At 33.2% G+C, this 141,776-nt stretch overlaps 17 protein-coding genes, 1 long non-coding RNA gene and 1 pseudogene across 21 annotated transcripts in view; 6 read left to right on the top strand and 13 right to left on the bottom strand.

Moving 5' to 3' along the window:
- Window positions 1–1,181, bottom strand: part of LOC114737846 (signaling mucin HKR1-like) — a 4,766-nt gene extending 3,585 nt beyond the window's left edge. The window contains exons 1-2 of the mRNA XM_028925831.1: window positions 783–1,181; window positions 12–221 (exon numbers count right to left, since the gene is read on the bottom strand). Of these exons, the coding sequence (XP_028781664.1) occupies window positions 12–221; window positions 783–940 (368 nt within the window). The 5' untranslated portion in view covers window positions 941–1,181. The remainder of the gene's footprint in view (window positions 1–11; window positions 222–782) is intronic.
- Window positions 1,182–6,506: 5,325 nt separating this feature from the next.
- Window positions 6,507–7,366, bottom strand: LOC114737845 (protein DMP2-like). Its single transcript, XM_028925830.1, has one exon. It carries the CDS (start codon window positions 7,287–7,289, stop codon window positions 6,684–6,686), a length of 606 nt encoding a protein of 201 aa, XP_028781663.1. The 5' UTR covers window positions 7,290–7,366; the 3' UTR covers window positions 6,507–6,683.
- Window positions 7,367–15,057: 7,691 nt separating this feature from the next.
- Window positions 15,058–20,547, bottom strand: LOC114737835 (uncharacterized). Its single transcript, XR_003739469.1, has 3 exons — window positions 20,537–20,547; window positions 18,864–18,869; window positions 15,058–15,383 (listed from the first exon to the last, which is right to left on the bottom strand). It is a non-coding gene; the product is annotated as an uncharacterized LOC114737835 (long non-coding RNA).
- On the bottom strand, window positions 15,069–16,422 carry LOC114737834 (uncharacterized). Its single transcript, XM_028925819.1, has one exon. It carries the CDS (start codon window positions 16,101–16,103, stop codon window positions 15,582–15,584), a length of 522 nt encoding a protein of 173 aa, XP_028781652.1. The 5' UTR covers window positions 16,104–16,422; the 3' UTR covers window positions 15,069–15,581.
- A 1,228-nt stretch (window positions 20,548–21,775) lies between the features above and the next one.
- On the top strand, window positions 21,776–24,169 carry LOC114737829 (receptor-like cytosolic serine/threonine-protein kinase RBK2; the record flags this gene model as incomplete). Its single annotated transcript, XM_028925813.1, has 7 exons — window positions 21,776–22,094; window positions 22,202–22,453; window positions 22,535–22,689; window positions 22,793–22,872; window positions 22,984–23,119; window positions 23,243–23,392; window positions 23,732–24,169. Coding segments are annotated over 7 exons (1,272 nt in total), but the record flags the coding sequence as incomplete, so codon positions are not given.
- A 1,489-nt stretch (window positions 24,170–25,658) lies between these two features.
- LOC114737828 (uncharacterized) lies at window positions 25,659–27,678 on the bottom strand. The gene is made up of 2 exons (XM_028925812.1): window positions 27,607–27,678; window positions 25,659–27,203 (listed from the first exon to the last, which is right to left on the bottom strand). Exon 2 carries the CDS (start codon window positions 27,156–27,158, stop codon window positions 25,659–25,661), a length of 1,500 nt encoding a protein of 499 aa, XP_028781645.1. The 5' UTR covers window positions 27,159–27,203; window positions 27,607–27,678.
- Window positions 27,679–31,857: 4,179 nt separating this feature from the next.
- On the top strand, window positions 31,858–35,574 carry LOC114737833 (probable prolyl 4-hydroxylase 4). The gene is made up of 7 exons (XM_028925818.1): window positions 31,858–32,090; window positions 32,217–32,274; window positions 32,378–32,482; window positions 33,189–33,246; window positions 33,850–34,025; window positions 34,833–34,908; window positions 35,037–35,574. Exons 1-7 carry the CDS (start codon window positions 31,951–31,953, stop codon window positions 35,327–35,329), a joined length of 906 nt encoding a protein of 301 aa, XP_028781651.1. The 5' UTR covers window positions 31,858–31,950; the 3' UTR covers window positions 35,330–35,574.
- Window positions 35,575–38,611: 3,037 nt separating this feature from the next.
- On the top strand, window positions 38,612–40,568 carry LOC114737842 (histidine-containing phosphotransfer protein 1). Its single transcript, XM_028925827.1, has 6 exons — window positions 38,612–38,945; window positions 39,084–39,214; window positions 39,334–39,402; window positions 39,740–39,811; window positions 40,146–40,218; window positions 40,313–40,568. The coding sequence occupies exons 1-6, from the start codon at window positions 38,886–38,888 to the stop codon at window positions 40,370–40,372; spliced, it is 465 nt and encodes a 154-aa protein (XP_028781660.1). The 5' UTR covers window positions 38,612–38,885; the 3' UTR covers window positions 40,373–40,568.
- A 3,761-nt stretch (window positions 40,569–44,329) lies between these two features.
- On the bottom strand, window positions 44,330–49,276 carry LOC114737827 (uncharacterized). Its single transcript, XM_028925811.1, has 11 exons — window positions 48,870–49,276; window positions 48,364–48,543; window positions 47,958–48,068; window positions 47,504–47,839; window positions 47,249–47,425; window positions 46,869–47,159; window positions 46,660–46,782; window positions 46,090–46,541; window positions 45,512–45,713; window positions 45,109–45,417; window positions 44,330–44,635 (listed from the first exon to the last, which is right to left on the bottom strand). Exons 1-11 carry the CDS (start codon window positions 49,056–49,058, stop codon window positions 44,330–44,332), a joined length of 2,676 nt encoding a protein of 891 aa, XP_028781644.1. The 5' UTR covers window positions 49,059–49,276.
- Window positions 49,277–65,120: 15,844 nt separating this feature from the next.
- On the bottom strand, window positions 65,121–72,277 carry LOC114737826 (LEC14B homolog). The gene is made up of 9 exons (XM_028925810.1): window positions 72,106–72,277; window positions 71,081–71,492; window positions 70,597–70,716; window positions 70,332–70,412; window positions 69,641–69,814; window positions 68,883–68,977; window positions 67,589–67,744; window positions 65,968–66,028; window positions 65,121–65,380 (listed from the first exon to the last, which is right to left on the bottom strand). The coding sequence occupies exons 2-9, from the start codon at window positions 71,459–71,461 to the stop codon at window positions 65,159–65,161; spliced, it is 1,290 nt and encodes a 429-aa protein (XP_028781643.1). The 5' UTR covers window positions 71,462–71,492; window positions 72,106–72,277; the 3' UTR covers window positions 65,121–65,158.
- A 2,721-nt stretch (window positions 72,278–74,998) lies between these two features.
- LOC114737832 (sugar transporter ERD6-like 16) lies at window positions 74,999–78,728 on the bottom strand. The gene is made up of 18 exons (XM_028925817.1): window positions 78,531–78,728; window positions 78,194–78,256; window positions 78,007–78,096; window positions 77,864–77,923; window positions 77,695–77,760; window positions 77,492–77,557; window positions 77,327–77,402; window positions 77,169–77,233; window positions 76,980–77,072; window positions 76,795–76,875; window positions 76,628–76,712; window positions 76,484–76,530; window positions 76,330–76,392; window positions 76,164–76,223; window positions 75,909–75,962; window positions 75,727–75,786; window positions 75,494–75,608; window positions 74,999–75,114 (listed from the first exon to the last, which is right to left on the bottom strand). Exons 1-18 carry the CDS (start codon window positions 78,726–78,728, stop codon window positions 74,999–75,001), a joined length of 1,458 nt encoding a protein of 485 aa, XP_028781650.1.
- A 7,552-nt stretch (window positions 78,729–86,280) lies between these two features.
- On the bottom strand, window positions 86,281–87,039 carry LOC114737825 (U-box domain-containing protein 29-like; annotated as a pseudogene).
- A 4,908-nt stretch (window positions 87,040–91,947) lies between these two features.
- On the top strand, window positions 91,948–96,139 carry LOC114737831 (probable 1-deoxy-D-xylulose-5-phosphate synthase, chloroplastic). Its single transcript, XM_028925816.1, has 10 exons — window positions 91,948–92,288; window positions 92,466–92,594; window positions 92,707–92,871; window positions 92,957–93,107; window positions 93,553–93,824; window positions 93,920–94,193; window positions 94,482–94,789; window positions 94,896–95,177; window positions 95,268–95,552; window positions 95,696–96,139. Exons 1-10 carry the CDS (start codon window positions 92,184–92,186, stop codon window positions 95,843–95,845), a joined length of 2,121 nt encoding a protein of 706 aa, XP_028781649.1. The 5' UTR covers window positions 91,948–92,183; the 3' UTR covers window positions 95,846–96,139.
- Window positions 96,140–99,572: 3,433 nt separating this feature from the next.
- On the bottom strand, window positions 99,573–104,973 carry LOC114737844 (uncharacterized). Of its 2 annotated transcripts, XM_028925829.1 has the most exons (9): window positions 104,663–104,973; window positions 104,226–104,345; window positions 103,917–104,198; window positions 101,232–103,378; window positions 100,865–101,134; window positions 100,696–100,776; window positions 100,291–100,402; window positions 100,148–100,214; window positions 99,573–99,828 (listed from the first exon to the last, which is right to left on the bottom strand). In XM_028925829.1, the coding sequence occupies exons 1-9, from the start codon at window positions 104,814–104,816 to the stop codon at window positions 99,735–99,737; spliced, it is 3,327 nt and encodes a 1,108-aa protein (XP_028781662.1). In that variant the 5' UTR covers window positions 104,817–104,973; the 3' UTR covers window positions 99,573–99,734. The 2 variants fall into 2 exon arrangements, with proteins under 2 accessions (XP_028781662.1, XP_028781661.1); XM_028925828.1 differs by having other exon boundaries at window positions 103,917–104,345.
- A 3,489-nt stretch (window positions 104,974–108,462) lies between these two features.
- On the bottom strand, window positions 108,463–112,697 carry LOC114737841 (uncharacterized). Its single transcript, XM_028925826.1, has 2 exons — window positions 112,664–112,697; window positions 108,463–111,760 (listed from the first exon to the last, which is right to left on the bottom strand). The coding sequence occupies exon 2, from the start codon at window positions 111,544–111,546 to the stop codon at window positions 108,685–108,687; it is 2,862 nt and encodes a 953-aa protein (XP_028781659.1). The 5' UTR covers window positions 111,547–111,760; window positions 112,664–112,697; the 3' UTR covers window positions 108,463–108,684.
- Window positions 112,698–113,442: 745 nt separating this feature from the next.
- Window positions 113,443–115,537, bottom strand: LOC114737848 (pentatricopeptide repeat-containing protein At2g36980, mitochondrial). The gene has a single exon (XM_028925832.1). It carries the CDS (start codon window positions 115,399–115,401, stop codon window positions 113,494–113,496), a length of 1,908 nt encoding a protein of 635 aa, XP_028781665.1. The 5' UTR covers window positions 115,402–115,537; the 3' UTR covers window positions 113,443–113,493.
- A 4,094-nt stretch (window positions 115,538–119,631) lies between these two features.
- On the top strand, window positions 119,632–120,216 carry LOC114737840 (classical arabinogalactan protein 25-like). The gene has a single exon (XM_028925824.1). The coding sequence runs from the start codon at window positions 119,688–119,690 to the stop codon at window positions 120,108–120,110; it is 423 nt and encodes a 140-aa protein (XP_028781657.1). The 5' UTR covers window positions 119,632–119,687; the 3' UTR covers window positions 120,111–120,216.
- Window positions 120,217–122,860: 2,644 nt separating this feature from the next.
- LOC114737839 (acyl carrier protein 1, chloroplastic-like) lies at window positions 122,861–125,482 on the bottom strand. The gene is made up of 4 exons (XM_028925823.1): window positions 125,316–125,482; window positions 124,285–124,398; window positions 123,763–123,885; window positions 122,861–123,243 (listed from the first exon to the last, which is right to left on the bottom strand). The coding sequence occupies exons 1-4, from the start codon at window positions 125,379–125,381 to the stop codon at window positions 123,115–123,117; spliced, it is 432 nt and encodes a 143-aa protein (XP_028781656.1). The 5' UTR covers window positions 125,382–125,482; the 3' UTR covers window positions 122,861–123,114.
- Window positions 125,483–131,798: 6,316 nt separating this feature from the next.
- On the top strand, window positions 131,799–140,117 carry LOC114737836 (uncharacterized). Of its 3 annotated transcripts, XM_028925822.1 has the most exons (13): window positions 131,799–132,196; window positions 132,379–132,481; window positions 132,586–132,633; window positions 132,970–133,056; window positions 134,601–134,647; window positions 135,464–135,521; window positions 135,820–135,936; window positions 136,876–136,969; window positions 137,570–137,664; window positions 138,312–138,404; window positions 138,577–138,785; window positions 139,370–139,577; window positions 139,867–140,117. In XM_028925822.1, exons 3-13 carry the CDS (start codon window positions 132,594–132,596, stop codon window positions 139,917–139,919), a joined length of 1,101 nt encoding a protein of 366 aa, XP_028781655.1. In that variant the 5' UTR covers window positions 131,799–132,196; window positions 132,379–132,481; window positions 132,586–132,593; the 3' UTR covers window positions 139,920–140,117. The 3 variants fall into 3 exon arrangements, with proteins under 3 accessions (XP_028781655.1, XP_028781654.1, XP_028781653.1); XM_028925821.1 differs by lacking the exon at window positions 132,586–132,633 and having other exon boundaries at window positions 136,882–136,969; XM_028925820.1 differs by lacking the exon at window positions 132,586–132,633.
- Window positions 140,118–141,776: the final 1,659 nt, after the last annotated feature.

The raw sequence follows: 141,776 nt of genomic DNA, 5'->3' as shown, positions 1-141,776 counted from the left end.
AATGATCTCACTTTCTCAGAACAGCTTGACCGGGGTACTTGGATGCATCATTGCCTGCATATGGTAAGGGAGGAGATCTGGTTTTTTCTGGGTTTTGAGATCTAGAAACTCTGGCTGTAATGCCAGTGGTGGAATCCCGCGAGGCAGCAAGTGTTGTAATTGCTGCCAGATTTTCAGGAGCAGGGGCATCCAAATCTCTATAAAATAGTTTCTTCCCAGCACTGAAACCAGAAGACTCAGTGGATATTAAAGACAATAAGTACTATCAGCAACGCAACATTTAGTAACAAATTATATCCACTCTAAGAGGATTTGGTCAAAGAAGGAACAAAGAATCGTTCTTTCGGAAAATAAAGCAACTGCTAAGGAAAAAGACCTGATCATATACTATAATACTTGTTAATATATGGACTTCAACTTGAGCTTTCACGACAATGCTTGCAACATACAACAAAGAGTGATCCCTACATAAACCCGTTGCCGGAATCACAATCTCTTGAAGTAAAATGAAATTAGGGAGCTTCTCAGAATCGACATCATGTCAGTACTAAAACGAGAAGTCACGAAACAAAATCCTCAAATTTCCTACTGTGTCCCTATTCAACGTGCAAACTCTATTTCACCGCCTAATGTTTTTCAATAATTCGGGAAGAAGAAAAAAAAGATTCTCGATTTCAACTGGGTTTTCCCACAAACTGACGGAGAATTAGTCGAATCCCAAGATGAAACGGTCTTGAATATTTCAGGAAGACAAGGAAAAAGTAATGGAATTAACGAAATACCTGTGTCTAGGAGGTGACGGCGAAGTGGCATATGGAGAAGCTGGAGTTGCGAGAGAAGAAGACGGCGGACGGAGGAAAGTGTTAGTATGACCAAAGGCTGGTTGTGATTTGGGTGGCACAGAGGGCCCTGATTCCTTCCCAAATCCCGAATACGACATGATACTTCTTCCTTCTCCTTTTCGTCTATCGCATTTGTTCCAAACAAAGAGAGGCTTCTCTGTGAGCCACTCGTCAGGGGGGAGAAACTCCTTCTAATACCCACTTCTTCGTGTTCAGCTCGTATTACTTCGTTCTCTGAATCACAACTAATAATTTACAGACAAAGAAGCCTTTCTCTTGCTTGTTGCCCGCCCATGGCATTCCAGAAGCATATAATCATTCCCCATGCTGCTAGCAAGAATAGCTTACGAGTTAGACCATAATTTCTTTTCTTTGTAAATACAACCTTGGTTTGAAAATTAATAGGTTGAGCTAGGGGTGTGCATGAAGCCCAAATGCCCGCAGAGCCCGCCCGAGTCCGAAGAAAAATTGCCCAGCCCAGCCCGAAAAAAAAGAGCCCGAAAAAGAATGGGCATCTTTGGGCTGGGCATTTCATGGGCAGGGCTGGGCATCGGGCAGGACATGCTGCCCTGCCCATTTGGCCCTGCCCAGATTATATATATTATAATTTATAAAATAATATTAATATATTACATTTCTTTACCTAAAAAAAAGTTATCTCCCTCCTCTTTGCAATTTAACTTATTATTATTATATGTCTATTAGTTTTCTATTTTAGGGGATCTAATTCTTCTAAAGAAGCAGTAGTATCTTGTTTTTAACTTGTTCTTCGTGAGCTTTATTGTGCATATCCTATTGTTTGTTGTTGTTGAAGTGTTGGCTATTTATAAGTCAATCTTCCCCTCTATGTCATTAACAACTTTCTTTGTTAGAGAATGGAGTTCATACATTACATATTTGTATAAATAAACAATTTTGAATATTTATGCAAGATAGAAAACAAGATTGGGGTAGGAGCATGGAAAGAAAATTGGGGTTTAATTATCTGAATTACATGTTTTCTATTTAATTTATATTTAGTTATTTTGTATTAATTTTTTATGAACAAGTCATATGATAGAAAGAAGTCTTTTAGTTGTATGAACTGCTAACTGCATTGTATCGCATAATAAGTATTTACATATTAAAAGTCGTTATATTAAATTATTATGAGATTATAAGATTTTTTATTTTTCTTTTTACAATTATTTTCACCCCATTTTTATATGGTCTATGTTATTCCTGTTAGCCTATTGCTTCAGTTTTAATATCTTTTTGTAATCCTTTAGGTAACATTTAATTTTTGCCACTTAAATGGATAATCAAGTTTCTATTACATCGCCATCCCTGGCTCCCAATGGAATATCTCAATGTGCTTCAACCCCTCTTCAATTTTTTCAGATGTTTTATTCTTTTCTCAACTTTCTGGAGATTAATGCAAACCGTTTGAATTTCAAGACTTTAATTACAATCTTGAGAGTTGTTTTGTTCTAAATAGATTATGAATATTATTTATTTGGATATTTTCTAAGACTTGTTTTGAATTATTTTTGGATAATTTTAATGTGTGAAAATATAAAATTATGAAATGTAATTTTCAGGTATGGATGAAAGTTTTTTTACATGTGATATCGGTAGATCATCACCATTTGGGCAGCAAAGCCCGCCCTGCCCAGCCCGCCCATGCCCAGCCCAAAATGGTTAGGGCTTCTATGGGCTGGGCCGGGCAGCGGGCTGCAAAATGCAGCCCGTTCATGTTTCGGGCTGGGCATCGGGCAGGGGTTCTGCCCTGCCCAGCCCTGCCCATGTGCACCCCTAGGTTGAGCTGCAAATTTAGACCTGCAGTTTTTGGCATTCAGCAGTTTTTTTCAGTGTAAATTTATTCCAAAAATTTAATATAGTAACACTGTTGTCCTATTAAAATTATTAATAATCAGTATTACTATTTTTACAGTTAACATTAATTTTCTAATTTTATGTAGTAACATTGTTACGATTTTAAACTTTCGAGATAATTTTATACTTAACAAAAATTTTAAATACTCAGCGTTCCTGAATAAAAAATTTTAGAATAAATTTGCATATTAATTCAAAATTAATTGACAAAAAATTTTTAGAATAATAAATTGCACAAGTAAAATATAAATTACATACAATAAAAGTTGAGTTACATGACACAGGGAACTACTTTGCAAATGAAAAGGATAAATTACTTGCACACAAAAAATTACTCCTCCGGTGCTAAATATAATACTTTTATATTAGTGTATATAAGAGTCTTATATTTTACGACTAGAGGAGTAAGTTACAAATAATTCTTAAGAATCATTTGCCAATTAATTTATCAACATGCTCATCTTTTTTTGTCTTTTTGTTTTTCGTAGCCTGGAACATGAATTCGAAGCTTGCAAATTTTCTCATGTGATTTCTCTATATATAGACCGAAACTTACACCAACTAGACTGTAACTAACTTGTACCACCTCTGATCTTTAATATAAAAATTTATTTGATTTTTATTTTAGTCTTAAATATAATATGCTAATTCACTTAGTTTCTCATATTTATCTATTTTTTTCAAAACAGTTCTTATAATAATAGTAGTTCTAGTTAATACACTTGATTAGTAAGGATATTTTAGAAAAGACAACACTTATTTATTACAAATAACTAACTTAACTAGTTTTTTCAATCTACTCAAATTAGTCAACTAGCTCTTATATTAAGAACTGGAGATAGTATTTCGGAAAGAGTTTGAGATGCATCTCACTGTTTGTAATTTTATGAATAATACTATACTAGATTAGGTAGTTAATATAAAAGTTAGTTAATTAATTTGAGTAAATTAAGAAAATTAATTAAATTAGTTATTTATAAAACAATAGGTTTTGTCTTTTCTAAAATACCCTTGCTAATCATGTGAATTAGTTAGAACCATTATTTCATAAAACCTTTAATATGTGTAACTACTCCAAAGACTACTTTAGAATAAAGTGAATGAATATTATAGACAAAATGAATTGGGGTCTTGTATTTATAACTAAATTAAATGTCAAACTAACTCCTATATGAAGAATAGAAGGTAATATAATTTTTATAAATTTTATATTAATTATTAAGTTTTCATATGGGTTTTGTCATTGATAATTATTGGTTTATATACAGTATGATAATCGAAATGTCACACTTCATAAATGTTACGGAGAAACACCAAATAATGAAATGAACCTATATATGAAAATTTAAAAATATTTATGTATAACATACTATCTTGTGTCTTTAATATAAAACTCAGTTTGATATTCAATTTGGTCATGAATAAATATAAGACTCTAATTCATTTTGTATGTCATATTTATTTATTTTTTAAGGCAGCCTGCGTAGTAGTTAGACATATTAAAGATGTAACCAAATGTCAAAATTAATAAACTTGATTAGTAAGAGTATTTTACTGAAAATAACACCTACTTATTACAAATAACTAACTTAATAAACTTTTTTAATCCACTCAAATTAGTCAACTAGTTCTTATATTAAGGACCGGAAGTAGTTTATAATTTTTAAAATTTCGGCTGCGAAGCTTTTTTTTTTTTTTTAACCAGAGAAGCGAAGCATATTGTTATATAGGGGATTTAGGCGTTAAAGTATGTGAATTGTAGGAAAAGGGTAATTTAGGGATTAGCATTAAGAGTAATATCCGTAAAATATAAATAGGACCCTAACTTCTAATAGATGTCTTGTGAGATCAAATTCAAGCACTACTCATCTTTAATATAATAACCGGTTAACTAATTTAATTAAAAAAATTAATTAAGTTAGTTATTTGTAATAAATATGTATTATTATTTTTAAAAATCAAGTGCATTAGTTAGAATTACCATTACTACAAGAATTATCTTAAAAAAACAAATAAATATGAGAGATAAAATGAATTGAGATCTTATATTTAGGACAAAAATAAAAGTCAAATTAGTTCTTATATTAAAGATTAGAGGTAGTTTTTTTAACACCCCATCTCTATCCACCAACTACAATTTCTCATCGTCAATTTTTGGTCCAATCTTGTTCTGAACTTTGGATTCCTCCCCCCTTCCTCTATGTTCTTGGTATTGACATCTTCTACCTTCTTTTCCTCATATAGGCAAAATAGAGTGCTCAAAGAATAATTTTATTGAATTTTCAGTTGAGGTCCATCATTAAAGACTTTAGAGAGAATTATAATGAGATTTTAAGAAAGAAAAATAATTATAAAACAAATTTTAAAAATTGTCATTTTCTACTTTAAAACTTAATATTACAAATTGTTTAGATTGTTATTAAGGTTTTTTAATAATTATTTTTTTAAGACCTTATTGTAATTCTCCTAAAATTTTAACGCAGTCCAAAGAACTCATGTTTGTTGTTTTTTTTTTTTCCCCAGCCAGATGCAAGTATAAGTGTCTTATCTGATTATAAAATAATCATATTCAAAGTATTCTCAGACACTAAATATGAACATAGAAAAACTTATTTGGGTAAGGGGGATTAGCGACTTGTTCCAACCTACGAGCGTGGGTTGGTCCGCTTTATCACTTTGATTTGTTTGCATGCATAATCTTTTGCTATTGAAACCTGTTTCAGCTCTTCTAGCTCTCCTTTTGCTCTAAGAATGGCGGGGCAAGGGTGCTAGCTAGTGGTGATAATGCCGATGGTTAAAAGGCCAACTCTTATACCATCAGAAAATCAGCTCCGATACCTATCGTGTGATAACTTTCATGATGTTCATTCTTACTATAATGAAATTTGCACAAATCAAATACTACCTCCGGTCCTAATTATAAGAACCAGTTGACTAATTTGAAGAGATTAAGGAAGTAAGTTGAGTTAGTTATGTGTCCTAAATAGGTGTTGTCTTTCCTAAAATATCCTTGCTAATCAAGTGTATTGATTAGAACTATCATTGTTAGAAGGATTATTTTGAAAAAAAAATGTATAAATATGAGAGACAAAGTGGATTGGGGTCTTATATTTAGAACCAAAATAAAAGTCAAATAGGGTCTTATATTAAGGACCGGAGGTAGTATAATGTTAATGGAATTTAAACTTTTCAACTTATGCTTTTTAACTAAAAAAGTTGTTTTTTAGGGAAAAAGTGATGGTTAGAATACAATTTTTCATTTTAGCTAGATTATATTTTGTGCATATTAAAATGTTAAATGATTAAAAATATAAAAATAAAAATCATACTATTAACTATGTACGGATCAGTGTTCACCTTGAGGATCCGAATCTGGTGCACAAATTAAACAGGATCCCTCAAAGCGAATCCTAGTTCTCACTGAACACGTATCACAAAAACAATATTATTATCTCCTGTCCTAATTGTAAGATCTCGTTTATAAGTAATTAGACATGTAGTGTGATGCTATAGAAAACTTTTAGATTTCATCATATTTTAGTTTAAATTAGCAATAAAATAGAAAAAGTATGTGTAATCTGTAACAGAAAAAACAAGAGAGATCATCAAAAAGTTACACAAACAACTAACGGGAGTTGGGTCTAATGGAAGGGGCTAGTCTCCCATAACATAGTGAACCAAGGTTCTAATCTCTGTTAAAAGAAGTGTCCACATTTAGTACCTAACAGTGCCTCGAATAGGAATACCTCCAATAGGACTATACGAATGCTTTAGCAACAAACAAAAAAGTCACACAAACATCATTCTTCCTTTTTATTGAATTTTTACGAACAAAATTAATTAGCCAACTTGTTAATATAGTCACCAAACTTAAAGCCACATCAATATCCATCAAATCAAGCGAAACAGAAGCATCATATAAATATATTTACACAGACACTCTTTATAGTTTATAGTTTCCCCATATTAGGGCTTCTGGGAGGTTCCGGCAACACTATTATCGTCGGAACTTGCAGGGTACCCAATACCATGGCGGTTATTAGGGAACATCACGAACACCCCACCGGAAATCACCCCGATCACCGGCGGCAGAACCTGCAAGAGAACCTTCTGCTGCGCTTCAAACGCCGGGTAGAAACAATGGACGGTGTTGTTATCCAAAAGTCCCAACACAGCGAACACTAACAGAGAGAACAAAGCATGCACGAAGTCTCCAAACCTGAGCTTATACTTCTTCATGTCCACATCCTCGGACGCCGGAGACGGCCATATCCCTTTCGGGGTTACAACACCGTAGTGGCGGCCGCCGTCGCTGCCGGTGTAGCTATCAGTGAAACTGGCGAAGACACAGTTGAAAGCACAGATAATAAGCAGAGCTCCCGTGAGGTACTTGTTGAGGAGGGTACCGCAGCGGCCATCGTTGGTGACGATAGGGATAAGGAATTGGAAGGCGAAGACGGTGCCGGTGGGGAGAAGTCTGATGAGATTGCCAAGTCCGTTGAATGCTTTACCTGACATGCTGGTATTATTATTGCCTGAGGCGTCGTTGTTCTTTGAGCTTCTTCCACCCATATTTTGAGCTTTGTACTGATGAATAATTAATTAGAAGTTCTTCACGGCTTTATGTGTAAAGGTATGTGGTTGATTTTATAGATGGAAGAAGAATTATATATACATATAGAGGAAGAGGTATAGAAATGGAGGAAATCAGATAGAGTTGATTACTTCTACGCAATACAAGTGATGGATGAGGCTTGCTTTTGCTTATGCCTTTGGCCATGACGAGATCAGCTTCATTTCTAATTTAAGCTTTCTCTTTCCCCACTTTCCTTTAATACACATATATACATACATGTGTGTATCTGGTAGACTAAAATTTATTTTTAGTTTTTTTTTTTAATTTTATACAAGATTTTAAATTCTTCTTTTAACTTTAAAAAGAATATTTTTATTCCTTTGATACTATGATTGTTATTAAAAAAATGATAATATTGATATTTTAAATGTTAATAAAATATTGTTAAATATTAACGTATTAAGTTTGATTTTTAAAATAACCATGATTGTTTAAAAAAATCATAATTTAAAACTAATAGTTTTGGGATAAATGACTAAAAAATATGCTTTTTTTTTTAAGTTAAGAGATCAAAATAAAATCTTATATAGAATTGAATGATCAAATATATAATTTATCTTATTTATCAAAGAGCAATAATTTCATCACTAAGAAATTAATGGTGAAGACTGTGAGAATCTATGTAGACCGTTTCCCTCGCTGACTGACACAAGATATCGACACATGAAAATAGTGTGATTTTATGAGATGGGTTTGAATGAACTTTAAAGTATATCTTATCTTTTTCGATTATCTTTTTTTTTTTTTGCCTGACTTTTTCAATTATCTAAATAATTGGTCAAGTGCAACTCCGCATGTTTTTAATTGCGTGTGTAATTGTGTTTGACATTATTTATATATTGGTTATATCTTTCAAAGTGAAAGGAAGGCACGTATAAATGGCACTATGTGTTTAATATAAGAGCTAGTTTGACATTCAATTTGATTTTATATATAATACTTTAATTTACTTTGTCTCACTAACTTAACTAATTTTTATAATCTATTCAAATTAGTTAACTAACTCTTATACCTCCGATCTTAATTATAAGATCTCATTTGTAGTCTACAAATAAAGTCTTATAATTAGAACTGAAGGTAGTATATTAAGGATCGAAGATAGTGATATGTTGGATTAATTATTAAGGTGGATATAAATGAAATTAGAATAATTGAGTGGAAACTACTCTTGCTGTAGGAGAGAACAAAAAGTTAGGGGCTCAGTCCAAATGAAGGAAGGTAAACAAAGTGAGAGAAATAATTAATGGATATGGATGATCATTGATGAACTATATTCTTTAAAAAAAAAATCATAATGTCATCTCCTTTTTTTTTTGGTCAAATTATTTGTAAATATATAATTGAAGTTTATTCTTAAATGCATATAGGTAGTTTAATACAAGCAATTCTCAACTGTGTTTATACTTGTATTTGTTTATATATCTTTGATATCATGTGTTTAACTACAATATGATATACTATCTTTTTCGATCCTAAATATAAGAGCTAATGTATAAATTTATACTACAAACTAACTAATCAGCATCCAATCATAATAGAATCAGCAAGGTGAGTGCAAGTATTACCAAAATAAGAATAGACCCATAGAATTAGTAAATGGCTAAATGATGTTCAGTTGATAGTGATTACATATAATTTTTTAAATAACAATTTAACACTCATCTTTTCTCTACCAAATACACAAGGGTTTCTGTTTTTAAAGACAAGTCCCCCCCCCCCCATTTTTAAACGTCATCTTGACTTCAAGAAATTAAATATAGACCCATATATATTGAAATAAAACATCATTTCAATCCGCGAAGGAAGAAAGCTCTTACGATTGGAAATGAGGAAGACTTTAATATTGTACTCCTCTTATCCTGAATTTAAAAGCTAGTTAGGGAGTTGGTTTTGATTTTAAATATAAGATTTTAACTCATTTTATCTCTTATATTTAATTATTTTGAAAAAAATAATTCATCTAACTTATAAATTAATATATAATTTAATATTTCATTGCGATATTTCGAAGAGATTATGTTACATTTATTAGAACTAAGTAATTTTTTAAATTTTTTTAATTTATTTGAATTAGTTAGATGACCCTTACATTAAAAATTAGAGATTTTTTTTTTTAATTTTCGGTGGCTAAGAATATCTTTTCCTGGCATTTTCATTACTCGTTTTGGTCAGAAGTTTAGTGTTTTTCTATACTTAATTAATCAGTGACGTATTTTGTTTGATTCGTCAAGTTAGGGTCCGTTTGAATCAGCGATTGAAAAGTAGCTTTTAGAAAAGTGAAATTGGGTAAAAGCTAAATTGGATAAGTTGAATTGTGTTTGGATTAGAATTCAGAAAAGCTAGTTTGTAAAAGTGAGATTGGTAAAAGATTGTTTGGATTATAGTTGAGTGAAAATAAGTTTAGTTGTAAAATGACCCAAATGGGTATGAGTTTTAATAAATAATGAAATATGATTAAAAAAATAATTTCACATAATACAATGAAATTAAAATAATTTAATATGAAGAAGTCATAAAAAATATTTTAAATATAAAGTGAAACATGAAAAAATAAAAGTATATTTTTATGACCATATTTAAAAATAAAAGTATATTTCTAATTTATTCATTACTTTCAACTAATTTTAACTGTTTCTGATAAAAAAAAAACTAATTTTAACTGATTTTTTATTATCTACAAATTAGTTATTTGAGGCTTATAATAAGAACTAAAGGAAGTAATAAATTTCTTAACTTTTTCTCTCTCCATATTTCAAAAGCTATAAGCCATAAGTTATGGGGGTGTTTAGATAGAAACCAAATCATGGTTTCAGAAGTGCTTTTACGGATTACGAAGTAAATATGTGGAGGAGGTTACCTCGTTTTACAAAAAAGTGATTCTGAAACCTAGGTTTGGTTTTGCCAAACACCCCCTATATGACTTATAAACTGTTAATTTTAGCTTATAGCTTATTGTAGCTTTTCATACAAAAGCCCAATTGCAGAAAAGCTGATCCAAACGTACCCATTGTGTCAATCGGGCTTATAGAGCTTATAAGCTACTTATAAGCTAAAAATAAGTGATGTCAAACAGGCACTTAATTAAAATAGCCTTGTTGGTGTTTCCCATAAAAAAAAAAAAAGAAGCCTTGTTGGTGTTATATTTTATTACGTTTTATCATCTCTTGAAGGAATTAATTTGAAGCATAAGCCATCACCACAATAATGGAATCAAAAAAGGATATCAAATTGGCCTGTTAAGAAAATAGGGAATCCACTATAATGTCGGTCAAGTTAAAATTTAAATTTAATAAAAAAACTCGGTCAAAAATATAGTGATGAATGGAAGAAAAAAAATCAGGGATACCCCAGAATTTGAGATTAAAAATGATTTTTCTAAAATGTTTTGCTCTATTCCCTTAATCCCCATGTCCCATTAATTACATCAACAATCTAGTCGATGATGATCCTGAAAATAATGACTAAATCTAGTTGGCTTAAGCTTACTTGTTTAAATTATTTTTATTAATTCACTTTAAAATTTGAATTTGAATTTATGATATACTCCTCCGGTCCTTAATATAGGACCCAATTCGTGAGTTAGTTTCGGTGCTAAATATAAGATCTATTTCTCATATTTATCAATTTTTTCTAAATTACCCTTATAAATACTTCTTCAACCATAATCAAGTAGAAGAAGGAGATGGGTATTAAAAAAGATTATTATGGTGTTTTAGAAAAAAATGTCACTTTTTTTATAATTAACTAATTTACTTAACTTTCTTAATCTAATCAAATTAGTTAAATGAGTTTTATATTAAAGATCGGAGGGCTATTAATTAACTATTGTCCGTTATCAGTATCATGTACATATTATGTTGCTGCGCTGTTTGCCATGTTTTCTTTTTTTTGATACAATGCGCTGTTTGCCATGTTTATGTTTGAATTTTTTTTTTTTTACTCTTATGTATATTTTTATTGAAGATAATCTCACCTGAGATAATATCAAGTACTAAATATGAAAATCTCTCTTAATAAAAATTTAAATATTAATTCATCACGTTATGAAGTAATAATCTTTTCTTTTAGACTCACTGGGTTAATTGTTTGTGTTTGGACTTGTTCTATTAAATTTGGGCTTGCCGTAACTGGTTTACTTTTGCAAAAGGGCTTCTTTATTTATGTATCATTTTATTTTATTTTATATAAATAGATATTATTTTCGGTTCTAATTATAAGATCTTATTTGTGATCTATAAACAAAATTTTATAATTAGGACCAGAGCTAGTCTAACTGAAACAAATAAATATATATAATATAATTTAAAATAAATTTTATTAAAATATTGAAATGAGTAGGACTATAAGAAACATAGGATTTGACTAAGCCTATCTATTTAATAATAAAAAAAACATGCTAAGTTTATAATTAGGCTATAAATAGGATAGGCTTATTATTTAGTCAAAACTTAATATGATTTGGCTCATTTTCAAGTCACAAATTGGAATTAAAGTTAGACCTCAAATGTAAAATATAATTTATTACCAGAGTCTTATAAGAGCTTGTTTGACTTTTGATTTGGTCTTAAATATAAAGTTCTAATCCACTTTATCTTTCATATTTATTTTTTTTTTTAAGATAGTCTTTGTAGTAGTTACACATCTTAAATATTTCATCAAATGACACTTGATTAGTAAGGGTATTTTTGAAAAAAAAAACACATATTTATTATAAACAACTAAGTTAACTAATTTTCTTAATCTACTCAAATTAGTCAACTAGCTCTTATATTAAAGATTGGAGGTGGTATAAAAGCTAGTTTGACTTTCAATTTGTTTGTAAATATAAGACTCCAATTTACGTTATCTCTCATATTTATCCAATTTGCAATTTTTTCAACGTAATTTTTGTAGAAGTTATACATGTTAAATGTTTTATTAAATGATAGTTTTAGCTAATAAACATTATTAGCAATAGTATTTCAGAAGAGCTAATACATATTTATTATAAATAACTAACTTAACTAATTTTCTTAATATATTCATATTAGTTAACTAATTCTTATATTAAAAACCTGAAGTAGTATTTTATTCACAAAATCAGAATTCAAGGCCATATTTAACCATTCATGTGACTACACTTCTTGTAGTAGTTTTGCAATCTTTTGGTGGGACTGTCAATTGTATTGATCACGTGAAGCTAATATCCATTGTCCATACGCACATTTGGTTGGCTTATGATGGCTCGTTACATTTACAGGAATTAATAGTCTTTTGTATGATTAGTAGGGGTGTGCACGAAGCCCAGAAGCCCGCTAAGCCCGCCCAAGCCCGAAGAAAAATTGCCCAGCCCAGCCCGAAAAAAAAGAGCCCGAAAAAGAATGGGCATCTTTGGGCTGGGCATTTCATGGGCAGGGCTGGGCATTGGGCAGGACATGCTGCCCTGCCCATTTGACCCTGCCCAAGTTATATATATATATATATTATAATTTATGAAATAATATTAATATATTACTTTTTTTATCCAAAAAAAAGTTATCTCCCTCCTCTTTGCAATTTAATTTATTATTGTCACATGTCTATTAGTTTTCCATTTTAGGGGATTTAATTCTTTTAAAGAAGCAATAGTATTTTGCTTTTAACTTGTTCTTAGTGAGCTTTATTGGGTATATCCTATTGTGTGTTGCTGTTGTAATGTTGGCTATTTATAAGTTAGTCTTCCCCTCTATGCCATTAACAACTTTCTTTGTTAAAAAATGGAGTTCATACATTATATATTTGTATAAATTAACAATTTGAAATATTTATATAAAATAGAAAACAAGATTGGAGTAAGAGCCGGAAAAGAAAATTGGGTTTTAATTATCTGAATTACATGTTTTATGTTTTATTTAATTTATATTTAGTTATTTTGTATTAATTTTTTATGAACAAGTCATATGATGGAAAGAAGTCTTTTAGTTGTATGGACTGCTAACTACATTGTATCGCATAATAAGTATTTGCATATTAAAAGTGGTTATATTAAATTATTATAAGATTTTTTATTTTTCTTTTTTACAATTATTTTCACCCTATTTTTATATGGTCTATATTATTACTGTTAGCCCATGGCTTCAAATTTAATATCATTTTGCAATCTTTTAGGTAACATTTAATTTTTGCCACTTGAATGGATAATCAAGCTTCTATTATATCGCCATCCCCGACCTTCAATGGAATATCTCAATGTGCTTCAACCCCTCTTCAATTTTTTCAGATGTTTTATTCTTTTCTCAACTTTCTAGAGATTGATGCGAACTGTTTGAATTTCAAAGATTTAATTACAATCTTGAGAGTTGTTTTGTTCTAAATGGATTATGAATACTATTTATTTGGAATATTGCTAAGACTTGTTTTGAATTATTTCTAGATAATTTCAATGTGTGAAAATATAAAATTATGAAATGTAATTTTCAGTTACGGACGAAAGTTTTTTTACATGTGATATTGGCAAGTCATCACCATTTGGGCAGCGAAGCCCGCCCTGCCCAGCTCGCCCATGCCCAGGCCAAAATAGTTAGGGCTTTTATGGGCAGGGCCGGGCATCGGGCTGCAAAATGCAGCCCGCTCATACTTTGGGCTGGGCATTGGGCAGGGGTCTTGCCCTGCCCAACCCTGCCCATGTGCACCCCTAATGATTAGTGTGTAGACTTCTCACTCCCAAAAAAGGCAATGTTCGGGTCTCCAGTTCCTTCTCTTTTTTTTTCTTTTGGAATGAGAAGCAACTAAGACTAGCTCATGACTGGTAGGCTAAGACTGAATTTTTTTCCCCCCAAAGAGAATGGCTTTATACTCTATAGGGAGATTGGTGAACAACAATGATAAGGGCCTCCTAATCTTCTACTCCAACCTTAGCCTTGGACCCAATACAGCTTTCAACTCTAAATGTAACAAGTAACAACCTGTATTTTTAACTCATGTTTTATTATCAACATGAATTAGTGTAATTGATGAGAAGTTGACTCATAGTCCATAAAGTCATGGGTTTAAATTGCGTTATCGATATAAAAATCTTATTAGTAGGTGATGTTTGAGTATCTTTGTAAGTATTCTCTGAGTCTAAAAATATGGTGAGCTCCTAGAACTCAACTCACCTAACCTTTTAACTCATGATTATTGATCTCACCCATCTACAACCTTCTTTTTTTTTTTTTCTTTTTCTTTTTAATCAGTGTCATCTCATTCAACAGTAATTCTGTTAGAAATATTTTCAGTCTTTTAAATGTGGAAATTTATTCTAAAAAACATTTCAACATTAATTCTATAAACAACCCAAATCCAACATCCATTCATCCACAACCTTCTTTCTACATTTGGTTCTTGTCTGATATAAATTATTATTCATTATCACCTGAAAAACACATGATTGCCTTAAGCATGAACTGAGAAGATCGACTTGCTCCCCGAATGATTCACTGCACTGAAATAATTCAATCATATATTTGAATACTAATAATAATTTAAAGGGAAACTCACCCCCAAAAAAAATGTTGAAAATTGAAAACTTAGACATGTTCAAAAAATTATTCCCATTTGCTCATCAATTATTATCAGAATTCATACTAATAATCCATACTAATGTCATAATAGGTCTCTATATGCAATTTTTCTGTTTCCAAACTCTTTTTTAGCGATTTTCCCTAATTTAAAAGTTACCTTCGAAAAGACGACGAAAAATATATTGTGGGTTAAAATTTTTACAGCAAGCCCAGATTTCTGATTTAAATATTTTAGTCTACAACATCAAGGATAAAAGGCACTTGGCCCATCTTAAAGTCATAAAGCTAAGAAATTATTCACGGCCCACCTAATCCAGCCCAATATCTTCCCGGATTTTACAAATCAACCTCCCATTTCCTCACTTTCTTTCTCTTCACCACTCTCAACTTAGATTACGAGCTAATTACAATTAAGACCCCGCATCTCATGCGAATCCAACTATGAGCCTAACGACAAACTATTGTTTTCACATATTTGCCCCAACATTTTACCCCGATTTTAGTTCTACCCTTCCGTTTTAAAAAATCACGGTCAGGTCAAACTTCCCGTCGGGAGCGACGCGATGCCGATAACCTTGATGCGAGGAGAAGATAGATTCAAGAAGAAGATTCTAAGGTGAAAGCTAATGGATGAAGGAAGTGTGAAACAGATCCCTTCCAGCTCGACCCAATCCAAACCCTGATTTCAAATTTCAACACGCCAGCAAGTCATTCGAGTCTGAGCAGACGCCGGAGATCTCGCGTTGCAAAGTCGTCGACGACTGCGGACGGCTGCTTCTTTGAAAAAGAAGGCAGAGGAAGCGCGCTTGGTGATGGAGACACCACGAACGCCGATCCCGCGTAAATGGATTGACCCGAGCAAGTCATGAGATCGTCACCTACCTTTTTCGTCAACGCGTCGCTCATGATTTTCGAATCTAACGACTCGCCTCTTCGAAGAATTGTGACCTTCTCCCTCGTTATCCCGCTGCTCCTCCCCATCCTCGAGTCATCAGAGCTGGACCTCTTCGAGACCGACGTCACCGGAATCGGTTGGCTCGGAACAACAACTCGTCTCCTTTTATCTGGCCTCTCAGGTCGTTTGGCCGGTTTTCGACTGGATCTTGGGTTGGGTACATAATTCTTAACCTGATTATAGTGATTTCCATAACTCTGTCGATAAATCGAAACCGGAGGCTGTCTGATTCTTTCAATCAAACAATCCTGAGGCCGCAAAACTTCCGTTCCCATGGTTAAGAACCGTAGTTCTCAAAAATTAAACAAAACTCTTGAGAGAGGGAGGGAGAGGGAGGGAGAGAGAGAGAACAAGCAGAACAGAGAGGAAGAGATTGAAATTAAGGCAAGAACTTAGACTCAGTATGAAGTATGAACAGAGAGAGATGAAACTCTCATGAAAAGTCGCTCTTCTGCTTTCTTTCTTTGTTTTTTTTGCCCCCTTCTCTTTTCTTTCTTCTTCTACCTCGTCTTCTTCCTTCTGGAAATGGAAGGAAGGAGGAGGTTGAATTTGATAGAATTAGATCTCTCCCACCGTTCGGCCGGTGGACGTGAACCTGTGTTTGTTGCGGAAGGGGTCGTATGAGGACAGAGATATATAGCGCCAGAGACAGGGAGGAAGCATGACGGAAAAGGGTTTGAATTATTGAAGGGGTAGGCGCGTTTGACGTACTTCGTTGACTGACGCGTGAAGAGAATGAGGGCTTTGCAAGAAAATGACGAGAGAGAAAGCCACGTCGTGTCCTGTAAATAATAAAGGGACAGGTGGCTCAAGGCTGACCTGACCAAGTCTTTGGTTGATTCAGTTTTGGAGGCCGGGGTGTGGGGCCCGTCAGCGTCGCGTTTGTTCTAACGGAAACGTGAGGGTCTGTTTTGTGAGGCCATTTTTCAAGTTGAAAATATATATGAACGAAAAGTTTAACCATAAAATTTAATGAGAGCTTTATAATGTGATAAAAAATAATTTAGTTATTTATGTAAGAGTGTAATTATTTTTAAAATATATTTCAGTTAAAAAGATTGAATTACAAAAATAACATGAAGCCCAATTTTTGGCCAGAATGAAGCCCAATAATATATGAAAATATTCAAAAGTAAAAAAATTGCACTATTTATAAATTAGGCATAATAAATATTCTTACTTCTCATAATAATAAATTTGAAAATGCAGTATAGGGGAACTTTTGTCTGCACAGAGTCTCGTCGGGTAGCAACAAGCAAAGGCCGAGATGAGATAACGGCGTCATGTAGAGGTTAAGGTGTCAATTTATTACTAGCTACTCTATTTCGTCGGGCCCGTATCGAAATTATATTGTGTGGGGTCCACTGGCAATTGGGTCGGCCAGTAATATCAGATTTTTTCCCCTCCTTTTGTTTTTATATCATCGGTTTTAGTACGTTTATTTCATTAAATTTTGATTTAATCAAATTTTTTTACTTTTATGTTTATTCTAAAACTAAACGTTAAATACTCAGATGATGCTCAAAATTAAGATAACAATGAAATGAAATGAAATTAAAAGACAAGATTCGTAAATGAGAATGAGGGGAAAAATTGAATAAATCAATTGCATATATGAAAGCGAAATCCGTAACGAATATAAATAGCTAAATTTTAAGTCAATAAAAATGGCAGGAAAAATATTTACGAACCTTATATAGAGAGCTTGTCATACAAAAAAAAACTTATACAGAGAACTAATCTGGTACTAATTATAAGATTTTATTTATAATCCATAAACAAAATCTTATAATTATAACCAAAAGTAACGTGTAAATATCATTAGTAATTACCATATGAAACATAAATATATGCATTGTAAAATGTAAACGAAATAACGGTACTATTCTTTTTCGTATTATGTCCTATACTTAATACTACCTCTAATCCTTAATATAAAATTTTACTTGATTTTTATTTTGGTCCTAAATATAAGACTCAAATCCACTTTGTCTCTCATATTTGTACATTTTTTCCAAGATAATCCTTCTCATAATGATAATTGTAGCCAATACACTTGATTAGCAAGGATATTGTAGGAAAGGTAATATCTATTTATTACAAATAACCAACTTAACTTATTTTCTTAATCTCATCAAATTAGTCAATTAGCTCTTATAATTAGGACCAGAGGTAGTATAAGAGTTAGCTTGACTTTCAATTTAGTCTTAAATATAAGACCTAAATTCATTTTGTTTTTTATATCTATTCATTTTGTTTTTGAGATAATTATTGTATTAGTTGCACGTGTTAAAGGTTTTATCAAATGATAATTTTAGCTAATACATATGTTGACATGGTTAGCAAGAGTATTTTAGAAAAGACAACACTTATTTATTATAAATAACTAATTTAATAAATTTTTTTAGTCTACTCAAATTAATCAACTAATTTTTATATTAAGTAGCAAAATTGTTATATAAAATAAAAGAAGTAAACGTAAAGGGCATAGGATTGAAGCATCAACTTAGAATGTTGAATAAATTATTTCTCACCTAATATAATAATTATATAAAGACCATATCCCCACATTATATACATTGTCATCATGTTTCGCTAGCATCTTTTATTAATTAATTAATCATTTTAATATTCTGTAAAATCAAATGTAAATCTCACTCTTTAGGAGGTAGTGGAAATGTAAATCTCAGTTTTTAGGAGGTAGTGGAATGAAGCTGGCCATATAATTAGTATGATATAATATTGTTCTTCAATGATTTTGATCTTTAAATGACAAGATTCTTTTATATTTGGGCAAGAATCTTTCCAACTTTCTACAAAAAAGCAATATGCTTATATCGGATAAGCTTCCCTAGTCACCACCCCAGTGCCCCTCAATACTTCATACTAGGGCTGTGCAAAAACCCGGTGGTCCGGTATGGTCCGGTCCAACCCGAACAAACCCGGTCCAGTCCAGTCCAAAAAAAATTGGCCTGAAACAAGACTGGACCAGACTGGACCGGACTGGTCTCATCGGGCTGGACTGGACTAGGGACTGACCCCTCAGACCAGTTGCTCCAGTCCAGTCTAGCCCGATTTTTTTAAATTATTATTTATATAATTTTAATTTGATTTAATTTTTCTATATAAATTTTTTATCTATTCAAATAATTAAGATTTATCTATTAACTTTCAAAGTAATGAGCATGCATATATATTTTCTACAATTTAAGATCTATATTGATGAGAATTAATTAATAAAACATGACTTCATTGGGAAATTGAAAAGGAATGATCAAATTTGATAAATTTTGAATTAAAATATGTGTAAAATTTTATATAGTAAGTTACAATCTTGCCTCCTATTGAAGAAAAAAAATTTAAAAAAAAATTAAAATTAGCTCTGGACTGCTTGGACTGGTCCAGGCAGTCCAGAGGACCAAGTCCAGTCCAACCCGACCTCGGGTTGGCACCGGACTGGACCAGACTTCGGGCTGTTTTTTTCAGCTCGAGGTCTTTACTAGACCAGACTTCGGGTTAATAACAAACCCGGTCCAGTCTAGTCCATACACACCCCTACTTCATACTAAAATAAAATTTTGACTGTTTGCTAGTCTTTGTTTGAAGGGGTTATAATAAATGGTTTGATTATACTATTCCAACTCTAAACATACGAGCTACACAAATATTTGATTTCGGTTTTAAATATAAAATCTTAATCTATTTTTTAATAAGATTTTAATTCATTTATTTTTTCAAATTTATAAAAATTTTTTAAAAATATCTTTATTAATTGCACATAACAATGGAGTTCTCATCAACGAGTAGTTATAATAAGCATAATAGAAATGGTATTCAAAAGAAAACAAAAGGGTTAATACAAATTTTGATCCTTTAAGTTTGGTCTCATTTTAGTTTTGGTTCCTCTAGTTTCAAACTATAAGTTTTAGTCCATTAAATTTTCTTTTATTTAAAATATTGATCTCTATAATCCAATAAAAACTTGGACCATAGTACTCTTTGAGGGACCAAAACTTAAGGTTTGAAATTTAAGGGACGAAATCAAATGAGGAAAAATTTGAAAGACCAAAAATTATATTAACTCAAAACAAAAATACATTTATTACAGATAATTTTATTAATATTCACAAACTAGTTATTTAACTTTTATTCTAAGAATAAGACGCAGTGCGTATATATATGACTATATGCATTTAATACAATTAGCTTTTATTAATAATACTTGAATTCAAAGATATTTGAATAACAAATCACTTGAACGATCATTGATTAAAGCAAATATTTTCTCGATACCACTTGATCAAATGTTTTTCTTATTTTGAAAAGAGGGATGGAGAGATACAGCTGTTTTTCTTATTTCGAAAAGAGGGATGGAGAGATATAGCTCTATTGATCTATTGATGGATTTTTATATTTATAAAATATCTTATATTTAATAATTTAAATTAATTATAAGCCGTCTTAATAAGAATGCCACCCTTCATGTTTAAGTAAGATCTCGAGTTCAAACTTGGTGTTCACATAAGGGGTACTCACAAAATGAGACGGGACGGGATTTTAACTACAAGTGAAGCCGTAATGCGTAAGTTGTGGTTTACTATTTCCTTCACAAGTGAGATGTTAAATTGAAACTGATCTATTTTTAATACATAAAGCGAAGTTGCATCACATAATAAAAAATATTTTAAAATACTTAATCTACATTAACTCATTTTTTAATATAAATAAATTAATTATCTAGTTTTTATACAATGTGAAATAAAAGCATTTCTGTGAATAATTGAATATATTGTTGCGCGGGAACGAGGTCCAACTTCCAAGACCCATCGCCTTTGGAAGCAACCAGAAATGAGAATGCAAGGGTTTTGGCTTTTGAAGGAGTGACTACCAACTTGGCACAAAAGCACTGTAAGTAATAACCCAGAACTCTCTTTTTAAAGCAATGATCCTAATTTTCGTAAAAAGCCTGTCATAACTAACATTTCGATTGCTAGCTATGTGGGCATGCTTGATGCTTCTTTGTGAATGAGCTACCTCTCTCTAATTTCCCTCTTCTTCCTCTCTTTATCTATGTTTTAAGATTTAGCGTCTAAGTAGAAGACAAAGATGACTAATAAAAACCCGTTTTTTCCGCGCCAAAATTCGGTGGATTTGATGACACACTATTAAAAGATTCATACTATTGCGGCGCCTCAGAAAATTCATGCCAGCCACTGATTTCTTGGCGTATCTCTCTTCTGTCTCTTTCTTGTTTTCTTTAGTTATTCTGCGCTCGCGCGTTCTTGCTGTGGCTCAAACCCCTTTTCATTTTCAAATTCTCTTCTGGATTTGGCCCCCTCTATCTAGGCCATGAACTATGAACGTGAACCCCAATTTCCCCCTACGTAAGCTTCCTTCAATTTCCTTTCAGTTCTCTGCATTGTCTGTACCCAATGCCTGTTTTTATCAAATTCTCATTCTTCAAATGCTTCATTGAATACAACATTTAGTTTGTCCTCTCTGTTTCCTTCTAAGAACATGTATCTGGGACAATTTTGTCTCTGTCTCATTATTATTAACGGCATTTGATGCCTTGAGGTTTTGGTCATTTGCAATGTGTTCGTACATTTTCGTCCTATCGGTCCTGTCAAATTCTTTGTTCTTTGCTGAAAAATAAGATTACATTGGCAGCAATGGTTTCCACAGCGTGGAAAATGTGAACGAGGAAGAAAAAGAAAGGCGGATTCCTCCAAAAAGGGCATGCAGACCAAGGAATGGGTCTTCTGATTCCATTTCAAGTGATGGTAAGTTATCCCTCTTCGTTGCTCTGATCATTCATTGTGAATGATACTAAATTAAGATCATTGTTTATTGTACTAATGTTAGAATGCATACCATATTAGATTCTTTGGAGCAACGAATACCTGAGTGTTCTTCTAGGGGTGACATTGAGGAATGTTCCAGCAGTCTAGAACCCAAATCCCCTTCTTCCAAGACCTCTGATTCAGAGAGCCAGTCAAACAATGCCCAGTGGCATGGTTTCTTTCGTTTGTTAAAGAAAGGACCCAAAATGCGTTTCCAACCCATTCTTCCACTTAAAAACGTTCCAAAACTCACCAGAAGAAATAGCAAGAGATACAGGGAGAACCAGGTCCCGCCTCTAAATTCGCCACTGAATAATCCAGCTCTCAAGACAATCTTGGACACTGAATTGTTCTGCTTCAAAGCTTCCTGGAAAAATTTCTCGCATGCAGAGATTGTGATTGCAACTAACAATTTCAGCCATGGTATGTGCTCTTTCTCCTAACAATATTGCTTTACTTTTAGCTGACACCGGTTGATCAAAAGAAAAACTTGACAATGATAAGCTACTTCTGTTTCTTTCCTTTTTCAGAGAATGTGATTGGTCAAGGAGGTTATGCTGTGGTTTACAAAGGCAAAATGGAAGATGGGCAGTTTGTTGCAATCAAACAGCTCACCAGAGGAACTCTAGAAGAAATGACTGCAGATTTCTTGTCTGAGCTTGGAATTATAGTGCACGTGAAGCATCCCAATATTGCGAGATTGATTGGATATGGTGTTGAAGGGGGAATGTTTCTTGTTCTTCAGTTGTCTCCACACGGCAGCCTAGCATCCATACTTTATGGTTTGTTAAACTTTTTGAAAATTCTGAATATAAAAAACCACGGTAAATTTCTGCAGAATTCATTTCCTCGTGTGATTTCAGGACCTCGAGAGAAACTTGGTTGGAGCTTAAGGTATAAGATTGCTTTTGGGACTGCTGATGGCCTTCGCTATCTGCATGAGGAATGCCAAAGAAGGATAATTCACAGAGATATCAAGGCTTCTAATATTTTGCTCTCAGAGGACTTTGAAGCTATGGTTAAGCCCAGTACAGCAATGATAAATTATACTTTTGTATTTAGATGTTTCTTCTGGCTTTCTTTGGAGTTTGGACAATGTTTTAACTTCATCGTCATACCAGATATCTGATTTTGGGCTTTCAAAATGGTTACCGGACCAATGGACTCACCATACAATATCCAAAATTGAAGGCACCTTCGGGTTTGTATATCTAAGAGATCCACAAAATTTCTAAGTGTTTATTTATAATCCTTTTCCCCCCAGTCATTCTTTGACCCTTTTGTTTTCCAATCACTTTGCCTTTTACAACAGCTACCTTCCTCCAGAATTCTTCATGCATGGTTTAGTAGACGAAAAGACCGATGTCTACGCTTATGGGGTTTTATTATTGGAGCTCATTACTGGACGACAAGCTTTGGATAGCTCACAGAAAAGCTTAGTGATGTGGGTATGCCCGCTTCCCCCCCCCCCCGGCCCAAAAAAAAAAACACTAAGGATAATATTCTACTGGGCTTGTTGATATTTAAAATGTCAATTTCATTCCAGTCTGCTTTGACCACTTATTTTCCAGGCAAAACCTTTGCTTTCTTCAAATAACATTAAAGAGCTTGTCGATCCATATCTGAATGGCGCTTATGATGAAGAACAAATGAAACTTGTAGTCTTAGTAGCTTCATTGTGTGTTGATCAATCCTCAGCTGAACGACCAAACATGAGCCAGGTACATATAAACTTACCCTGCTGTTTTGTATTGATCATTGAGTTCAATGAGACATTACTTGTTGCTAAAACAAGATATTTTTCATCCATCAACCTTAACCATAGATAAAGTTCCAGCAAAAGTGATGTCACATTGAAGCAAAACCAAAACTGCTTACTTGGCTACATTAACAGAACGCAGTCATCCATACAACCAAAAAAATGGTTCAGGCAATATGAATAAGGCATACCAGCACGCTAGTCTGCCGATCCATTTAAGAATCTGATGCCCTGGAACTTCAATACATGTGTGATGAATTGATACAGAGCATGAAATGTTTCACGATGTTGGATGATGCAGGTATTAACGATTCTAAGAGGAGGAGGAGATAGCTTGGAGCTAAAGAAATTGCAACAGAAGTCCAAAATTCAAGGGACGTACTCTGAAGAACCCTTAGATGCAGAGGAGTACAACTCAACAGAGTTTTTGAATGTCCCGGATCCACATATGCAGACTCTTCACTCTTCTGGGAAGCTGTAACTGTAACGAAGAGGAAAAACAGAAACAACTTTCACAGGTAGAGACAGGGCTGTGATTCAAGAAACTGGTTCTGAGGCAGCCATTTTTGACGTAGAGCGAACACGAGGTGACTCCACTGGCGGCTATGACAGGTTGAACGTGGTGATATGTGTACAGAAAGGAGAACCGAGAGGCAAGAAAGAACCTCGTGAACATTTTTGTCCATAATGAATACACACACACACACACACACACACACACACACGATCAATATGAGGATGACGATAAGGAGGCCATTGAAGGTGGAGAAATTTACATGAGTTCATATTAGCTTTGCCATAACTTTTCCCTCATCAGATGAAGTTATTCATGGAATAAGATTTTTGAATAGAATGCGTATAGCGTTCTTGGCCGTCAGGCGTATAGTGTGTATATGCGCCATGCACAACTTTTCTTCTGCACAAAAATAGATATTCTGGGCATAATTAGATGTAGTTCCAATGAAGCTAGAAACTGGAACCTTGTTTTTTTCCTTCAGAATTAAAGGCATGAGGAAGCCACGTACAAAAATGCTAGCCACTGATTACATAATCATCATCAAGTAAAAACCAACAGCTGCTAGGGGCTACAACATCAACATTTTCTCACCGCAACTCGGTCAAGTTCAAATATCATAACAACAGATACTCATTTCTTTTAGTTATTGCATATGAACGGGATTTCCTCTAGATACAGCAGCAAGACAGCAGGTTATCAGAAAATCAGAACCTAGATTTACACATCAAGATCTTATGTTCACAAATTTTGTAACATCTTCAAACAGGATGCATCAAGCCACGGCTGAAATGCTCCTCCTTGGGGCACATGCTGCAATTTACACAGACTGTGAGCAACTAATATCTATCATTAATGTACACATAGACAGATCCAGGGCACGTGAAATTATTAATTTACCTTCAACCAATAAAAAAATCCCCGCAGGAGAAACAGAGCCTTATGTGGTTCCCTGACTTGATTAATTGCATCTTGTAAACCTGAAAAATTATGAAAAAGTTATTTTACTACAGGACAATTAAGAAACCTTCACCATTGTGCAAATATGATGATAGAATTACACATAGTAGAAGAACATGAAAACAAGGGACACATAACGGAAGACATTGCAAAAAGTAGCTAGTGAAATCAACTTTTGCACCAGGTAAGTCTGCTACTATAGCCCATCACACTGACCATTAAAAAAGCAGTGACACTATTTCACAAAAATGTAGCAATAATCACATAATGCAGAAATCAAGTCCCTCTATCACTGAAGAAGGCATGGTCCTTGAATAATCATTGACACAAAGAAAGAGAGAAAAAATTACTCCCTACTATTTTATCTTTTGTATCCAATGTAAGTCATCAGTATTACATGAATTATATTGAATGCAATCATTGTTTAGAATGGGGAAAAAAAGAACCTTACCACGGTGCATTTTAAGATATGAGGTTTTATTGTTAGCACCTTCCTTTGGACGATCTTTTGTCACCCCATGGCGCATTTCTCTATGTTGTACCTTCGACCTTTCGTGAGATGCTACTTGCAGAAGTTTATCAAGCTCCCTCTCGTTATAAGGCCTTTCAAGTTCTTCCATGAGTCCTTTTCTAAACAAGCTGTCTTTATGATTCCTTTCATCTGCAAGGTACTAAACACACCAAGGCATATAAAAGAAATAATCAAAAAAATTGTTTGTTAGACATTCTAATTAGGTGAATGCGGCAATCCAAATTACATATTATGAATATTACAGCTATCACTGCCCAAGAAAAAGACACTTACCGATGAATGACAACTTTTTTGACAAATGGATGGGCTGTCCAAGTAATATTGACTAGGATCCAGAATAATTGGTTCAGAATCAGTGGAGCTTTGATCACATTCGTCCTCATATACCACTCTCACACCATTTTCAGGCATGTAAATCAAATTGTCACCATTTGCACAAATAGATTTCAGGAATAGTTGGTAATTTTCATCCACAATATTGCCCAACTCCTTGCTGTTGCACCTGTGCTTGGCCACATGAGAAGCAAACAAACCTTGTCTTGCATTAGGAAGTTCAGTTGCCTCATTGGAAACTTGTGAATTCTGCCAAACTGCTGAACCTTGTTCTTCTGAATTCTTCTTAACCTCAGAATTCAGATATATTTGCCAGTCTTCATCCATAACATCACTCAACACTTCACTGTGGCACTTGTTTTTGGCCATTTGATAATCATCTGAAGCTTGTCCAGCATTAGGGGGTTCAGCTGCCTCACTGGAAACTTGTAAATTCTGCCTAACCTCAAACTTCAGAAATTCTTGCCAATCTTCATCCACGTCTCTCAACACTTCATTGTTCCGCTTGTCCTTGGCCACACGATAAACATCTGAACCTTGTCTAATATTAGGGGGTTCAGTTGCCGCATCGGAAACTTGTAAATTTTTCCTAACTGCTGAACATTTTTCTTTTGAGTTCTTCCTAATCTCAGAATTCAGATATGTTTGCCAGTCTTCATCCACAGCATCACTCCGCACTTCACTGTGGGTATTTTTCTTGGCCACATGATAATCATCTGAAACTTGTCTTGAATTAGGGAGTTCAGTTACCTCAAAGGGAACTTGAAAGTTCTGCCTAACCTCTGAGTTCTTTTCTTCTGATTCACCTGCCCCATAGCTTATTGTTATAGCACTTTCTGGAATATAAATCAAATTGTCACCTTCTATCCTTGATGAATTCAGGAATAACTGATAATCTTCATCATCACCCTCACAATGAATTTTACTATTGACCGAATCATGCAATCTCTCTTCTTGTCCTTCATACTTTGCACAAAATAACTGGTTACCAGCAAAGACTTTTAATATGTATGAGTTATCAGTTTCCCTTAAATTTTCCAAGAACATTTTATACTGAGCATCCGTGTCGTCATCATTATAACTGTCATGGCTTGTGTTAACATCAGCATCAGAAACATGAAAGACAGCTTTATCTAAAAAGAATTCATAATCCTCATCCACTTCTTCCTCCAAAACATGACCACTATTCTCACCATTTTTCACAACTTCATCGCCCCAAGTGCCCACATTTTTCCTTTTAGCGTTGGCTCTGCAATTGTGTTCCATCATCTCACTAGCAGTGGACCTTCTCTTCAATCGCCTCATCAATCTACTATCATATTGAGGAACTTCCCAGTTTTCTATAAGATGAGTGTATTCCCGCTTGATCGTACCTTTACTAGGTCCCATTCTACTTTAAGCAGAGCAACCCCACCTTTCTTTGGAAAGGAAATTCTAAGAACATGAAGAAAACAAAAAAAAAACAAAAGATAAGCTCATCATTCATCACCTTGAAGAACAAAATAAGAGACATCATTTAAAAAAACAAAAAAGAAAGAAAACTAACCAACATTTACAACCGAAATCAAAACAACAGACATAAAAACGTCATTTCGTCTACAGAAGGTTAAACAAATACATGCAAAGACTACGAAAAAAAAAAAAAAAACCAAAACGAAGGACAGTTGAGCAAGAGCATAACTCAGTCAGCCACAAAGAGATGCAAACAGATATTCTCATAAAAACTCTGCTCCCCGAAACTATGATAGCCCGACATTTCATCGACCCCATAACGACGTTCAAAGGCAATTCTCACCCCCCATAATAAAAGAATAACAGAGCAAGGCTAAGGCATTACTGGCAGGAGAACCTAATGCAATCAGTTCAAAAAGAGCATATTGAGAATCGAAGCTTCGACTGCTGATTTAGAAGAAACCCAGATTGTTTCTCGCTTCAATATTGGGAAACGGCTTGATCTTTGATGAATGTTGCTCAAAGTCAGAAGAAACTGTAGTTTCTACAGGATATCGGTAACTCAGCTCAAAGTAAGAAACGGTTCACATTCTTAACCATGGACATAATGGTAATAATAATAATAATACTTGTAGTAGTAATAAGACAAAATTTTATATATGACTCAAAAACCAAAGAGGAGAGATTTAGGCATCTGGTGGGTGCAGCACTAAACTGTGAACGAATTTAAATTACTGTCTTGGAAAGGAAAAGACGCTGTGACCTGTGAACGCAGTTCTGAACGGATACACTGAACTGAAGGGCATCCATGATGAAGTGACCGTTCAAGATTTAGAGAAATATATGCAGAGTGAGAATCATTAAGATGATGTTTCAAAAAATGATAGCTAAAAGCTCTTTATAATAAGTGAGTGATTGTGATTTTCTAAATCTTTGGGTAACTCTAAAATAATTTTTCAGAAGTATTTTTTTTAAATTGAAACAAATTTCTTCATATATATTTACTTTGTATATTATAAAAATACTTCTGAAATTATAATTTTGTTTTTATCTAATCACCTCCTAAAACTAATTGACGTGATTGATTAGTGGACTTTGTAGTAGCCATGTTTTTCAAATATCATCTTTATTTTAGCATCCTATCGCGGAAAAGAAGCGGATCGTCCTGCCATTAGATATAGCTCTCTCATGAATTAGTGTTCGAATGGCAAAAATATGATATATTGGCATTCTCATTAATGTGAGAAATTTTTCAATGACTTTCTCATACAGTGATTATTATTTAGGGCCTAACTCAGTCCATTTTAATTATAGGCGCCAGTCTTTCAAAGTTTGGCTGGAAAAAGAAGCTGCGATAACATCTTATACCCTTTTATTCATCTTGTTCCGTATCAGTCATTTTCAACAAATTTCATACAAATCAATTTTTTTTTAAATTTTATTAACTTTTATTTAAAATCCAATAATTTTTAAAATTTTTTTTGTTTAATATATTACTTTTTGTTCTTAATATAATTTTTAATTTGATTCTAGATATAAGATCTTTCCACTTTGTCTATCATATTTAACTATTTTTTAAAGTAGTTCTTATAGTAGTTGCACATATTAAATATTCTATTCAATGGTAATTCTAGCTAATTTATATAACTAATAAGGATATTCTATGAGAGACAATACTTATTTATTAAACATAACTAACTAACTTGACAAACTTTTTTGATCTACTCAAATTGGTTAGTCAATTCTTATATTAAGGACAGGAGGTGGCACGTTATATCGCATGAGAACAAAGTTAACACAATAATAAATGAAGAATAAAATCATATATTCATATAAAATACTCCCTCCGTTCCTTATTATAAGAGACACTTGATGCTTATGCCATGTTCCTATATATAAGAGACACTTACAAGTTGTCTCTACTTTTTTGTGTTGATTTACTATTTTACCCATATTTATTATCTCCAACTCACACTCTCTCTCCCTCCCACTTCTCTTTCTTTTAATAATTTAATTGTTCTCTCTCCTTATTAATGAGGGCATTTTTGGAAAAAAATTATACTTTTTATACATTAATTGTTCTTAACTAACTTTAACTATTTTTTTGATCAACGTACTTCGGTTATTTGTCTCTTATAATAAGAAACGGAGGGAGTATTTTTCTATATGCGTGCCTTGTAAATATAACCAAGACTAGAAGAGTACTAGTCATATATAGTTAGCTAGTGTTAGGCTCCAAGAGAAGACCTTTAATTTGGAGTTGTGCCATTGACTGCGGGGGATTGACGATGAATCTCTTGAAATTGTAATTTTGGGAATGCCACTTTTCTATATTTCAGAGCAGCCATATAAATGCACGTCTATTTTTTCATACAAAAGTGGTTTTATAAGGAAAAATATATATAAAAGAAGTTTGAAGTCTCTAAATTTTAAATAAGGAATTTTTACAATTGTTATTTATAAATTTAATATTGTCAAAAACCTTTCGAAATGTTGTTACCATATCTGATTTGAAATTTAATAATTTTAAGCTTTATTTTGTGGGATTTTCTCATTTTACAACTTTTAAGATAAAACAATGTTTTGATTGGAACTAAAACTAGTATGAACTAAGTATGGACTATATAAAAGGTTTTATTGTAAATACGACAAAAAGGATTCTGGAGAGTAATTAATATATGTTGGATTGGATTAATTTCTACTATCTATTAAAAGAATGAGAAGATTATGTACTTTGAAGAGGTCTACTATACACTTATTAAAAAGTAGAGCCATCAAAATGAGCCAAGCCCATCGGGCTAGTCCTTTTAAACCCTTTTAAGTGGAGGACCAGGCTTATATTTTAGGTGATTTAAAAGAAAATTAGGTTTAAAAAGGTTAGTTCTATACGGCTCAAAAATAAAAGGGCCAAGGGCTAGCCCTTTTAAACCCATCTATTTTTTATTATTATTATCAATATATTTATAAAGTTATAGATTAGTCTTTTATGAATAAATTTAAATTAGAAAAATACTTAGAATAATCAATATTCAACCTAGATAATTGAAAAGAATTAGATGTCTTGGACTTGTGGAAAAACAATTAAAATCAATTTTCAATTCTTTCAAGAATGGTAGCTTATATTTTAAACATTTTAATCACCATAATAGCTAGTAGATCTTCATTTGCCATTGATTTACATATCTTAACAAAGTGTAAAACTTTTCTTATTCGAACAAATATTCAGGCTCTTATTTGTACTTATAACTACTGTATAATTTTATTTTAGATAAGGTAAATGAAGACAAAAATCTTAATATTTTTATCACTGAAGAAGAGCTCACTTGTAGTAAAGAACAATCAAATGTTGCTGATCTTGATGATACTGATGAAAATGAAAATAAAGATAATAATGATGTTGATATTGTTAATTTTTAACTGCTAGATTTTTATCTTTCTGTTTTTCGTGTTTTGTTATATATATATATATATATATTTTATTTTGGACAATAGTTTATTGGCATTTAATTTTTTTTCTATACACCACTAATTTATTTTACTTATATTTATAATTTGAATAAAAACTCTTAGAAGTTTTCTTGTTTTATTTTTTATTTTAAAATAATTAAAAAGAATTTAAATCTTAAAAAATAACATAAAAGGGCCAGCCTTTTTAAACCTTGAATCTGTATTTTCAAGGGCCGGACTTTAATAATTAGATAATTTTAAGGTATGTGGGCTTTAAAGGGCCGGTTTTTTTCGACCCTGGCCCTTCAAGGGCTAGCCTTTTAGGACCGGGCTAGCCCTTATTGACAACTCTATTAAAAAATTGTGAATTTGAGTAATATACTTATATCCTCTTTTTTGCATGACTTAGTCCGGATAGAGAGGGCATAGTATCTAATTGTCTATATGTATGACCATAAATGATACATAATTACAAGATAGCTATAATTTATCAACCAAAGTTGGCCCAAAAAAAAAAGAAAAATCAACCAAATAAGTTATCATAGTTATGCGCATAGAGGCAATGTCCTTATAGGTGCGTCTAGGGCTGGAGTCAATCAGGATTTCTAGACGAAGGGGGCCATTAGTACCAAGCAAAATATATATTCCTTGTACTCAAAATATAAAATCTATTTTGTAATATAATTTGCATACTAAAATGGGTTTTATATTTAGAACCGGAGGAATATAATAATTGACCGTCTAAAACATGAAATGAATCATAATATATACTAACTCGTCCTAAACATAAGAGCTAATTCATAGTTCTAAATATAATATCTCAATCTATTTTGTTTTTCAAATTTATAATGTGTTTTTAAAAATATCTCTACTGATTTTAAGATATTTTTACCCAAGTATAATTTCAATATACATGATTAAATAAAAGTAATTTAAGAAAGTTAACTTACATTTATTATAAATAATTAACTTATTTAATTTGTTTAGTTTTTCAGATTAGTTATTTGACTCTTATATTAAGAAACCAATACTATATACTTATAAAATAAATATTTTAATGTGTGCGTGACGAATCTTCCCCGCGTTTTCCAAGTTTTGGGAAAACGGCGTCTTTCCTTTGGACGAGATCTGCTAAAAGCCTAAAACTAAAAGAGGGAACAGATTCTGGTAATTTTATACAATCTGGGCCGAAGAGATAACTATTAACTAACTATCCCACCCGCTCGGTGACTCCGATAAACATTTTCCCGGAAAATTTCCCTGCGGATCGAAGCTGGACTCAATGTCTAGGTTTGTGTCTTCGGTGTTCCTCCTGTTGATTTCAATCTTCCTGATCACTCGTGAAGTATCCAGCTCCTACGCTGGTTCCGCTAGTTCCATTGTCGACCCTTCTAAAGTCAAACAGGTTTCATGGAAGCCAAGGTCTCATTCCTTCGCCTCTTGAATTTCATGCCAATGTAGCTTTATATCTTTCTCAATATTTCCTGTTTAACTTCACTATTTTCTACTTTTGAGTGGAAGTGAAATGAATGAATCTCATTTATGCAGAGCTTTTGTTTACGAAGGTTTCCTCACAGAGTTAGAATGCGACCACTTGATCTCTTTAGTGAGTATCGGTAGAAATCCAGGCTTTGCTGATGTGAATTTGATGTGGTTTCATTCGATTTCTTCGATTAATGAAGCGATGCCTGTTCATTGCGTTGTACTAGGCCAAATCAGAGTTGAAGAGATCTGAAGTAGCGGATAATGATTCTGGAGAAAGCAGACTAAGTGAAGTTCGAACAAGCTCAGGGATGTTTATTTCTAAGAACAAGGTCGGTTTCACTGTTACTCCTTGATGTCTTTCCTAATTTGTTTGCTTATATATGTATAATTATGCCTTGATAGTGGCCTCGTTATTTTCTTTTTGGGTTCACATCTTTTAAGATCAATGCATAAGCCACAATCACTTTCCTATCCATAATAAGTATAATGATGGACGAAAATCTGAAAATATACGGGTGGGTTCATTTTGTGGGTTTAAACTTATTATCTCTTATTGCTATTACTTGGGCTGAGCGAGGTTGTTAGCACAATGAATATCTATTTAATGTCCGTATGACTCTATTAAAAATTGTATGTTCATCCTTCTTTTGGTCCCCTTTCTTTTAAAACCCTTTAACTGCTTTTACGTTTTGCTAGCATATTGGCATATGAAGGGCAAATTATGCCTATAACAAATGGTTATTTAGACTTGGCTTTAGTTCTGTTTTAGAAGAGATGCTGTAGAAAAGGGTGTGTATAGCCGGAGAGCCTGGAAGAAAATCTGGTTGGAGTTTGTATCATTAGTTGCTTGTGTTTAGACGGGCTGTTAATAACATGCAGGGTTTTCTTGATTATTCTGCTTCTTAAGGGAATGGATATTGTTTCTTCACAATACATTCATGCGTCCATATATATACCTACGTCTGTGTATATATATTTATATAAATAAGTATGTTGTGGACATTGAATGGACATGTTTTAATCTTTACTTTATAGGATCCTATTGTTGCTGGTATCGAGGACAAGATTTCATCATGGACCTTTCTTCCAAAAGGTATGCCCTCATATTTCGAAAATCTGCATGGCATCATTGTGAGAACTGTGGAGCTGATTACCGATATTTATGTCTTTCTATTCCGTATATGTATGATAATGTGTTTTCTTAAGATGTCAATGCCCAGATTTTGTGCTTGCTTGTAAATAGGGCAACACAAGGGGGTAATTACCTCTATTCTGTTGAAAAAAGTTGTTAGTTAGTTCTTTGATGACTGGAAGCAATTTTCCTTTTAAAACCACCGTCCATCTCTTCTCCTTTTGTTCATCTTTCTCTTCCAACCTACCAGCCAGCCTTGCAAATTAATTATATTGATGTTCTCTGGCTAAAATCTGATGGTTATATGTCCTGAATCGACATTACAAAATGAGTAATTTTCATTATTTCTCTTAATTATAAGTTCAACCTATGAATTTTAAAAGCTGTGGTTGTTAAAGTTAAACCGTATCAGGAATATTCTAAGATGGCTCCTTTAGAGGTGCTTACATGACCCTAGTGATGAATTGCATTTCTAGATTCCATAATTCCCTTCTCCTCCAAAAGAAAGAATATTGAAACAAGAATGACTAGGTTTCCTTATTATATTTGATCGTTAAATTTCAGAAAATGGGGAAGACATACAAGTATTGCGATATGAGCACGGGCAGAAATATGAACCACATTATGATTACTTTGCTGATAAAGTCAATATTGCTCGGGGTGGACATCGAATTGCAACTGTTCTTATGTATCTATCTGATGTGATCAAAGGCGGTGAAACAGTGTTCCCTAATGCAGAGGTCTGTTTTATCACTATTCATTAGTTTTTAATGTTCTTGTTCAATAAGATTATAAATTGCTCGCGGTTTTGAATGAGTCAAATTAGATGGATCTATTTACCTTCTATTTAACTTTTTTGCCTCGGTGTTTGCAATTTTATTTTTTTATTTTTATATATCTTTTTTCTGGACTTTTTTTTTTTTTTGGGTGTCTTTGATTCTCCCTAAATAGACTGGGATGCTGGGGGTCCTTTTCAGTACTTTTTCTTGTTTTGTATCAAATGGAGCTATACATTGCTTGTAAGCTGGGTGGGGAAGGGAATAAACCTGCGTCCCTCACCTTTGCTGCGGACTCAAGTTGCCATTGAGCTAAGTCAAAATTTGTACCAATTTCTTAACTATTTTTCTTAGCCGCTAATGAATTATTATAGCCATTAAATTTCAAAAGCTGTGGCAGCTCGGCAGATACTTTTGAGGAAATTGTGTCTCACTTGGACTCGTCTCAGACAGGCGGTATTTATCCTCAAAGCCAATATAAATGATGCATGCTAATTACACTTTTATTGATTTGGGCATGGGGAGGCGGACAGTCGCAACCTTTCCTGGAGAATGAGTTTTTAAATCTCTCTCTGTCTCTAATTCTTCTCTGCCAAAGACTGCAAAACGAGAGGGGGCCTTTTTTTTTTTTTTTTTGGAGGGGTGGGGGGTTGGGGATGGCGGAGGGTTCAGGTTTGTGGCAGAATTGTCTGGACCGTCTAGACAAATTTTGTCTACCTTTTATTACTTGTATATAATTTGGTAACTTACAAATTTCCATTCTGCTTCCAGGACCCTCCACGCCCCAGAGGTTCTGAAAGTAAAAGTAGCGATGATCTCTCAGATTGTGCTAAGAAAGGAGTAGCAGGTGTGGATTTGAATGACTATTTTCTTTCATGAATTATCTTCTTTGTTGCACTGTCCCATTCGATGCCTGTCAGATTAACGTTTAATAATATGTTCTTCTCTTTCCATCCTCGCTATGGCAATGAGCAGTGAAACCACGTAGAGGGGATGCTCTTCTATTCTTCAGCCTCCACCCTAGTGCTATCCCAGACACCCAGAGTCTCCACGCAGGATGCCCAGTAATTGAAGGTGAAAAATGGTCAGCAACAAAGTGGATTCACGTGGACTCATTTGATAAGATAGTGGGAGCCGGAGAGTGCACCGATCAGCATGTGAACTGTGAGAGATGGGCCGCTCTTGGAGAATGCACTAATAATGCTGAGTACATGGTTGGTTCCCCAGATCTTCCTGGCTACTGTAGGAAGAGTTGCAAGGCATGTTAGAATTGCAGCTGATGGACGCTTCCCACGTAATTATATGCCCATAGCCTTTCATCTGTTTCTTCATTGATATTTATCATTCTCGGATTGCAGTTATATGCCTAATTTATAATGGTTTTGTCCTTGCTAATGGCTACACTTCCATAGCTGAACTTGTTGGTAGTAAAGCTGAAATGGCTAACCGTGCGGAGGTTGCCATTATACTCATCTAATCAAGAATTAGTTTTGAAATGAGTTTATATCTGGATAATATTTGAGTTTTTTTTTTTTTTTTGGTCGGGTATGATATTTGAGTTTGAATAACAGTCATAAAGGGGATTTCATGGTAGGGGTGTTCACGGGACAGGACCGGGACGGGGATTTTGTCCCGTGTCCCGTCCCGCTTCCCCCTTTTTTTAAAAAAAAAACTATAATTTTTTATATGAAATTTTTTATGTTATAATGCTTATTTTTTATTGGGCTTCTAAAGATAAAAACATCATAAAAAAATATTATGTAGAAAGCTCAATTATATAGTATAAAAAAGATGTAAAAATAATAATGTAAAAAAAAATACGGGAAAAAACACTGTATAATGTCTTTATCAATTATTTTATTGAGGAATGAGATTTTGTTAAGATAATACTATAACTTAAGAGCAAAAAATCACTATAAAAGTAATAATTATTATTAATAAGTAAATTAAATGATATAATAATTATTATTAATAAACAATTTTTTAAAAAAAATACCTCGGGGCAGGAAGGGACGGGACAACCCCGTCCCTTGTCCCGTCCCCCCCGGTCACTGTTTCCGTCCTGTCTTGTACTTATCCTGTCTTGAAATTTTTTTTGTCCCGTCCTGTCCCGTCCTGAACTCATCTGGACTGGGACGGGACGACCGAGACGGGACAAATTAAACACTCCTATTTCATGGTGGGATAATTTTTTGAATTGAAACGAAAAATCTTCATCTTTTTATTTTTTAATGGACGTATCAAGTACTGAATACGAGCATATTTTCTCACAGGAAAAAATCTTCATGTAATGGAATATGTATCTCTAGCACTTCTGTGGTCTCATTCTTTGATTTCCCTCCATAATCATACATCTATAAAAATGATATGTAAAGCCATGCTATTCACTAATTATAGTGTACAACTTCGTTCTAGATAAACCTAAGCCAAGTTTTAACGAGTATGTACCCCATAGCACAAATCTAATATCAAAATTGGGCCGAGTTTTGTATGGTCTAGGAAGTCGGGCGAACTTAATAGTCTTGGAACGTTCGTAGTCCAAACCAAATGTCGAATTCCAACATTCAGATGTAATTTTTGTTGCTGGTCCTGCGCCAGACCCCATACCCTGTGAAGGCTTATACCCCTATTTATAAAATTTTGGGCCTGTTTGGATGCTCTGAAACCGTGGTTTCAGAAGCACTTTTCCGCAAAACGAGGTAACCTCTTCCACATATTTACTTCGTAATCCGTAAAAGCACTTCTGAAACCATGGTTTTGTTTTTATCCAAACACTCCCAAATTTATAATCTATAAATCAAGTTTTTGCTAAAAAAAATCTATAAATAAAGTCTAATAAATAGGATCAGAGGAGGTAGTACTAATTTATTTATATTAAAGAACAGCCCCACACATATTTATTGATAAAATAACAAAAAATCATATGTTACGATGGATGACGAAGGCATGCTTTTATAGCTGGACACATGATTCCGGCTTACTTACAGTTCATTCATAATATATTAATCAGGTCTTGTCCAAATTATTCAGCTAGTCTCAATCGCTTTACCAAAATTGTCGTTACCGCCTCCAACATAATTCGTAGATTAATTCAATATTATTAATCAAATTTAATTAATTAATTAATTAATTAATTAGATTGGTCCATTCAAAAGTAGTGAATTTTTACTAGGAGAAGTACTCATATTTAGTACTTAACAGTATCTCGAATAAACTTACCTTTAATAAAATAATACTTATACCTAATTAAAAAAAGTTGATAATAAATAAAACTGAAAATAAAATGCAAAGAATATGAATGAATATTGTGGTATATGCAGAGAAGCACGCGGGAGGATGAGGACGAACCCCAGAGGGAAGAAAAAGAAAGCCACATTTTCGTTTTTGTCTGTGGTCCTTTGGCCTCTGCTTTTCACTGTACATATATTTTTACATTTAATTACTTAAGAACAATAATTTTTTATTATGAATGTTTATCTAACAACATGTATCTCGAATTCGATCCCATGAATATTTATCAAATTAATTTTTTTTGGTTTTTATTTTTTATTAAAATTTAGAAACATATTTCTTAAAATTCTTTAAATAGAACCTTTTTTTTTTTTAAATTCTGCCATGGGTAAATGATTCTTGGTGGCCCATTTTCAGTCTGCTCATAAAAAATGAAATTACCATTTTATCCTTGGTCTGCTTTTTATTCTCTCTTTTTTGCCCTGGGTACTTTCTTATGCCCCTTTTGTTTTCCAATTGGAAATTTGGAATAGGCGCTCGTCATATATGCTACAGATAACATTATATAAAAGCCAGAAGAATCACACCAAACCTTGGCTGCAGTGTTACAGCACAACAACCTTGTTTAAAAAGAGAGAACTACGTGCATTGCTTCCTCCAAATGAAAACAGATCCAATGAATTTGGCTCACATTCATTCATTTGTTAATTAAGATTATCTTGTCTAGCAAGTATGCCGTATTAATTATTATATGTTATCTGATAGATTAATTTAAATACATTCACAGGTAGTGAATTAGTGTGTTTGCCCATATTTCTCTTAAACTTGAATTTTAAAGAACTTCAAATATCAACAACTTAATCAGGAAGATAATGATGATCAGTTTAAGATTAATTCCCAAGTTAATGAGTTGAATAGATTCATAAACAAGGTCATGTGGAGGGAACACAAGTTTCTTTAGCCCTAATTTGTAATGTAGCTGTATTGTCTAATCCTTTTGTTTTAAATTCATCATTTTTTTTAAATCTTCAAGAACTACTAAATACCCACAAATTTAAATTTAGGGAAATAAATCATTGTCAGAACTTAGAAGGTTAGTCCAATTTGTAATTAGAATTACTTTAATGACCTCAATAAAATCAGGAAAAAAAGTTAGTTGCCTTCTTAAAATGGTTTTAAAATTAATATTTTCTCTTTCCTTATGGTTGACCACAAAATTCGTTTATGTCTGAATTATGTCATTTTTTCTTTTCCATTTCAATTTCAATCTTAAATTCGAAGCACGAGGGTCCAATAATGGGGTCTTCGGTTATTGAACCCCAACGAAATCGGCAAATCCCAAAGCCGGAGCATTGCACAAATCCAGAGAAGGAGACCCTGCCCTGCCCCTGCCAGCTGCCATCCCCACAAAACCTTTTGAGTTTTGATTTCGTTCCACCCCCAGTTGCCCATATCTCTCTGATTCATTCATTCATTCACCAATAATTCCTTCTAAAGATCTGAACTTGAACTCCAACATTCGCTCTTTATACAACACAAGTGGCTCTCTCTCTCCTCTTCTCTCTCACACTAGAACCAAAGGGGACACAGATCATGGATGTGGGTCAGATGCAGAGACAGTTGGTGGAATACACCAAATCTTTGTTCATAGAGGTAGGCCAAACATCAACTTAAGGCGACTCCTATGATTTTACCAATTCTGGGTTTGAATTGTTTCTTGTCTGTACACTACTACTATCAATACTACTTAGATAGATCTATTTATTGGGGTTTTTATTTTGGTGAGAAAAGGGATATTTGGACAGTCAGTTCTTACAGCTTCAGCAACTACAAGATGAGAGTAACCCATCTTTTGTGGCTGAAGTGGTGTCTCTCTTCTTTCAAGATTCTGAAAGGATTCTCAAAGATCTCACCATTGCTCTGTGAGTATATGCCATCCCATCCCCCCCCCCCCGGGTCTTTTGACCTCTCTCTCTGTGGTTGGAATGACCTTGGAATCATGCATTTATCGCCCATTATTTGGGATTTGTTTTTCCTGCAGGGATCAGAAAATTATTGACTTCAAAAAAGTTGATGCTGATGTTCATCAGTTCAAGGGTAGCAGTTCAAGGTACCAGATCCATCAGAGAACATGGTTGATTGTTCTGGCAATATGGTCAAGATTTAAAAATAAATAAATAAATAAAGTTGTTTCAAATGGTTTTTGGGCACCTGTATGCATATTCAGGTCTCAAATTCAAGACCAATGTTTAAATTAGCACAGCCTTCTAAATTGTGTTCTCCTTGCGTGGTAGTAATATCCTTTTCAATCATCTTGTCAAGTCAACTAGAGAGAGATGAGCAACATAGTAACAAAGTTGATTCCTTTTCAGATAAAGTTGATTCCCTTTCATATTATGCCTTTGTATTTTAGCTGCTGAGAGGTAAATTTGTGTTCTGGTCCACAGCATAGGCGCACAAAGGGTTAAAAATGCCTGCATTGCTTTCCGCGGATACTGTGAAGAACAGAACGTAAACTCGTAAGTACTTTGTCCCTCAAAACTGTCATTATCAATTTAGTGCCCATAAGAGCAAACTTGGAGCCAAATTATGCTGTTGTTCAGCAATTTTTCTCCAAAAGAAAAGCAAAAAGGGTTTGTGGATTTGAGTTTAAGGTTTTTACTAATTTGAATTCTGGGAGTTTCATTCCTTTCCCTTTTTTTTTTTAACGACATAAGGTTATAAGTAAGATCAAACTTGCAACTTCTCACTTATAAGGAGCTTTCATGCTTCTAAGTTACGAGGTGGCTATTGGCCTGAGAATTTAGGGTTTAGGAGCTTCATTCTGATCATGGAAAAATGTTGTGATTGCAGGTGCGTCAGATGTCTGCAACAAGTAAAGCAAGAGTACTTCCTTGTCAAGAACAAGCTGGAGACTCTGTTCAGGGTAATTACCTACCAAATCTTTAGAGAAACTTTATTGTGTTTTGGATTTGTAGATTATAACAAGTGTGTGTATATATATACATGTTATGGTGCAGCTTGAGCATCAGATTATTGGAGCTGGTGGGTCAATCCCTATGGTGGAACTGGGTTTCTAAGATGGATGCTTATTAGAAGGAGAAGCTTGTGAGAGTGTTTTGTGATCATTTTTCTCCTTTTGGTGGAAGATTGTGTCTTAGGTTTATTTTTGTGGTTCGTTGTGTGAGTTTTATGAATGTAGATGTTATGGTGAATGTAGGGCTTTATTTGTGAACTCTTCTTGTTGCTTGCATTCAAGGAGGTTTATATCACAAACTGAGATTTCTGACACAATCTTTCAACCCCAATTCATACTTTTCTTTTCTTTTTTTAAAAGAAAAAAATTATGTATAAGTTGTTTGATTTTTAATATTATGTACTAATTCAAATTTGAGCTGAGTCAAATCCATAAAATTTGAACTGAAATCTCCCCCCCCCCCTTTTAAGAACATTGAGTTTTATCATTTTTCAAGCGAATTTAATAAAATCATTATATAAAACTCAGATTATGCAGATAATTCTCAGGAAAGAAAGCCCTAGTTGTGACAATGTTTAAGCTTCTACTACGTTTACTCTGTCATTAATCCTTGGTTTTTAGGTTGTTTACTTCAAATTAAAATAATTCATCTTTTCATTTGGGTTATTATTATTTTTTGAAATTAACAGTGAAAGATTATTTTCTCTTTATATTCTATTTAGACAAGATAAGGCTAGAGGAAGTGAGTTGAGACGTTTACATAAAATAAAGATTGGGAAAAAAAAAAGGAGGAGAAGAGGGAAAAAAAGGGAGGAATAGTGAAGTCACATTTATTTGCCATTGCTAATTATGTTTGTCACTTAATAACAAAAAATACTTATTATAGTTATTTTTAATTAATTAAATTAAATTAATTTATTCAAGTGAATTAATAAATTAAGTTCACTTTCCAATTTATCCCCAAAAAGAAAAAACCAGATAGAAGAATTAAGTGACTTTTATTTTTCTAATTAAAAATTTAGATCATTTTATCCCATACAAAGTTGACTTTCTACTAAAAAGAAATGATATAAAAGATGCTGAGCCGTCCATGAATTTGAAAAAATTACAGTAAGGTCTGAATTAAGAGAATTAAATATAAAAAAAATATTTTAAAATCATCAAAGTAATCCCAAGCCTCATTGTAAGAAATTCTATTTGTTTAATCACCAAATTATTTTTTTTAAAAAAATGTATTAGACAACTGAAAGTGTAGTCGTTAACAATTTAAATTTAAGGTGTAACAACTTAAATTGTTAATTCATGCTCTTTCAGTTATCAGTGTATACTAAAAAAAAAAAAAAATAATTTGGTAATTAAACAAATAATGTATACTTTTTAAAAAAAATAAAGATAATTTGATAATTAAACAAATAAAATCTCTTATAATGAGATCCTTTAGAACTTCAAAATAATTTAATAATTTTAAGAGACTTCTTATATTTAATTCTCTTTAGTATAACCTTATTGCAATTTTTCTCATGAATTTTGGTAAATAGATTTGGACCTAATAAGTAATGACAAGCTTTGAACCAAACTGGGGTGATAAGAAACGATATCAATAAAATAAAAAGAAAATCTGCGGAGATTCGATTTTTGTCTGATACTTAACGGAGCAAATCCCAAAGAATCTTAATTAAATAAAATTATAAGAAATATTATTCTTTTCTTTTTGGCCCTTTACTCATGTGCACAGTGATTTATGATTCAGGGGGTGTTTGGATAGAAACCAAACCATGGTTTCAGAAGTGTTTTTACGGTTTACGAAATAAATATGTGGAGGAATTTGCCTCGTTTTGCGAAAAAGTACTTCTGAAACCATAGTTTGGGGTAGGGGTGTGCAAAAACCCGGTAGTCTGGTCTAGTCCAGTCCAACCCGAAGTGGTCTTGTCCGGTCCAATCCAGTCCAAATTAACTATATAATGAAATTAGACTAGACTGGACCAGACTAGTTGGTCGGGCTAGACTGGGTTTCAGACCAAGTGATCATATCACCTAGACTGGTCCAGTCCAGTCTAGGTGAATTTTTTATTTTTTAATAATTTGTAATTTAGATGGTGCCTTTGATTGTTTTTAATGTTTTTAGATATTTTTATGTATTTATGATGGAGTCTTAACATTTTAGGACGAGTTTTATATGATTATAGGTAGTTTTTATTGTCTTAATTGTACTTATCATGTTGAAATCTTATTTCTCATAAAGAAAAAAAATTACAAAAAAAAAAAGAAAATTGGCCAACTGGACTGCCTGGACCAGTCTACCAGTCTGGTAGACCAAGTCTAGTCCAACCCGACCTCGGGTCATCATTGGACTAGACCAGACCACAGACTATCAAACCTAGTCCGACCAAAAAATCAATCTAGATTTCGGGTTGAGCTCTAGTCTGGTCCGGTCCATCCATTGTGCAGCCCTAGTTTGGGGGTTGCCAAACACCTCTTTAGTTGTCAAATTTTACATGGTATACCATGTATGAGACTCATTAATTGTTCCCCCCCAAATCAGATATATATTTTATTTTGTACAGAATTTAAAATATAACTGTTATAAATAGTAGTACTTCTTATAATTATTATTATTATTATTATTATTAATAGAAAAGGAATTAAAAATGGAAAATCATTGCTGGGTTGTAGAGATACAGAACTGAATAAGACATGCCAGCCCTTCATGCATAGAGACAGAGTGGATCAATGAACTCAGCACATGCACTCAATAAGAGAGGGAAGTCAAATCCCAAGCCGCCTTTTGATTTTGTTTTTAATCCTTTCTTATTCAGTTTCTTCAAGCATTAAATTACTTGTCGTATTGTTTTTTTATTTCTTATCTAAAAGTCAATGAAAATAATGAAAGTGTATTGGTCTAGGCTATCTTTTTCATGAGGGACCTCTCTCTTTTCTAAATTGCACACCGGCGTTTTTCTATCAAATTTGAGACATAGTTAGCTATTAAAATGTAAGCACATCTTTCAACAAAAATTTAATTTCATTGGCTCACATTTGAGCAATATTAAACCTAATTGAAGGTAGTTCTCCCAAATGCATGAAAATTTGATCTGACTAGGTCAGATTCGACCATTCTCATGTCTAACTGAAATACTACTTCCGATCCTTAATATAAGACTTTGTTTGATTTTTATTTTGATCCTAAATATAAAACCCCAATTCACTTTATCTTTTTTTTTTTTTAATTGAAAGAGGATTTACTATGCAAAGTATTTACAAGGAGCACTTTGTCTTTTATATTTATGTATTTTTTTCTAAGATAATTATTGTAATAATGGTAGTTCTAGCCAATACATTTGATTAACAAGGATATTTTAGGAAAGACAACACTTATTTATTACAAATAACTAACTTAATTTATTTTTTTAATCTCTTCAAATTAGTCAATTAGTTTTTATAATTAGGACCGGAGGTAGTAGTTTTCTTAAAATCATTTTCTGTATTTACAGAGACTTCAACTGGAAACCTTAGACTTGTCAGTTAAAGCTTTTTTCACTAGAATCAATATCCGTTGGTAATGAAAAACCATATTTTACATAAAGCAAAAGTTCAGTTTAGGGGCGGAATTCTCATTCCTTTCAAGAAAATACACGCAGTTCTAATACATGCAATAAATAGATAATATATTGAGTTTACATAAAATTACAACATGGGTTTTATCATGCATAGCGTAGAATTTTGAATAACTCGTACTGTTTAAGATTAATTAATAATGCAGATTGCTATAATTTTGATATTTTATATTATTGGTATGTATTGATCTTAATAACGCAGAAGAACGATATTATAAATATTTAACAATTAAAGAATAATTTTAAAAAATCACAATAATATGGATCAAAATAGTTTTTCCCCCTCGCTATAATTAGCTCAAGTTCAAGAATTTATCTGGGGGAAGGGTAGAAGGAAATAATTGACAAATTTTCATCAACTATTCAAATAGTATTATATCACTGTACATTAACTAAAAAAAAAACTAACACTACATCGAAGTTTGTTTTTCTTTGTTTGATTCCAGTTAGACCGTACCAGAAACAGGGTGGCTCCATCTTTTTCTCTGTTCTGCAAAGCTCCCAACTTTGGCTGAGTACTGGCTCTTATCACAAAGCCTACGTGTGTATAGATGATTCAGAGCGTTGGAATCAACATGTTGTAATATTTTCACTGATTTCCCATGTTTTTCATCCACTATTGTCTCCCCATCACATGATTCTCTGCCTTTGGCTATGATTTTAATGTTCTTTTCCTCAAATTTAGGATTGAGACTACCTGAATCGCTGTCTGCTAACACCACTGCTCCTAGAATTTCCCCCAAGAATGTCTCCTGCACATTGCAATACAAATAGCATCAATACTTACACCTTAAGAAGAAACAGTGCCCGTAAATCGGGAGGTTTAAAGCATATATAGTTTAACGTTAGAAACCATCAAAATATGATTTTGGTGGAAGTAGTAGGAGGAAGAAATAGTACTTCAAAGTCAGGAGATAAAGTGCGTTTGATTTCACGCTGAGAGTTACCAAAACCATGGTTTTGTTGGAAGAAATAGCTAGTTAACTACCTCGCTATGTAAAAAATACTTTGAAGCTTTACGAGACAAAACCTCACACACGTACTTATCTCGTAAGCGCAAAATCACTTAAAATGCTTGGTTCTTCCAACAAAACCACGGTTTTAATGGTTTTCAACGTGAAGTCAAACACAGGTTTTATCCATAACAGATAGATAGTTTGCGTATATGAAATGATTGACCTCTTTGAAACAATTATAGAAGTAGGGTATGGATAGGAAGTGATACCATATGGTGATATCTGTGGTGGCTTTGCCTCAAGCGATAAAGCCTTGAGATCAAACGCCTGACAAAGACGGCCTCTGGTGTTTGTTCTTGTGTCAGATGAAGCTGTCGTAGAATTGATGAAAATGAGGTTGATCTACGCTGCACAGAAAGTGGAATGAGGTTGATTTTACATTCAGACTCAAACACTGTCTTTGCCGCTAGAGGATCAAGAAACATGTTCATTTCTGAATATTGGTTTGATGGAATTGTGAACACATTTCCTTTCTCACTTCCATTCCTCCTCAAGTGTCCTCCGACCACATAGATCTCCTGGAAAGGTATGGAGCATTATTAACCATTCATGTGAATCTCAATGTGTTTCTTAGCATTCTAATACCTCAATTGGTTGTGTATATGAACTAACCTGAATTCGAGAGCTCATGTTTTTACCTGATACAACCTTGGCCAGATTAGTTAGGGGTCCATTGGCTAACACAGTAACCTTGGAACCTGGGTCAATTTTTTGCGTTACAGACTCCCAAACTTCTATAGCCAATGGTTGTCTGAATTCAGGGTGATCTGTATTCCTAGGAGCTCCATACTTCACTGAAGTCTCTGCTGTATACCTGCAACAATGTGATATGAACAAAACAAAACATGTCAGATTCATATCATCATCATTTGAACCATGGAAAGTAAGTAAAAGGAGTAGCTTGGATATAAAAGGTGCATTTAGAGAAAGATAAAGAATAAAGAGTGTATCAGCGTAATGTACCAAGTCTCATATTAAGTAGTATGGGATGTTTAATGGGGTATGCAAGTGGGTTGGTTTTCCCAACTCAATAGCTAATTTTTTGGGGTATGGTTCCTTATCTCACTTAAGTACCCATCAGAGTGTCTTTATGATATATAAATCTCATGTAGAGTTACATTTTCATGTCGCTGTCTCTCTCTCTCTCTAAATGTATGAATGGAGAGGATTCAGTTTCGGAGTAAGGCCACCTTCTGGGGCTATGAGGAAGAAGACGAGCAAGGCCATAGAGAGTGTCAGAGTCCAAAAAGCCACCACTTCCATGAGGGATTGCTTTAACATATTTGCAGTCACCAACAGCTGAAAATATTGGATCTGATTCATTTGTTGCAAACATGTCTCCAAGACCTACTGGAATATCATCACGACCCATCATATGCAGTAAGTCATATACTATATCTATTGTTGCTGCATTAGCCCATCCAGTTGGACTCACAATAATTGCAGCCAGGTTCATCACTTTGACAGGTACTTTTAGAAGGTAAAACAGTGTAAGAAAGTCTCCTGCACTCATGTCCATGTCAAACACAACCAGTTTCCCCGGTTTTTCCTTCTGAAAACCTGGCTTGTAAGTTACTTCTCTGTAATAAGGAAACTGAGTTGTGAAGTTGAATCTCCCAGCCTGTTGTGGCCTATTTAGAACCTGTCACATATTCACATCATTTAAGAGTTCCAATCACATCAGACAATTTGCACACGGCCTATGTTCAATACAAGCGTGACACAAGTGTTTGTGTGTATTTTCCTTTTTTGGCTCTTACATTCAAGAAGCTTACGAAGAATTCTCTGTCAAGAGGGCTTCTAGCATCCTGGTTAGGTTTTGCTTTTGTGGCAACAAGCACTCGGACTGAGTCCGAACCATTTACTTCTGCTGTATAACCATCCTAAACATTATTTTGAAAAGAACAACACGTTAACTTTAGAAGATAAGATGCTTGGGATTAAAAAGTCCAAGATTTTACTGAAGTACCTTACATCTCCCTTTGCCATTATTGACAAAGCAAAATGGATCTCGAAGTCCTTGTTGAACATGACCACTATGAACTCCACCTTTCTGTAAGTTGAACTTGGGAACTTGGCGGCCATCGAAGAAGGGATTGGAGCCATCAGATATCCCATATGGTCTGTTCGAGGTTATCACAGTGATGTTCATATACTCCATTTCTGCAAATTCATTTTCTCCTTTGTGGTTATACTTATGGGAATTACTCATTATTGATACTGCTACCCCAGATGTGAAAGAATCCCACATAAAATAACTCTGCCAATTATAGTCACTGTCAAGAAAAAAGGCATATTTGCAGACTTCAAGTAAAATCATTGGCAATCACAAGTTCAACGACTGGTTACCGTGTAGAATTGATCATCGAACCAAGTATCACGAGCCATTTTCAATGACTTGAAACAGTACTGAGCCTCAAATGTGTCTTGATTTTGTTCAAAAGCCCCAAAGAACTGTTTGCTAATGGGGATTGTGTTTGTTGCATCAAGAGGAACAAGAGTGATGGGAATACCAGAATGAAGAACCTGAGCACAATGAGAGCCATTTTCATGCACTGCTTTTAGAAGATTTTTAGTATAGAAATTCTTTGTAGGTGGAATTACCTGGTAAGCAGCAAAAGGGTCTCCAAACATATTGAACTCTGCATAAGGGTTAGTGTTATAATCACTGAACAAATTGCCAGCATCACCACACTGCTTGGGAACACAAGAAGAGGAAGCATTCTTGGGGCAACAACCAGTAGGGTTTCTTGCTCTTACACCACCACCCATTATGTATATATGCTCCACATTCTTCTTTAGATGTGGATTATTCATGAGGAATATGGCAAAATTTGTTTGAGCTCCGAGTAGAAACACAGTTATGGGACCTTGAGATATTTTCTCAATCATCACTTGCTGCGCAGTTGGTTGCCTTAAAGGTTCATACTTCCTTCTGCCCTAATTTCATCACAGACAGAATCAGTAATCCAAATGTGTTTTAGTGATTACGGTATACATAACGTCAACCAGACCAAAACATTAAAATCTTTATATACTTTCACTAAAATCTTTACACCTGTGGAAGGAAGGCTTTCCTGAGGCCAAAGTTTGAATCAATGTCTAATCTCCCTCCAAATCCTAAAGGAATGGCTTGCCTGTATCTGCAACCTCCCACAGTATTCAGACCCTGATTCAATTACGAGGAGTCACATATTAGAGCAGATTATTCATTCACCTACGGTTTCTACAATGCTTCTGATAGAGACTTGGTAGTACAGAATACTTAGTTCAGATCGAGTAGTATGAGATGCTCAATGGAGTATTTCCATGGCTTGGCTCTCCTATCTAAACTGCTAGCTTTTTGGGGTGGGGACATGGCTTATTGCAACTCAAATGAATATAATGAACACGATAATACTGATTGTAAAGAAGCAGAAAACATAACCTATAGCTGCAGAAGAGAAAAATCTCCCAGTACGTACCTGTTCAATGAGCGGAAGATAACCACCAACATTTGGTAATATGGTACCATTTTCAAGTATTCCACCTTCACCTCCAACTCCAACTGCAACATCATCACGGTTCATCATGTAAAGTAAGTCATATACTTGATTCACTGCATGCCCAGCATTAGTCCAAGCATTTGTGCTGATCGTGATACCCTGCACACACAGTTAAAAGTTGAAAACACTTGAAGGCACGCAACCTTTTTGCAAGTTGGTTCATAATCCTGTTGTAACATGGTCAAAGCAAATCATGTCAAATGTCAACTACAGAAAATGAAGTTGAAGGGAGGACCAAGTACTGTTCACAACTTTTATGTCATACCCTTTTAATTCTTTTTATTATTATTATTAAAAAAAAGAAAAAGTATACTGTGTTAGTATTGTTTGTCTGATTATTGGCTAAACAGAGAAAGTGGATATCGGGGGGTGATCAGAATTTTCAATTTTCAAATACCCGGTTCTGAAGGTTATCACTGGTTTACCTCCAGTTCAAATTCTGATCTGTTGAGCTTGAGGAGATAGAGAAGGCCAAAGAAATCATCAGTATCAACATCTGTATCCAGAAGAATCCGACGTGGCCTATTTTCCACACTGCACGGAGCATCTCCAATAATAGCTCCTACAAGCAATATCACACCCACCCAGAACCTGTTTCTCTTTGCCAACAACATTCTTCTGAAGCTCAGAAATAAACCCAGAAATCTCTTATCTCTCTAAACGAATTGAAAAGGACCGATTTTGATGAAGCAGGAAAGTTATATCAGTCTCATTCCATGAAAAGACACAAGAGGAGGCCAGAAGGGAGATGAAATGGACCCATGAGAAGAAGTGTTAAAACAGAGAAACAAACATAAAGTTTACGTGTTCATTGGCTCTTTTTTTGTGTGTGTATAAATGAAAGCTTGGAGTTTGGAAATATAGAGCGAGAAGGGAACAGAGAGAGAGAGAGAGATGGTTGAAGAATGAAGAGAAGGGAAGGGAAGAGAAGGAAGATTGTGATGAGAAGAAGAGGTGAGTAGTGGATAGCTTTTAAAAGTCAGAGCTATTTTATTCCATTGTTGAATAACTCTTTCTTCCTTTTAGTAGTCCAAAACCCCAGCTGAAGCTTACGTACTTGTTCTCACACACAGGCTCGCCAATGATAATTTAATAATATCAAAATTTTCCTTAAAAATCTAGCAATTTGTAATGTTAAGAGTAACGAAAAAATTAAATACCATCTCTAATTCTAATTATTAGATTTCGTTTATAGTCTGTAAATAAGATTTTATATTTAGGACCTAAATAATAACATGTATGAGATCTGTTTTATTCATTTTAAAATATCTCAATGGTTTCTTTCCATCCGTTTTTCATAATATGTGAGGATCTAAACTCATCATGGAACCTGCCACTATATTGTTTGTTTTTTTCCAATGAGTGTACGATTTGCATTGGATATCATCCGTTCGGACTTCGGAATAATAACCTCTAGCTCTCCACAACTTATTTGTGTATATTGTATAATCCTATCCCCTTTCCAAAAATATAATATATAGTGTGTACTTTGTAATGGGATTCATACTATAAACAAGATTTTATATTTGAGATCCAAGGAAATATCAAAATTTTAAGTGATACTTTTCTATTCTTAATATAAGAACTATTTAATTGATTTGAATAGATTAAAAAAATTAAATAAATTAGTTAAGTGTAGTAAATTTGATATGATACTGCTATACAATATTAAATTATATATCAGTTTATAAGTCAGATAAATTATTTTTAAAAAAATAATAAGCATAAAAAACAGAGTGATTTGAAATATTATATTTAAGATTAAATTTAACCTTCAATTACTTATTATACTAAAGACCGGAGGAGTATTGTTTATTTGTTTATGGTCATGAAAGTTTATTCAGCTCATTTTTTAGTATTTATAAATCATGAATAATGTAATTCATATCGAATTTTAGTTGAAATCTTGGGTTTATACTCTAGCTGGGACTTGATGGATTTAATGTTTTCTCTTTAGAGCAAATAACACATATATACTTTCCTTAATTTGCAATTTCAACCATTTATCTAAGACTAAATGTGAGTATTTTCTTGAAAATGGTAATATACATGCTTTCTTCTTGCGTATTACTTAAACTTAGATGTTGATATCTAAAATTTTGTGATATTTTCTGTCAATCATATTACTTAATTAAAAAATATACGTTTTTAGTCGCAAAACATAAGAAAAAGGGGGTCAAACACTCCATGCTTTCTTTGAGGAAAAGCACTAAATTGCAGTTGATTGACCCAACTAATAATTATAACAATATATATAGACTACCCATAATAGCTCAAATGTATATTTAAATCTCTAATTTTTTTTAGTTCTCTAATTAAAATACTATCAATCTCAAATGATAATTTTTTGTGTCAACAATGTTATAATTTTAAAAACGAAATTTAATATGATTTTTTTTATCAATAATATTTAAAATTTCAATGTCAGTCTTTTTTAACTAACATAGCTAAAAATTTTGTTCAGTCACATGTTATAACTTGATCATGTTGGTGCATACTGGGTATATTAGAGTGCGATTAAAGGGACTAACAATATATATTATATATAAAAAGCAAACAACTTTTAAAATAATGGTGGGGTTTATACCAAATCGATTCACAAAATTGTTTAGACCATAAAAGATTCAGCAGCAAATTTCAATGACCTAACGTCGACAAAGTTTACATCTTTCAGGGGTCAAAATAATGCATTGCATTGCATTGGCACGTTAAAGAAAATAAATAAATAAATATATTCATGATTTGACACTAAGAAAAATTATTACTATTTTAAACTAAATTTGTGTGTTCGTAGAAAAGGAAGGATCGACTGCTTTTCTATGCGGGAATTATTTATTCATAAAATTATTTTGTGTGTTTATTTTGAGTGATAATGGCATGCCAGGTGGTCCTTCTTAAGAAAGAATCAACCATTTTTGTCAAAAAAGTGAATATGAACTTTTCAAAAAAAAAATTGTATAGAATTTTCGTCCCCACTATTCCATTATCTTGCGTGTTGGACGTCAGGACATGGATGGACTTTCATTCTTGTTGACAAGTACCTCTATTTATTATACTTTTATTTATTTTCACTTTTTATAGCTCACTCAAATTAATGATTATTGTATATTAATTTTGTTAGACATTGAAATTTTTACTTTTTTTAATTAATAGGTTTTGAACTCTTTATCTTTATATTATACATATATATAATCTTGTTCTTGTTACCTGAATTAAGTAATTCTAAATAGCTAAAATTATATTAACCCCATTCCTTATTATAGGAAATTGTTTTACTTTTAATTTGATCCTAAATATAAGACTCCAATCTATTTTATTTTTTATATTTATTTATTTTTTTGAAGTAGTCTTTGTAGTAGTTGTACATGTTAAAAGTTTCATCAAATAGTAATTTCAGCTAAAATACATGATTAGTAAGGGTATTCTATTTTTAGAAAGATAACACCTATTTATAGCAAATAACTAATTTAACTAATTTTTTAATCTCTCCAAATTAGTTAACTAGATCTTATGTTAAGAATCGGAGCTAGTAATTATTTTATGTTCATATTGATAATCAATGTCAATATTAATATACATTTAAGCCATAAAGTGAAGGAAAGGAGAGGGGTTGAAATAAAAGATTCAATCTTATTGAAACCCAATATGATATTCAATTAAAGTATATTTTTGAAAAATCATGAACATAATAGCACTCCCTTTGTTTATTTTTATAAGACAAAATTGCATAACTTACACTTATTAATGAAATAGTTTAAATTAATGATAATCATTTTTAAACTTTATTTGAAAGTGGGCTAAGTTTTTTAATTTATGAACCAGAAGCATTTTAGGAAAAATAATATTCTGCGTGTTCAACTTTGCCCCTCTTTTAAATGACGTGATTTAATTCTTTCAATTCTCAACCTCAATTACGAGGGATTGCATCTAGCAAAAAAGATTAGTCCCTTATAACATGAGGAATCAAAAGTTTGCATTCTCACTAAGAGAAATATCCATGTTGAAGTCCCGTTTGATATAAATCATTGAGAATAAGATGGAAGGATTGAAATTGAGGAAACTCATTAAAAAGTGTTTAGTATGAGATATTGTTTGGTATTTGAGATTAGGTAAACCCATATTGGTAGGACTGGTGACACTTTTATTCAGGATAAAAAATTACTTCTAAAAGATGTCCTATAATAAAAATTGAGTGTGTGTATGTATATAAACATTACATCTTTATTTTGCCTTACAATTAGGAAAGGAGTGAGACACAATTCCAATTATTGCCGCCAAAATAGGAACAACTGAAGGAGGCGGGGAAGAAAGGCGCACGGGCTGATGGGAATAGTTTATGTTTGGATTCCAACGGGAAGGACCGAAGCTGGTTGGCGTTTGCGTGGGGAACACGGCACCGTCAACCGACTCTTGAGTCTTGAATGAATTGCCGCCATGGCATGAAAACCAAACTCCACTTCGCCGCCCAGATTAGCCTACTTGGTGCATTAATTTTTTAAGTAGGACCGTCTAAGAATTTTGGATCAAGTTAGATTATATACTCCTCCGGTCCTTAATACAGGACCCAATTGGTGAGTTAGTTTTGGTCCTAAATATAAGACCCATTTCTCATATTTATCAATTTTCTCTAAAATACCCTTATGGATACTCCTTCAACCATAATCAAGTAGAGGAAGAAAATGAGGTATTAAAAAAGATGATTATGGTATTTTAGGAAAAACGTGTCACATTTCTTATAATTAACTAATTTACCTAACTTCCTTAATCTAATCAAATTAGTTAAATGGGTCTTATATTAAGGACCGGAGGAGTATATATATATATATTCTCGTTATTGAGGTTAAAATGACATTATTTTGAACTAAAAAAATAGTAATATATCGTCATATTTTTGCTTTGTTAACTTTCTTTTATTAAATTATGTGTGGTTTGTATGTACATATTATATTTACTTGTGAATTAGCGTTTTCTAAACTCAAATATTACTCCTTTTAGAGTTATATATGAATATTCTTTTATATATTTAAATTAAATTACATTATTTGAAATGACTGATCTGATTTTGAATTAACCTTACTTTTTATGGACCCTTAAGATTAATATTTCAACCGATTTAGTTTTCAGTACCTTGGCTCATGCGCATAAGAGAATAATACCTTTGCTTATTCTGATATTTGTTAACTCAGTGGAATCTGTTTTTCTAAATACAGTTTTTATAATCTGTAAATTTAAAATTTTAATTGATACTTTTTAAATAAAAAATTGATTTCAAAAAATTGTGAAGAGATTTTTTTAATTTTAAATTCTAAACGCATGATAAGTCTTTATAAAAATAAAACTAAAAAAATTAAATTTGAACTGTGCAAATTAGTTATAGGCAATCCAAATTTCGATACTTATCGTCCTTAATGGGTACTGGAGCCCCTTTCCTACTATCTTGCTCTCTAGTGTGCTCATAGACGTACTAAACACTTTACAAACTTAGCCATGCACTCACTGGTGAGTTCACTCTCGTTTACTTGGAAGGGAGACAAAGGGAGTGTTTGGATATTCAAGAATCATTTTTCAGAAGTATTTTTTTATAAATCGAGACAAACTCCTTCACATATTTACTTCGTATACCGTAAAAGCACTTCTGAAACCATGATTTTGATCTTATCCAAACACCTTCCAAACCAATCTCATAGAATTAAACCCAATATTAGGAAACCATTCATATTTTAACGTAGGTTTTTTTTTTCCCCTTCCAGATTTTAGCATGGTAAAGCATATTATAGTGAGGAGTCTAAAATACTCAATTTCAAGAGTTTTAAATAATCAAGTATATTTAATTAATTAAGATTCTAACATGATTTTAAAAAAAACTAATTTAATAAGAGTTAGATTGTGCAATAATATTCATCCCAAATCATTTAGAGGTATTATATAAAAGTTATCCTCTACAAAGTTTTGTTTTGTTTTTTTTATAATTACTATAGCAAATTTGTGTTTGAAGATCGAACTGTTATTTTATTTTATTTTTTAATTAGGCACTTTCCAGTCCCGCAGATGGCCCTTTCATAAATGTGATGGCTTCGGTCAACCCTTACCTAACTTTTGTTCCTTTTGCTTGTTCTTCAATTTGAATCTTATTGTGAGTTTTTTATTTATTATTATTACATTTGTATGTTCTGTCTAATCAAAGAACACAGTTTTATTCCCAAGGTTTTTGACTTTATACACTCTGATTTTAATTTTCGTACACTGATCCAAACTGTGCGTTCAAGTTTCAATATATATTTTGTAACAAAAAAAAAGTTTCAATGTATATAGTCATTTTACTTTTTGTGGTCCCCTTCCTTCCTAGTTATATAGGATTAATTTACCTACTTTTTAAAAATTAAAAGTGACAAATTTCTTATTAATGAACTAGTTGAATCCATTCTCTCTCTATTCATTTTGTAATTAATTAGATTAAGGGTATCTTTATCAATAAAAGTATTTTTGTCAAAAAAATAATAAATGAAGTAGATAATTCGAATGGGATAACTATAAAAAGGAACACAGTCAAACTTGCCAACAAAAATCTTATATTACCTTTAGTTCTTAATATAACTGAGTAAATTAAGAAACTTTTTTGAGTTAATTGTTTATAATAAATAAATGTCATTTTCTTTAGAATGTTCTTATTAATCATGTATATTAGATAGGATTACTATTTAAAGAAATATTTAATATGTGCATCTATTATGAAGACTGTTTTGAAAAAAGGATAAATATAAAAAAAAAGAGTGAATTAGAGTCTTATATTCAGGACCAAATTGAATATCAAATTAATTTTTATATTAATGATAGGAGGTAATAGTAATTAGGAATTGAGACTCTACTAGAGAGTATGTTTTGTTTAATGAAAATAGAATTGCATCTTTGATCCTCTAATTATTTTATGTAAAGTTTCAGTTTTATTCCTTAATTTTATAAATTATGTTTTTTAATTCTTTAATCCTAACGTTATTATATTCAAATGTTATATTTTATATCAATCATTTTTCCTTTAAGAAATTAAGTTCAATATGTCAACATTTGCAAATGCTTTTTTTTAATATTTAAAATTTAAATATTCGCTTTTTTAAAAATGTTTTGGCACCTTCTTGTTGACATTTTACATTTTATATGTATTTTCATATATTTTTTAATGTTAAATTTGGAATTAAAGATTAAAAGTAACAAAATTAAAGATTAACAGAAATAAATTGACACATAATACAAAAAGGGAGTGTCGGTTAAAAGGAAAGATTATAAAGGGAAAGGTAATTAGGACCTTATAAGATGACATTATGAACATTGAAAGAAACGACAAGTGGTAGATTTGGAGGGGATTTAGTTTAGTAATACAATTATTTGATGTCACTTAGCTTATAAATTTAATTATTTAAAAGATAAAACATACTCCTCCGGTCCTTATTATAAGACCCAATTTGACTTTTTATTTGGTCCTAATTATAAGACCCAATCTATTTTCTCTCTTATATTTATACATTTTTTTCCAAGATAATCCTTATAATAATGATAGTTTTAGTCAATATACTTAATTAGCAAGGATATTTTAGGAATGACAACACTTATTTATTATAAATAACCAACTTAACTTACTTCTTTAATCTCCTCAAATAAATCAATTGGGTCTTATAATTAGGATCGGAGGAGTAGTTTAATTTGCCTATTAGGTTCATAATCCCTGGGACACGCAGATCTCTTGACGGTGATGTAAAGTTTTTCAAGCTTTTGGCTTTGAAATTTGAAGCCAACCTGTCTCACCTTTAAATAATCAATTAGCTTTGTGATAATTACCTTTGTGATTTTTTATTAAATCTAAATCATCGTACTGCAGGGTTTAAAAAATCTGTTAACTTTAGTTAAAAATAATAAATATATGAAAATTTATGTTTTTTTGAATACCTCATTATTTATAAGTGGGTAAGTGAGGGGAAAAAATGAAAGATAATGCATGAAAAAAATACAATTAATTAGAGATAAAATTAGTAAAAAGATACTTGATGTTGAAATAACTTCAAACTGCATGTTGTAAAAAGGTTTAAATCAATTCAAAAATTTGAATGTTATGAAGAAGATCAAAAGGGAGCATTTCATAGAGTAATAAATGTGCTAAAGGGTGGAGTTAATGTAGTATTTAGTGCATTTTTAAGTTGATTCAATTTCTTAATATTGCAGCCATGGAATGAGAATTGGGATTAGAATTTGAAGTTAATCGGTAGCTAGAAATTAAATGAATTTGGTAAAAAAAAAAAAAGTTAGAAATTAAACGAAGAATAATATCCCATCTGCCACGTGGTGATGTTCTTTTCTGTGAATTGAGCACAATAAAGTGAAGAAAAAAAAGGTCACACATTTGTATGGATTGGATAAAACCTTCAAAAGGGAATGCTTGCTCATTAATAATTGAGAGGCAAACCCAAAAGAATGAATCGAAACTATTTTGGTTTGAGCAGTTTTTTGCCAACAAAAAGATATCATCCTTTCCCATCACTAAAGTTGCTGTCTCTATTCTTCAGTCAAACCTTCCTTTTCTCTTTTTTTTTTCTTTTTTTTTCTTTTTGGCTTTTATATAATATATAATTATATCTATATATGCCGACGTTGTTTGGCCACGTCACCTCATTTATCTGCATGTGCATGTAATGAGAAAAATATACTGCCTCTTATGCTAATTATAAGAGTTAGTTAACTAATTTGAGAAGATTAAAAAAATAAATTAAATTAGTTATTTATAATAAATAAGTGTTGTCTTTTCTAAAATATCTTTGTTAATCAAGTGTATTGATGAGAACTACCATTATTAGAAAGACTACCTTGAAAAAAAATATATAAATATGAGAAACAAAATAAATTAAGGTCTTATATTTAGGATCAAAATAAAAGTTAAAAAAATTCTTATATTAAGGACCGGGGGTGATATTTAGGATGGTGAGAATAAATTAACCAAGTATTTAGATCTTCAAATTCCAACTTATATGTGCATAAAAACTAACTAGTTGGAAGGATTTACTCTTTACTTTGAGTATCTCAAGATTAGCCTCTAGATAAAATTTAGGTTAAGTTGTTTATATTGAGTTTATTAGATTTTCTAATCATATTTATTATTTTGCTGTTGTCAGTTTGTTAATATAAATATTTATAAATTCCTATATAAATATTCTTGCTATTTCATTATTATTAGTTATTAAAATGCATATGATTCATCTAAGCCTGGCTTGATAGATATATATATAATTTTACCAAAATTTTAATTGTGCACATATAGACACACTATCTTCGGTCCTACTTATAAGATTTTATTTATAGATTATAAACAAAATTTTATAATTAACATCAGATTTATAAACAAGCTTTTATAATAATTAGAATGGGGGTTGTATACAGCAATTTGCGTACTTGAGACTTCATGTCTAGACTTTTTTAAGTGCAGGTAAAAAAATAAATAAATAAATAAATTCCTGATTGGTTGATGAAAAGATATCGATCTCTTATTTTGTCTAATTTCGTACGTGTTATGATGATTCTAAGGAACCTGACAATAATGTGGATCATTTCTTCTCATATTACTTTATGAATTCCCAAATTCACAAGTCCATTGTATATCCATAAAGAAATTAGGCCTGAGCAAACAACCCGCAACCCGTACTACCCGCCCGCAACCCGCAAAAAATTTGCCCGTTTAGGCCCGCCCAAAAAGTGTGCAAAATGGGCAGGTTTAAACGGGCGGGTTATTAGAATGAATGGGCGGGCTGCGGGCACAGCCACGGGCTGCCCGTACCCGCCCATTTAATTTTTAAATTTTTTATATCTTGCATTTTATTATAATATATTTAGTTTGCACCACACTCACAAAACTTGCCTTCAGTTTAGCGGTAGAGGAAAATTTATCAATTGCAGGGTAGTAGGGTACCTGGTTCGATTCCCATACTCTTCAAAGTTACCATTTTTTCTTAAATTTTTTAGATAAAACATTAAAATCTTAATTTTTTAAATCCTTAAAAACTCAAAGTAACCCTACTTTTTTCACTGCAACTTCGTTCCTCCTTCTCCCTCCCTCCGCCGATTTTGCTTTTTTCACTTTTTCAACTTCGTTCCTTCTTCTCTCTCCTTTTGCTGATTTTTTTTCCTTCACCTCATTAATTTCATTCATTCTTCTACCTCCCTCCATTGATCATCTCCTCCTCCACCTTCTCTGCTCACTTTCTCCTCCTCTTCCTCTATTGAGGATGCGACCATGCGACTTCGTCTTCCTCTTATTCTCCTTCTTCCTCTTCACCAAGCTGCTGTGGTGCTGCTATTTTTTTTTTTTCCAAACTTGTTCAATCTGATTGCTTTTTCTTCTTCTAAAACATGTCGCTGTAATTTTTTTTCCAAGATGCTGTTGAAGCTGATTGTCTATCCTGAAGAATGAGGAGGGATGAGCAGATAAGGGGTCTCTATTTTTCTCAAAAAATTTTTCAATATATAAATGGGTTGCCCCGAACCCGGTAAAACCCGCCCATTTATCCTAACCCATTTATAACGGGTTTTAATGGGTTGATCACGGGTACGGGCTAACCCGTACCCGTGTAACACTAAACGGGCGGGCTACGGGTTAGGCCACGGGCTGCCCAACCCGCCCGTTACTCAGCCCTAAAAGAAATTAAAACAACAAAAAGAGGCGCTTCCAAAAAAAAAAAGGTAGCTAGCGTATGGTACACAGTGGAACACTGCGCGCGCACACACAGTGTTCACAATGTGGAACTCATAAAAAGTGAAACTTTGATGAATGATGAGATGAGAGAAAATGAAGTGAATATTCAAAAGAAAAGGATAGTGTCATATATATATATATATATATATTCTTCCGGTCTTTAATATAAGACCTATTTAACTAATTTGATTAGATTAAGTAAATTAGGTAAGTTAGTTAATTATAAGAAATGTGACACATTTTTCCTAAAATACCATAATCATCTTCTTAATACCTCATCTTCCTCTTCTACTTGATTATAGTTGAGGGAGTATTCATACGATAATTTAGAGAAAATTGATAAATATGAGAAATAGGTCTTATATTTAGGACCAAACTAACTCAATAATTGAGTCTTATATTAAGGACTGGAGTAGTATAAATATAAGAACTTATTTTCAATGCGTTTTCCAATAGAAAATTAGCAACAATAAGAGACAATGATTATATTGGTTTCCACCATTCATTTCCAATTGATTCACTGATCATTATAATAAATTATCCACTTTAATCAACCATTTAAACATGGATTATCCACCATTATCAAGTGAAAGCAGATTACATTTATCACCTTTAATCTCTTCCCTAAAATAATAAAACCCTAATAATTACTAGCGCAGTTCAACGCCACTGATACAAACTCTCCTCTCTTAAGCAAAAAAGCTTTTACGTACAATAATATTGGAGCCTCTGTGTGTGTGTGTGTGTGTGTGTGTGTGTGAGGCAACCTATATATAAAATCCTACTCTCATGCATGCCTTAGATAAGGTTCTTTAATTTCCATTGATGGCAAAGCACGAAGCCTACCAAACAAGCCATGGGGCTTTGATCACTTTTTCTGCGTACTTCCACTTCTAATGCTCTTCCTTAGAGTTTGGTGATGTTTGTCTAGTTAGGTTTAGGTCTTTCTGTTTTGATATTTAACTATGTAACTATGGTTGTTTCTTTCACTTGTCATAAACAAGAATTCATTAATAATATGGAGATATCTTTGTTCTATTTTTATAAATATATATGAGGTTAAAAATTAATAATAAAAATATAGATGTACGTACTATGTTTAACAGAAGTTATACTATTCTTATTCTATATATAAATTGTAGATCTATATATTTTATTCTCAGTATTTTAGTATTGATATATTCTTAATCCATATATTTTATTGTCACTTTTGATATTGATGATCTATATACTTAATTCAAAGTATAAACATATTATCAATAAGCTTACGTACTTGAGGTTGAAACACAAGTGAGAACTCTTATATAATACTACCTTCAGTCATTAATATAAAAATTAGTTAATTGATTTGAACAGATTAAGAAAATTACTTAAATTAGTTATTTGTAATAAATAGGCGTTGTCTTTTTTAAAATTTCTTGCTAATCATGTGTATTAGCTACAATTATCATTTGATGAAATCTTTAACATGTGCAACTACTATAAAGACTCTCTTAAAAATAAATAAATATAAAAGATAAAGTAGATCAAGGTTTTATCTTTAAAACCAAATTGAATATAAAACTAACTCTTATGTTAAAAATAGGAGGTAGTGTATAGCATATAGTTTCAATTAATGTTCAATTATTTTTTTCCCACTCTGACTTTGGGGTTATTTAGATATGAACGCGAGTCCCACGTTGAATTTGAAAAGAAGAAGACGAACTAAGTGAGCTCATGTAATTGTGAGGTACTACTACCAGTCTATGGATTAATAATTTTTTAATGACAATAATTAAAGATATTAAAAAATGCATTTAAATATTCATTTTATTTATATAAAAATAGTACATTAAGTAAAGATAATTTAAAAAAAAAGGGTGATGAAAAGCAAGTTGACCCTTCCAAAATGGGCCGTGTGCGCAAAAAGCCAGTGGGGTCTGACAGCCAATAGGTGTGGCGGATGTGGTAATGACTTGTTATTTTTCACAATAAAATTATCATTCAGGTGCGTCCTTTTTCTTTTTTCACTATTCAAAAACGGAAGGATTAATACTAATAATCCACGTGTCATTGTTAATTAAGGTCAATGACTTTGAGCTTAATTATTTAATTGCCTAGTTGTCCATCAATAATTGCTGCATTGAAACTTTAGGAAATACACACACACACAGATGTAAGTCTAAAACAAAAATGATATTTCTTTAATTTTATATATAAGTTTTTCAACATGTTTCAACACAACTTAAAAAAAACTTTTAAACCTCGTTAACTTTATCTTAAAATTTAAAAAAAAAATTAATTTTAATTTTATTTAAGATATACACTTTCCAATAATCTAATAATTTAGACGATAATAAATGAAAGATAAAGTAGTATATTCATATTAAAAATTTGATAATATAATTTATAAATAGGATAAAAAATTTCTCTCTCTTCCCTATAAATATGACTAAAAGAGTAATTGAGTGTAGTGGGAAGACTTTGATACTTAGTATAAAAGTTATTTATTTGAGTACATTAAAAAAGCTACATAAATTAGGATAATTATTTTTATTTAAAACATATCCTATTACCTCCAGTCCTTTGATCCTAAATATAATATCTCAATCCACTTTGTTTATCATATCTATTTATTTTTTTTTTCTAAGATAGTTTTTATAGTAATTACATATGTTAAATGTTCTATCAAATGATAATTCTAGCTAATGTACATGATTAACAGTGGTATTTTAGAAAAGACAACAATTATTTATTACGAATAACTAATTTAACTAATTTTCTTAATATACCCAAATTAATCTACTAGCTTTTATACCATCCCTGGTCCTTAATATAATACTTATCTAGTCCTAAATATAAGACCCATTTTGTAGTGTAATTTAGGATCAGAGTAGTAGCTCGTTTGACTTTTATTTTGATTCTAAATATAAAACTCTGATCCACTTTGTCTATCATATTTATTTATTTTTTTCTAAGGCAAACTTTGTAATAATAATAGTTCTAGTCAAGACAGTTGATTAATAAGGATATTTTAGAAAGAAAAAAAAAAGCACATATTCAATACAAATAACTAATTTAATTAATTTTTTTAATCTATTTAAATTAATCAACTAATTTTTATATTAAGGATTAGAAGTTGTATTGAGAATATGAGGTAGTAATATCAAATTACATAATTGTCGCAATATATAAGTAGAGAAGTGACTTTAGGGTATGTTTGAGAGTTTATAATGGAATGGAACGAGATGGAGATTCGAGCAGATCAATCCATTGTTTGAGAATTTTAGTGGAAGAAGGAACCTTTTCACGTGACCGCTTATTTGATACTCCTCCGGTCCTTATTATAAGACCCAATTTGACTTTTTATTTGGTCCTAATTATAAGACCCAATCCATTTTGTCTCTTATATTTATGTATTTTTTTCCAAGATAATCCTTCTAATAATGATAGTTTTAACCAATATACTTAATTAGCAAGGATATTTTAGGAATGACAACACTTATTTATTATAAATAACCAACTTAACTTACTTCCTTAATCTCCTCAAATAAATCAATTGGGTCTTATAATTAGGACCGGAGGAGTAATTATTATGATAAAATTAACAATGAAATTAATTATAATAAACTCCAAAGTCACCCCTTATTAAAGTTCAAAAGCCAAAATGATGACTTCAACCGAAGACTTATGAATCAGCACGTTTCAAAGTACGAATCACAACAAGCGTTGGAATTGTTTGCAAGATTAGACTGGACTGGATGGATATCCTTGGTTTTACCATAAAGCTAGTTTATTGCTAATAAATTGATTGAATGAAGAAAATTTAGATCATTTTTTTGGTCCCAAAAAAATAGATTTAAGAGTTCAATATAATTTTGTTTTATTTTTAATCATTTTCTTATATATCATTTAGGATGTGTTTGGTACGAGGGATTTGGAGGGGAGGGGAGGGGGAAGGATTTTAATTATTTCTCATTGTTTGGCAACACATAAATTTTAGGAAGGGAGGAAAAATTTTAAAAGATTTTTCCTCCCCTCCCCTCCCCAACCTCCCCTCCAAAATTAGGAGAATTTGGAAGAAAATGGCAATATTTTATCATGTTGTGACCATTATGCTCATATTTTGTCATGCGATGACCATTATACCCATATATCAAATAAAATAAAAGCAAAATTGTCCATGTTAAAATATTTTTTGCTCCCTTCCCCTCATGAACCAAACAAGGTAATATTAAAACTCCTCCCCTTTCCTCTTTTTTTTTTATAAATCCAAACAAGATAATATTAAAATCCTTCCACTCCCCTTCCTCTCATTGAGCCAAATAGACCCTTAAATTCGCCTAGATAAATTACAAAAAGCTACTTAAAGCTAACTTTGATTGTAAATGTATAAGATCATGGAGGGATTTATTTTAATTCTAAACTTAATTAAAATTTTATGTTTCTTAAATTTATAATTTTTTTTTTGAACTATTCTTATTAAGCACGTAGTAAAGCATTTGACTAGAGCCATTTATTTATTTTTAATCTTTTAACTATTTTTTATATTTAGGATCGAATAAAGTATTTATAAATATAATTTTTTGGGTAATATTTATAAAGATAAGTTGAGTCAAATAAAAGTTTTAAAAAGATATGCAAGTGAAATAAATGACGTGTATAATTAGTCAGTTTTAGTATTTATTCCTGATCGTACTTTCATCTCTTAATTAAATGTGAAATTTGGTGAACTTGAAAACCAAGTCGCACCATTCGTATATATAAATACGTATCGGAATATTTGAATATATAACTTACTATAAATGCGTTTGATCAGAATCATTCATTTTTTTAGTGCCTAGTTCTATATATATATATTTTTTAATTCCCACTAATAAATATTCTCGAATTCTTGTCATGGATAACTTTCTTTGTATTTTTTTTTCAATTTACAAATAATTACTAAACATATTTAAAAACATGAAAATAATAAATCAGCATTTAAAATTTGTTGCCAACTATTCGTTATGTGAAATTCCAAAAGATGGATCCAATTGTCATTAGTTCAATAGAGTTTTTTTTTTTTTTTGTTATACATAAATTTTAGGCAGGGTCCCACCTTAACCCCGGTCAAAAGTAGGGCGTTTGAATAGCTCCTCTTAAAGGATACTAATGTTAGGTTGAGTGAACCTACAATATATTCCCATCTCTTTTGAGAAAGAAGGTGCGGTTCTTATTACCGAACCTACGGATGATGGGTAGTTTGACAGTTTTTTTTTGTTGTTTGTTAAGAAGTTTGACAGAGTTGAAATATCACCAAACATTCTAAGTGTTTCGGTCAATCAGACTGCATTGATGGCCTTGGTGGACTCCGAGCTATATGGGCCGAGGCCCATTTATCAGGCGAGATTAGGCCCATAACTGAACCTCTTGGACATGGCCCAAAAAACCTCTCCGATGGGGATAAAATCAATCAATATCTTTATAGGCAGCATTGATAAATTATGAACAATGCAACCCATTACCCATCTATATATCCAAACCCCAAAAGAATCCAGTACCTCGTCTGATATTTAAATATATGAAATTTTGAATCTACCTCGGAAAGATAAGATTCTCCTATGAAATTTACACCGGCATTAAACTTTCCAAACTGGGGAGCCACTTGGGAAATATAAACCTATGACAACTTCATATTATTATCTATTAGGTTACACTGGTAGCCTGTTCTTTTGTTTGATGGCACTCCTGTACAGAATCATAGAAAGCCTTCACAAGTAGATACCGGGAAAAGCTCAATTGCAGTTATAGGCATTAGGCTTTAAAGAACATAAATGACAAATGAAAAACTAGATTTACATCTTCCGAGGCCTTATACACCCATACAAACATCATCTAGGAATAGAATAGGCTTGAGCAAGCAAGGCATGCAATGCAATTCTGCTGCCTCTTCCTGTAAAAAACATAGAATTTCCATGAGCTGCTGGTGGGCTAGAGCTCATATGTATGGACAGAGATCATAAGCTAGATGTTAAAAAAGTTCCTTCTCCGACGCCGAGATTGTAATTGACCTGCTAAGGCTCTTCTGTTCGGTCGAGCGATTGGTTCGCCACGCCCTGGAAATTCCCACCTGACTATGTCACCATCCCAGGAGGAACTGATCAACATTGGGTACACAGGGTGCCAACTACAATCTCTCACAGGTCCTTCGTGATGGTCAAGTTTTGCAACTTGAGCTCCGCTCACCTACAAAGAAACATCCCAGTTACAATCAAGCCACTTGTACCAGGTAATTTATAGGCAGATACACATATGCTAAGATTCTGACGCACTGTCATTTCAAAAACAGAACATGGATTTGTCTGAAATGGTTATCAGACATGACATAATACTATATTTATACATAAACAGACATAATTTGGCATGTCACCTTGCATATTTTTAATTTATGCTTGAACATGCATATTTTTCCTCTGTCACTATACTACGTTCATAGTGAACCATCTTTATATCAAATGTCCATGCTTTCTTAGTGGACAATGTAACTGTAGCCTCCCTAATTGGCAATTTGCCACTGGTATAGCTATTAATCCCCAGTGAAGTTGAATTTTGTCATTCAATAATATATTATTAACTCCCAGACAGGTCACCTATACATTTAAACATGACAGGATTTTTCCTCAATTAATATAATGCATCAGATTAATTTGGTTGTTTCATCCAGTGGTCAGTCACCACCAATCAGAGAGGATTAGTACATTTAGGGACATGGAATTTTCCTAGACCTGAACACAAATAATAAAGCCATCTTGTAAGAGAAGTTCTGCTCTCACCAGGTCATAGATATAAACAGAGCCATCGCTGGACCCAGTGTAAATGTATTTTTGTCCAGTGCTGCAAAAAGAATTATTGATTCATATGATTCGCATTATCACATAAAAGAGAAGATGCAATCTCACGACAAAGAAACCAAATAGTCTAAATTTCATAAGAAGGCAGAGCTCAAATGCAAATTGATATATGTCAATCCGTTGATAACCAGAACAAAAAAGAATAAAACGGCAAATCTAAAACATCATATTGAAAGTTAAAAAGGATAAGTAAATTTCATCAAAAGTCAGGAACTTAGAATAATTTCATTCAGATTTTAGCAGCGTCCAGGGCTTTCGACCAAACTTCTGGAAAACTACCAGCCGGATTATTTTTTTTAATCCAAACACAAAAGAATTCTTTGGCAGTCATCTAAATCTAAACTTCAGAGATAACATTTCAACATACCCCCACATCCTAGCAACCACCGAAATATAATGATATCAGGCCAAACCATAGTTTGAGGACCCAAACCATAGTTTGAGGAAAAAGTCATCCAAACAGGTACAAATTATCCGAAACCATGGTTTTGGATGAAGCATCCCCCCCTTTTTTGGCTGAAATTTGACTCTGCAGCCCAAAACCATGGTTTCGGATGAAGCTTTTTTTTTTTTCCCCCCGCTTTTTGGCTGCAATTTGACTCTGCAGAGAAGGGCCAGCGGTACATGACAAAGAGCCCTCAATTATTTCATTCCCTTTTCTCACTCATCATTCGGCCTTCCGTCCTTCGTCCTCCTTTTTACTGTAGATCTAAAGTAAAACTACTTTTACTGTTTTCCAAAATCATATTTTAAAAAATAATCATTTTTCTATAAACATATTTAATCTTATAATTTATAAATATATATACACATTAATTATTTATTAATTACATTATCTTATATATTATTAATTATGTTAGTAAAAATTATTTTATTAACAATTTTATTTCTTTAAATTAAAATATATTATAAAATCTATCCTTTATATAATTATCATATTAACTTAACTTATGCCCTTTTTAGTAATTTGCACATGTAAAAAGTGCTTATGATAACAACTATCCAAATACTCTCACTTTATCAGAATCATCTTTTCACAAAATCTATTTTCCAGAAGCTATTCTCCAAACCATGGTTTGGTTTCATCCAAACACCCCCCAAGTCAAGGAATTAACAGCTATGGAATTGGTTCCCTCTGTTTTCACAAAAAATAAAAATGTGTACCATTTTATGAAAAGTCATACACAATTTAAGAACCTAAATAATTTGTATAATGAAGAAAACCCTAAATTACCTGTACGATGGTGAAATCCTCACTTAACTTATGCCCTTTTTAGTAATTTGCACATGTAAAAAGTGCTTATGATAACAACTATCCAAATACTCTCACTTTATCAGAATCATCTTTTCACAAAATCTATTTTCCAGAAGCTATTCTCCAAACCATGGTTTGGTTTCATCCAAACACCCCCCAAGTCAAGGAATTAACAGCTATGGAATTGGTTCCCTCTGTTTTCACAAAAAATAAAAAGTGTACCATTTTATGAAAAGTCATACAATTTAAGAACCTAAATAATTGTATAATGAAGAAACCCTAAATTACCTGTACGATGGTGAAAAGTAGCAGCGGATTAAGGTACGCAACACTGAGTGGCCTCTATATGTTGCCAATGACTGGTCATGGGGATGTTTTATATTTTTCTGCCTGTTGGGGGTAATCCATCCACCTATAATCCCATCGTCATCTAGAAGCCCGGGACTGTGTTGCATAAGTAACCAGCATCAGCATGAAAAATATATATTATATATATATATATATATAAAACAGGTTAGGAAAAATTAATGAGACATTACTATCCCAGTGTTATTTTTTTAAACATAAGTGATGCTCCACTTGGTTTCACTGATAATTTCGATATCCAGGCCCATTGAAAAATCAGAACTCAGGGGATGACACAAACTTGTTTCATTCTTATAAAGAAGATCTCAATTTTCTTAAAAAAGATCCATCTCAAATATTTAAAAGTTCCACAAAATTATTAAGAGGAAAGATATACAATAATCTTAAACATGAAATTTACCAACTCTATAAGACCTTCATGATAACAAAAAATTAAAATATTTGGCATCCTTTTTTTCAAATGGCCAGCAACGCTGCTTTGAGATTGCCTACAGAAAGAGCCTTATGGTAGTCAGGATATCAATTTAAGATCATATTAATTTATACGCGAGCAGGTTTGTTTCTCATTTCTCATGTCTTCCAAGAATAGCATTTCACATAGGATATCGAATAGGAAATCCAATTTTATTAGTACAACTCCTAAATCTTAACTAGAGAAAACACCAAAAAGTTAGATGCGAAACATTTGGAGGGTTAAAAAAGAGATTAAAGGATAATTAGACTTACTTTATGAATATTCATCAAAAGCATGTATTAAGCCATGTAAGACATAAAGGAATATAATCAATCAAAGAAATTTTCAACAAACAAGACTTGGGGTTAGGAAGGGAAGGGAAGGTTTGATTTAGATCTTCCCCTTGTTTAAATCTATAAATCAAAAACTTTCCTTCCCATTTCTTCTCTCCATTCTCCTCAACCAAACAACAGTAAAAGAATATCAACATACTTCCCACAAAGATCTGATATTTCATCATGTATGCATTTGAAAGTAATAATGTAATGCGCTGCAATTAAATATATTGCCCTCTCTCATAACAAGATGACCCTGAAAATAAGGGAGGAAGCAACACACTCCTAAAATGAGGGGAAAAAAATGAAAAAGGAAATTGGGACTTCAGCTTTACAACGAGCTGCACCTGCCGCCATCTAAGCATGCTAGAAACCATTACTGCCAACAGAGACAAATGTGGCTATCACCAAACCAAATTCCCATGACTAGAATAAAAGGTTTACCTTGCAGGAACCATCATCACTTCCAGAATATATAAGATGGCCAGATTCATCAGCGAAGCAGACAGTGTTAACATCAGACTGCAATGTAAAAAAGCATCTCATATGTAAGCAACGTGCTCTGATGGGAAGTAGAAAAATCTCAGCTGCTATGCGCCACAAGAATGCAATTAAAAAAATTGACCATTTACATTCGAATAATCTCTAAACCAGAAATAGTGATTGAGAAGATTTGTAAGCAGACTCAAAATTTGGTTGCATTCAAGTTCATATTTCCTCACAAGGCTCAACGTTATGATCAGACTCAGGTTTTAAAAAACATCAAGACAATGACAACATAATAGGTCAGAAAAGTATACGAGGGTTTAGGAGACTTTGATAGTCCAAATATCTACAATAACATTTGCCTCTTATGGCTAAAACTATTGCAAAGTAATTAATTGTACTTTGAGGAAAGAATACCATTTGATCATCATTACAATTTATTTACTTCATTTATTTATTTATTTCCTTCTCTAGGACTTCAGACATTTCAAAGACTTAACTGAAGAAAAAAATTTTATTTTGCTACGATGCAACAAATTAGTAAGCTTCAAGAATGAGTTTGTGTTATCTCAAAAAAAAAAAAAAAAAAGAATGAGTTTGTGAAGCATGACAAATATCAGTTAACACCTTTCAAATTTTGAACAGGGTTATTGAATTATTCATTACTAGAAACTAATTATAGGATAGTTTATATAATACCACGTGGGCAGGAATTCTAAGGCTCAGCTTATCAGCTCGAAGATCATAAACACATATTGAGGAATCACTAGTAGCTGCAACAAGTTCTCGGCCATCCGTAGAAAACTTGACAGAGAAAATCCCAAATTCGTCATCATCTTCATCAGAAGATAAATCTAAACTATTATGAATTTCCTGCAACAAAACATGACCTTTTGAGTATAAAGCAGACAATAATTAAATGAAACTTGGTGCTAAAGTTGACATAAATCTTATACATGCATTTTATTGTTGAAAATTGAACCCCCAAAAAAATGCATGTTTCTTCATTAGAAGAGGTATTGCTAAGCTGCTATAAACGAAAATATTAAAAATGCTCCCTACCTGTTTAGTTGGATAAACCTCAGTCAATGACCTATAGTGACAGAGCAAGAGCATGCCCAATCACTTGTAGCAAAGCATTTCAGATGGTGAACTGAACCGTTTCATTTATTTTCAAGTTTGAAGTGCTCAAAATGAGCGAGGAGTGAAAGATATCAATCTGCTTAGCTCACTTCTTGCATTAGTAGATTTTATTGACAAACTTCAGCACTTATAAATTCCAAGTACTATATAGAAAAAACACAACCGGGAACAAAATTGTGGAAGTGACATCTTCAAATGCCTCTAAATAGAAAACACTATCATTAAAAGTAGCAGTTCCTGGACATACCGTAACATTTGCTATTGATTGTCCTGTAGCAGACCCGACAACATTCACAATATGGACAACAGGAGACATACTAGCATAAACCTGCAACGATTACATTAGATTGAAGTTAACGCTAGCTGGTTGGGATAAAAAGTAAGGATAAGCAGCTGAAACTTCTGTACAGCTAGACAACCAACTCAACATTGGTCGTCCATATCAGTAAGAGGGAATCGGCCATTCTAATAATGCACATAATCATAATATTTGACAATCAACTCAAACTTACAAGGTAGCATTGATCTGGTGAAAGAGATGTATCAGTAATCGTCCACCTCAGGTTTCTAGCAGAAATGTCCTTCACTACCTTCCAGTCCCTGTCAACATCATAGACCCTAATGTGGCTTCCCTGTTTGAGAAGAATGTATAAAAAGCCCGAAGTTAAATACAATTTTTTAGGTAAATTATTTCACTAATATGACCTCCGTTTCAATATAATAGTCTTTTAAGGTTATACATATGGATTAAAAATCTATTAAATATTCTAGATTATAGCAAAATGTATTGACATTTAACTAAAATACCCTAAAGAATAATTAGTGCTTCGTTGAAATTCTAAAGCAAGAATTATTTTGAGATAAAATCAAAATTCCTAAGTGACAATAAAAGCATACATCTTCAATCTTACAAAATCATCATAAGATTCATAATGCATATATGTGAGTGTGTGTACAAAAACTAGTAACCACTACTCTAATAATGACAGTAAAAACCTGAGAGCCAGCAATAAATAGTGATCCTTCAGCAGAAAATTGTGAAACATAGGCACGGCTTTCCATCCGATCCACCAGCCAAGGACCATTAGTAGGCAAATAGCGGCTTAGAACATGACAACCATCTCTTGATGAGAATCTCCCAAGTCCAGAATAATTAGCTTCTCTGCCAGCTAACATTCGTACAGTTGATACTGGCAACCTCGTCCTACCAGGCTCAACACACCCAAAAAGTTTATGGGCGCTTGACCTAAGTTTAGTGAGTTGTGCAATTTCATGATCAAGATAAACCGTTCTTTCTCTAGCTGACCCACTAGCAGAAGATTCATTACTGACAGTACCATCATCACAAGTACCTATCTCTTTGCCGAACCTACTCATTGTTTAGTGTTTGCTCCTTTCTGTCTACAACCTGCAAACAGAATCATGTATTAGACCCTCGCAGCAGAATCAAAACATACGTAAACATGCAGAACCCACATATGTCGCTTAAAGGGGAAACCCAAGGTAATTAGATTACTTTGCCACTTTGAGTTGTATAAACCCACACACACACACACACTAAAATTAAAATGCTAATTGAGAACCCCTTGTACACCATAAGAGAGAGTTAGCAGTATAGAGTATGATTCCCACAGTTGTCACCGACATCCATCTAACACAAGAATAACCTCATCTTGCTACGTATTCGAAATTCCATTTTGGATAACGCGAACAATTTGAGGACAACAAAAATGTAAATTGAACTTCACCGTTGGTCCCGTGCATGAGTCATCCAGCTCGAAAACTCAACTACCACACTGATCAGGCGAGATTTTGTAGATGAAGGGGGAAAAAAAAAGTGAACCTAAACACAATTCTGGGCAGTTAAAGTGCATCATAAAGCCATCAAAAGATTGTGAACGTAGTGAAGCTCAAATCCTGATCACTCCAGCATATGGAACAGTTTCAGCACATACGTACAATATTTTCTAAACTGGACATGGAAAAATACCGACCGAGTCTGAGAAAAGACTAAGGCTTACTTCTGATTCGAATCCGCAATCCTTGGAATTCCAAGCTCCAGCCACCATTCAGATATCCTAACTCCGTCTCCAGAATTACTCAGTTTCACGTTCTCAATTTTCAAAGCGCCTCTTATGTAGAATGAATAAAGGAACAGGCGAATCGTCAAAGTCTCTTCATTTCATCCTGTGATTTTTCTTCGCAAGGAAATTAATAATTATAGGATTGGTTTTGTGAAAAACGAAAATGTATTTTTTTTTTATAACAGAATAAAAAAAAAAAAAAAAAACACCGACGAGGCTACCTCCACAATTTTAAGGCCACCATACGTCCGTACGTCATCGATGGTTTAAGGAAAACGTGGCACGCGCCAAGCGATGAGGATGTTGTGAACAACGAGCACAGCAAAATGAAGAGCTTCAGCACAGGGGAAAATAAAGGTAAAAAAAAAACAAAGGTAAAAAAAAAAAACAAAGGGAAAAAATAAAGAAATGAATTATTAGTAAATTAGTTAAAAAAAATAAAATTAAATCCATCATGTCAAGCCAAATTTTTTCTTGGAAAAAAATATAACCACAAAAAATTCGAATATCTACAGGAATTTGTCATTACTTGTTATAGAAGTTTTTGTTAATTACATTCATTTTTATCACATATTTATTACTTCTCTGGTCTTTAATATATGATCTAATTATTGAATTGATTTTAATTCTAAATATAAGACATATTTCTTAGATTTATCATTTTTTTTCTAAATTACTCCTATAGATACTCCTTCAATCATAATCAAGTAGAAAAGGGATGGAGGATATTAAGGAAGATGATTATGGTATTTTAAGAAAAACATGTTATATTTCTTATAATTAACTAACTTACCTAACTTTCTTAATTTAATCAAATCAGTTAAATAGATCTTATATTAAAGACCGGAAGAGTCCCAAATATGCTTCTTTTTATTTCATTTTAATTTTTTTATCCTTCTCACAATAAAAACAACTCATGTACCCATCACTCTCATGGAGGATCAAATGCAACCTCATCTTTAACTAAGATTTAGGGACATATGTAATGTTAGTTTTATTTTAATTGTTTTTACCTTGGAATTTTATTTTAATTTGAGTGCTCGTAATCGGCAGATTTTGACTTAATTTGAATTTGCTTTTCATAAAAGAATTTATTAAATCCATACCTATCTACAAACACATAAAATATCATAAAGTCGCATTTACAGATTATAAATTGTGCATTTTCTATTTACGATATGACCACATGCATTGCATAAATCTAATTAATTACTTTTGGCAAAAAAAAATCTAATTAATTTTTTTCATATAACTCAAAATATTTTCAAGCTATTTTGAGTTTGAGACTAATCTTGTTGGGAGCAATTTGATTAATTACTTTAACATCACAAAATTGATAACGTACAAGGCATTTTGAAAAAGATAAGGGTCATCATAAGATAGGCTTTATATGCAGTCATATCCTAATCCTCTTACGTTAATATCTTTTCCAAATCAAAATTCATCCCATTCCCTTGTTCGAATTTTGAGGGACCAATCAAACAAGCTAAATATACCATATTTAATGAGAGGGGGGAAAAAACAAAAAAATGGTAAATCATTTACTAAATATATAATCATATTTCCATGATAGAGGGGACAAAATCTACTGAATAGGTGCTGCAAAAGACAACTTAATGACAAATTCGTTTAGAGAGCTCAAGAAATAGGTATATTTTTTGAAAAATTTTAAAATACTAGCTAATAAAAAAATAAATAGAATTAAAATCTCTTGAAGGTAAGAATAATCTTATGAAGCAAGAAAGAATATATAAGGTTTTCGTACCTTACCCCAGTAATGCAAGACATCGGATCCTGATTATCTATTAGAATGTAACCACAAATGTTTTTTTTTTAATGATTTAATGTGTTTGCCTTTATGTTAGAAAGCAATAAAAAGTAACGAGCAGTTGGTTGAGGTAATAAACGGTTTCATTCTTGTAAGAAGAAGAACAGAAATTCGAATCTTTGGAAGCGTACTAGAGATGAAAATCTTTTATTCTTTAAACTTCGAAAGGAGAAACCCTTGATTAAATTTAAAAAAAAAAAAAGAAAGTAACAAAAACCATAGTTTTTAGTATGAATCCAAACACTTTTTTTTTACCTTTATTTTTCTCTTATTTGGTTATCTTAGCCTCATTCTACGGGATTGTCTGTGTATTTGTCAACCTTATTAGCATAATACTCTTTTGATTCTATTTATAAAATAGATAGAAGATTTTTTTTTCCTTATTTATAAATCATATAATTAAATTTTGAACATAAATGTATTGTTTTACCTTTTATTTATTATTGAAGAAATTGTTATTTTTTTAGAAAGGGTCTATATTAAATGAGTTAAAGTTGGAAAAATTGTTGAATTTTAAGTCAGATTTATTAAGGTTTAAAGTGAAACATATTACAAATGACTTGTATATAAGATCATAAGAGTAATAAATACTATATAGATATATACAGACAGAGAGAGACATGCGCACTATGAGTTGCCCATGAAAAAAAGAATCTTAATAATAAACTAATATGATAAAATGAATACATTCAATTCAAGTAACTTGTCACTCATTATTACATCAATGAAATTCATCCACAACTCACATGTGCCCTGAAGGTAGCTGCATTTTATGATTTTCTGGGTTCCTAGCCTATATGAAGCTTTCCTCCATCTTTATCAAATGAAGCTCAAAGAATTTGATACATGATCCTGTGATCACTGGACAGTATCTTTCTGCCATGGCGATATCCTTCTTTATGCCTTGAGTGTCCACCGTCAAAATTCAACAAGACAGAGATAGTTAAGACACTAAAGTCCTGAATTTACCCATCCAAATCTTTCTTAATTAGTCATTTTCCTTTATGAATTGATGCATCCCTGAATCTCTTCTAGAGTTTTGCCTTTGGTTTCTGGGACTAACTTTGCAACAAATAGAATGGTCAAGAGGGAACAGCCAGCATACAGAAATAAAGTACCTGAACAAAGGAAAATGAAGCATAAGTTACAAAATAAACTAGATAGGCAATCAATTTTTACATGTTTTTTTTACGCTTATACATATTTTTCTTGCATTTCATAGAGTCTAAGAAATAAGTTGTACTATCCACAGATTGTCAGAAATACAGTTTATTATAAATTTTATTTATTTTAAATCAAAAATATTGATGTGATATAAGAGTTAGAGGTATCACTAAGTTGACGGGTACATGTTGTCTAATTAGTAAAATGACAACATGTACCCGCCACAATCTGTAGAGTCAATCCATATTATTAGCTCTGATAACATTATACAAACCTCACAAGATCAATATAACAAAGCTATATCAAACTGAGTTTGTTGCAGTTTGTGCTTACCAGGAGAACTCCAACTCATGAGGAAGTTGAATGTGTATGAAACCAACCAAGCTCCCAACCAGTTCACCAAAACCACCAAGCTTCCAGCAGTTCCCTTCACATGTATGGGAAAGACCTGCCAAATGAAGACTAGTATTAGAATAATTTTCCTGGGCTTCCCTCTGTTTATCTTTTCCTCATTATGATTTATAGAAAATAAAAGCTTCAAGGTGCTTGTGTCAAGGGATACATACCTCAGACATTATCACCCAAGGAACCGGTCCCAAGCCAATGGAGAATGCTGCTACATAGATCTGGTTACAAAGAGGGTCAAGATTGAGTTCATAGATTTCATAGTTCGCTTGCCAGTTAACCAAATGCCTTCAGATTATAAAATATGTACGGTAACTAGCAGTAGGTGCAGAAGTAGACTTACCAGTATGCCACCGACAGCTAATATTGGTACCGACCCAAGCAGTAAGCTGTGACCCTGTTCAATGGAATCAGATAGCACAAGTTCAGATTTGAGGCTCAAACACTAAACCTAGCTGATAAGGACCAGACTTTGGTGAGGTTTCATACGTATTTGCCGTTAGATTCTCTAATGAAAGTATGATTCATGGAAATTTTTTTTGGAAACTCATAAATGCTATATCTAATATTTGTGCATAATATAATACTGAAGACTTGCCTTGAGAAAGAAAGCAGCTCCTGTCATAAAGGAGCCTAAGAATGTCCCAGCTGCAGAAATCTGCAAAATGCATGAATATGAGCACGTTTGTAACGCAAGCAAAGCTCCTACTTCACTTTGCTTTATAAGATGATGAATGAAAAAGAAAACTTGAAATTAGATTTACCATGATGAGTGGTCTTCTACCAGACTTATCCATCAAAATGGCTCCAACCACAGTCAACGGAACCTATCATTCATTATCAGAAGACTTGAGTTTATACAGAAATATAGTTATATGATTGATGTTCAGGAAATCAGTAAAGGAAAAGATCAACAACCTGAGTAAAAGCGTAGGCTATGGTGCCAATTTTGCCTGAAGAAAAACCTGCAAATCAAGTTATACATGATAAGTATGAATTTTCATCTTTCTCTTATTTTCCCCTTTTATGGGTATTAAAATCAGCTCATAAGTTTTCGTTTACCAGCTGCTACGAAAGTCTCTGCCGTGTAGAATCCGATACCATTGATTCCAACAAGTTGTTGACATACCATTAGCCCTACCCCAATCTGAATTGTAAAATATAATTAGAATCCTTTTAATTGTTGCATACCCGTGGTTAAATATCCTTGAAATGAGAGAGTTCCTTACAACTACAGAGCGCACGTGTTTGGTTTGGAACAAATCTAGAAACTGGGTCTTGGGAAGGCTTTGAAGAGTTTCAATATATTCCTGTTACAGAACACAGAACAGTTAATCAACCCCTGGAATGTCTCACACTTACTAAAAAATTTTATTTACAAAGGTTCAAACAGTTATAAGAGCTTGGAAAGTACCAGAATTTCAGAAGCTTCATAAGAGATATCAACATCTTTTCCCCTAAGTCTCCTTAAAGCTGCTTGAAATTCCTTTTCTTGGCCAACCTTTGCCTGGAAACAATAATTTTCAGTTTATTAATTACATTTTTATCTTCCTCTCCTAAAAGACAAAGCTCTTTTGATCATATATACTAATGTAATACTTACCAGCCATCTGGGTGACTCAGGTATAAAGCACAAACCAATCAGCAATGAAATGCATGGCACAAGCCCTTCAAAGTTTAAACCAAGCACAAAAGTTTAGACCTTTATCTTCTCACTGAATGCATTTTAAGTGAAAATTGAAACGTAATTATGTTACTTGCCAGCAAGAGCTAGTGTTCTCCAAGTTATGACGCTTCCTAATAAGAAGGAGACTGAAGCTCCAATAACAATCATAAGCTGCACAGCAATCATTGCAGAGGCCAAAATTAAACCCAGCATCAATCTAGGAAACAACAGAAATACAACAGTCAATTCTCCTCTCATACCTGATTTGTTGTTGCAAGTCCTCCTCGCAGGTTCTTCGGTGCTATTTCTGCTATATATACAGGGACCTGTTTCATTCCGCTAACATGTGTTAAAAATTTGTAAGGTTGTCATTAAAAGTCAACATATCATTATGTTAATTAGCAGAAGCTTAGTGTCGAAGTTATCTTTTTGCTCCTTTGGTAAGGCCTTATTGGATACTTACCACGTATGAGATAACTCCAATTCCATATCCAGTGAATAATCTTCCCATGTCAAGAAAGCCAGAACACTGAAGCAGGTAAAATCATACGTCTTTTAACGTTCTGTAACAATTCCATAACGATAGAGAAGGAAAAACTTCAGATGGATTTGAATTGTGCAGAAAATCATACCTTGGAGAAGAAGACAGCTAACCATCCTATAATGCAAAAACCTGCAGAAATTCTCATTGCCTGTTTCCCAAGAAAATTCAGACTTAGCAGAGTGAAAAAGCGGCTAAAAGTATTAGAGTTTTAGATTTAGCATATAATCATACCCCTTTCCGTCCAATAAAATCAGTGATCCGCCCACTTGTTATAGCTCCAAGCATGGCACCAATAGTGACTAAAGATCCAAACATGGAAAACTGCCATCCCGGAAAGAGGAGAGGAAAACAGGCTGTAATAAGACTATAATATAATATGAAGAAAGTTTCAATAAAGAGAGGAAAACAGAATACAAACCTCAGCAAGAGACAAATTTAGATCTGCCCTGATAGCTGCTTGAGTGGGTGCTGAATAGCCCACCTGCCAAAATAATAACTTAAGCTAAAACTCCAAACCTTTTTTTGTTTGTTTGTGCGGTGTAATTTCTGGTTTGGATCCTAACCCAGAACACAAAACAAAGAAGGAAGACGACACTCAGTAACTATCAGTTTTCAGAACGTTACTCAAGCCATGCACGAAGTTTTCGAAGGCAGAAGAGGAGGAGGAGGAGGAAGTGCAGTTCTTTTCTTTTCTGTTTCTTTCCATAATTCAAATCACTGAGAGAGGAGGGGGGGGACGATATAAAGATACTTACACAAGTTCCAAATGCGAAGGAACCACAGACAGCAACAAATGTACTGAACAGGACCATTCCATTGGATCCATTTTCCACCTTATCATGTTCAGAATCAGACTCAACGTCCTTCCCTGATAGAACCAATGGCACCTCCAAATCCTGAAGCCCATTAAGGGCTTCTCCACTCTCAACATCCTTGCACTGTTCAATCGTCATTTTCCTTCAATGAAACAGTACTGAAGAAAGAATGACACAGAGAAAATGCTCAAGGAATTTACTGCAAACAGATGGAGAGCACAAGAAAGGATGGGTAATGGGGTTGGTATTTATAGTATGTCTAACCCAGCAGAATTAATGATGGGTGGCTAGATATTTCCTAGAGCGTGTTTTTCTGAATGGGAAGACATGAAGTTGCAAATGGATTTGAGAATTTGGATTGGCATGTGAGAACGAAGCTGTCACTGACGTGTTAGCTGCCAGAGGACAGCCTCTCTCAGAGAGTCATAATAGAAGGCTGATGAGGATCGGCGTCAGCTTACTTGATATTAGTATCTTAGCATTTCACTTGCATTCTCTATATGGCTCGACAATGTCTGCGTATGGTTCAACAAACTAATATATCAAAATAAATATTATAAGTTTATAACTATGGTGGCTGGTTTTTGTTTGTGTCCTATCCACTAAATTAATCCCGCTTAGAGAGGTGTCACATTTAGTATTCGATAATACTTTTGATGAGATTGTCTTCAATAGGAGAATACTTATACGTAACAATTTTTAAAAAAAGTTGGTTCTTTTTTCTTTTTTTTTTTGACCGGAGAAAAAAGTTGGTTCTTTGTGCCTTATGAAATGTGACTTGTTATACACTTTATATTCGATATTTGATGAAATTTAATATGTATAGTCATAACTTTTTTTGAAATTAAAGTAAAAAATAAAAAATAAAAAGACTGGGCATCAGATTATGGTACACAACTAAAAATTTTAATGCACATAGTTTTAGGGGTGTTTAAATGGAAACTAAACCATGATTTTAAAAGAATAATTGCATAAAAAAATTTGTGTCAAGTTACGTGAAAACACTTTTTAACAGTGTTTTTTATGTTGAGCAAACACTCCCTTAGTTAAGCTATAAATTTTTTTCTTTCTTGGGCCAACTATAGTCAAACTGCAAACATTATCATTAATCATTAGGAGTAATTTTTCACATATGATGTAAGCATCGTGTCTATAGTTCATTAAAAAAATATTTCTTTATATAAATAAGAAAATAAATAGTATATAGTCACAAATAGTTTTCTTTTGATATAGATTTACTGTTAATATGTTAATTATTATGAAAAAATTATCTTCACAATCACAAAGAAAACTCATGATTTAGAAGTAAAATTCACATGCACTGTTTGTATCATTTGAGATTCGATTTCCCATGTATATGAGAATCAAATCTATATATTAATTTGTTTGGAGAAAAATAATAAATATAAATATTTTAAGGTAATTTAATATTTTTTTAATATCTTTAAATTAGTGAACTAGATCTTATATTAAATACGAAAAGAGGTAGCAGTATCAATTGAGCGGAAAAAATTGGGCATATATTGAGCAAATTTAATAAGGATTAGTTTTTTCTGCTGGTAAAAGGTGACCCTTATCTTTGAAAAGATGGATAATGATAAAGACACTCTTGATCATTGCCAACCTTTTTATGAATATTATCATTGTTGAAACTGAATAAATTTAAAATTTCAAAAATACGTTACAAGATTCCACATTTAAAAAAAAAAAGAATAAAAGATGTAGTTGAGCTGTGCGTTGAATAATTCAGTAATTAAAGTGTGCAATCTGTGAAACACATGGTTCTATAAAATAAATAAATGTTGGAAGCATAGTGTGGGCTGCTTATTGAACATCCATAATTAATATTCTTGTTTTGTTATTTATATAAATCAATATTTTACATTGATAGCTTATCAACCGATTAGAATCCATGATTCAATAATTGTAATATCTATCTTTTTTTGACCAGCAATAATTGTAATATCTATCTATATCAATAAAAAAAACCTGTTATTATAATGTGGTCTTTGACCTTTTTATAATTATTCAGTGAGAAACAAAATATGCCCAGTTGATATTTTTGTCGGTGCTTAATTAATTGTGTCGCTACGCAAAAGTTAATATATATATATATATATATATATAAATCTGTGTGTGTGTAAAACGTATCCACCACAATCCTGGAAAAATAAGCTTAAATTACCCAGAGCTTGTTATAATAGTTGGGACTTGGGCCCAGAAGAAGACATTGTCAAAAGTTTAAACCACATAAATAAAAAGGAAATTACAAATAAAGATCTTCTAATATATAAAATTACGATTTCAAATAGTAAATAAGGACCCGATCTTACTTTTCCAAATACGAAATCATGGTAAAATATCTGAAATACCCTTCAGCCAAATGACAAATTGATTATGAGAAATGACAAGTTTACTTTAGTGAATGACAATTTCAATAGACCAAATTACAACTTGGCTAAGGGTATGCTAAATGACGAGTTGACTAAATGACAAATTCACTTTAGCGAATAACAATTTCAGTAGACCAAATAACAAGTTGGCTGAGAGGTATTTCAGACATTTCACTCATATTTCATATTTGTAAAAGTGAGACCAGGTCCTTATTTGCTATTTTCCAAATTCAGGATCCTAAGTCATAATTTTACATATTGGAGGTCTTTATTTGTAATTTCCCTAAATAAAATTAATTTGGATCTAACACTTGACTTTATTGATTGATCTCATGTATGGTGCTTATTTTTCTAATACTTTCAACTTTTAATATCCTAATCTTATTCATAATACATCTATTTTCCTAAACTATAAATAAGATCATGATATTAAATATAACTGGAAGATAAAATCAAAGAGTAATGGCCTGATGGGTGCGGGTGCACCAGGAAAACAACATCAATGTGCTAGTATGCTAGATACGCCATAAATAAAATTATGATACTCAATGTTACTAAAAAATAATAATAGGGTGTTGAATGTTGGTCTTAAACATAATTGAGTCATCATGATATGATATTTGAATCTTATTAATACGATATAGTAGTTATAAATTTTTGGGAAAATGACAGATAAAGAAGCTCCAAAATGTGAAATGCCAATTTGGGAAGCTAAGGAAATGTAATTACCCATAGGGAAGTCCTTCCCAAATTGGGATTTTGGAAATTCAGTGAAATGACAAAAATGCCCTTTGTTCTTCTTTTTTTTTAAAAAAAAACCCAGCCCCTCACCGGTGGCCGGCGACCACCGCCGGCGACTGGCCTCCGGCGGCCGCCGACCGCCTCCGGCCACCGGCGCCGGCCACCGGTGTGGTGGCTGCCGATGAAGGATTTTTGTGACAAGATTTTTTTTTTTTGGGAATAGGATAATATTGGTTCAAAGTGGCGGGGGTGGGATTTGATCCCACAACCCCTTGGCCACTTGGACCAACAAAAGGATGGCCATTGGGCCATCAAAGATTTCCTAACCTTATAATGCAAACAAAAATATAAGTTAACTTTTTTACTGTGACTCCAGCTTGTGACAACAATTTATCTGAGGATGACAAGTCTTAATTGAGAAATAACAAGTTTAAATTTGATATTAACAAAGCAACTTTTCCTAATTTATTTAAAAATGACACGTCTTTGTTGAAAAATAACAACAATTTATTCGGTATTTCTTGTTATGTATAAGGAAAAGTTGCTTTGTTAATATCAAATTTAGACTTGTCATTTTCCAGTAAAGAGGTGTTTTTTCAAATAAATTATGGTCATTTTTAATTAACGTAGATGCTATTTCTTGTTATGTATAAGAAAAAGTTGCCTTGTTAATATCAATTTTAGACTTGTCATTTTATAGTAAAGACGTGTCATTTTTAAATAAATTATGATCATTTTTAATTAATGCACATGCTGCTATGTTATGTATAAGGAAAAGTTGCTTTGTTAATATCAAATTTAGACTTGTTATTTCTCAATTAAGACTTGTCATCCTCAGATAAATTGTTGTCACGAGCTGGAGTTACAGTAAAAGAGTTAACTTATATTTTTGTTTGCATTATAAAGTTAAGAAATCTTTGATGGCCCAATAGCCATCCTTTTGTTGGTCCAAGTGGCCAAGGGGTTGTGGGATCAAATCCCACCCCCGCCACTTTGAACCAATATTATCCTATTCCCAAAAAAAAAAAATCTTGTCACAAAAATCCTTCACCGGCAGCCACCACACCGGTGGCCGGCGCCGGTCGGCGGCCGCCGGAGGCCAGTCGCCGGCGGTGGTCGCCGGTCGCCGGCCACCGGTGAGGGGCTGGGTTTTTTTTTTTAAAAAAAAGAACAAAGGGCATTTTTGTCATTTCACTGAATTTCCAAAATCCCAATTTGGGAAGAACTTCCCTATGGGTAATTACATTTCCTTAGCTTCCCAAATTGGCATTTCACATTTTGGAGCTTTTTTATCTGTCATTTTCCCTAAATTTTTTTACTAGTATCATTATTTGCTTATATACAGTTATTTGATATTTGGCAATATTATGTTAAACGTGAATATTGTCGGTCAAATTAGAAGTATTGTTACTTGAGTGATATATATATATATATATATATATATAAATATAATATTATCTCTGATCCTTAATATAAGAACTTGTTTGACTTTTATTTTGATTCTAAATATAAAATCCCAATCCACTTTGCTTCTCATACTCATCTTTTTTTTCTTCAACATAGTCTTTATAATAACAATAGTTCTAAGTAATACACTTGATTAGTAAGGATATTTTTGTAAAAACAACACATATTTATTATAAATAAATAATTTAATTAGTTTTCTTAAACTATTCAAATTAATTAACCAGCTCTTATATTAATATTAATGATGAAAAATAGTACTCCTCCGGTTCTTAATATAAGACCCATTTAACTAATTTGATTAGATTAAAGAAATTAGGTAAATTAGTTAATCATAAGAAAAGTGACACATTTTTCTTAAAACACCATAATCATTTTTCTTAATACCTCCTTCTCCCTCTTCTACTTGATTATGGTTGAGGGAGTATCTATAGGGGTAATTTAGAGAAAATTGATAAATATGAGAAATGGGTCTTATATTTAGAACCAAAACTAATTCAAGAATTAGGTCCTATATTAAGGACCGGATGAGTACTTTATATATTGAGAGGGTAGGCGGAGTTTGTTTTGTAAGGCGTGCATGTATCATTTGAGGCGTGGAATAGGAAAGAACGTTATCTTGGTGACTCATGTGGGGATGCAGGACAGATTCTGAAATCAAATCCACCTCTCAATCTCTCCTATTTTAATCATTACATAGCTGTATATGCATACACTCTCACTCATTCATCTTCAGCCTTCGCTTATAAGAAATAAATGTATAATCCCCCCAAGTACTTCCTTCAACTAATAAGGAGTTGTACAAGTTCAATCGGAGATTTTAAGATCCAGCTTTGAGAATGCAACAGCATTAAATACTGGGGCTTGGGGTTGGTGCAGAAGATATGTAATGAATAACTTGATTAATATTTTTGAACCTGTTCATGATATATTAGCAAACCAGCAGCCTAAATTTTGAAGTTTAATTATCAATTCATGTGTAAGTTAAAATAAAGACAAAATGAACTTTTTGGATTGATATATCTCATGTATTATTGAGCAGGACACAAATTTGGCCCTGATATTGATTAGACGTGGAACTTAAAAAGTTTCGTATCACGGAGCAATGAACACATCTTTTTTGGGCTGGGAGAATTACAGTGAGATTTTATATAAAAAAAATTATAAAATAAGTCTTAGAAGTTGTTATTCCCCGCTCTAAAACTTGTTATTATAGACTGCTCGAGTTGTTATTGGACTTTTTAGTAATTATTTCTCTTGCATGGGACTTGATTGTAATTCTCTGTTCTTTATTTTATTTAATTGTTTCCACCTTAATTTGTAAACATGAAATTGATTTTGAAAGAGAAATAATTAGATAGGGCCTGTTAATTAATGGAAAAATTACAATAAGATCCTATTAAAAAAATTAATTATAAAACAAGTATTAAAAACTGTTATTTTTTTATTATTAAACTTGTCATTATAGACTATTTAAATTATTATTGAGACTTTTTAATAATTATTTTTTAAACCTCATTGTAATTCTCCTTTAATTAATTTTTTGATATGGCATGACTTTGGCCAATAATGTCCACTTGGTGCTGAGCTGGTTTTTTTAGCCTGTTATTTTTTGATTCTTTGCATTATTTTCCTATGGAAAATCTTCGTCATCACAGTGTATTATGTCTACACACACATGTTGTGTTAGGACTGATTACTACTCATACGTGACAAATCAATACTCAAATTTTTATTTAAAAAAATTGTATATATTTAATACTCAACAGTACTTTAATTAAATTTGACTTCGATAAGAATATTGAAATATCGAACCGTAGCCCAAAACTGAAATGATTTCTAAAATCTATAATACTCTTTTCAATCTTTAATATAAGACCTTATTTAACTTTTATTTTGATCCTAAATATAAGACCTTAATCCACTTTATCTCTCATATTTATACATTTTTTCCTAATGTAGTCCTTCTAATAATGATAGTTTTAACCAATATACTTGATTAGCAAGGATATTTTAGGAAAGACAACATCTATTTATTACAAATAACTAACTTAACTTATTTTCTTAATCTCTTCAAATTAGTCAACTAGTTTTTATAATTAGAATCGGAGGTAGTAATAGACATGTTTTTTGGTGCACCTCTTTCAAAACATGGCCACTGTTCTTGATCAGATTCAAAACACTTATACTAGCTCCGGTCCTAATTATAAGAGCTAGTTAACTAATTAGAGGAGATTAAAGAAATAAGTTAAGTTAGTTATTTGTAATAAATATGTTTTTTTTAAATATCATTGATAATCAAGTATATTGGCTAGAACTATCATTATTAGAAAGACTACCTTGAGAAAAAATATATAAATATAAGAGATAAAATAGATTGGGGTCTTATATTTAGAACCAAAATAAAAGTTAAATGAGATCTTATATTAAGAACCGGAAGTAGTAATATATAATAATAAAAATAATATAAAACCCCGACAGCAACATACGTTGAAATTAGACAATGGTCATATCGGCGCCGGTGGATTGGAGTTTTTGTTGGTTCCCTGGGAATTTTATTTCCATATTCAATTTTAATTTTTTTATGTTTTTTTTATTTTGCTGATCTGATCTCGTCTTGCAAAATCAACACGGCATAGAGTCAAATTTGTTATTCCTGTAGTTTGAAAACTAAGTATGTGGGATATGTAACACGCCCGTCCCATACTAGATAGGAAATTTTTTCATAAAAAGAATTTTGCAAGCATGAACACACATTATATGGTAAAATGGATTTTGGCAAGAAAAATTGAATATAATTTAGGGAAAACTATGTTCTAAGTCCTTATAGTTTCAGTCAAATTTGGTCAAGGTCCCTATAATTTATTTCTTAGGACATGGATCCTTATAGTTTTAGTCAAACTTGGTCAAAGTCCTTCTATTAATTAATATAAATTGACAATGTTAAAAATGATTATGCGGCAAATGGTTTAATGAGTTGGCAATTTTTTTATGATGACTGGGCATGAAAAAAAAGAAGAGAAAAAAAAAGGTGCCAGCTCACGATTTTGAGGAATGCCCACTGCCTACAAATAATCTTCTTCTTGCGTTCTTCATCTTGCCTTCCTTCTAGATTTGAGCAATTCAGACATTAGACCTTCCTTTTCGGTGATCATGACTTTGGATTCGACATCCACCGTGATGAACTTCAGAATCCTCGCTGATCTTATTTTCGCGCCAGCGCTGCCTTGTTGCAGAAGAAGGAGCAGAGAGACTAAGCAATTGTCATGGTTCAATTTCTTCAACTACTTAGTTTACCCTAAAAATAAAAATTCTTCAATTGTGCTCACGATCTTCAATTTTATCTAGAATTGTATCCAAAGCAATAATGACTCTCTCGAGCATTTCAACAATGCCATTAGCACTATAGAGTAAATCAATGAGTAAAGGTACGAATCCGTCTAATATCGCGAGGAACTCACGATTCTCTTCAGATTCTTCTGCAAAATATACAATTCTTGTTAAGGAATTGAGACAATCCTCACCTTGGCCATCCAAGTATTTCATAGAGTTGACAGCCTGATTTTGGGGGGGCTGTTCTGATGGCCAAAGAATCGACCGATTCGATTTGATTGCTTACTAAGTCAGACAAGATCTGGATCAGCCTCTGTACAGTTAGGAACAAATTCTTTGGTTTGCAAAACCTGCATGGTGGCCAGGCAGGTGTTGTTGCCGTTGTCAAGCCAGAGTTGGATGCTGTAACGGTCGTAGGTAACACTAGTGTAGAGACTCACTAGAGATTTCATGATATTGAGGGATATAGGACACCGGAAGAAGCTCAGAATCGTGATGTATAGATAGTCCCTAACCATGGTGATTGTCATTTGGTCTCCGGGAAAGCGAGAGAAGGCAACGAAAGCAAAGAGAGAAAAAGAGAGAGGTAGTAAGTGGAGAGGAGAAGATTCGAAGTTCTGCTCACACAAAAGCTGTTGAGACAATGTTTTGAACAGAAAAAGATGAAACACGATTAACAGAAGAGCACCGACACATACCCCTAGCAGCAACAGATGATCAATGGCGGCCCATGGTGACAGGAAGTGGAGGAGAAGGAATAGCGACTAGAGAGTGAATGAAACCCATGATGACTGCGGAACATGGTAGAACAAGAAGGAACAAGGCTACAAAAATGGCCCTGTTTTGGACCCTCATCATGGAATGGTCCGCTTCAACTAGGCACAGGCATCCTATTTTGATGATCGATCTAAAAGACTGGAACTTAGACCTCGAAGGAAAGATGAAGAACACAAGAAGAAAAGCATTAGTAGGCGGTGGGCATTCTCCAGAATCGTGAGCTGGCACCATTTGTTTTTCTTTCCTTTTTTAGATGTCTAGTCATCATAAAAAATTGCCAGCTCATTAAACCGCTTGCCACATAATCAGTTTTAACGCTGTCAAGTTATATCAGCTAACAGTAGGATTTTGACTAAGTTTGACTGAAAGTCTGAAACTATAAGAACCAATATCCTAAAAAATAAATTACAGGGACCCTGACCAAATTTGACTGAAACTATAAGGACTTAGAACATAGTTTTCCCTATACATTTATTAGAAATATAAGTCTCATGCCATTAATGCAGTGGATTAAGAAAATAAATGAGAGGAGGATTTTTTTTTTGGGGCACAAAGAGAGGGATATTTTTGTACAAGAGGAATGGGGATTACTAGTAGAAATGACCAGGGTCATTAAACATGTTTAAAAACAGAATTGGACTGGGCCCAAACCAAAAATGGATATGAGGACCCAAGCAACTTCATGGTTCTGTATTCTCCCTTTTTTTTTTTTTTCCCCCTTCCTCGCCAGCAAAATAGGGCTATCCAACATGGACAATGAGCCGGTTAGAGAACACTGCAACATGATTTAGATTTGCTATTCTCATAACAAAACAGAGAAACAAAAGCTGATGAAAGGGATTTCTTATTCTTCTTATTATGGCAAATCAAGATTCAAATTTCTATTGAGAGAGATCCACATTTAGTGCATAATATTACCTTTAACAGAAAAATACATGTGACTAAAAAAAACAGAGAGAGAGAGAGTTCTCTTGCATATCTTCACTTATATTGCTGGTTATAGTTTTTTTTTTTTAATGCACTTCCTTTCATATATCCATAAAAAAATTTGAAAGAAAAATCAGAAAATTATGTTTTGCAGACATTAGATTTTTTTGTTCCAAACACAATAGAAAAACTATTTCCCTCGTCTTGTTTGTTTGATTAAAGAAATATTCCATGTACCACCGGCTTTGCATTTCAAAATACAATGAATCATATTTCACACACACACACACATCTTAATCAATGTTTATTATTGTGATGTTGCAAAGGAAATAGTTTGAAATGTGGCGGCAACCTACACCTCATTTCAGGTCAACCAAATTGACCACAAATGATGGCCCAAATTATGGCCACAAATTAAAGTGGTACACATCACAAAACCATTCATAGAAATGTGAATATTTCCACTACACTTCCAGACATAAATTCAACAACATTAAAAATTTGCTCCGAATTCTCGTGGTCAGCATTAAGGTCCTTTTGAAAAGTCTATAGTTTGAAGGGATTAGTCACTATTACTGACAATAAATACCCTGAGCTCAAAAAAAAAAACAGTTTCTCTGAATTTTAAATATAAAACTTCAATTTTCCTCCAAACTCTTTGTACCAAATACACATATTAATGAGGTCTTCATCAATAGACTAACTTTCTATGCCAATAATTAAGAAAAGAATAAAACTTAGGTTAAACTGCTTATAAGTTATAACTATTAGATTAAGTTTTCTAATCACACTTGTTATTTTATTATTGCTAGTTATTAAAAAACTTATGTGTACTTATAAATATACGTACGAGCTTGGCGTAATGGATATAAACAACCTAATCTAAGTTTTATCCATTAAAAAGAATATTTTAGAGAAATTAACACATATATTTTTAAATAACTAATTTAACTAATTTTTTAAAAAATCTCTAACACATAATTTAAATCAACTTTCAATAACGCACATAATGTTATACTTTTTTTTATCAAATTTATCTGAACTACAAATTTTATCCAATAATTTTTTTTAAAAAAAAGTTGTTTCCAGGCATGGGTAAAAGAGAAGGAATTTGTTAGATTCAACTCTATCAAATTTACATGAACATGAATTCAAATTTGTAGTGATTTTTTATTTTTCCCAATTTGCACTGTAGAGAAGCTATTTTACAAAACAAAAAATAAGCTTTGACCCTTGAGAAGACAGAAAGAAAGAAAGCACAAATGCCGACCAGTCTTATCCTCAATACATGGCATCGTTGTAGAGGCTGTCATAAAGGAAGCGAGGAAGCGTGGCCACTGGCCACTAGCTAGCCACGGTTGTCAGTGGGGTGATGACGTCATAACAATGCGTGTTTATTTTCCCGTATTTTTTTATCAGCTATTACTATAAAAACTAATTAACTAATTTAAATAAATTAAAAAATTTAATTTAATTAGTTATTTATAATAAATATGTATTGTATTTTTAAAAATATTTGTACTAGTTAAGTATATTGACTATAACTATTATTATTACAAAACTTATTTTTAAAAAATGAATAAATACGGAAAAAAATAGATTGAGATTTTATATTTAGAATTAAAATAAAAGCCAAACTAGTTTTTATATTAAAGATATAAGATAGTATCAATATTTATGAAGTGTTTGAGTGAAAATCAAATCATAATTTTAAAAATAAATATGCAAGAAAAAGTAAAACTACTTGGGAAAAAAACACCTTCAGAAACATATCACTGATTAATTCAATTTTAAAAGACGTCGAATTGTGCTATTCAACCTAAATATTATTCTCATTTATATTTGTTTACATTAAAAAAATAATATAGTCACTATGAGAATATAGAACTGTACCTTCAAAAAAGGTTTTAAAAATGGCCAAAAAATCAAGAGGTGTTAGTCGTACTTTATTCCCCTCTCCGAATCTAATACATCAACGAAGGAGAGGGAAGCATTCTTTTTATTTAGAATGAAAACTGTGTGGAGGCTAAAAGAAAGGTTAGCATGAGAACTTAATCCTAATGCTACCCCTAGTTATAGCTTACTCTATAACTATAAAAGCCCATTTCAAACCTTTTTTTTTTTTTTTTAAATTGCTTTGATCACTCGCCATCACTTTTTCCTTTCTCTTTGACTAACTTTTAGGACCAAACAAACAAACAGTCAGTCAATCAATTATATTATAATAATACTTTTCTGGTTCTTAATATAAGACTTAATTATAAAGTTGATTTTGATCTTAAATATAAAATCTATTTCTTATATCTATCAATTTTTCTCAAATCAGCCCTATTAATACTCCATCAATCATAATCAAATATGAAAGAGAAGATATAATGAAGATGATTAAGTTATTTTAGAAAAAACATGTAATATTTATTATAGTTAACTAATTTATCTAATTTTTTTAATCTAATTAAATTAGTTAAATATGTCTTATATGAAAAACAGGAGGAGTGCTACACTTGACTAGTTAAATTTTATCATAATAGACTGTGAAAACTGTACATTGACTGAATAGACTTCTCGTAGCCAATTAGTAGAATATTATATTCTGGATATAAACTTAACTTATTTGTGGGGCTCTTAAAGAAAGCTATGCGACCAATATACTTTATATGGTTAAAATCAATGAGTGTTGATCTTAGTGAAAGGAATCATAATTATTTACATACGAGGCTTTCAAGTCGGGCACCTATGAGTGTATAAAATATCTTTAGAAGTTTCCTTTATTGGGAATTTTGAGCCGTAATGTTTGAAGCTAATTCTATAACGTTGGAAATAGGTTATCACATTTTGTTACCAAGATAATCATATGCTTAAATTTGTGGTCATATTTACTAACTCTATTAACTACTTCCTTAAGTTGTTATTGTACGGGTCTCAGTATGTTTCATAATATATTATTCCGATCTTAAATATAAAATTCTTATATACACTAATTACTAATTTTTAGGATTAGAGGAGTAATGTGTTTCGTGTAAATTACTAATTTTTTCCACCTACTATTTTTAATTAAATATAAACTTAGTTTAATTAACTAAACTCTTCTAAGTTCTAACTAATGATTTTTATTGAGGGTAATTTTAAAATTTTATAAAATATAAAATTTTTTAACTGAATTTATTAGTTTATGTAAAATTGTTATTGGGCGCTTAAAATAAATAATAAATAAAATAATATTTATGTAAGAATAGTAAATTAAACTAAAACTCCCAATACTAATTATTGAAGTTCTAAATAAAAATAAATACAAGATATTTGTTTACTATATTTTAATTACTATCATTATTAATGGAAATTGTGTTATCAACGTTAATATACAAAATACTTCAGATAGAATGTCAAATTTATAGCTAGTGAAAGTATCCATCCATAAATTATATATAATGAAATCTTTTTCCATACTTAATTATTTTTGAATAATCATATAATATTTAATTACGAAATAAATAGAAATTTTATATAATTTAAACATCTTTTGAAAAAAATCAATGAAAGTGCCTATTCCCACATTTATCTGTGAATCTATCCAGAAGTGATATCGTGTGACGTGGTCCAATGGCTGAACGCCTTCCCCTCAAACAACGATACATTCATTGTAGCATATCGTCCCCGGCTCTGTTACCAAATACGGGCCATGGCCCCACCACGCAAATGCTCCTCCTCCTCCTCCTCCTCTCCCTCTCCACTCCTGCGTACTTATTTATTCAGCTCTCTTCCTCGCCATTCATTTTCCATTCTCGCTTTCTAACTTTCTTCCATTTTCCCTAACCACCTCTCTTTCTTTTCTGTTTCTGTTCTTTAAGTGCGGTTTCTACTCTGTTTTCTCTTCCGCGTTGGTCTCGTTTCTGCCTTTGATTCTGTTTTTGTCATCTCCAAGAGCTCGCTAGGTGTGCCTGTTCTGCTGATTTTTGTCATGGCTCTCTCTACATTCTCATTTCCTCAAAGATCGTTTCTAGGATCGACTCACCCTCAATGCGGAGCAGATCTGTTCTCGAAATCCTTACACCGGCACATCCAGGTTTGTTGCTGTCTATGTTTAATCTCTTGCAAAGTTCATTACAAGTGAAGTCACTCATCAGTACACGAATGAAGGAATAAGAGTTGGAATTTTGGCCGGTTTCTTTCTCACTTCGATTTCTGTTTTAGAGTTGGTATTTGAAAGAAATGGGTTCTTGTCTTGATTCTTTATGTATAGGTCAGGAAAAGGCCAGCTCGGGTTTATGCATCGCTATCAGACAGAGAAGAGTATGCTTCCCAGAGACCACCAACTCCACTACTGGACACCATAAACTATCCAATCCACATGAAAAATCTCTCTACCAAGGTACGTCAATAATAAAATGAAAGAGTACAGGAGTACTATATGACAAATAAATTCTTTACAAGAAAAATAAAGACTATGTTTCTTTCAAATTCTGATCTCAGTATTGATGCAGGAGCTAAAACAACTTGCTGATGAGCTACGTTCTGATGTTATTTTCAACGTTTCCAAAACTGGGGGCCATCTGGGTTCAAGCCTTGGTGTTGTGGAGCTCACTGTTGCTCTCCACTATGTCTTCAATGCTCCAAGAGACAAAATCTTGTGGGATGTTGGTCATCAGGTTGGGTTTGATATAGTTTGGTTGCTTTTCTTGGTGATAATGATGGCCTTCGTCCTGAACAGGATGATTTTTGTAAATTTTGCAGTCTTACCCGCATAAGATCCTCACTGGTAGGAGGGATAAGATGCACACGATGAGACAGACAGACGGATTATCTGGGTTTACTAAACGTTCTGAGAGTGAATATGATTGCTTTGGCACTGGTCACAGCTCAACTACCATATCAGCAGGACTAGGTAGTTTTCTCTCTGCTGTGAATTTGGGAGCTTTATTTGTTTATTTATTTTTGGTCATAAGTTGAAGATTCGTTAACTCAAACGATATACTTGTTTTGGAATCAGAAGTCTTATGGGCTCTATTCTTCCAATTTATAGCATGTTTATATCAATTAAAAGTAGTACTTATCATAAGGGTTATGGAATTAAACCTATTCCAAGTTTCCCGAAACATTTGTAAATTGTAAATGCTGCCATACCTTTGTAATTATCTAGAGGAGTGAAAATGTTTGATTCTGCGATTCAGTTCAATTCACTCATGTCTAGGTGTCTTCTGGATACAACAAGCAATTACTGGTATAGGTCCAGAAATTGAAATTATGAATTTTAATTAATCATCAATTTTGCTGTAATTTCTCTATCTCTTTTGTGGTTTGGCTTCATTGAATTCTCATGAATCAATCAGGAATGGCTGTTGGGAGGGACTTGAAGGGAGGGAAAAATAATGTGGTTGCCGTAATAGGTGATGGTGCCATGACAGCAGGGCAAGCCTATGAAGCCATGAACAATGCTGGATATCTCGATTCTGATATGATTGTTATTCTGAATGATAACAAACAAGTCTCTCTACCAACTGCTACTCTTGATGGTCCTACACCTCCAGTTGGGGCTTTAAGTAGTGCTCTCAGTAGGTTGCAGTCAAACAGGCCTCTGAGAGAATTGAGAGAGGTTGCCAAGGTGAGTATTTGATTTAGAGTTTGGGTATAATGATGGGCAAACACTTATTTAAAGTTTAATCAAAACTAATTCTGCACAAAATGAGATTATTGCAGGGAGTCACCAAACAAATTGGTGGCCCTATGCATGAGTTGGCTGCAAAAGTTGATGAGTATGCTCGGGGTATGATCAGTGGTTCTGGATCAACACTGTTTGAAGAGCTTGGACTCTACTATATTGGTCCTGTTGATGGTCATAATATAGATGATCTTGTTGCCATTCTCAAAGAAGTTAAAAGTACCAAAACAAGTGGTCCTGTACTGATCCACGTGGTCACCGAGAAAGGCCGTGGATACCCATACGCAGAAAAGGCAGATGACAAATACCATGGTAAAAAGTGGCCTCACAAATTTCTTCAGAGTTTCGTTACATCAAGTGATTGAATAAATCTATCATGCAATGATCATTTAGCCATTTGAGTGCACCAAATATCTTACTCCTAGACGTTGCATCTGTAAAAACTGCACCTGTTGCATAATTACTGCCCACACTATGAGAAGCATTTAAAAAAACGAAATAAATGGGTACCACAGTTATCTCATGGCATATATACTTTTAATTATTGGCTTACTAAATATATCACCGATGTCTGACTTGGTTTGATTTTAATTTTTGCAGGAGTTGCTAAGTTTGATCCGGCTACTGGTAGGCAATTCAAAGCTAAGGCTAGCACCCAGCCTTACACAACATACTTTGCGGAGGCTTTGATTGCAGAAGCAGAAGCTGACAAGAACATTGTTGCGATCCACGCTGCAATGGGAGGTGGAACTGGCATGAATCTCTTCCTTCGCCGTTTCCCAACAAGGTGCTTTGATGTGGGGATTGCAGAACAGCATGCTGTTACTTTTGCTGCAGGATTGGCTTGTGAAGGCCTCAAGCCTTTCTGTGCAATTTACTCATCATTCATGCAAAGGGCTTATGACCAGGTAGGATTACAAATTGTCAATTTCTTTTCTTTCTATAACTCCATCGCCTTCACCAATTCATGTGAATTACCTATCACTAAATGGAAATTTGTGTTCCATTCCATAGGTGGTCCATGATGTGGATTTGCAGAAACTGCCGGTAAGATTTGCAATGGACAGAGCTGGACTAGTTGGAGCAGATGGTCCAACACATTGTGGTGCTTTTGATGTAACTTTCATGGCCTGCCTCCCTAATATGGTGGTGATGGCCCCTTCTGATGAAGCTGAGCTTTTCCACATGGTTGCCACTGCTGCTGCTATTAATGATCGACCTAGTTGCTTCCGATACCCAAGGGGAAATGGCGTTGGTGTTGAATTACCACCAGGGAACAAAGGCATTCCTTTGGAGGCAAGTTAGAATGATGTCTTTATTTGATAACATTTTATAAGGAACAACTATGCAAATCAACTTAGTGTTTATGTGCTGATACATTGGCAGATTGGAAAAGGAAGGATACTGATTGAAGGGGAAAGAGTGGCCCTCCTCGGGTATGGAACTGCTGTTCAGAACTGTTTAGCTGCAGCTTCCTTGGTGGAATGCCATGGCTTGCGAGTAACAGTTGCAGATGCACGATTCTGCAAACCATTGGATCACTCACTTATTCGCAGACTAGCGAAATCACATGAGGTTTTGATCACTGTAGAAGAAGGGTCAATTGGTGGATTTGGGTCTCATGTTGTTCAGTTCATGGCCCTTGATGGCCTCCTTGACGGGAAATTAAAGGTAACTAAAAAATCTGCTCTAGTTAACCCAGAAAGCTTGCATTTCTATTTTGCTGTTGAATTTTGACATCTTCCAAAGTTTCTGTGAAGAACTCTTTTTCACTAAATGATGAAAACTTAACATGCATTGTGATATTTATGCAGTGGAGGCCAATGGTTCTTCCTGATCAGTATATAGATCACGGATCACCATCTGACCAATTGGCATTAGCTGGTCTTACATCATCTCACATAGCAGCAACAATATTCAATATACTTGGACAGAAAAGAGAGGCGCTGGAGGTCATGACATAGAAGAAAATACAGAAAAGGGGGCCCATTTTTTCTTTTTAAATGATTTTAGTTCTCACTCCCCCACAGTGTAAAAAGCTCAGTAATACCATCTTGTAAAAAACAGAAGTAATGGTAACATGTGACTTGTGCAAATTGAAAATGGAGATTGTCAATGGCAATACCAGTACATACAGATATCAATATCAAAAGTTTATTTTCATTTGTGTATTTTTCTATCTCGTATTTAACCCCTAAGTTTTGTAATTAGAACTCAGGTGTATGAAAATTCAGTATCCATCAGCATTATCCTCAAAAGTGAACACTGTCTGATTTTCCCATTAAATGCATTGGCCTATCTATCATTTTTTAATGATAGCGTCTATTATGGGGGAAAAAAAAAAGAGAATTAAATGCTTCCTGGTAAATGAGAGGTTATAGGTTTAATCCTGCTTATAACCTTAGCTTATTAGTGACCGCTCCTTTAAATCAAAAAAAAAAAAAGGCAAATGTACGAGTGGTGCGTAATACATAAATTCCAGCCAAATGTAAAGTGCGATGAGAAGCAGTTTTTGCTTGAGGGAAGGTCACCATTTCCAAATTGTTCTTCTCACAATTAATTTAGAAGCCTGTTTTGTTGGAGTTGACAAGTGAAGCTTCGTGCACCAGGGAACAAGGAAGTGACCAAAACCTCAATAATTCAAGTGAGATTGTTGCCAAAAGCACCTTGTGCGTTGGTGCTTTTCTAGTGTAATTCAAGTTAGTATGGTTTTCACACGTAATATTAAGCATGTGATGTTGACAACTAAAGACAATATAGTGCTTTCAAAATGGCACAACTAAATTATATTTAAATATTTTGATTTTAAAAAACTAGATTCTGCACCTTTTTAGGATTAATTAGAAGTGGTTTTTTAATATAATGTTCATCCATAAAATTTCAACCATTTTTTCATATTATCTGATTGGATCAGACTCAAGCATTGCCGAGTCCAATTAAAGTAATTATCTCAAAGATGTTTTCTATATTCACATAAACTTAAATTCAATATCTCGTATTAAACCATCAAAGTTCATTCCATTGGAATCAATGCTAATTTCAACCCTTAATCTTTCTCAAATGGAATTAGGTTGCGCCACTCTAGAAAAGCACTGATTCTATGTCTAATAATGTAATACTCCTCCGGTCCTAATTATAAGACCCAATTGACTTATTTGAGGAGATTAAGGAAGTAAGTTAAATTGGTTATTTATAATAAATAAGTATTGTCATTCCTAAAATATCCTTGCTAATTAAGTAAATTGGCTAAAACTATCATTATTAGAAGGATTATCTTGGAAAAAAATGCATAAATATAAGAGACAAAATGGATTGGGTCTTATAATTAGGACCAAATAAAAAGTCAAATTGGGTCTTATAATAAGGACCGGAGGAGTATTAGAAATATAACACTACCTCCGGTTCTAATTATAAAAGCTAGTTGGCTAATTTGAGGAGGTTAAAGAAAGAAGTTAAGTTAGTTATTTGTCATAAATAAGTGTTGTTTTTTCTGAAATATACTTGCTAATCGAGTGTATTGGCTAGAATTATTATTGTTAGAAGGATTATCGTGAGAAAAAATACATAAATATTAGAGACAAAGTGGATTAGGGTCTTATATTTAGAACCAAAATAAAAATCAAACAAGATCTTATATTAAAGACCAGAGATAGCAGTAGTGATACTTAAAATTAAAAATTAACCTTAATATGTAGTGGAAGTGAGGAAGAAGCTGGACCATTTATAGTCTGGTTTGGGTCCAATCATACAAAGCCGACCAGGCAACCAAAACGAGTGGGGTTATCTTATCTGATTCCTGAAGGGCCACGGCATTTTCTATTTAAATAATTATAGTGAGTAGCACACCCGACCGTTGTCTCCTTGATGTGACAGCATGAAAATTCTGCAAGGGAGAATTACAATGAGATCCCAAATAAGAAAAATAATTAAAAAAAGTCTCAAAAGTTGTCATTCTCACTGTAAGATTTGTCATTATAGATTGTTGAGGTTGTTGTTGAGACTTTTTAGTAATTATTTCTCTTATGTGGGACTTGATTATAATTCCCTCATTCTACAATTGATTGGGATCACTGCATACTCCCATGCATACCGACAAATTAGTAATATAAAATTTTCTAATTAAAAAAATAAAAATAAAAATTTAATCCTTTAATTTTATGTAAAATTTTAATATAATTTGTGAACTTTAAAAAATTTATTTTTAATTATTTAATCATAAAATTATTAATATTAAATGAATTTTTTTTTAGCATTCATGATAATTTTAAAAATTAATCGCGTTATTTTGTTAACACTAAAGATTTGAATGTCATTATTTTAATATTTTTTCTGAACAGTTCTTAAGTTAAAAAAACTAACACTATACTAAAAGAGACAGAACTGATATCTTATATAAAATTAAGAGACTAAGAATTTAAGCCTTACAAAAATTAAAACCTTGTCCCAAAACATTTAATTGAATTAAAAAGTAAGCTTATATATATATATATATATATATATATATTCAGAAAATAGAGAGCTCACTATAATTTCACCTAAATTAAAGGAACTTTTATATATGGGAAAATCCTAATTAAATCCTACTGAAATACTTAAATTTAAATTGAGGCCTACACTTTTAACAAATTCTTAATAAGGACATAAAACCTAATTAGGAATTTCTGAATATTGTTAAATGACTATAATGCCCCTCTTTAGTTAAAAATGAAAATTGATTATTTTATCCCTCTAAAGTGGTTCATCATCTCTTATTATTAATATTTAGACAAAAAAATATAAGTAATTTTTTAGTGTTTGAAATTTTGTAATATAACTAAAATCTTCAAAATATTTTCATAAAACATTTCAAATTATAATATAAGTAATCTTTAAATAAATATTTTTTCTTTTCAGGTTGTAAATATTTATTTTAAAATATTTTAATTATAATAAAATTTAATATTAAATCGTAATCATTTACGTTTTCAGTTGAATCCAACATTGTTTAAATAAATAAAACTAACGTAAATTATAAGAACTGAAAATAAAAAATATTTATTTAAACTAAAAAAAATCATAAGAGATGAGGAACTACTTGGGAGAGGTAGATTAATCAAGTTTTCTTTTTAATTGAAGAAGGGCATTCCGGTTATTTAACAACATTCAGAAATCCCTAATTAGGTCTCATGGCCTAATTAGGAATTTGTTAAAAGTGTAAATCTAAATCTGAATTTAGGTATTTCGACTGGATTTAATTAGGATTCTCCCTTTATATATTTTACCGGACTTGATTTAGATAATTCAGATTTTATTATTTTTCAATTTGATATCAACTTTTTTAAGTTTTAACCATTATCCTGTCAAATAATCATGATTTCAATTGAAAATATAAAATACGCTGACGTTTTTCCGTGTCTTTTCTTCTTTGGACTAGATATTTCAGGCAGCAAATAAGAGTTTGTTCATGTGGTAAAGAAGAAAGGAGTCTGTTTTATAACTTATAAGATCGTAAATTTGAATGCCGCTAGCATTCTATAAATACTAGTGTAAGCGTTTTCCCTGACCCAGCAAGCTGATCCCAATTCACCTTAAAACTTTTCTGTGAAAGGGAAAAAAATTCGAGCATGCCTAACGCTGATTTTCTCTCCATATTTGGAAGGAGTATTGAGATTATAAAAATCCTCTAAAAGACGGAGACGAAAAAACAGGAACTAGAGTGGCTGAAGGGGGATGCATTTTTCTGTACAGCTAAAACATACGTGTAGAACACAAATAGCCGGCACAGCTATCTATTAGAAGAGATATAATACAAATTGACCTAAAAACTTCAACAGATCACAAAGTAAAATTGAGAAAAATTGGAAACAGACTAGTTTATTTACATTTATTCACAGCACGGTATGTTCCGCCATCTTTTAACCATATGGTGGAACGGGTTTTCTTCACATTGTCTGCAAAGAGACGATGCCTGCAATGCAAAAATGCTCACCACTGAAACACCATCTTCGCTTCTAGCAAGCTATCAATTTCAATCCCATTGCAAGATGGAAAAAACTTAAGCATACTACATTTGTCTTTGTCATGAAATTTTCAAATGGTCAAGTGAAAACGTTACATGAGTATGGTCCTTAAAGTAAACAGATCAATTAGAACCATTATGTGGGGATTAAATAGAATTATTTAAGAATAATATACTATGAAGAGACCAGAAATCTCCTCTGTAAGGAATTGTCTATACAAGGTAATGGAAATATCATTAGTGAGGGAAGATGAAAAGAAAATCTAACCTTTCATACTCCAGCTTCTGAGTAACTATGCCATTTAATAATAGCTCTGAACTGTATACCGCTGTCCCTGTAGGTTATAAACATGGTGTTCTTAAGTATTGTGAACACGATTATGATTAAAGATTAAGAAGAAAGATTCTAACCTTTTTCAAGAAAAGGCACACACAGGGCATAATCATCTTCACAAGACAGGATCAGCAGATCATCTTGAATCTTATCGTCCTTCAACGAAGATCTGCCAATTCTCTCTACAGCCTAAGGGCATGTTGACTAGTAATTAGCTTTTTTGAATCAATTTTAACAACTATATGCTGAGATGGATTTAGCAAAATGGAGGTAGCTTTTGTGAAAAGAATTTATTTTCACAACATGCACATAAAGTACAATTTGGGGCTGAGAAGATCAAAGAATTTATTTTCACAACTCCCAATTTCAAGATTAAAAATCATCAATCTCCTCAACATTGATTGAAATTTTTTTCCCCATTTTGAGATATCCATCACACTTGGAGAACATTAGAGGAAATGTGCAGCAAGAGAGTTGCATACCTGGCCCTGAACCGCCTTGACTAAATGTGAAACAATCTCTTTGCTAGGTTTAGTATTGGGGGTGATCAATACTTTGCGACCCTACACACAGTAAGCCAGACAGAAAATGAATGAGTTTGTGTTCACACACACACACACACAAATAAACAAAACCCAAGTGCATATATACCTCTAAAAGTGGATGCCGAATTGCACGTGCCAATGACACTGACATACTGAAGCCAAACTCCTTTTCCTTTTTGGCATCCCTCAATATGTAATTTTTCTCATCAATTAAACAATTAGTTTGTCCACAGCTCTCAATCCATAAATGGGTAACAACTGGTTTGCCAGAAGCAATAGCCTCTAGCATATTCCTTGTACGCACAAATTTATTAGCAATGAAGTGAGTCGCATCTAGAATGGAAGTTACCACAGAAACGCCAAGTCGTGATAAAATCTGTAAGAAGGTCAAGAATCAATATATAACTAAAATCATATTTTGGCTTGTCTATATTTTGTTAGCTCACGAGATTCTATGAAAAATCAGACATTACCTTCTTTTGATGCTTAATTATATCTTCATCCACGTGTTGACTATAAAGAATTCGAATACCAGTCATATCCCTTCTCTTCCGTGAATCTTTAGACGGTGTAAATTCAAGTCCACTAGCACTTAAGCTGCAGAGTTCTCTACGGAGTTCCCTATTGCATGACTTTTTGTAATAATTATCACCCATACATACAGGGGATGCATCATTTACTGGAGTTCTACATTTATCTGGTGTTGCGGAAGTCAAATCAGATAACTTAAAGCTCTCTCTTGGTGAATCGCTTGTCTTCATTTTTCTCTTCCTGGCAGCTGATAGCCCCACATCTTCAGACTGCACAGACGAATTAGATGAACCAACTAATCTCTCTGATCCTTCATCATGACTAGACAACTTCCTAAGAGACCTTCTCCTTGGATGGTCCAAGGCATCACTCTTAGTGCCATCATTATCAGCACTCAGACGGGTATTTCCATTGTCTTCAAAGCGAGCAGAGCAACTCTGCTTAGCCTTAGGATCTAAATTCTTAGATGCCTGGAAGACAACACTACTACTGTTTTTCTCTAAGGAGTCAACCCTTCCATCCTCTTCTGTATGACTTCTGGATGGTCTATCAGGCTTCAGTTGATTTGCAACCAAAGATCGTCTAGTTCTACGAGCAACTGGTGAAAAATGAAAAACTTGACTCTGTAAATGCCTTTTGCTGACCAAGCTTCCTCCATTTTCTCCCTTACTGCCAATGCAATCATGTAATTCATTACCCTTGTGTCTTTTTGAAGCCCTCGCTGACTTTCTTTGCCCAACGAGCTGAGAACGAAATTTACCACTGTTTTCACTAGCACAAGATATTAGGCCGTCCTCCACATTTAACATACTTCTCTTCAATCTTTTTGTCAATTTTTTCCTTTTGCATTGCTCCCCTGCTTCTTCATTATGAGCTTTTAATAAACTTGAATTTTGTAAATCTGATTTAACACGTTTCTGAATCCTGTCATTTTTTTCTGAACATTTCTTCGAAGTAATTGCCTTCTTTGTTCCTGGGCAAGAGTTATTGGGTTGATCTGCTAGACTGCTTCTAGCAGCTTCATTAGCAACACGAGTATCACCGCCCTCATAGTTAACCAAGGCTTCCATTGCTTCAGCAGCCATTTGAGTATCTAAACCTACATCTAACATTCCCTGTGCATCTGCTGCAGTATCATTAGGTTCCAACTGTGCTCCAGAGTAATTGATGTTAAACAGTTCATCCAGGTCACTGACAAGATTTCTTTTTGGTTCTTTTGCTGCTTCTTTTACAGTGCCATCCCTTACTTTTAGACTATGTAACACTAGTCTAGAATCAGATTGAACTTCCCTCATTCTTTTATTATAGGTACTTTGTCCCCCATCATTATTATAGCTGCCATCTGCTCTGCTAGCTTTAATTTTCTGAACTGCTGGCAAGGATTTTTGCCTTGGCATCGCCTCCAAAAACTCATCCTTTCTCCTAAGAAATATATCTCCCCCACCATCATCCTCACGGCTGTCATCCCAGTCATAAACCCCAGTTTTTCCAGCATTGCCACTACCATAGACTCTCTTGGCCAAACTTTGATGCCCTTTCAAACTGGGAAGACTTTTTAAGCTTTCCTGAACCTTATTAACAAAGTCAGCTTCTTGATCACATTCTAGAACATCATTTTCTTTAAGTAACCTATCAACAACATCAAGAGCAGCTGCCTGTGTTAACTCTCCAGGTTCTTGAGAGTCAACATAGCTTAGTCCTGCGCACCCATCATCACAAATAGACAGTTTAGTCAAGCTTTCTTCTCCACCGACATCATTGTTGTTATAAGGACATCCTTCCTTCTCAGCAGGCAAATCATCATTGAATAGCTTTCTCACTACTGAGCTGGCAATTCTGGACTTATCTTTATGAAAATCTCCATTTGCTTCTCCTCTGTGTTCCCCATGATCATATTCCCTAGTTTTCTCTGTGCATCCAAGAAAAGGTTCCCCATTGTTTGTCACAGAGAGTGGCTCCTGGGGCTGACTTGTACCCGTGATTGGATTGATCCCATCCTCATTTTGTTTCAAATTCATATTGCGAGCAGCGAGAGCAGCTTCCCTCAATGATTCAACACGGACAGAAGTAAACCGTGGAGGCACTGAACCTAAGCACCATGGAATAAAATTTTACAAGAAACAAAACAGGGAAGGAAAACTGAAAAAGGAGTATATGTGCATGATAATTGTAGAGAATTATTGACTAGAAATTCACCAAATTATTCCAACCTCAAATTTCATACCATACTCCGATAAAAATGATGAAAAACATTCATCAGTCAAGTACAAATACCATTAGAAACCAATCAATCAAGCATAATACTCTCCCATGAAAATAGTCACGAACAGATGAAGAATTCCCCCCCCCCAAAAAAAAAAAAAAAGAACAGATGAAGAAAAATGAAGAATAGAGGTAACATGATCATCAAGTCAGTTGTAACTTGGTAAAAAATGCATAAGAAAATAGGAACACTGGTCTTCTTCCTTTCCATTTTGCAAAATCCTATTGATGCACCAGTACATTGATAGTAATGGAACCTCAAACTAAAATCCATGATAAATCAAGTAGAATATGTCTAAGGATTTAACATAAAAACTATTTAATGCCCAAATTACATACAGCCAAACAGTTAACAAAGGAATCACCTGAACTGGTCTGTTGATTGATGACGGGATCAGTCTTCTCCAATAGTTTCTTCTCACCAGGTCTACTACGAGGTTCGCATGAAATCTGCTTGGAATCTGCTGATTGCGCCCCAGCTATGCATTGACGATAATCAGAAGAGGGCTCTCTTACGTTCTCCAAAATGCCAGTTCCATTTGTTCTGTCACCATGACTGTCAATGGAAACTTTTCCATCCACCACATCCAATAACTGGGTGTTATTATCCTCCTCGTCATCAATGTCATCCAAAACTTGTGTTTCACCAGCAATACTCAAGACTTGAGTTTCACCAGCAAGATCTACCGGTTGGGTTTCTAATGCATCATCATAAACCGGAGCGTCATCATCAAAAGGAACGGTGTTTTCAAGATATCGCCAGTCATTATCCATCCCGATATCATCGTTCACACCTAACGTTTCAATAATTAAACAACCTCGTTAAAAAGAGTCAATTTTGAAAAACCTAGAAACTTATCTAAATCACTAATCAGTGAGTCATAACACAGCATTACAGCAAAAGAGAAACATTGAAACAAATAGACGCTGAGGAACTTGACATGAAACAATCAAAGCATCGCAAGACCTCAAAACCGTGATAACGAACAACCAACACCACGAATTCTCAAGTGATCTAACAATTCATAAGAAAAAACCAACTTCAACAGAAACTCAACCATAAAATGGAAGATTATAAATAGGGAAAGTGTAAAGACAGGAAAACACTCACCAGAGACCGAAGACGGTGATAATTGACTGTCAAAAGGCAGAGTATCATCAAAATTAACACCTACAACTTCGTTCCTGTCGGTTGACGTGGTTATACTATCAGTATCACTACTGCCACAGAAACCCATTTTCGTTTGTTGGTGACTAGCACGCATGTGATAGCAGTAACCCTAACAAAGAAGTGAACCCACTGAATCAACTCAAGCACATAATCAAGAATCCAAGATGGCCGACGAGTTGTTAGGGTAATCCAACACAGAATGATCGGGGCGACTGGCGAGGCTAGGAGGCGCGTGGACTTCGGAGCAAAAACCCGGGCTGCCTACAGGACCCGGTGCCTCGTTTTTGGAGGGAAAATTGATTGATGCCTCGTCACTCGTTTCGTACGAAATTCTTCGACAAAATGAATACTTTTTGTTTTTTAACTTAAAAATAATATTTGGAAAAAAAAAACTAAATCATGATGCTCCTTCTCTATACTGTACAGTTGTACTCACCGGCCACTTCCGTTGGATCCCTCCTTTTTAATTTTAGGAAAAACAACATAAAAAAAAAAGTTAGAAATTATAATATTATAATTTAGATACCTAAGTGGTTAAAATTAGGGGTGTTCAAGGCTGACCCGTCCCAGTCGGCCCGTTCCGGTCCCGGTCTTATTGGGACGGGACGGATCCGTCCCGAAATTTTTCGAGACCGGACAAACCGGGACGGGACGGGACACGGGACGGGGTCGTCCCGTCCCGGTCCCGTCCTAGTTCTTTTTTTTTTAATTTTTTTAATTTTTATCCTATTTATATAATATCATTTTTTTTATATTTTTTTAAGATTTGAGACTATTGTATGGAACTATAGATATATTTATTTAGAGTTTTTATATTTGTTAATGATATGAGATTATTGATTATTAGGATTTTTAGCAAGTTTTTATTGTGTTAAAAGCTTTTGTTTAGAGTTTTTAATGATTATTATATGTAATATTTTGAGCTTTTGTTTAAGAGTGCCCAAACAAATAAAAAAAATAAAAAGATGTTTTTTATAAGGTTTAAGCCCCAAAAATATAATTAAAAAATTCAAATTTTATTAAAAAAATTAAAAAAAATTAAAAAATTTAAAAAAATGTTCGGGACGTCCCGGTCCCGTCCCGTCCCGACCGGGACCGGGACAACCCCGGGACGGGCCGGGACACGGGACAGAAAATCTGTCCCGTTACTGTTTATCGGGACGGAACCGGGACGGGCCTGTCCCGGTCCCGATCCGTCCCGTGAACAGCCCTAGTTAAAATCTCAAGAAAAGAAGTGGTATCTGATTTGATATTTTATAGATATAATCAAATGACTAAAATATCCTTATATCATTTTTTTAAAAAAAAAATATCAAACTTGTCATTACCCCTATATTTCTTGTCATTAGTTATTTAATATTTATCATTGTCAATTCACAATTTATTAATAAATAACATGTCATTGTCATTATATTTCTTGTCATTAATTATTTAATAATTGACATTGATAGTTCACAATTTATTAATAAATAACTTGTCATTACCAATATATTTCTTGTCATTTATTGTTTAATACTTATCATTACCAATTCACAACTTATCAATAAACTTTTTGATATAAGGGTATTTTTCTCGTTTAATTAGATTTACAAAATATCATATCAGACACCACTTTTTTTTGCTGAAATTTTGATATCTTAGGTGACTAAATTAAAATATTATAATTTCTAACTTCATTTTAGATCATTTTCCCTTAATTTTAACTATTAATTATTAATTAATTAATTTAACCAGACAAAAATACAATTTTAGAAAAGAGAAACAAAATGAAAGGGGCATTCCGAGAATCAGCTCGGGACCTCTCGCACCCAAAGCGAGAATCATACCACTAGACCAAATGCCCTCCGTGCTTGGGCTCTCCGCACATGATTATAGTACATTTTATTTATTTTCTCCTGATGAAAACATTAGATTATCTTAAAGCGGATTTTGAATTTTATGTTGCGATCTATCAAAATATGAATATCAAACAAAAATATTTGGATTGTGAAGGGACAGAATCGCATTAGAAATAGAGAAAATTAGAATAGAGAACCTGAAAGGAATAATATTTATTATGGAGGATCTTAAAAATCCTAATCACTTAGAAAGACCAAAAACTAAAATATAAATATACTAATCCTAAACTATCCCTAATAAATTTCCTTATACTCCCTCTGAACACATCTCAATTACTTGACAATTAGTAGCTAAAAAATAAAGGAGCACTCTATTATCATCAATTTTTATTATTTTTTATTCAATTTATACATTATAAAAATTGTACGGTATAATTATATATAATAACGTTCACTTAAATTTGATTACCAAAATTTAATTAGTCTATGTTCTAATTTCTATTTACAAAAAGCTAAATTTTATATACGAATCTAATTTTATTTTTTCTATAACTTTAAATTAGAAGTGGTGTTTCAAAAACAAATTATATTAAATTTAAAATTTTCATAAAATTTATACATGTTGAAATATGATATGAAAAATAATTTTAATTTTAATTTTAATTTTGAATAAAATAATTAAAAAATATATTATTTATTATTTTGTAAAATTTGCATATCTTTGTCTGTTTTAATGTTTTTATCAACATTTTCACTGACATCTTAGTGGCTAAAAAAGACTTTATTGTCGGTTGAAAATTTTGAGTGCGTTTTGTTTCCGATAAATAAAAACAGTGTAGATGTTAATGGCAACTGTCAAATATTTAAGGTATGATTAGTGAAAATGTAGGTGATTTAATCGGGGACAATTTGGTTCGTTATAAAACTAAAGAATGAGTAGATAATAAGAGAAGAGAATAAGAAAAAAATAGAAGATATGAGTATTTCTCATTCAATTTAAAAGTGCTAAATATATGATATATGACTTTTATTTATAGGCATCGCTTTACATTTTTGACAAAATATAAAGATTACATAATAATAGAAGATAATTGTGAGATATAAGGATAATGAGATATGTTGAAGATAATGAGAGAGATATAAATATTCACAAAAGTATTATTATATTCATAACAGTGTTTGCATATTTACATTTTTGTTTACGGCCTTTTAAATAATTACAATCTTTAAGATCTTTTATAACAAATATAACTTTTCCTTGGTCATTCTCTCTAATTTTTCCTTAGGAATATTACCCCATTTTGGCCGCCTACCAAAAGTTATATTTTCAAAAATTAAAAAGGAAACTAAAAACCTATCAATCGCCTCGAAATCGTGAAACCTCATTGTGTGGAATCTCACAAACTGTAGGCGTAGAAGATGTGTTGATTTATATGAAATTCAGCTCTCAAGAAGCAGACAAGTTGAATTCTGATATATCGGGCGGCCATGTATGTGTAAGTAGATGCAATTGTATTTGTCCTGGAATAACAAATATGTAATCCTGACTTCTACACGCTTATATTGGGTAGCTCACCCAAGACAACAAGTGTCTTAATAACAAGATATCAAATGATAATGTGATTTAGAAAATCATCTAATATCACCCCAACCCCCCCCCCCCAAAACCAAAAAACCATTTTTAATAGTCTCGTTTTACTCACAATAAACTAGTATTATTCTGAAGACAACTTCCAATGGCCATTCCAAGCACAAGTGTCTTGAGCAGCATGAATACCCTTTCCTATATTGTTGTAACATGGCAGATCCTAAAGAGCATGAATAACAATGTACATCTACATCCAAAGTCACACTAGAAAGCTGGATATGGATGGGTGCAGAAACTTAAAAAAGCAGCAAAGATCCGGCAAAACAAACTTCATTAAAGAAAGCAGTTAGAGTAATAACAAAATGTTAACATTTCAAGTGTTGCCAGAATAAATTAAATACAATTTTTACAGGAGATACCACTGAATAGACAAAGATATTGTATTAATCTGTCTAATTACAAAAAGGTGTTGAGTCCGGGTATACCAAGAGGTTTGAGATTTTTGCTCGTTGGTCGCAGTAAATCAATCAACCTACTTACTGGGAAGTCCAAAAGTGAACGGGTACAGCTCCTGGATCAAGCTCCCAGAAGCCCTTCAGACTGCCATGCTTCTCTGTAAGTTTGAATTCTGGGATTTGGTGGGAGAACCTGAGCAACTGTGCCTGGGGTACTCTCATAGTGATGGGTGATCCTTCAAATGTTTTCGGCTTGAAAACTGAATTATATCCACCAACGATCTCCATGACTAAAACTTCAATCCAAGAGGCATTTTCCTCAATAATTTCCACTATGTCATACTCCCAGTTTACCAGATCGGAGCATTTGATTTTAGGCGTCCATTTCCTATATAATGCCCAAACTTCACCTTTCCTTGGAAAGATGGAATATTCATTGTCCTTTCTGTCAAAATTGACCCGTACCAGATGTGAAAGGGAGAGGGTGTTCGTATAAACATTTGTATTCCCATTTCTACTTTTGAACCTGCCACAAGATATAAGCATGTCTTTGTCTTCCCATCTAATAGTGTTATCTGGCAGCCAGCAGGAAGCAAGCCACATAATATGCAATTCAAAACCAGGGCTCCTCTTGATTTCCACAATCTCACCATAGTACCTTGGCAGGCCATCTTCATCACTATAAAATGCCCAAATCTGACCAACATGAAACTTCTCCGGGGCCTTCCCATCGTCAAAATTGTAGAACTGAGGATCAGGAATTTCCATAGCTTCTGGGGTCGAAGACAGAGGAGCACTACTATCTTCAACAAAGTTAACTGAACCATTGTTCTTCGCCAAATTGCTTGTTTCAAAATTATCCCGGAAAGCATGTAAATTCCTATCAGGTGCCACCATGGGCTTCAATCTCTCTGAAGATCTTCTACTCACACCACTGGATGGGGAATGACCATCCTTCACTTCCAAATCAATGGGAACAGCAACCTCTTCGAGGTTCAAAGGCGAAGGCAAAGACGCAGGATCAAGTTCCCAAGATCCTACAGGAACACCTACTCTTTCCTGACCAGTCATCTTAAAAGACGGAACCCTGTGAGAGAATCTGAATAACTCTGCTGAGGGAATTTTGATTGGGTAGGCGCCTTCCTTCATAATTCTAGAGAAGAGACTCACGAAGCCTTTCAATTTAGCCAAGTATGCAATAAATACACCCTCACCTTCAACATAGTCCGTCAATATTTCAACGAACTCAAAGTCATACTTTGGATGAGATTCCACGTCCATATACCATTTGATATCCCAATTTTTATAGAGAGCCCAGGTTTCTCCCTTTCTAGGATAAACTTCAAAAGCATTACTTCCAATTTTTTCACACAGAACTCGATGAGAAAACATGGGATGATCTTCTGTGGTTTCGGAGTGTCTAAGCCCATACTTTCCACAGGCAACCGGCAATTGCTTGTTTACCCAATTAATTTCATCCTCATTACTCGGTTCTGGTTCAAACCATGTTATCCGCAGCTTGAACCCAGAGGAGAAAACTTTCTTAATTAGAGCATAGAATCTAGGCATGCCATCATTTGTATCATAAACAGCCCAAACCTGCCCAACTGCAAAACAATCTTTCTGCTTGTCCTTGTCAAAGTCATTAAACTCTGCATCAGGACAGACTATAATATTAGGCTGCTCTGTTATATTGCAGGCTGAATTGGGGACACAATGCTCATTAACTTCAGCAGCCGTCTTTGAACCTTGCACTGCTTTTCCCAACACCTCCTTAGTCTCCTCCTTTCTATTCAGTAATATGTCTTCAGGATAAAGACCATGCTTCCGCTTCTGCTTCTGCTTTAACCCTTTCTTGCGATATTCTAGATCATCAGCCAAACCGTTCACCCTTTTTGAAACATTTATGCCATCATCGTCACCATCACTCACATTTTCCTTGTAAGAAACCTGCTGTTTTTTCCGTGAAGATCTGCGAGGATTTTCTTCTCTAAAAGTGGCATGGTTTCGTTCATTAGTAATGCCATCCTCATCAGAAATGATATCATCAGAAGCCATACCACTCTCAGAATCAGAGCTGTGTACGGAATCAGAACTTTCACTAATTTCCACTACTTGCTCCCTCTGCCGTTTTCTATTAAGCTTTCTAGATACACGGGACGTTGGGAATTTCTTATCAAAAGGCTTTGCATTGACATTTCTACCATGTGATTTACCTTGAGATCCAACATCCACCTTAACCGAATGATGATTTGGACCATCTTGTGGCTGCACAAAAGGATGCGGACTTGAATGGGCTGGTGGAACTGTACCTTGCATACTCATGTCATAAGCGACAAAGGGCCTGTTGCAACTTTGACAACGCAGAGATCGATTTAGAACTTCTAAGTAATATTGAAATCTAATAGAACAGAATGGGCAAACAGTCCAAAATGTAGAGGAGCCATTATTAAACCCCTGCTGAGGATTCAAGTCTGTGAAATTGGCCCTATTATGGGTTTGCACCCCAGTATCAACATTCACAAAAATATTCCGTGGTGCACAATATGAAGTTCTGCTTCTGTCATGTGCAGCTCGTTTCTGCCTGTCCAAAAGCACTGCCTGAGCTTCCCCTATCAGCTTAAATGCGGCTTCAGCACCAGCAAACTTGTTTTTATCAGGATGAAGTAGGAGAGCGAACTTCCTGTATTGCTTCCTTATTGTTGCTTCATCAGCTGTCTGCTCTACTTGAAGAATTCCGTACCAGTCCTTTTCATTGCAAAATTTCTTCTCTGCGGAGCAATGAACATCACAAACAATAAGCATCTGAGCTATATTCTCCAGATCAGGAAATAGTTGCTGAGCCTTAATAGCAATTTTACGGGCCCCTGTGAAATCTTTGTTTTCCATCTTCTTTTCTGCAACATTCTTAGCCCTTACGGCCTCTTCTCTATTGCAGTCCATCAGAAATCAAGATTCTGAAACCTAACAGTGAGTGCTCAGATCAAGTGCATTGACAAAAGAGCTGCATTTAATTAGCAATTGCTCTGGGAAAAACTTGTACAGATTAAAAAGCAGGGTGCACCTATAACTTAGATCCCCATCAGTCCCCCAAGATGTACAATGCTCACATTCAGATTGAGCATGCAGACTCAGTGTAGCCTGCAGCTATTACATCCTGCACTTGCCAAAATCATAAGAGAATGTAAATGACACAGTTATATCAATAAACAAACACTATTCCAAATGCAAGAGTTTGCATCAATATATAGATTGAGCCCTTCAGATCACCACATTAGCAGCACAACTGCAGAGTTTGCAATGAACAACACCTTGCCCCCTCTCCCACCACTTCAGGGAAAGGGGTGGAGGGGAGATAGATCAGCGAAAAAAAATAACTCTCAACAGTTTTAAGCAATCACAAACTCTAAAGCATATAACAAATGCATAGAAAACATGAGCGAAATCCACTACACAAGAAACAACAGCGTAACGACCATTTTAAAGTCTACAACATCAAGAAACACACCCTCGAGCCTTTGATTGGATAGCTAGAGGTAGCCAAAGCTTATAATCAATTGCTGGTTGCTATCAAACAAAATAATAACTTCATTTGCCACCCTCCCCCCTTATCACTTCCAAATAATCACATCGCAATACCCGATCACCGCATTCAATATCCAAACCGACATAGAAATTATAAGCAGCGTATGGCAATACATTGATCAGAAATAACCCCAATAAAACAATATTCAAATTACAGGGGGGAAATCATTTTTTACATCCCAAATAAACGGCAGAAGAAAGAAGATACCAGAATTTACGAACATCAAATCAATATATTTGAAAAATAAGTAAACAACTGAAATTATATCATCATAATGAAGGAACGAGCACAAGCCGAACATTAATTACCTCTCGCAGAGGAAGGGGCTGCATTAGCAATATGAATTTACGTATGGGGTACTCTTTTTTCAACGGAAAAAAAATTGATAAACCCTAAAAACAATTCACTGAGAAATCCCAAATAACTGAAGCGACTCTAGGAGCGCAAGCGAGAGAGAATATGAATTGTACGGACCTGGGGAACATTGGAGGTGGGAGGAGCGGCGCACACATCGTAGAGGGGAAGGGAATACTGAGTGCTGCAAGTGACAGACAAAATACTGGTTGACTTGATAGATTAAGATACAAATCTTTTTTTTTTTTTGGCCAGAAAGCATTTATCCCAGTTGATCCCTGGTGGCGGCCTTACTTATCCACAAATACACACATTTATTGGTGAATTTTCACCGATTCAGCTAATTTGGTTTATTTTGAGTGATTTTATCTTGTATAGCTTCAATATACGAAGAGTTTTGTCACACAACAACCTTTTTTCAAGTGATGACAGAGATTTGCCAAACAAACAAATCTCATTCTCCATTAAAGTGGGTATTAGCCATATGATAAGTTTTTACCGCATAAAAATGGCATTTAAGAAGTCATACTATTTTATATTTAACAAAAAGATATGTGATATATTTTTTATAACTTTGAAATAATGTGATTTTATTTTTTTTGTATAAAAATTAATTAATTACCTTAAAGGCAAGTTTTCCCTCTTTAGGGGGGATGGAGTTCAAATCTATTTTGATAACAGAGTTCTAATTGGTTATACGAAAAAAGTTATTGCTTTGGATTTTATCCGAGTATTAATTATTAAGTTTCCAACACCATTTGTTTAGTTGTCACATTTGACAAAACATTATTGTAACTTGCAATTGTTGTTTCAAGAATAAATTAACAATAATAATAATAATTTAGTTTCTGGCGACTGACAAATTTGTTAATTTGGTATTATAGCTCTGACAAGTTTGTTAGTTTTCTATCATTGTCTTATCACATCCAATATTCTTCATAAAAGAATCTTCAATAAAAAAAGTGAACAGGCCAAGGATGTCTCATTTCTAATTCGAGAAGGCAAACTGTCTCATATATGTTACCCATTTGAGGATGTGAATTGTTGTTTCCAGAAACAAAAGCAGCGACATCATTTTTCACTTCAATCCAACTACTTCCAGGCACTTTCTTCACTCTTTGATCCACCATTTCTTTCCTCAACCTCTCTGCTTCCTTCCATTTCCCACTTGCAAGATACAAATTTGACAACAACACATAAGCAGCTTCTTTGAATGGCTCTAACTTCTTCAAGTCTTCTCCCACAGTACTCCCAGTTCCTATATCTCCATGAAAATAACAAGCACCAAGTAGAATTTCCTGTGAGTTGGTCCTATCTGTGATGGTTTTTGAATACTTAGCGGCAATTTTTCTGGCTTCTGGGACATACCCACTTCTTCCAAGCATGTCTACTATGCAAGCTACGTGATCTGTTCCATGAGAAAGCCCATAATCTAATCTCATTGATTCAAAAAACTTGAGGCCTTGGTATATAAGCCCCGCGTGGCTGCAAGTCATTAGAATCCCTATGAAGGTTACTTCATCTGGTTTTACACCAGATGTTACCATTTCATGATAACTGTAAAGAGCTTCACTAGCTCTCCCATGGAGTCCCAGTGCAAACAACATTGTGTTCCATGAAATCAGATCCTTCTCAATAATACTATGAAATGCAAGCCTTGAACTTTCCAAGTCCCCACATTTAGCATACATGTTAACCAGGCTGTTTCCGACATAGACGTAGTTGTGTGAGCCGGATCGAATTATGCAACTATGGACCATTTTCCCATGTTCAAGCATTGCTAAGCTAGCACAGGCATGTAGGACTGCTCCAGCTACTAGATCATCAAGCTGGATTGAGTCTCTCACCATGTCTACAAACATATGAAGAGCTTGTTCCCCATTACCGTTTCTCGTATAACCTGCAATCATAGAAGTCCAGGAAACAATATTCTTCTCGGGAGCTTTCTGGAAAGCAAGAACAGCTTCCTGGGTATTGCCCATTTTCATATGGGCATCGATGATGGCATTCCAGGACACTTGATTAAAAGCACCAATGTCAAAGGATTCAAATACTCTAATAGCATCATCATGACAACCTAATTTAGAGTAAAAACTTAAAATTGAGTTATTTACCTCCACAGCAGAGGTCCAACCAGATTTGATAATGAAACTATGAATCATGCATCCATAAAAAGTATCTGATGAACCAGCACAAGCGTTCATGAGAGCACTGAATGTACATTGGTCAGGATGATACAAACTCTCACACATTTCTTTAAACATATGCAAGCATGCTTCAACTTTTCCAACCTGAGCATATCCTACAATCATTATATTCCAAGCAATTTCAACCCTTACAGGCATCCTATGAAACAGTTCACTGGCCATGCTGAATAGACCAGAATTTGCATATGCAAACAGAAGCGAACACCATGTCACTTCATTCCTACAATTCATTTCATAAAAAACTTTTCTTGCATCGTCAGGACTCGAACACTTCCCATACATATCAACCAGCGAATTACACACTGGAAGATAACATAAGTACCCTGAAATAACAATTAAAGCATGAATTATTGTGCCAGTTTGAAGATGGCGAGCACCTGCACACGCATTCAGCGTTGCAGAGAATGAGAAGTTATCGGGTCTACAGTGGGAGACTCTCATGTCACCGAAGAGGGACAAAGCTTCGTGGTAAAGTCCCAAATGAGAGTATCCACTTATCATGGCATTCCAAGCAACAGAGTCTCTATGTGGCATTTCGTCAAACAGTCTGCGTGCATGAGAGATTCTTCCACTCCGGGCTAAGCCCACCACCATAGACGTAGTCTTGAACAGCAGATCAGAACGCATGACAAAATCGAGTACATTCTTCATTCACAGTCACAAACTTTGGCCTTAATTCTCCACATGACAGTACCCAACGGGGAAGCCAACTCTGTAACTGTGTGCTCAAGAACATTAGATGCAAAGCAGAAACTTGACATCTCTACATAAATCGGATGCTTCAGTAAGCTTGCAAAGAAATGAGTAAACATCTACGTTTGTATATATGCATACGGATGCATAGACATACACATACCGATTTGGAGGAAGTATGATATTGCTCGAACTAAGACCAAACTTGCCAAAATAGTCATATAATTTCTTTTGAACTTAAAATTCATACATAATCACGATTCATGCATCATAAAGATTTTATATAGGTACCCAGAAAATAATAATGCTTTAACGGCATTTGCAGTAACCATATTTGTGAATACTTAACTTGCATGTAAGATTTCCAAGGAGCAGGAAAAAATGGAACTTGAAAAATAGATCTCATCTTTTTCATCCTCGTTACTTTTAAGTTTAAACTAGGGAAAATAACAAAAAAAATACTCATTAAAATTAAAAAAGATAAAAAGGTGATCTAAATAAATAAAATGGTCAAATGGACATAAGGTATGAATTTCAAATTTACCGATTTTGGTATAATGACTATTACGCCCCTAGAGTAAGACAGAAAAAACGGTTGAATATTTTCACGTATTGACACGTTGATTAAAATGGATTACAAAACTTATTACATAAATGATCACTTTCATTTTGTAAGTTGTTATTTTCATTATATATTTAGTAAAATTATAGATAAAAGCATTAAAAATAGTTGCAAATAAATAAGTTACAAATCCCCTAATGTAAATGGCAACTTCTGTTAGGTAAGTTGTGATTCTTTTTACTTGTTTTGTAAAAATGTCTACAAATAGCTTATAACAAATTGTAAAACTCCTTATACAAATAGTCACTTTTATTTCATAAGTTGTTATTATCATTAGATGTTTAGTAAAATTATATACAAATAGATTAGAAATGGTTACAAATAAAGAGATTGTGAAACGCATTATGAAAATTGGTATATTTATTTTGAAAATAGCTAATCACTTCACAAATGCTGTTAAAAGCTACCTTCATTATAATGAAACCTAAAGGAAAACTAAATCCAAGTTCCTCAAGTCACTGAAAAAGGTTCTTTGAAATCACATTGCCCTCGTCGCAAGAGTAGATTGCCGTCACTGAAGTTGGTTACTGTTGTTGAAGTACATTTTCCTGTCTGAAATAACTCATACTCCTTAAGATTGCCGCGGTCGAGAAGGTCGCTGAAGTAACACTGCCAACTGTGATAAACAAATAGGAGGCTTAAATATTGTTCTTCATAAAGCATTTTCGATGGGTCCCAAAAGCTTAAAATGTTATTGTCTAGCATTCCTCTTTCTGGTTCCGTCTCTACTCTTTACATAAAATTGTTTTCAGAGAATATAAAGCTGCTTGATTTTCTAGTATTATTAAACCATTTGTCCTAAATTTTACAAAATACATACTGAGATTTATAACTTTCGTAGTGAAAATGACCACTTTGTTAATGAGTTTTGCAACATGTTTTCAGGATATAGGCAACTTTTTTCTAAAAACTAATAAAATTCTATGCTAAATTTGACAAAACACATAGTGAGATCTACAACTTTTGTGGTGAAAACGACCACTTCTTTAATGGGTTTTGCAACTTGTTTTCAAGGGATAGGCAACTTGTTTCTAGAAACCAATAAAATTTAATGTTAAATTTTGTAAAACACATAGTGGGATTTACAACTTTAAATCTTGAATAGTGAAAATGACTATTTCTTCAATGAGTTTTATAACCTGTTTTCAGGGGATAGGCAACTTGTTTCTAAAAACTAACAAAATTTCAAGTTGAATTTTACAAAACATATACTGAGATTTATAACTTTCATAGTAAAAGTGACCGCTTTGTGAATAGGTTTTGCAACCTATTTTTGAGAGATAGGTAACCTGTTTTTAACCACCAATAAAATTTCATGCTGAATTTTACAAAACACATAGTAGAATCTATAATTTTCATAGTGAAAGTGATCACTTCTTCAATGGATTTTGTAAACCTGTTTTCACCAAATGAGCAACTTGTAAACATAAATAAACCATTTAGTGGACGTGCACCTGAAGTACATCACAATAAACATTGAGTTATTAACTTTTATAATTAACTACATGTGTAATGAAATATACTATTCACGTAATGGTATTGACTAAAAACCAGTAGACATATAACAGCAGTTACGTCACATAATTGCTTGCCACCGTTTCTTGATTTTTGCTACATCATTCACCGAATACTTAATATAAACCCTCAAACCCAATAATCCTATCCCTATTTCACCATGAAGCAGCCACAAAAATGAACAACTCAAATCCCATCATCAACTTCTACTCACTTACGTAATCTCACAGGTTCACTCCCTCTCTTCTTCTCTCTATCTCTTCCCCCTTTTTTTCTCTGCTTCTTCTCTAAACTTCATTTCTCTCTCTCTCTCTCCCTCCTCCCCCTTATAGTGTTGGTGATGAAATTGAGAAGAGAAAACAAAAGACAAGAGATACCAAGTCTCAAACCCCAAGCATAATGAAATATTCATTAGGAACATACCAGAACGCCGTAGCAGAGACTGCATCTTCTTCTTCTTCATCGAACCCTTTGACAATTCATACCTAGCCTCCAGTTCTGCCGCCCTTCAAAAAAGAAGAGAACTTGAAGAGAGAGAAAATAGCTCTCTGAACATGAAATGAAAGAGAAGGCAAAAAAGGATGAGAAAAAGGGTATTGATGTAATTTGTTAAAATTTGTGAATCCCAATTTAATACCTATAAACCTATTTGTCCTTTTTGAAATAAGAATGACTAATTTGGAATTTCAAAATTCAAATGCTATTTATATGAGATTTTCCCTTTAACCTATGGTAATAAATATCCTAATTATGATGAACTGATGCGCAATTAATTTCACCAATAAGATCAATATTAATTAGTTTGAAACCTCTCTTCTTCCTTTTCCTTCCCACCCTCTTTTCTCTTTTTCTTTTTTTAATCATTAGATTAATATTTTAATGGTTGAGATTTGAATCTTTTTAAAACTATTATTAAACTATTAAATTATAAAAATAAATAAATAATAAATTGTAAACCCTGTTAAAATTCAATTATGATAGTTTGTAAATGCACTAAATATTTTGAAAATTTTTTCATAAATAATTTATAAAAATTAAAATCTGAACCATTGATAATCCAATTAGATCCTTTCCCTAGATTATGGAATATGGGCCAATCTTATATCGATTAGGCCATTTTTTTTGCTGGTTAGAAAGATATATGTGGTCGATAAATAAATAAATAAATTAAGAACCTCTAGGGTTACACATTGAATTAGGGTTTGGAAGATGATGCCAAGGGCAGAGTTGTCCCCATCGGAAAGTTCAAATTCAAAAGGCTATGGGTTCATCAATTAAAGGAGAATAGGATTAGGAGGGACTCCAAAACCAAAGAGGCATCAATTATCTCATACCAAACAAAACATATCACATGAAACCATATGACCCACTTATACCCTTTGCCACTTCTCCCAAACAAACAATTACTAACTCCATTCCCTTGTCACCATCCAATGCACACCAGCCACGTGGTGCTTCCTTTGACCCCCACCTACTCTCCATTATTTTTTTCACCATTCTTTCATGTTCATTTCCCCCCCAATTTTATGTACGCAACGTCATTTCCCTTAAATTATAAAGTTACTTTAACTTCCCCCCTCCCCCTCATCATTATAAAATTACCTGCAGGACAATCACTTTTTTCATATATATAAACTATAATAGACTCAAAAGCCTCTCAAACATTATATCCGGTTCAAATCTTAATGACATATCAATGCTATTGTGACCTAGTGCTAGGAAAAATTTTCAATAAATAAAAAATTACGAGTTCAATTCTACCCATAACTTTAAGATATAAATAATACTGGTCCTTTTATAAGTTAATGATTTTATAGTTTAATGACATGAAAAATCTCCTGAAATTCAAAATTGTAATCTCTTTACATGATCAGTCACTTATTATCTCAATCAACAGTTTATTAATTATTTAAAATGACTTTTATTAGTGATATCATATGTAAATGTTTTTCTTAAAAAGAAAAAAGAAAAAAAAAACCCATATATATCTATATATATATATATATATGCTTAGTATTTTGAGGGGGAGGCAATCATAACTCCACTCAATACTCCAAGTCTCTCATAAGGTGTCTTTCACATTCTTGATTTGTTCATCATTGGCAAAATGGCTTCACTCACTGTTCTTCATCTTCTTCTTCATCATTATCATCATCATCATCTTCATCAACCTCTTCTCTTCATATCCTTCATCCTCATCAGCTTCTCTCTCCTCTCTCCCTCTTCTTCCTCTTCTCCTTTCAGAGAACTATCACCAGACATTGCTCCTCTGCTGCCTTCCCCAGGTGGTGTTTTGCCCACTCCAACCGGTTCAGACATCCCCACCATTCCCTCAAGCCCGAGCCCTCCCAACCCGGACGATGATCTCACTGCTGCTAGCGGTCCACTCTCTGCACTCTCACCATTCGGCCCGGTTCAGCCCGATTCTCAGGCTCCTGCTGCAGTAACCCTAGCTTCTTCTGCAGCAGCCATGGCCGCTGCTCTTGCAGGTTCTCTAGCTTACTGGTTTATTATTGTATGCAGAGTCTGACACTTGCATTTTGCAGAATCACTATGTGGCTCGTTATTATTCAATTTCTGGTTAAATTGATTATTATTCTTCTGATAATCTCTTTACTATGTGTTATAATTAATTACTTCTTTGTCATTATTTTTCTTAATAATTACATATGATATGTTTTTTTTTTTTTACATGTATAATATATATGATGGACTTCCCTGGTAATGGTTTTACTGGCTCTCTGGGAATCTTTTAATTTGCTTTTGGGTGATTGATTCTACTGTAGATTTTCCTAGCTAGTTGTAATAATTCAGGTTGCCTTTTTGTGTTTGTGTTTATCCATGAAAGGCACAAAAGATCCTCTCTCTTTTTCTTTTTCCCCCTTTCGTCTTTCCAAACAGATTCCCATGATTGAAACTTTTTGCCGTCATTTTTGGATTTCCAGCTTCACGCTGGCTTCTAGCTGGATTCACAATTGTAAATTTGTAGCTTTTTTTTTTTTAGTGTTAAATTCGTAGCTTATTAACTCGGCAGATTTCTCATATAGCATTGTGTGAATAATATATTTTTTTTATAGATTTATTTTGAAACAACTATGTAATAATTTTTCAATGGAGATGAAGTAAAAATTTTAGGGAAATTTGAGAAAAAGTGTCTCATCCGAAATTGTGCTGATGAGGGAATGACTTAAAATTAGAATATTGATATTTTGAACAGACAAAATTTGCAAAGTACTGATACTTTCTACGTTTGAAAATTAACAGGTCCTTCTCACTAATAAAATTTTTGATGAATTTTTTTTTAATTTCTCCGAAATTCGATTGTGCATATTTGGGATGTTTACTGTGAGTGATTGAATAGTTATGATCAATTTTGCTTATGTATGAAACAAATACTATTGGGAGAGGTCTCAGCTACGACGCCTGATAATATCTCAAGAGATTAGTCTCTCACCGTTTGGGTGGAAGGATACTCTGGACAATCTAAAATTTTTTTTTGCTTATTTATCTTTTAGTATTTGAATTTAACCAAAACCTTTTTTTGACATTTTAAGAGGTGATTGAAAAGTAATTAACTAGCAAGAGACTAATAAAGCCATGAGATGTGAAAATACAGAGAATTTTTGGACATTATTGCGTTAATTTAGTGATGTGAAGTTTGATAATGCAGGTGATTCCATTGGACTGTCATGTCTGTTTGTAGTGTAATGAGATGTGATGGAACGTTATTTAGAAAATTGATTGGGAGCATGTGATGAGACGCATAATGATCAGGAATTAGTTGTCTTCCTTTTTTTTTAAATAAATAAATATATATTATAACTTTTACTAATATTTTTTTATTTAATAATCCAATAATGGATCACATGCATGCTGCCCTATGATCAAATTTTCAAATTAATTCATTAGCAAACAGTGTTTAGGTGAACTTTTTTTTGTCTGTTTTTGCTGTCTTCTTCCCTCTCACAAACTTTGGATTCCTTACTTGGTACTCTCACCAGTGACTTGCGTTCCCTTCTTATTAGTTGAGAATTTCAGCCTCTGATTTTAGATATGAATGCCGACATTCTACACATTTCGTTAATTTATATTATTTATATAATTAAATCTCATACCATCTAAGAAAAGAATTTAAATAGAATGAAAATCAATTTATTATCGAGTTCAATAGATATTCATGTTTTTTAAAACAAAGAAAAGCTACCTGTGTCCATTTAGCTCCACACGGGTTGGGACCAGTCTGTTTAGTGTAGGCTAGAGGTGTTTCGTAAGATGAAAAAGTATTTTTTAAAAACACTTTCCCACAAAGCGAGGAAGACTTCTCCACGTATTTATCTTGTATACCGTAAAAACACTTTTAAAATCTTAGTTTGACTTTCATCTTGGATAAATTGACGAGTATAAAACCTTGTGGGTAAGTTGGCAAAAGAAAAATAAAAATAAAAACCAAAGGAATCAAAATTTCAAGCAATGATCACATGAAACGAAATAAACGGAGAGGTTAGTGTAAAAAAAAAAAAAAAAAAAAAGGCCGAGAGTTTATTTTCTTCAACGAGAGCTCCTCACAGCTCACAAGATTTGATTTGTTTTGAACCACTTGGTTGGCATCCGGGGACAGCATGACGCCGCCGTCAATTTCAGAACTTAGAATACACCTCCCTCTAGTGATACTACCTCTAATGTTTAATATAAAATCGTAATAATTAATTTACAGATATTAAAAAATTTATTTAAATTAATTATTTATAATAAATGTTTTTTTTTTAAAATTACTTTCTTTAATCATGCATGTCGAAACTGAAAACTCTTTTAATAGTAAAATTAATATGGATATTTTAACTCAAAATAATAATAAATTTAAGAAGCAAATACATTAAGATTTTATATTTAAAACTAAAATTAACCCTTTTTTTGTGGGAAAAAAAAGAGCACTTTATATAACTCATATTTAGGGCCGAAAGTAGTAGTTTATTTTTCTCAATTTTTTTTGTAAATTTTGATTTATTGGAGAAAAAGACCTGGCTCACATGGGCGATAGTTTTGTGATTTCTCATTTCAAACATTCAATTAAATGGGAGGCTTCTGACTTTCTACATATTGTGTGTGGAAAAAAACCCCTTTACTTGAAAGTAGTCGTATTTATATTTACAAACGGATTAACATTAACAATCTATTTGGAATGACACAACTTGTTCGAGTCCATGCAATAATTTGACGTACAACATTCTATTTTCTAACCCACCAATTCTGAGGCACTGTTTCAAGAACTATTTTCAAAAATTAAAAAATAAAAATCGGGGGTTGGGGAGGGGCAAATCTCGTAAATCACAATTACATAGTAAACTTTCCGCAAATGACATGAAAATTTAAAATCACAAAAGTCATTTAAGTTCTACAAATGAATAATACTGATCCAAGAGTCATAGAAGAGAGTGCTCATACTGAAATAAGAAGATAAAATCGGTAACTTCTGAATCCCTTCAGCCAATATGGCGAACCTGTTTAAAATAAACTTCAGACTACTCTATGATAGTTTAAGCAGCTTTAGATGCAATCAGCTCCTCAATCATGTCAGCTGCTTCTTGAACGGTGGTAATTTTCTGGGCACTTTCTTCTTCAACGCTGATACCAAACTCCTCTTCAAGTCCCATCACAATTTCAACCTGCAAAAATTTTGAAAAGCAAGTCAAAATGATTAACAGCGTAAACGATAAATGGTATTTTCTTGTACCAGAATCGGGCTAAACATGTTATGGAGACAAAATTGATAGACTCCAGACAAGGACAATCCAAGCGGCCAAAAAAAAAAACTGCTATTACAAGATGAAGAGTTTGATTCAGGATAAAGGAACTGCAAAGACATCGTCAAAAGATAGTCCCGTTACTTCTGTTTATCACTCAACAACCAACTTTTACTGGCCAGGACCAAAAGGGCCAGCAAGCAGCCCAGTTTTGTGAAGGGGTGAAGAAAACTCAGACAGAGGCCTTTTTGACCCACTCCATGTGAAGAATAGGGAGTTTGGATTTCTACTTGGAGTTTCGACTCAGCTACTCTCCTGAACTACAACAGGGCAACATATCCCCTCTTGTTCAGGGTAGAGCTGCTACAATCAATTTGTCTTTTGATAAAAATGTTCAAATATTTTATAGCATGAACAGAGCAAGGACAAATGTGCCATTACCGTGTCAAGAGAATCAGCTCCAAGGGCAGCAAATTTGGACTCTCCATTGACGGAGGAGCCATCGGGTAGTGCCAATTGTTTCTTGACTATCTCGCACACCTTGTCAACTGTCTCCGGTTTAGCCTGCTCAAAATTCAAAATTACATGCCGATCACATCACATGATTACTTATTACAAAAACTCAGGCTACAATAGTGCCAAACAAAAAATTTCAAGTTTCTGAGATTTGAGCATGAGGCTTTGCCGTGATGATGGTTCAGAATAAAATCGGCTTTTACAATGTAAATAGGCCTACATGATGATCCGACTTAAAATTATAGTGCAAGGACAACCTTTTCTTTTTTGGAAGTTACAAGGAACATTTATAGGGATTTCATACATCACAATCGACTGGAACATGGCTGTTAACTAAAAGTCGAGACGCAAAACTAAAAACTAAAGGAGAAATAACCCCATTCTTATAAGCAGAAAACTATAAGCCAAAGAAAAACAATACGAGAGTTTGTTTCTGAAAAAACTTACTGCACATTTAACTTGAAATCGAGATGACCTTGATTGCAATTGAATGGATGGAAAAGTTTTCCCTTTAACTGAAAGGGAAACTGAGTTTGGCTTAGAGATCCCAGCAAGAGAGGCCTGTTTTTGCATCCAAAAAGAAGAATTAAATGAGCATCGGAAGAAGCACATAGTTAGAAATAACCACAAACACGGGAAAAAATAAAAATAAGACTAATATCTTCTTCTAACGTCAGTGAGCACAAGGAAATCAATAATTAAACTGCTAATACACGCCACTAAAATGTGACATAGAAACTAAGAAGCAGTTAACCAGTAAATCACCAACTGTGCTAAAAATGAGAAATGTCGTCTAAAATAAGTACATCCTTTCCATCAAAACAACGGCTAACTGACATAAATTTATAATGGACTCCGGATGGTACTTCGACAAAGCTACCATGCCATTGGTGACGACTCTGTTAAAGCTTCAAAGGAAATAACTCAGAGGAGACCTAGTAAAAGTTAAAAGCAGGCAAGATCTTCAGGCTTCCAATCAATTACTCAGTTCCCTTCAAGGTCTGATTTGGTTAGCATAATTACAGACCAAAGAGTTGGACAAATATGTCAGTCATATTTTTAAAGGAAAACGAGCAAGAAAACCTCACTTTTTATTTGCAGGTGCACAGTCATATTACATCGAAATATCAGACATCAACAAATCTCCAGCTCAATTTCACAATCGAAATATCAGACATCAACAAATCTCCAGCTCAATTTCACAAGAAATATAAAAGGAAAAAAAGTTTCCAAAACAGATAAGCAGGTTCAATAAACACTGTGTCTACTCTAATACATGATGCACTCATGAACCAGTGATGAATGTGTTTCAGGTGAATGCATAGGGTCCGAGCAGCTTTAAGACAGGACATAGACTAAAAGACCATGACCGCACATTTTACCAACACAATCACCAGCGAAATCTAGGTAAATCAACCGGAGAAGCAAAAAAACAGGAAGAAGAAGAAGAAGAAGAAGAAAGGCTTGAATTGCAATACCGGTCTGTGCTTGAAACAGCTGGAAAGAGAGGTCGCGGAGATGGTGGTTCCAGTTATGGAGGCCATTTGTGGGAGAGATCTGGGGAAAGAGAAGTGAGAAAGGAAGGAAGATGAAGGCGGAGGCCACGAAGCGTGTGCGCGTCTGTGCGTGAGGTTTTAGAAATGAGGAAAAGGGTCTTTATATTTGCCGTCGTATCCGTCCTGGTTGGTTCAGCTTCGTAACTATCGAAGTTGATGGACGGTGTTTGGCTTCCCTTTTTAGCCCCTTCCCTACATGTGCGCGCGTCAATCCAGCAGGCTTTTAAAACATGAAAGATTTATAAATTGCTCCTCCCTATAATTTCTAGTATGAAAAATAAATAACTCATTTATAAAAATTTATTAAATTAGTCACTACTCTGTTTCTTATTATAAGATCTTTTTAACTAAATCACACGGTTTAAAAAAATAATTAAAATTAGTTAAAAGTAATTAATATGTAGCAAATGTAATTTTTTTTCCAAATATACTCCAATACATAAATAGGTAGATGTGATAGAGTAATAATGAGATAAATGAAAAAAGAGAATGTATTAAATACATTAAATTATGGCACAAATAGGTAATAATGTATTAAATATTTAGACAGGCTCAAAAGGAATTTTATAAAAAGAGATAAAACTATTCAAAAAATTAAATCTTATAATAAAAAACGGAGGGAGTATTTATTAAAGCATTAATGCTGCATAAATAGTTTATAAAACATTATAAATTTATGAAACAAAATAAATTAAAACCTGATACTTAAAATTAAAATAAATTCTCTACTTATCACTTATTTGTTTTTATCTATAGAGTCGCTATGTGTAAATTAAATTTCTGAAACAAAAAAAAAAATTCTTTGGCCTACTTTTTAGCCGGTCCTCACCACCTACAAAGTCGGAACTCTAAAGGTGCACTTTATTATGGTCTTTATTATAAGCACTTAATAATAATTTTAATAAAATTAATTATAATTAGTTATTTCCTATAAAATATCATAATATCCACGATGAAAGTAATCAGTTAGAAAAGTTTGGTCAATTAATTAAAAAAAAACTTTATAGTTAGTAAGAAATATGTGAAAAAATTAATATCTTAAATAAAACAAGTTATATTATGAAATATTTCGAAACTTAACCACTGGGGTGGCTGCTAAATGTGTAAGTGGGATTGCTGGTAAAAATATAGTAACAATAATAAATGTGTGAGTGGGATTGGAGGAGGATAGTCAAACGTGTTAAACAATTTTTTGTCGAATGGAAAATTCTGGAGAGTCCATTGCCAACTACTCACATTTTAGGTCCAACAATGTAAACCTACTTCAAGAATGTCACCGTATTGCTGATTAGAATAGAAGATCTAATTAATTGATTCAAAAAGATTAATAAAACTAAATAAATTATTTTAAAATATTTATATTTATCATTTTTTTCTTCAAACTAATTTGCCTGACTTATATTCTGATATATAATATAATGCATATAAGTATTTTAGAAAAATTATGTAACATACTCCTCCGATCCTTATTATAAGACCTCATTTGACTTTTTATTTGGTCCTAATTATAAGACCCCAATCCATTTTGTCTCTTATATTTATGCATTTTTTCCAAGATAATCCTTCTAATAATGATAGTTTTAGCCAATATACTTAATTAGCAAGGATATTTTAGGAATGACAACACTTATTTATTATAAATAACCAACTTAACTTACTTCCTTAATCTCCTCAAATAAGTCAATTGGGTCTTATAATTAGGACCGGAGGAGTATGTTATAATTAAGTAATTTATTTAACTTTTTAGCCTAAATAAATTACTCCATTGGGTATTATATTAAAGACAATATAGTGTTTATATTTGATCTATAATACAACTTCTAGATTTCATGTTATATGTTGGTATGTCGATATTAATATTAATATTACCATCCCCAAGTTTGGTATGCTGTTTTAAGGGGAAAAATTTTTTTAAATGAAAAGAAAGGGGGTTTGATCATGAGAAGTGCCACTTTGTTGTGACTTTAATTGCAGCGCTGAAGGATGCATCACCACAGCATAGTGAAGCTGAAAAATTCCTACCTATTGGACCCAAAAAAAAGATTTGCTTGTCATGCTTCTGTACCCGTAAAGATAAGCCTTAGTAAAGCAAACATTAGGTGCCCTGCTATTGGATCGTGGGTGAGCCCAACTTTTTTCCTAAAATTTTGCTTTAGGAGTAATAGCAATATCATATGGATGAATATTTAATATAAAAGATAAAATCCAGAATAAATCATACTATTTCTAAGTTAGAAACCTTGTAATTCATAAATTTTGCTTTAAAGTACGGGATGCTACTTAGTTTTAACATATTTTTCCTTCAGCTGGCAAAAAAAAAATAATAATTTTCCTTATAAAATTCAGTTAACGGATCATTGTCTAATAATTATCCGCAATTAGTTTGATTTCTTGCAAAACAAATGAATTTTTCTCAACTAAGCGATTATTGTTTCTATAAATGATTCAACACGAAAATCTCGAAGTAAAAACTATGTGAAGTAATTTTCTTAGTATTTTGTTATCTCAAGACCAATAACTGGCTGGTTAAAGAGTTTGATCCTAACAATCTCACCTACTTTTATGTTGACAAAGCCATAACCAACTGTTTCAAATATCTAGGTTAACCACAGAAGAAAATGTTCAGAATAACTCACTAGCAAAAAGAAGAAGAAAAAGGGTTCAGAATAACTCCTCTTTAATGCCAAATCCCCTTCTTTGAACATTTTTTTTAATATAATAAAAGTATACAAATGTGTTAACGTCGAATTAAAACTTAAAAACTCATCCAAACATGATGAGTAATGTTGTCACTTAGGCAACTAGCTATTAAAATCTAGAATTTTATAGTCAGGATTTACTAATGAAATGACTGTTTGGCATTCTCTCTAAAAAAAAAAAACACTTTTGCATTTCAAAAAACAAAACTCCTCCCTAAAATTGCATTCTACAGTATAAAATTACTTAAAATAAACTAACCTAGACGTTTCTCAAGTTATTTAGATAGTGTTTGTTAAGTAATTTGCAATTGGTTTTATTGGGTATTTCCAATCTAATTGTGGTTTTGTCAAATTTTGTATCCTGCAAAACGTACATCCCACTCCTATCTACACATCACATTCTATCTATTTTGCTCTTCTTTTTCTTAGCCTAGAAAAGAAGAGGAGTAACTAAAACAATCCAGAGAAAATAAATTAGATAAGCCAGCCAGTGTGGAAGCTGGAGGGGTGTACATTTTGACCATTGTTGAAAGCTTTGAAGAGTATGAATTTAGCAATTTGATAGAGAAGTAGCCAAGCCAGCTTTAGGGTCTGTTTGTGAGGACGTTTTGGTGGGTAATCATACGATGCAAATGACAAACCGTGCGATTGGTAAAATTTGATTGTTTGTATTGGCAATGGGGAGATCGTGCTTTTCCATCAAAAACCAGAACCAGTTATAAGTAAAAGCTTGCTACTCATGACTTTTCAATCGTGAAGAGAGAAAAAATTAGAATTAGTAAGTAGTGCTAAACAGTGGAGAGAGAAGTTAAAAAGGCGTTAAGTTTCGCTTTTAATGAATTTATTACTCATTCTATTTTTTATTATAAACTTCAAATAATTAGTTTATAAATAAAAAAAAATTAGTTAAAATTAACTGAAAGTGATAAATAAATTATAAATATACTTTTGATTTCAAATACTCCTCCGGTCTTATAAGTCAGAATAAAAAAGGTTTTTCTTGATTTTATTTATAAGTCATCTCATTAAATTTTTAGTGTGAATATACTATTTTGTCTTTCATTTATTATAATGTAAATGATTATTTTTTAATAATAATCTACTTTTACAAACTGAGTTATTTACAAAAAATCAATTCAAACGTAAATCACATTACCTGATCTAACTTTTATCTAATTTAACTTTTTTACAAGTCAAATTAAAAATAACTTACTTTTTCTACCGTCAATCCAAATAGACCTTTAGCTAGCATACGGGCAAGAGACAAATAAACCTTGCAGAGTTTTCTCATTACAACATCCAAATAAACATTGACCAGATATATTTAAACAACTGCAGCCATGTTTCTAAACATTGTATAATTCTACATTCCAAATGCTTTTCCTTCAATCTCCTCCAAAGCAACGTCATACTGCCTCTGATCTTAAATATATTACTGCATCTGTGCTACAAATTGGATCTCATAATTGAGACATGGGATAATAATATATTATTCCGGTCTTTAATAAAAGATCTATCTAACTAATTTGATTAAATTAAGAAATTTATGTAAGTTAATTAACTATGAAAAATATAACACATTTTTTCTAAAACACCATAATAATTTTTCTTAATATCCTCTCATTCTCCTACTTGATTATGGTTGAAGGAGTACCATTAGAGTAATTTAGAAAAAATTTATAAATATAAAAAATAGATCTTACATTAAGAACCAAAATTAACTCAATAATTTGATTCTGTATTAAAGATCATAGGAGTATTTAATGATATGTGATTATTAACTCTCGTTAGCTTATGGAAGATAGTGTTGCAATTCAGTGGGCCTTTCTATCCAGATTCCCAATATTCACATCCATTAACGAATCCAAATTACTAAATGAAGACTCATAAGAAATGCACAATCGAAGATGCTTTTATTTGAACAGGTGTATATCATAAAATTAGTATAAAGTTAGTACAGACACCTTAACCCTTTAAATTAATATCCAATGATTGGAGTTCTTAAGGTCTTTGGTACATAATAAAGCATTATAATACGCAGGCTAAAATATATTTTCAGCATATTAACTTTATACAAGGTTTTGATTTTGTCTATTGTCTTTAAAAAAATATATTTTTAGTTATCTAACCTTAAAATTACTAACAAAAAATAATGATATTGATATATGAAATGTTGATAAAACATTCTCAAATGTTGATATATATTGAGTTTAATTCTCAAAACAATTATGATTATTACAAATAAATTAAAATATATTACTTTTTAAAATTAAGAAATTAAACCGATACGTTGTAAAAGGTTAAAGAACAAAATGTATATTTTTGCCTGATACATATAGGGCAAATCCCATGAAAAGAAATTGAAAATTATTAAATTCTAAATCAAGATTGTTTTCTACACTTCAGTAAGTATTTTACTACACTTGACTTGCAAATAATAATACATTTTTTATAGGCATTTTTTATTTAAGATTTGAAAATTTTCAAATTGTCAGATTTTCTCATGCATACATGCATACATATGCACATGCAAGTATGCGATTCAAAATGGATGTGAAGCGCGACAATTTCTCCCAATTATTCTCGTGTAAAACTCTCCCTTCCTCTTGTCAGGTTGATTACTAATACATTCTGGTAGTTTTATAACCTATTAATATTTACCACCTTCTGTCCTAATTATAAGAGTTGGTTAACTAATCAAATGTGTTGGCTGGAACTATTATTATTAGAATGATTACTTTCAGAAAAAATACATAAATATGATAAACAAAATGGATTTGGGTCTTATATTTAGAACCAAAATAAAAATCAAACAAGGTCTTATATGTAAGACCGGAGGTAGTATTATATATGTGTGTGTTTTAGTATTAATATCACGCTAAATTACATATAACCCCATCGAACTTTATGTTTTATACATGCATAAATTTATCCCATGATTCATTTTGTTCGTTACTTATCCATATAAGCTTAAAGTTTATGTGGTTATCTGCATACAACTGAAAGCTTGAAGGTGTTGCCCTCACACAAAAATAAAGTTCAAGGGGATATCCACGCAAACTTAAAAATTCAAAGGGGTTTACTTATTAAACTTTAAATGTTAGGATGGGAGGTTTTTGTATAATTTATCCTCAATATTTTAATATTTAAATTATTAATTTCATTATGAAAAATAATACTCGCTTCATTACCACATATAAGTTACAATTTTTGGGTTACAAGAGGCTGACAACTTCATTCCATGATTTATATCTCATGGGTGGAGGGAGTATTTATTTGGAAAAATTAAAAAATACCTCTTCAATTTTAAAATTTTAAATCAGTCTTATTTATTATAGTTAGGACCCATTCAGAATCATGATTATAAGTATCCACAAGTATATTTTACACAAGTCAAGACAAAATTCCTCTTATGTACATTTTACCTTATATTTTATAGATCGTGATTGAAAAACTGTTAATAAAACATATCGAACAGACCCTTAATAACAATATATTATATTTGAAAAGGAAATTATAATATATTTTTATAGCAATTTCTTATTTGAAAATTTGAAATTTAAGAGGGATGTTTTTAAGATTTTTTTTTTCAATTTATATTTTGGTGACTATTATAAAAAACTATTTTCAATACACTTCGTGCAATATTTTAGTTTTTGAACAAGGGAAGTAGTACAGCGTAGCCGATGACACAGTGTGGTGCAGAGTACGATAGAGCTAATAGCTATTGGTCAAGCTAAACGCTTCTATACGCGCGGCCAAGCTCGCTTCAGACATAGCCTCTCTCTTTTTGGCTTTGCCATCTCTCCCTCTTCTCCCCCACGGAGGAGAGAGAGAGAAACTTCCAAGAGTCCATATTTTACGTGCGAGCAAAAATAGCATACCCAAGCAAAAGATAAATTCTCTGCTTCTCTGTTTTCTAGGGTTTTCGCTCACGCCATTGTCGTCCTTACTCGCTGCTCCTCCGGTCCTCCCCCCTGTTCTGCGCTGGCATTGCTCTGACTTCATCTGTATTTGGCTGTTTGATTTCAATTTTCGGATTTCTTCCCCTTTTAAGAGGATTCTGATTGGTCTATTGGTCAATCCATTTTCTTTCGGTTTAAGGTGAAGTACTACTTTCTTGCTGCGATTTTTTTTTTCCTTTATTTTTTCAAATTTCCGATGCTTCATTCTTGCAAATATGTGGTCTGTATTTTGGACCTTCGTTGATTGGCTGGTACTTTTGATGGAATTGGTTGTTTGGGTTTAGGCCTATTTGAGACTGATGTGATTGTTGTAATGTGCAGATATACCATATCCTGCTCTCAATGGTATGCTCGCTTGGGAGTGGGAGAATGGCAGTCATTGCAAGGCTTCTGGCTGCTGGGAGGTTCTCCCCAACTAGGGCAGGTAGATTGAATCGAGCTTTAGAATTTATTTCTCTCTCCTTTTTAGGTGGGGAATTGACTTTATGCCCCTGAACTATTGCCAAATTACAACATTGGCGCCTGAAGTTTGAAAGATGCTCGTTTGCCCCAAGAAGTCAGGAACTATCATAAAAGGTGGAACAATCATTTATCTGTCAAAGATTGGGCCTTTGAAAATTAGTTTCCCCAGGTTGTTTTGGAAATAAAACTACTAATATCACTTTGAGAAAGACTAGCTTCCCATAAAACAAATAGCATTAGAGCTTAGTTCAGAGAGTATAGTGTTACATTTTGAATCTAGGCTCCAGTTCAGGGATACGAAGTGTGCCTTCTCCTTTTTTGTGTGCTTATTGATTATGCTTAGCTTTTGCATGCTTTCATAATATGTACTTGGCAAGGTAAGAGAGTCACAGGGTTATGGTTCTTTTTAATATCTGATCAACATTGTACTCCCTTGCAAACCTTTGGAAGAGGAGATTGGCCATCAGAAGTCAGCTGCTGAGTATGTTTTCAGAGACCTGCGAGATGCTGATGAAGCAAATTTGCTTGACGAAGAAGGTGTGGATACCTTCTTTATACTCATTGTCTTAGTTTTGACTGGATTTGATTACTGAGTGAAGGCAATTTCTGTCAATGCATTGCTCAGAAGTTTCTCCTTAACATTGAATAGATGAATATATGACCATTTTTTTCTTGGCAATACGCTTCTTCAATGCCCTATTGGTAGTTGTGGCCTCACCAGCTTGTTTTGTATATTTTATTATGCTATCCTGCTTCCATTTTTGCCTGTGGTTAAATTCTATATGAATAAGACTTAAGACAGGCATCACTTTACTATTATATTCTGTCTCCTCTTTGTTTGTTTGAATTTGTGTTCACAACAGAAACTAACATGTGGCTTCTAAAATGTTGGATTATCCTGGGTGGTTAGTTGTGGACTTCCTACTTATTTGACTGAGTTTTATAACTCATAAGTATGGTAACTTCAGTGTTGAAAAATACTAATTCGCAATGTGAAATTAGAAGGCGCTGCTAAAGCCAGCATTCTTAAATTAACAGACGCAAATGTACTTTTTCCCCTTGGGTGAGTCATAGAAGTGCTGTTATTTTGGATGGGAAAGCAATTCTGTGGTGGACTTGTTTTAAGATGCAAAAATTTTGTGGTTGTCATCTCATACTTTAATATGCCTATTGGAATCTTGGTTTACTCGATTGGTCATTTAATATCCCTATATTGCACAGCTACACAAAACCATTTACTATCCTTTCTTATAGTCTAGCCAAATCAAGAAGCTTTGAAGATTGGTCATATATATTGTTTTTCTATATATTTCTTAACTTACAGGTTTTCACCTGAAACTTTCTCACTAAATTGATAAAGAACTCTCTCTGAAGAAAGTTCACACCAACGCTGGTACTTAGAGAAATATAAATGGTCCCAAAGCCCAAATTTTTACGCATCAGGCATACCTTAAAATTGCTTGTTTAATTTGTTTCATTCATATTTGTCAAATTGTAATGGAAATTTGAACTGAAAAGCATATCTATGAGATGCAGATCATAACATGCATTCAATCATAACATTATAAGACGTGGCATAATTATATCCTTATAATATGCATGAAACACTCATAATGGCAAATCTAACCAAAAGATTAGAAAAGTGCTTAAACTTGGGTCATGGATTAGCTTATTAGTTGTAAATTTGTAATTAATTCTTGAAATCATCCCAAGTAATATACTGATTTGATTTTTTTCAAGTAATACACTGATTTTTTTCAATTAATTAGAAAAGTACTTGAAATCCCGTATTTTCAACACTTGAGAGGATTACAACAAGCCAAACCAACTCACTGTTTTCATGCACTTTGGAATTGTAAAATTGTTCAATTCTGTTGTATTGATTTGAATTGCTCACTTATGGTCAATTCAATCATCAATTCTTTTGCATTGTCACGTGAGAACTTGACAAGGAGGAACTAGTTATGTCCCTCAATCCCAACTCATTGATGGAAAATATGGGATGCTCATGTTTGCCTTTTGTTTCTCCTTTTTCATTTTTCAGCTTTTCATACCACTGTTTAGTGTTTTTTCTATTGCAGATATGCATGTGTATGGTTTGAGGCCTATGTCTGATCCTTTGCAGCTGGTAAGGGTTGCCTCTTGTTCGCTTTTTTTATCTAATCCATGGTAGCGGCATTAAAATTTTGTTACTGAGGTTAGAGTGCATTCATGATTACCTTATTGAGAAATACTCCTGAAACAACTGCAGCTTAATAAATTCTTGTTACTTTAATTTACATATATTCTGTCTAATGTTATGATTGCATCCATCTGTCTTTTTTGTAAACAATTAAACACTGAATGACCCTAGCCACCTTGTACTGTTGATATTTGGAGTACATGATATGATAATCAAATCTGCATTTGTGTGTGCGCACCACGTGGGAAATGGGGCAGAGTACTTACTGCATTCTTTAAGCTCTGTAAGTTGTCACTATTGTTTAAGGTCTTTGCTTTTGGATATGTGGCACCAGTGCATTCTTTGATACCTTATTATTCAAACCTTTTTATTTTTTTGTGAAATGCTTAATTCCTTTCTTAAGTTATATGATGCTTAGCAAGGCCAAGGGTTATAGCTGCATTGGTCTCTTTCTTGATTTATATTCATTGGGAGTTTCACTTGTATGCCACCTGAAGAGGACTCCTGTTTCTGGTGTAGTTTCTGCTGGTTAACAGAAAAACAATTTTTGGTTTTGACCTCCGCCTCCTTACATATTGTCATACTCATCACAAAGACAGCGTTCTGCATAGTTCATTGGGAGAAATTTCTGCCTTTCATATCAACTTTTTAAGTCGTGCAATTGATTGATTGATATATGTAAATATGTGTATATGTTATTAACCAAAAAAAGAGTATGTCTACTTTCACTTAATATAATTGACTGTTTGGATAATTTTGTAGGTATGTTGTAATGCTTGCAAGAAGCCCGTTCAGGCCAGCCAATATACTGCTCATGCAGGTAGGACTGGACTTTATTTACCTTTGGTACTTTGCATGAGATCCGGAAATTAAAAATCTGTTAGCATTTGGCAATAATTTTCATTTTTTATCCATACAAATTCTGGGCATCTATTTCTGTTAGTCTCATATTTTGTATAGGCCTGCATATGGTGATGGCTATTTTATAATCTGCGTATTTTTGGGTCCTTTTGCATGCGAAAAGGATATGAAGTCACTAATATTGGGTTTTTACCTTTTTTTCTTTTTGTTGGTTTTTTTGTTTTTTTTTGGGTCTCTCTTTGCCCCCAATTCTTCAGAACTTTGTAGGTCATTAAAGTATACAGAACAAACTATTTTGGAGATTGATGGCAGCATGGGTTATCGAAAGCCCCCAAGGAAAGAAAAGAAAAAGTTATCATCAACTTCTTGTGCTAGTATCCACATGATAATAATCAAATTAATTAATAAGTTGGAAATACTGTTTAGTGCTCAGTTCTTTTATCTTCCGAAAGTGAAAGTAAATCTATGATATATTTACCTTCGAAAATACTGTGTACTTATCATGCCTTCCAAAATTCATTTTCACTATACCTTAAAAATTTATTTCAGTGAAGCAGTCTTCTCTTGTTCTTGTCACATGGTAATCACAGTTAGTTGTAATATAAATTTTTGTACCTCCTAACCTGTCAAAGGACCAAGCTTCAGCAGCTGGGGAGCAGGGAAGGGCTGAGGCTGTGGATTCTATTGATACTTGTCTTTCCCAACCCCCCACCGAACAAAAAAAAAAAAACTTTGTGCCGGTGGTTCGCCCAGTTTGCTACATTTTCGTAGGATAAATCAACTTGTTTATCAGTTCCCCCCCCCCCCCAAAAAAAAAAAAAGGCATCTGGACCAGATAAATAGGATTACTGCTATGCTCATAACTTCTATTTGATATAATTACTCTGATCCTTTCCTCCTCCAACAACCAAATAAATTTTAGCTATGCCTTTAACATGATTTTTGTAACGGAAAAATTAACTTTTTTTTTTCCCCCTTTGATTCCTCTTGCTCCTGGAAAAATATATCACTGTGGGGGACTGCAGTTTTTTTATGTTTCAAAGTCGTTGATAGAATGGTAACTAAGATATATTTTTTTTCATAAATAGTGCAATGTAGGTAGTTGACATTGACATTTTTAGGGTGAGGTGGGTCACGTATATATGGTTTAAACTTAATTTTCTTGGCATGGTTGGGTATATATGTCTGGCAGATTTGTATTCAGGGAGCTAGTGTTGAGTTTCTGATAAGGATCTCAGTTATGCTACAAAATTTATATACTAGTTAATTGGAAAGCTTCATCTTTGTACCAGTTTCCTTAAATACTCATGTAGACGCAGCATCTATGATGGACGGTACAGGATTTAATCTTGGAAATAGAGATCACCCAGCTTCTGTAATGCAACCTCCTACAAAACGTCATAAATTGTATGCTTCCTTAGTTCTTGATGCATTTATAGTTTTTGGAGTCAGATCACTTTGACGTCATTATTGCCTTATGCCCGAGAAATGTGTTGCTCAATAGATTCTATTTTCTTTTCCAGTATCTTTTGGCAAAAAAAAAAAAACTGTAATCAATTGAAAACTTTTTCAAACACCTTGTTCCTGTTGATTAACTCCCACTTCTCTCCCTCCTCTCAAAAAGTAGTTCTTCATTGAGTAGAAAACCAGTTGCAGAGATAGCAAGGCTTTCGTAATCAACAATGAAATATCTTGGCATCAGACTCAATAAAAGCTTGTCATTGAATCTTTATACTTCCCTTTTATGAAATCAGGACCAGCTGTGATGCGTGTTAGCCCAAACTGCTGGCGGGAAGGCACTGTATATGACTATAAGTTAAATTTTAGGACTCTATTCATTACTCATTGTGCAGTTTTAAAGTTTTCTTTTTTTTTCTTTTTTTAAATTTTACGTTAGGGGAGTTGGAACCCTGGATTACTACCTACACCTTGCCCCATTCTTACCACGTGAGTTGCTATACCCTTTCTTAATTTGTAGAGTATCATGCTTCTTCTTTCCCCCTGCAGGATTGCTGGAGGACATTTACCTCTACCAGAAAGTCCTGCAACAGAATCTGGAGTGACTAGATCAGCAAGCTTCGCAAATAAAAATACTTGCAAAGGTGCATATATTTCTGTTGAAGCTGTTTGTTACCTCTGAAGTCAGAATGTATAAGGATGAGTGTTTTCTAGTGCATCCTGGTCTATGTTTTATCATTAAAAAGGGAGAGAATTGTAACTTTGGTCATTAAAAATATACCTAGGTTTAATTTATATTCATGCCTAATACCATTTCAAACTGGCTCGTATGACTGTTTTAATTTGCTTCAACTTTGTTGCTCTGTATATTGCATTTGCACTAGATGTGGAGCGTACTGGGGGGTATGGAGGGGTCAACTAGAAGGTAAAAATATGAAGAGGGACCAAAATGAGGAAGTACCCTTTCTCTGGCACTTGTGTCATATTTTTTTATTTGGCTCAGGCAAACAGGCTTCATTTGTTCTGTGTCTCGAGAAAATCACTCCAATGCTGTTTGTTTAATGGAAAAAGTAACTGGTGAAACCGATCTGTTTTTATCTGCACCTGTGCTCTTATTGACTTTCATTTGTAGTGTGCACAGTGCACATTTAGCTATGATGTAATTTCAGGTCTAAAGCTCAGAAAAACTTCCTGGCCATTTTTACTGTATTGTATAATCATCTTTGCGAAAGTGGGGTGGGGGAAGCATAACCTAGTTTTTTTTATTTATTATTTTTATTTTACTTTCCAGGCGGGGATGTGTTGGAAAGAACTGTCTCTGAACATGGAGCTCCTAACCATAAAAATCTTAGGCTTGTCCAAGAGCAGCACCTTACTAAGAGAGGTATTAACAATGGCATATATTTTCAATCAGTTCGTTAACCCTGTAATTCTTGTGGAAATGTTTTGTAACCCTTTCCAAACATTTCCTTATTTTTCAGTTCTTTGTTTCTGATGTGACTTGCCATCCTCTCCCTCACCTGTTGTGTACAATGCATATGTTTTAATTGAATTAGATGTTGCCGCACCCCTTGCTACAAAGGTGTATTATTCGCAAAGGAACAATCGTCTGCGTGCAGCACTTCGTCATCTTTACTTTCAGGAATCAAGCAATGAATCATGTACAGATATTGCCAGTCCAAAGTCGTCAAATGAAATGATAGCATTCCAAGATTCGCGTCATGTGGACCCTTTGTTTGGACAAAAGAATAATGATAACATGGAGGTATTCAATTTTCCTTCCTATGATTTTACGTACTTCTATCACATATTGATTCCTTCAGCAAAAAAGATATGTGGCTTGTTGGAACGCTATTGCTGATGTATTCATGAAGCATAGACAATCTAACTTAAAATCAGTTAAAAGGCTGGTTCCCCCCCCCCCCCCAAAAAAATTAAAAGAAAAAGGAAGTATTATGCTATCTCCAGTCCTAGATATGGGAAGTAGTCAGTAGTCTTCAATATAAGACTCCAATTTATTTTGTCTTATAAATTTATGATGTGTTCTCAAAAATATCCCTATTGATTTCAATGTATATAATTGAATAACGGTAATTTAAGGATGTCAACATACATTTGTTTCAAATAACTAATTTAACTAATTTCTTTAATCTCTCTAAATTAGTTATCTAGATCTTATATTAAGGACCAGGGGTAGTATTTATATTGATATCTATTGTCTGGTTATGCTTTCCTGGCTGAAGAACCCCTCCCATCTAAGAAAAACCTAAAGTTCCAGGCTTTACTATTGTACTTGATTTGGTAAATGAACGAGCTCTGACTTGCATCATTATTTCTTTCGGAAAACAGGGTCACTTACGAAATTTGAGCTCAGCACAAAGTCCGAATCATATTCTTGGAAAAAGTTCAGACATGAGCTTTGGTAAAGCTGAAAACCTACCGACTAGTAGCTTGTCAGATCAGTTAGTTGTTAATGTTTCAAGGCCTGCAGCCCCTCCTCTTGGTTTGACTAGAAGCAGCTTTCTTCAAAAGCCTTATTCTTTCGCAAACAACACAGGTAATCTGCTTGTGAATTGGATTTTGGTAACTTTTGAATGCCATTTCTAACATATGCTTACCATTAGAAGGGTGTCTATGAGTATAAAAATGTCAGTGGATTCACAGTGTTAACCCTTGTGGTATGACTAGCATTAAAGACATGATGCATTGTTATCTTTGATTTTAAATGAGCAACTCATCTCTCATCCAGGATAACATGTTTGTATCTTTGTTATTTTTCAAGTTAGATTATTGTGATGACGGGAATAAGTTCAAGTTGTACACGAGTGATGTGTTTGCTTTTGTAGGAAATCCAATGGGAACAATTCAGCAACCAAAGGGGAGTGTTCCTGTTAAATAGTAATCTTGCAGGGATTTTTTTTCCTAGGTGAAATTATAGTTCAACTAATACTCGAGGTTAGGATTTAGCATCCCTTTTTTGAAGCTGATAAAGCAATTTTCTCAAATTGTTCATTCTATCAGTGTCATCTGCTTTGTAAATGAACTCTGATCTCTGCTATAAAGGAATGAAAATTCTAAGAATTATGTTAGTCCCTTTTCTTGAATTTATGTTTTTGTTGCTTGCTTCCGTAAGTGAGGTGTCATTTCCCTTTGTCAATAAAGTAATTAAATAACAAGTGAGAAAAGAATGCAGCAGCAGGCTCGTTGCAGTACAGAATTGTATAAGTTATGGTCTCACAAGGGTTCTTGAAATGAGGAGATTAATTTTGGACTTGAAGCTTTCATTGGGCTGGGTGCTCTTAAATTCTGGAGAGAATAGTTTTGGGCCCAATTATTCAGTTGTTGAAAGCCGGTCTGTTATTCATACTGGTGATGCTGTATCTCCAAACAGTAATTTGAGAAAGCTTTCTGTCTCGATTCATAATCTGCTTGAATCTGATTTATCCTGAATCAAGGAACTGTTGAAGTTTTAGATCATAGAAACTTGTTTCGTGTCTCGGAGGATTCTGAAAATTGTGTCCTAAATAAGCTGCGAAGAAAAAACAATTTACCGCACAAGTCACTTCACTTTGCCATGTCTGGACAGGACAAGAGCCAGGTATGGATTGGTAATTTAAGTATTAGGTAATCACAATCAGAGAGAGTTATGAATGTTATCCTGTAATGCAACCAATATTTAGTCGCTGTCTTTCTTTTGAATATTGTCTGTGGTGCAACCACCATGTCCTTTAGTGAGCATGGCATTCAGATTAAGATTAAATGTTAGATATTTTGTTAAATATCTTGCATGATGTAAACACTGCATATGTATGAATGCCAAGGATATGGAATCCAACTCCAATGGGGGAATCAAAGTGGATATTTATTTCAAGGTTTGGGATGGGGTGGGGGGGACCAGGTAAGTGGCTGGGGGTGCTCGTGTGATTGCTACAGATTTGTCTGGTACAGGGGATGTTTTATTGTAGTAGACTAGTTGTCGACATCTTTCATATAATATTCGAAAGCAGTATCTTGGCTTGTGCCTGCTTAACGGCAAAAAAATCTGTGAAATATCTGGAATAAGGCAGCCCGCCGTGCTAGTTGTTTACACCGAGTGGAGCATCTGGATCAGTGTCTCGTTGGGAAAAGAACTGATCCATTTTTTACCATTCTGATAACGACAAGCCTGCCTAAGAGAATATTACGGACGCGTTTTTGCTTTACCTGTCGTCTCAACTCTCAAATCCTTGTGGCATGTACATAGTGGGGGCGCTCAATATTTAACTGCATGATATCTGGTACTAGTATTGCCTCCGGTCTTTGATATTACCTCCGGTTTTTAATACAACGTCTTATTTGATTTTTATTTTAATTCTAATTATAAAACCCCAATTTATTTTATCATTCATATTTATGTATTTTTTCTCAATATAGTCCATTTAATAATAGTAATTTTAGACAAAAAATCTGATTGGTAAGGATATTTTAAGAAAAACAACACTTATTTATTACAAATAACTAATTTAATTTATTTTTTTAATCTCTTTAAATTAGTCAACTAGCTCTTATAATTTGGATCAGAGGTGGTATAAGGTTTTGTTTGATGTTATTTTGGTTCTAAATATAAAATTTTGATCTACTTTGTCCTTCATATTTATGTATTTTTTTTCAAGTTAGTTTTTCTAATAGTGATAGTTCTAGTCAATACACTTAATTAGTAAATATATTTTAGAAAAAAATAACATCTATTTAATTACAAATAACTAACTTAATTTAT

Source organism: Neltuma alba, unplaced genomic scaffold (assembly GCF_004799145.2).
Source record: "Neltuma alba isolate B1F8T4 unplaced genomic scaffold, ASM479914v2 tig00013499_pilon, whole genome shotgun sequence".
Taxonomy (NCBI): domain Eukaryota; kingdom Viridiplantae; phylum Streptophyta; class Magnoliopsida; order Fabales; family Fabaceae; genus Neltuma; species Neltuma alba.
This window is presented reverse-complemented; position numbering and strand designations above follow the sequence as displayed.

Bases quoted from the DNA above. Each gene is read 5' to 3' on its own strand.
- LOC114737845 (XM_028925830.1), bottom strand. From the start codon at position 7,289: ATGGGTGGAAGAAGCTCAAAGAACAACGACGCCTCAGGCAATAATAAT.
- LOC114737834 (XM_028925819.1), bottom strand. From the start codon at position 16,103: ATGGGAACGGAAGTTTTGCGGCCTCAGGATTGTTTGATTGAAAGAATC.
- LOC114737828 (XM_028925812.1), bottom strand. From the start codon at position 27,158: ATGGGACCTAGTAAAGGTACGATCAAGCGGGAATACACTCATCTTATA.
- LOC114737833 (XM_028925818.1), top strand. From the start codon at position 31,951: ATGTCTAGGTTTGTGTCTTCGGTGTTCCTCCTGTTGATTTCAATCTTC. The intron at 33,247-33,849 runs GTATGCCCTCAT...GTTAAATTTCAG, and splicing joins ATGGACCTTTCTTCCAAAAG to AAAATGGGGAAGACATACAA. The intron at 34,026-34,832 runs GTCTGTTTTATC...TTCTGCTTCCAG, and splicing joins CAGTGTTCCCTAATGCAGAG to GACCCTCCACGCCCCAGAGG.
- LOC114737842 (XM_028925827.1), top strand. From the start codon at position 38,886: ATGGATGTGGGTCAGATGCAGAGACAGTTGGTGGAATACACCAAATCT. The intron at 38,946-39,083 runs GTAGGCCAAACA...TGGTGAGAAAAG, and splicing joins CCAAATCTTTGTTCATAGAG to GGATATTTGGACAGTCAGTT. The intron at 40,219-40,312 runs GTAATTACCTAC...GTTATGGTGCAG, and splicing joins AGCTGGAGACTCTGTTCAGG to CTTGAGCATCAGATTATTGG.
- LOC114737827 (XM_028925811.1), bottom strand. From the start codon at position 49,058: ATGTTGTTGGCAAAGAGAAACAGGTTCTGGGTGGGTGTGATATTGCTT. The intron at 48,544-48,869 runs GTAAACCAGTGA...CTGTGTGTGCAG, and splicing joins GATCAGAATTTGAACTGGAG to GGTATCACGATCAGCACAAA. The intron at 48,069-48,363 runs GTACGTACTGGG...TAATTGAATCAG, and splicing joins ATCTTCCGCTCATTGAACAG to GGTCTGAATACTGTGGGAGG.
- LOC114737826 (XM_028925810.1), bottom strand. From the start codon at position 71,461: ATGAGTAGGTTCGGCAAAGAGATAGGTACTTGTGATGATGGTACTGTC. The intron at 70,717-71,080 runs GTTTTTACTGTC...CTTCTCAAACAG, and splicing joins TATTTATTGCTGGCTCTCAG to GGAAGCCACATTAGGGTCTA. The intron at 67,745-68,882 runs GTCATGGGAATT...TATGCAACACAG, and splicing joins AAGGTAAACCTTTTATTCTA to TCCCGGGCTTCTAGATGACG.
- LOC114737832 (XM_028925817.1), bottom strand. From the start codon at position 78,728: ATGACGATTGAACAGTGCAAGGATGTTGAGAGTGGAGAAGCCCTTAAT. The intron at 77,761-77,863 runs GTATGATTTTCT...TACCTGCTTCAG, and splicing joins TAGCTGTCTTCTTCTCCAAG to TGTTCTGGCTTTCTTGACAT. The intron at 76,531-76,627 runs GTAAACGAAAAC...CTTGATTTGCAG, and splicing joins AGAGACTTTCGTAGCAGCTG to GTTTTTCTTCAGGCAAAATT.
- LOC114737831 (XM_028925816.1), top strand. From the start codon at position 92,184: ATGGCTCTCTCTACATTCTCATTTCCTCAAAGATCGTTTCTAGGATCG. The intron at 92,595-92,706 runs GTACGTCAATAA...GTATTGATGCAG, and splicing joins TGAAAAATCTCTCTACCAAG to GAGCTAAAACAACTTGCTGA. The intron at 93,825-93,919 runs GTGAGTATTTGA...AGATTATTGCAG, and splicing joins AATTGAGAGAGGTTGCCAAG to GGAGTCACCAAACAAATTGG.
- LOC114737844 (XM_028925828.1), bottom strand. From the start codon at position 104,816: ATGCGTGCTAGTCACCAACAAACGAAAATGGGTTTCTGTGGCAGTAGT. The intron at 100,403-100,695 runs GTATGCAACTCT...ACATGCCCTTAG, and splicing joins TCAAGGCGGTTCAGGGCCAG to GCTGTAGAGAGAATTGGCAG. The intron at 99,829-100,147 runs GTTAGATTTTCT...TTTGCATTGCAG, and splicing joins CAGAAGCTGGAGTATGAAAG to GCATCGTCTCTTTGCAGACA.
- LOC114737841 (XM_028925826.1), bottom strand. From the start codon at position 111,546: ATGGACTGCAATAGAGAAGAGGCCGTAAGGGCTAAGAATGTTGCAGAA.
- LOC114737848 (XM_028925832.1), bottom strand. From the start codon at position 115,401: ATGAAGAATGTACTCGATTTTGTCATGCGTTCTGATCTGCTGTTCAAG.
- LOC114737840 (XM_028925824.1), top strand. From the start codon at position 119,688: ATGGCTTCACTCACTGTTCTTCATCTTCTTCTTCATCATTATCATCAT.
- LOC114737839 (XM_028925823.1), bottom strand. From the start codon at position 125,381: ATGGCCTCCATAACTGGAACCACCATCTCCGCGACCTCTCTTTCCAGC. The intron at 124,399-125,315 runs GTATTGCAATTC...ATGCAAAAACAG, and splicing joins GCTGTTTCAAGCACAGACCG to GCCTCTCTTGCTGGGATCTC. The intron at 123,886-124,284 runs GTAAGTTTTTTC...AATTTTGAGCAG, and splicing joins GATTTCAAGTTAAATGTGCA to GCTAAACCGGAGACAGTTGA.
- LOC114737836 (XM_028925820.1), top strand. From the start codon at position 132,400: ATGGTATGCTCGCTTGGGAGTGGGAGAATGGCAGTCATTGCAAGGCTT. The intron at 133,057-134,600 runs GTGTGGATACCT...TTTCTATTGCAG, and splicing joins AAATTTGCTTGACGAAGAAG to ATATGCATGTGTATGGTTTG. The intron at 135,522-135,819 runs GTAGGACTGGAC...CCAATTCTTCAG, and splicing joins CCAATATACTGCTCATGCAG to AACTTTGTAGGTCATTAAAG.